The 123,335-nt window shown below is 36.4% G+C and overlaps 1 protein-coding gene across 2 annotated transcripts; it reads left to right on the top strand.

Moving 5' to 3' along the window:
* The first annotated feature begins 13,793 nt into the window (after positions 1 to 13,793).
* On the top strand, positions 13,794 to 64,121 carry LOC131164636 (probable helicase MAGATAMA 3). 2 transcript variants are annotated; one of them, XM_058121971.1, is made up of 21 exons: positions 13,794 to 14,215; positions 15,454 to 15,678; positions 15,760 to 15,910; positions 16,022 to 16,155; positions 17,094 to 17,291; positions 21,155 to 21,346; positions 21,580 to 21,615; positions 27,633 to 27,718; positions 27,878 to 27,928; positions 38,687 to 38,798; positions 38,871 to 38,976; positions 55,470 to 55,567; positions 55,664 to 55,777; positions 55,855 to 55,947; positions 60,725 to 60,778; positions 61,114 to 61,172; positions 61,268 to 61,352; positions 62,231 to 62,599; positions 62,757 to 62,879; positions 62,987 to 63,073; positions 63,362 to 64,121. In XM_058121971.1, the coding sequence occupies exons 2-21, from the start codon at positions 15,577 to 15,579 to the stop codon at positions 63,584 to 63,586; spliced, it is 2,475 nt and encodes an 824-aa protein (XP_057977954.1). In that variant the 5' UTR covers positions 13,794 to 14,215; positions 15,454 to 15,576; the 3' UTR covers positions 63,587 to 64,121. The 2 variants fall into 2 exon arrangements, with proteins under 2 accessions (XP_057977954.1, XP_057977955.1); XM_058121972.1 differs by lacking the exons at positions 13,794 to 14,215; positions 15,454 to 15,678; positions 15,760 to 15,910 and adding an exon at positions 16,204 to 16,270 and having other exon boundaries at positions 16,022 to 16,108.
* Positions 64,122 to 123,335: the final 59,214 nt, after the last annotated feature.

The raw sequence follows: 123,335 nt of genomic DNA on the forward strand, positions 1-123,335 counted from the left end.
ATTCTAATTCTATTTTTCCTCTTTATCCTATTATTTGGAAGGTTAAAGTTCCTTTCAAAATAAAAGCTTTTACTTGGTTTGTTGTGCTTAACAAAATTAATACCAATAACTTCTTCCAAATTAGGAGACCTCTGAAGGCTCCCTCTCCAAATGTGTGCGTGCTCTGTTATAGAAATTTTGAAATAGCATCGCATCTCTTTTTGCATTGTAATTTTGTATGGAGAATATGGAACAAATTGTTTGGTACTTTGGAAGAGAGTTAGGTTTGCCCTTATTTAGTGGAAGACCTATTAGTGTCTTAGTTATCTCATTCGTTGGCTTTGGGTGAAGGAAGGATAGGGCAGCTCTGTTTAAGTGTGGCAAGTTTGTAGTTTTATGGGGTTTATGGCTAGAATATAATGTGTGCATTTTTTCTAGGAAGAAGTTAAATTGGTCACTAGTATGGGAAAAAAATTCAGTATATGGCTTCTTTATGTTGTGTTGGGTTTGGAATTATAGGGAAGCGAAAAAAAAAATTGGTTGGCTTGATTTTTGTTGTTTTTATTTTTTTCTGGTTTGAACTAGATTTTATTTGGGAGATTTATTATTCTCCTTGTAAATTCTTTCCCTATTAATGAAATTTTTTCTTTTGCTATAAAAAAAAAATTCCTATTCTTGAAATCAACCAAAAGCAAGTCTTTCACCTTTCTCGAAGTCACCCACTCTTCCCCTACCAGAGAGAAAAGGGCATTCCAAAGCTGCAATTCCACTTTGTAATACACAAAGAGATGGGCATTTGACTTATTATTTTCACAACACATGAAGCACATATTAGGACTAAGAGCCATATAGGGTCATCTCCTTTAAAGCATATCTTTCAAATTGATCTTTTCTAGGATCATGATCTAGACAAAACCCCGAATCTTCCCTGGCACCTTAGCCCTCCAAAGTAAGCAGTTCCAAGGAAAAAGGTTAAGGCTATGGGTTTTCAAAAGGTGAGATGTAAAAAATTTTGAAGTAAATTTACCTATGGAATCGCCCTCCCACACTTTGTTGTCCTGACTAGAAGAGTGAATGTGCTGGTCTGACAAGGAAATTAGGTAGTGAGCTCATTGACTACTTTTTCATTGAAATTGTTGAAAAAATGGAAATCCCAAGAATAAGGAACCCCTCAAAAGAAATAAAAGAACTAATAGGAGCATTATGAAGAGAAGAAAGCTTTAAAAAATGAGTAACCTTTAGCATCAATGAAGTTCCCCACCCACAAATCTTCCCAAAAATGGACTTTTTGCTATTACCCACTTCGAACCGAATAAGAGGAAAGAACTGATTGGCTACTTGAGAGACAAAATTCTAGGGACAACATGAGAAGTGATGCGGCTGCTCCTCATCTCCCACCCATTCTATGGTCTTTCTTAGATTACCACTTTACTCGAAATCTTGAGCTGTTATGTTGTAAGCCAACTTATATCAAGCTTTAACACTCCCCCAACATGTGCAGCCTGGTAGCACATGGAGAGAAGAAACACATAATAAATTTAAATACGACACAACAAACGTGGATAACAAGACTAGAACCCAGAATCTCTTGGAAACCAGCTCTAATACCATGTCAAAGTATCACTTTACCTAAAAGCTTAAGCTATTAGATTGTGGGCTGACAATATATATCAAGCTTTAACAATCTTATTTGCAAATATTCCATCGCAATCCTACTTTCGTGTGTTGAGAGCCTAGGAGTGTAAAGAGAATGGAGTGAGAAGCTAAGAGCAGAGATGAACTCATCATCAACTTCTAACCAAGGTAAGGTCAATGGAAAAAGTTCTAAGTCGAGTCTCATGGGGTTGGTCCTTGTGAGGATCCACTCCTATAGGGATTGACTTTGTGGCATTGCTTCTTGCTGGAATTCTCTCTTATAGGGGTCGAATTTGCGCGATGCTGGTCCAGAAAATTGTTCCTACAGTAGTAAACTCTTTCTGGGGTAGTTCTCACGGGGTGGTCCTCAAATGAGTACTCTTGTAGGGTGGGTGTAGTGGGGGTTCTTGAGAGGGGAGGAGAGTTTGTGTTGTGCATGAGTAATGGATGTTCTATGAAGGCCCAAAGTGGAGGCTAGGGAGTTGGCGAGCGAGAGAGATAGAGAGAGGGGGGGGAGGGAGGGAGAGAGAGAGAGAGAGAGAATGCCATGTCATATCTCAACCAATAAGTACTCACCGCACATGGTTTTTTTGGGTGGGGGGGGAGAGAGAGAGAGAGAGAGAGAATGCCATGTCATGTCTCAACCAATAAGTACTCACCACACATGGTTTTTGGGGGGGTGGGGGAGAAAAGAAAAGGAACATGTCACAAATAACACGTGGTGGACACTTGAGTAGCCTAGGCAAAGGCTAAGGGGTCAAGATTCTCCTTCACAAACCTAGATTCGAGCCCATAAAGTTGACTCTAGAAATCTCATCAAAGCTATCGGAAGAGACCTTGCCATGTATCTCTGTGGCCAATCTCATGCGCATGCTGCCAATATTGACCTCCTTGTGGGGCTTGGGGGGGGTTGGGGAAGTTGTTCAAATAACTAGTCAAAATATGGGATTTTGATCTTAAATCCCTTACCTTGCTCAGCAAATGGCTCTTTTTGGCAAAGGGCTTTGGAGGTTGATGATCAATAATGAATAGTGATGGAGGAAGGTTGTTGCTCTGGCTCCAAGTAATGGGTGGACGTTGAAGGAAAATATGTATCTTGCAGGAGAGGGATTGGAAGTTGATAAGAAAAGGGTGATGGATGAGGTTTTCGTGCTCTCTCTCTCTTTCTCTCTTTATGTATGTGTGTGTGTGTACACTTTGATTACTTTTAGGATGGGGAATGGTGTAGATAATCTCTTTTGGCATGGTCATTGGTGTGGAGACACCCCTTGAAAACCTAATTTTTCATAAATTCCTTTGTTTCTAGTTATTTTGGTCTTTTAAAATTATTTATATGTGTTGGTGTTATGTTATAGGCGGGCCTTGGATCAATAATAAGGTTGCTCATTTGTGACTAGTTGTCATGGGTTCAAGTCTAAAGAAAAGCCTCTCTACATAAAAGCAGGGGTAAGGTTGCGGACACTGTGATGATCCTCCCCCTATCTTGGCAAAGCAAGGAGCCCTCTGTTGGTGTTATGTTAGTAAGCATGAGTTAGTATGTTCACTTTATCATTGACCCAACCAATACCTAAAAAGTTGATGGAAAGACTTATATATAGTGGTCTAAGGTTAGATCTATTTGCCAAGTGTAGGTAAATTGGAGCACTTGTTCCAATCTAGGCCCTATGATGACAAAAGGAAAAAGTTATTGATTCAGGAGGATGCATTGACCCAACCAATACCTAAAAAGTTGGATGGAAAGACTTATATGTAGTGGTCTAAGGTTAGATCTATTTGACAAGTGTAGGTAATTTAGAGCACTTGTTCCAATCTAGGCCCTATGATGACAAAAGGAAAAAGGTACTGATTCAGGAGAATGCATTTATTGTCTCCCTACTATGGAACTTAATGGAATGTTAGATTGCACCATGTGCATGCACGTGGATGTATGCAAGGAGATTTGGGATTATATCAAGCTCGTATATTCCAGTAACATTACACGTATTTACAATGCATCCTTAGAGCACTTTCAGTTACAATATGGACATAGGAGTGACATAGTGTATTTTGTAGAGAGGAAACACATTAATGAATAACTTAAATATCGTGCAATCCATAATGGCATATGTTTGTGAGATGCAAAAGCAAAGGGAGCAATGATAGTTCTTTGAGTTCTAGCAGGTTTGGAACTCCAATTTGAGGTAGTCTAGTCCAAGATTCTTGGTAGTGTAGAGTTGACATTTATCTTTGCTTTCTTTGTGCTTCCTTAAGTACACATTCCTCAACCCCTCTACATGGTGTTTCAACCTATTGCTCTAAAAAGACTTCTTTCGTTACACAAGGTGATTCTTGTTTTCAACCAAAGGCATTTTCGAAGTAGTTCAAGTGGTCGTGGTGTAAGGGATGGATGTGATAGACGCTCCCCTTGCAAGTGTATTCATTGCGGTCGAGGAGGTTATATGATTGAGCAGTGTTGGGATTTTCATGGTAAACCACCACACATCGCCAATGCTGCCACCACTTTTAGGCTTAATGGGGAGCAACACACTGTATCTATGTTAGAAGAAGAATATTCCAAGTTCTAGCACTACTGACCATCCTAGTTAGCTTCTTGCCATTGCATCTCTTGCTTGGACAGGTAACTTGACAGCTTGTTAGTCATCTAGTCTCTTACACACTAATCTTGGGTTATAGATTAAGTTGCTGCTAATCACATGACAAGTGTAACTAATTTCTTTTCCACTTTATAATATTCTAAAAGGTTACCTCATGATGTGTCCACCACTGCCGTTAAGGGAATAGGGATAGTAAATCCCATTTATTTTTTATGTTTTGTATATTCCCAAGTTCCTTTCAATCTTATGTCAATTAGTAAGATTACAAAATCTGTGAATTGTTCAATCATGTTTTTTCCCTCTGATTCTAGGGGTGGCAAAATGGGTCGAAACCTGACGAGTGACTCGTGACTCGTGACCCACCCGTTTACACTGAGTTTGGATTTAATACAAGCTGACCTATTTATAAATTGGTGAACTCAGACCCAATTTGTTTATTAAACGAGTTAAGTGGATTTGGGTCCGGCACCCGCTGGGTGACTCGTTTATCTTGCTATGGGTGACTCGTTTATCTTGCTATGTATATATACAATGAAACATTGAAACTTAACCGGCTGCTAACCAACCCTACCCATCTCCCTTACCACCTTTCCCTCACATTGAGAATCGCCCTTGGGGAAATTTTCAATTGGCGCTTCCCATTTCTGCCCAAATATAAAGGCTTTCTTTTTGTACTCTCTCTCTCTCTCTCTCTCTCTCTCTCTCTCTCTCTTGCGCGCATGCAAGAAAATTCCTAATCGTGCTTCATCCTCCTGCTGCCTCTCCTTCTCCAGCATCCTTCGGCTCCAGTTCTCTTGTGCAACCACTTTGGCCAACACTTTCTACGTGCCTATCTTATTGTGCACTCTTCGGCCTTTGCTCCCTGCACTTCCTGCCTCTCTCAGGTAAATGTCTTCAATTCTTCTTCCTCCTCCTCCTTTTCTCCTGCTTTTCATTTCTGTTTGATGAATCTTCAAGAAATGGGAAAAGTGAGGGAGAACTTTTGAGCATCGAAGGTGTTGACAGATTTAGAAGAAAATAGGTATGAAGCCTTTGATTTTGTTTTTTATTTTTATTTTTTTGTGTATGCAAGTCCTTGATAAGTTAACATAACAACAAAACCAAGCCTTAATTCCCACTAGGTGGGATCGGCTATATGAATCCTTTTCCACCAATTTATGCGATCATAAACCATTTCTTTTAATAGATTTAGGAATATTAAATCCCTACTTACTATCTCCTCCTAAGTTATTTTAGGTCTACCCCTACCCCTTCTACTGCCACCCTCAGTAACTACCTCACTCTTCCTCACTGGTGCAGTATGTGGCCTGCATTGCGAGTGTCCATACCATCTGAGTCGTCTCTCCCTTATCTTATCTTCTATAGGAGCTACACCTAACTTACTACGAATATGTTCATTTCTTAATTTATCTTTCAATATTATACCATTATCCATCTAAGCATTCTCATCTCTGCAACTTTTACTTTTTGGATATTATGTTTCTTTGTCGCCCAACATTCCGATCCATATAGCATAGCTGGTCTTATAGCTGTCCTATAAAACTTCCATTTTAATTTTAAGGGTATCATGCGATCACAGAGCACACTTGAAGCACTTCTCCATTTTATCCAACTTGCTTTAACTCTATGCATTACATCATCTTCAATTTCTCCTTCAGCTTGCATAATAGATCCAAGGTATTGAAATCTACAAGTGCTATTTATTTCTTCATCATCAAGTTTAACTTTGTCTCCAATATTCCTCCTATCATTATTAAAATTACATTTCATATATTTTGTCTTATTTCTGCTTATCCTAAAGCCCCTAGATTCCAAAGCTTCTCTCCATAATTCTAACTCAACCACTACTCCGTCCCTAGTTTCATCAATTAATACAATATCATCCGCAAATAAAGCTAAAAGATAAGGACTTAAAGCAGATCCTTGATGTACACCTATGGTGATCGAAAATTTTCCAATACTCCATCTATGGTCATTACACTAGTCATTAATCCATCGTACATGTCCTTAATGACATAAGTATACCTACTACATACACCTTTTTTTTTTTTTTCTAAAACCCACCATAGAACTTCCCTAGGTATCCTATTATATGCTTTCTCAAGGTCAATAAATATTATATGCAATTCTCTCTTCTTTTTCCTAAACTTTTCCATTAACCTTCTTAAAAGATACATAACTTTTGTGGTAGATCTCGCAAACATAAAACCAAATTGATTTTCCAAGTCTTTCGTTTCTAACATTAATCTTTGTTGAACTACTATTTCTCATAGTTTCATCGTATGACTCATAAGTTTAATTCCATAGTTATTACAATGTTGAATATCTCCTTTATTTTTGTATATAGGTATTAAAGTGCTTTTCATCCATTCATCTGACATTTTCTTAGTTTTTATAATTGTATTAAATAAATTAGTTAACCATATAATTCCATTATCACCTAAGCATTTTTAAACTTCAATTGGGATGTTATTTGGTCCCATAGCTTTCAAATTTTTCATTTTTTTAGTGCAAACTTATTTTTCTTAAGTTATTTGATCTTATTTTTTGAATAATATATCAATTTTATGCGGTGATCTCAATAAAATAAGTTCCACACTCTAACCATGGCAGTGCCTAGCACAAGGTTTTTCTATGTACAAAAGTTGAAAATTTTATGTCATAATCAAATAACTAGATAAATGGAGTGTTTTTTTTTTAAATTTTAAATTATGTCATTTTATATGAAATGTTTAAAAAATGTTAAAATAAATAAATTATATTTTAAAATGAGTGACCTGTTTATGACCCATTTATTAAGCGGATAGGTTTAGGTTTACATAATAGTCATTCGTTAATAAATGGGTCAATCTAAATCTGAACTCATTTAATCCTGATTTGTTTATGTCCCGCTCAAACTCAGCGCATTAATCCGTTTTGCATTTTATTGTCATTCAGGAACAATAGTTAAAAGCGTGCCTAGGTGCTAAGGGCAGTGAGGTGACCAAGCTAGCGCCTCATCCTTCTTCAGGCGAGGCGACTTTCAAGAGGCGTAGGTAGGCGCACTGATTCTCTAGTAGGGGTGACAAAACAGGTTCATGGGCTGGGTCTGAGTGAGTTGAAAACAGGTCGGGTTGTAAACAGGTGAGGGTAAACAAGTCACAACCATATAAACCCTAACCCGCCTGTTTAATAAAGGGTTGGGTAACATGTTAACCGTTAAAATTTTTTTTTTAATTATTTTAAAATTTTAAAACAAAATAATTAAATTATCAAACACCTCTCACATCTCTCATCTTACATCTCACGTCTCTCAGCTTGGAGTTGAAGGACGAGGAGGAGGAGCATATTTAAAGCAAAAAATTACATTATCAAACACATCTCTCATCTCTCATCTCTCGGTTGAAGCCTGAAGGAGGAGGAGGAGAATAAGAGAAGGAAGGAACAGGACCTGGACAACCGCTCTAACCCTTCTATGTCGTGTCGTCACCCATCAGTATGAGCCCGGAGATGGCACCCTCATCCTCTTCCCCACTAAACGGGAAACCGCAAACGCCTTCTTGTTCTGATTTGATGGATCTGAGGGGACTCTTCCTCTTGGGTCTCTGCGTGGTGCTTTCCGCCTTTGCCAATGTCATCTTCAATGTGCACATGCCATGGCGCCATGGAGCAGCCGAGCAAGAGGACTGGAGGAGGCAGCTGAGCAAGAGGACTGGAGGAGGCAACTGCAGCAAGAGGAATGAAGGAATAAGATTTAGGGTTTTCTCATCTGGGTTTGGGACCTTTGGGCTTTTAGGTTTGGGTTATTATTTTATAATTTTATTGAGCAGGAGTCAAATAAATGGGTCACCCGACGAGTGACCCTACCCGAACCCGAGTTGACCCGTTTATAAATGGGCGGATCACGGGTTGACCTATTTATACATGGGTTGACTTTCTTACATCCGGACTCGTTTTAATCGGGCGGGTCATGGATGAACCGTCGGATTTGGACCCGTTTTGCCAGGCCTATTCTCCAGGCGCAGTGAGTTGCGCCTAATTTTTGAAGCGTTAAAGAAATAAAACGTAGTCCAAACTAGCCCTAGCCCCCTTTTTGCAATCCAGCCTTCGACAGTTCGACTTGCACCAGTCCTAGCCCTTCGCCTTCACCCATTCGATCCTTCGAAGCCAATACGAAACCAGCTGGAGCCCTTCGTCTTGGACTAATCAATCCTTTGAAGTAGTACGAAACCAGCAGGAGCCCTTTGTCTTCGACCCTTCGAAGTTTGAACCAACACAAAGCTTTCATCTTCGACCCTTCGAACCAGCAGGAGCTTTTCGTCCTCAAGCCTTCAAACCAACAGGAGCCCTTCGTCGGTTCGTCCTCGAGCCTTTGAATGAGCAGGAGCCCTTTGTCATCAAGGTTCGAGCCTTTGTGAGTTGTTAGGATCAGGATGCTTTGATTTGCAAACTAGTAAGTCATTGTCGTCTTCTTCTTCTTATTCTTCTTCAGTTCTTGTTTTGCTTCTGTTTCTTATTCAGTTCTTCTTCTTCTTCTTTAGTTCTTTTTCTTTTTCAGTTCTTATTCTGCTTCTTCTTTTTCAATTCTTCTTTAGTTCTGCTTTCTCTTGCCCTGCTCCTTCTTATAATATTAACTTGCACTAAGCCTTAAAGTTAATATTGTATAATGTGTAATTAATTATGTAGTTTAATGCAAGTTTATATTTTATAATTAATATATAACATTTTTTATTGAATTTTGCTGCTATTTTGTAATTTGTTTGGAATTGCAGTGTACAAACTATACTTTTTTTTGAAATATATTAATATATAACCTTTTTTTATTGAATTTAGCTGCCGTTTTAATGTACTCTTTTCTTTTGATATTGAAGATGCTTTTGAGCCTTCAACCTGGCAATTTTATTTCATTTCTAATTTGAAGCTTGAAATCTTGCATACGTAATTACTTTTGATGAACTATGTTTGTTTCACTTGGAACTTGGTACTTGGTTGTCATAATTACTATTGAATATTTTGGCACTTTAAATTATAATTTAGCTATTGATGTGTTTTTATATCAATTACCCACCAAATAGGCATTGTACACAATTTCAATAATTGTGCGCCTCACCTTTGTGAGGCTTGCCCCTCCCGCCTCGACTCCAAGTACCCTCTATGCCTTGGTGCACCTTGCGCCTTTGACTACCATGCATTCAGGATTTGAAGACAAGGAAGCCAATTGGCAGAGGACATGAAGCTAGTGGATTTACCACTTTGAATCATTATCTCCTTCTATCGCCTGCACAAGCTACACTACTCCAAATCCATTGTCACCTAGGTAATCCTTCATTAGAAAAATTAAAAAAGATAGTTTCTACTTTAAGTGTGGGTCTAGTTAGTTGGGAAAGCTCATTGTGTTCCATTTGCTTCCCAAGTCAACATGGTCAGCAATCCCTTTTATGTTTGTTCATTTTGATGTTGGGGTCCTTGCTGGATTTTGTCCAAGTTGGGTTTTCGATATTTTGTAACTTTTTGTTGATTATGCAAGGATGACTTGGCTCTATCTAATAAAAGATCACTTTGAGTTATTTCATATCTTTTATGCCTTTCATTCTACATAAAGTTAAGAGTCAATTTCATTTACATGTTTGCATACTTCATAGCAATAATGCTAAGGAGTATTTCAATACCCAATTCACTTCTTATATGACTCATTCCCGTGCCCATGCTTTTCACTACAAAATGGGGTTTCAAAGAGGAAAAATGGACATATCTTTGAAGTCACTTGTACCTTACTTTATTAGATGCATGTTCATAAAATGTTTTGGAGTAATGTTGTGGTTAGTGCTTGCTCTCTTATTAATAGAATGCCCTCCTTTGTTCTCAGTTGCAAATTTCATACTCTGTTTTCTTCCTAAATGCTTTTATGCTTCATTGTTCTCTTCATCTCCTACTATATTCAAGTGTGTATCCTTTGTTCATTCGTAACCCTTGGGGTAGATAAGTTGGATCCTCGTGCTATAAAATGTACTTTTTTGGGCTACTCCTATACTCAAGATGTCATTGTTATAGTTTTACTCTACATTGCTATTTTACCTTCTTTGATTCTACACCATATTATGTTGAGTCCTTGAGTGCTTTTGACCTTGATGAGTCTCTTCATCTACCTAATCTTCTTGATTCTAGCTTATTACTTCACCCATTTGTCCACCTTAATCTTTATGTGGTTTGAGTCCTTGTCACTTCCATTGTCCTAATTTGTACCTGTATACATGATGGCGGCTCAAGGGAGTAGAATCCCCTCTAGCTTCTACTACTACATCGTTAGCTATGATCCTTCCCATGATGTTGATCCTCCCATGCCTGTTCGGAAAGGTAAACACGCATGTACACGACATCCCATCTCTAACTTCATGTGCTATGATTTTTTGTAACCCTCATATTATTGTTTTGTTAGTGTGCTCTACCTTCTTTTGCTATTCCTAAATTTGCTTTTGAAGCCGTAGTCCATTCTAGATGGAGGAACATTGTGGTTCAAGAGATGCCTGCATTACAAGATATTGATACATGGGATTTGGTACATCTTCTTTTGATAAGTCTATGATTGGTTGTTGGTGGGTATATATCGAAAAAATCAATCTTGATGGTTCTTGTGGAGTTTGAAGGCTTGCCTTATTGCTAGACACATTCTCCTAAGTTTCCAAACTTGTCTCAACTTGTTCATCTCATTAGCCACCACCTGTGACCAGCCTTTGCATCAATTAGATGCGAAAAATGCCTCCCTAAATGGTGATCTTCAAGAGGAGGTCTGTACGGAGTAACCACCTAGGTTTGTTGTTTAGGGGGAGTCAGGCTTAGTGTCTTGGCTTAAGAAATCATTGTATTGTCTAAAGCAATCTTCCAGAGTGAGCATGGTATGGTTGATTCAATTTGTAGTACATGTGTTGGGCCTCCAACACTTTGTGTTTGATTGTTATACTCCATGTCGTAGCCTAGTAGGATTCTTCTTATTTTGTATGTGGATGATATTATGATAGTTAGTAGTGATAATTAAGGTATCTAGGACGTAAAGCATTTTCTACAGACTAAGTTTCAGACAAAAGATTTGGGACCATTGAAATACTTCTTGGGTATAGAAGTGTTCAAATCTCGTATGGAATTGTTTTATCACAGAGGAAGTATGTTCTTGATTTGTTAGATTAGACTAGGAAGTTGGTTCCAAACCTGTTTGATACACGCATGGATCCTAAGACTAAGTGCCAGCTGTAGGTGATTTGTTTCCTGGCCCTAGATGATATTGGAGACCTGATGGAAAGTTTAATTATCTTAGAGAGATCGGATATTTCTATTGCGGCAAGTGTTGTGAGTGAGGTTCTTGATTCTTTGAGAACAAACCACTGGAAAGCAGTGATTTGCATCCTAAGATACCCCAAATGTGCATCTAGGAGTGGTCTCTTATAGCAGGATCCACGTCACACATATATTAGGGATATAACGATGCAGATTTGGTATCACCTTCCGGTAGAAGATGCACAATCAGATATTGTGTTTTTGTTGTTGGTAACTTGTTTTCATGGAAGAGTAGGAAACAAACTGCATTGGCCCGATCAAGGGCTGAGTTAGAATATAGGGCCATGGTTCATACTACATGTGATCTTGTTTGGTTGAAGAACATGGGAAAGAACTTGGCTTTCCACATTCTCGGTCTATGGAGTTGATGTGTGATAATTGATCTTCAATTCATGTTGCCTTTAATTCAGTCTTTGATGAGTGGGCAAAACAAATTAAAGTTGATTTTCATCTTGTTTGAGAGAGACTTGTACAAAAGCTCATTACAGCCACTCATGTGAAGTTTGAATTTGAATTTGCTGATTTTTTCAATAAAGCCTTAGGGGATGCTCATTTTAAATTCATTTTGTAACAAGATAGGAGTATATGATATTTATACTCTAGCTTGAGTAGGAAGTTACTAGTTTGTTTTGGTGTTTTGGCAGTATTAATATGCGTTATTGTTATGTAAGTGTGAGATAGTAGGGATATTATGGTCATTGTTATGTATTGACATATGCTGTAAATAGAGGGAGAGACCTATTGTTGTGATTAGGTCTTCAAATTTGCCCAAATACTTACAATTCTTTCCTTTGGCCTCAAATAAGGAGGCACTGAGGTTGATTGACTTGAACCCTTTGAGAGGAACACGACACGGCGTTGGAAACCTCTTTGGTTTATTTGACTAGGTCTGTGTTGTGGGCATTGAATTAAAGCAAAAATATACCTATTCTTTGGTTTGAATGCTAATGGCTTCTTTATGGTTAAATCAAGGTTGTTAGAGAGAATCTTGTTGAGAGAGGAGCTCAGTTTGCCTTGAAATCTGTTTTGAATACAAATGATCCAACCAAATGACTTTTTTGCTTGGTAAGCAAAGTGGAGCAGGCATTGACTGTTGACAACCTTCAAAGAATTGGGTAAACTACTGGTAAACTTTCTTTGCAAAAGTCAATGAACCACATTTTATTGCACTGTCCTTGGACCTGTAGTTTGTAGAAGTCATTTTATTTTTTGTTTGTGACTATTGGGTGGTGGCTGGGACAGTGGGGAAATAACTGTGGACTTGGACAGGTGTAAATACCATTCAGAAAGGAAAAAAAATCATTGAAAATTTTGGTTTGTTCAATTTTTGGTATAATTATTTAATTCGCTTAGTTTAGTTAAGAAAAATCAATATATATAAAATTTCCATTAAATCAGAAATTTGGCCTCGACCAAGTTGCACAGCCCTTGATTGGCTCAATTCAACATCTTCTTTGTGACATGTGACTTTCTACAATTATGTGAGTAACTTTTCTGTATGTAAGATGTTTCTTTGATATGCTGCACTAGGCTCTTAACATACAAGCTTTATTTTTGTAGTTTATTTTTTAAAATTAGGAACCATAGCCAGCACACCCTTTGTTGGGTCTTATTCCGAACAAATGTTATTTTTTGATTCTTAGTTCAGAGGTTCAAAATATTATTCTGGAAGAAGGAAATATTCTTGGAACTTGAATTGTCCCTATGCCTAGAAACTATCTGTAGGCTTAGTTTCATTTGATTCGAGGAATGTGGGGGCTAAGTTGTGATTTTTACTCTCAGCTTCCTGCTCCTGCTCTATGTCATTGTCATGTTGCCCATTGTGGGGCTAGGGTGTGACCCAACTGCCTTGGGAAAGCACCTGCAACTCCTGGTGGATCCCCTAATGAATTGCTCATGGTTTGCTCGTAGGTTTGCCCATCTAAGCCCCGCTTTGTGTCGGTTCAAGAAGATAGGGGCTCTTTTGGTCATGTCAATTTAGAATTGCTACTAGTTGGTTCCCCCCCCCCCCCTCCACCTTTTGCCCAGATTTAAAAAAAAAATAAAAAAAATCAGGCATTTGACTCTTGCCATGGTTAAAATTAGGCATGGTAAAACGGGTTATGACTTAGGTTACTCGGATCCATCCATTTAAAACGAGTTCGAATTTAAAGAAGTTAATCCGTTTAATAATTGAATAGGTCACGAATTGACCCGTTTATAAGGGGTTCAACTGGGTTCGGGCGGGTCATCCGCCGGTGACCCGTTAATTTGGATCCTTTATCTATATATATTTTTTCAGTTCAGCTGTTCAATCTCCCTCTTCCCTCTTCCCTCTTCCAGCTTCACTCTTGGGCCTCGGCGACTCCACCCACACGGCCACACGAAAAAAAACCCTAAGTCCCTAAGACCCTAACCCGCGCGGCCACGCCGCGGCTCTCCTCTCAGCCTCAGGCTCTCAGCTCTCACTCTCTTAAGTCTCAATCCTCTCCTCTCCTCAGACTCCTCTGGTGCGCTGCTACGCCACGGCCCGCGGCTCTCCTCTCAGCTCTCTCTCTCTCTCTCAATCCTCTCCTCTCTGGCTCTCCTTTGGTGCGCTGCTACGTGCCGCGGTGCCGGTGCTCCTTGAGCTTCCTCATGGTCCTGGGTCAAGCTCCCTCACGATCCACAGACGCAGATCTACCCTTATATCTGCAGAGGACAGAGGTAGAGCCGTGGAGGTGAGTTACGATTTTTATTTTATTTTTTTGGGTTCTCAGAGTGATACATTGCACTCGTCATCTACAAAAACGATTGATCATGATTCATGACTGAGCCTCTCATTTTCTCATTAGTGCATGATGAATTGATGGCAACAAATAGTCAATACTGCTCCTCTGAGGCAATATAAATGTTTGCAAATTAAAAATTCAAAGTTATTTTTTATTTATGAAAATAAAAATCTAATCCCACTTCATTAATCATTTCTTTGACTTACTGTATGTTGGTGAAGAAAAATATGATAAAATAAAATAAAGACTACAACTCCAAGTTTATGACTTCGTACATTATTCAAGAAATAGACCACATTAATTAAAACCTAAAAGGGAACATTACAATCTTTTGTTGCTTTTATTTTATGTAGTATTAGAACAGTGTCTGCATTTGGTGAACCCCAAATTGGTAAATGAGAGATGGAAGTGGTGGGCTCTGTCCGCCTTAACTATTCTGTCCATCTTATTCAATTAGTCTGCTAATGCAGTATTTTTTTTTTTTAAATGTTATTTCATATGGAATTTAAAAAATTTTTAAAAGTAAATAAATTATATTTTTTAAACAGGTGACCTGTTACCTGCCCGTTTAGGGTTGGCATGTGTGTGACCCGTTAAACATCAACCCGTTTATAACTCGACCCGTTTATGATCCAGTCCGTTTATGACCCAGCCCGTTGGTGACCTGCCTGGACCCGGCCCGCCCGCCCGTCCATTTTGCCACCCCTAGTTAAATTGAAGCCTAGTCTCATCTTGGGTTTTTTTTTCCTTCACATAAACTTTTGCTGCTGTGCCGGACTGCAAGATGCAGAGTGTGAGCATTGGCCAGGAATCTCAATACCAAAATGGACTCTACATTTTTTGTCTTTAAAAATAAAACCAAACCAAATACTGATTTTTTTATTGTGAATCTAAGAATTTAAATTTTATTAGGAATATCATTTTAATGCTATATTTGATCTCTTCTAGACATCTTGGTTGATACTCGATTTTTGTAAGTCATTTTCAATAATTATTTGATCAATTTCTTATGTTTGTTTTCTTGATTCGTTCTCTAATGAACCATGTAAAAATTGAATGATGATTAACAGTTTGCAAAAATTGTTGTGCTTAAAGTATTAATTTATCAATTTTTTTTTTAAAATTATAACTAGATGAATGAAATTATTTCTTTATTCTGATGCCCCATGTTGTGTATACCTTTTTAGGAGTTGCTGTGTTATGCCATAGATTGTGGGTTCCCGTGTTAGCTCTGTGTGTGTAGTTCGTAGCTTATCTGTGCTTGGCGGTTGCTCTCACTTTTTGGCATTTGGAGGACATGAAAGATTGAGATGACTGTGGATCAAAAAAAGCTGCAAGAAGATGCTTCTATTGTTCGTTTCTACAAAATAGTTCTCAGTTGGGACTATATACGCCTCCTTAAAGAATCCAATGTGAGACCCTGTTTGTCTCACTCTATGTGTGTGCAGTGAATGTTTATTATTATTATTATTATTATTGTGTTCTCAATTCAGAAAAAGAGTGGAAGCGGTGATGTAAATGGTTTTGGTTTGAGGGAAGTGAAGGATAAATATAAAGATATTGATGACTACCTTGCAACTTTTGAGCCCCTTCTTTTTGAAGAAGTAAAAGCTCAGATTGTTCAAGGACGAGATGAGGAAGATGGTATTTTTAATTAATTTTTATTTTTCATTTCATTTTTTTTTTTCAGATTTTGAATGTAATCCATAGAGAAATTTGCTCTATAGGTTAAAATGTTTGTATTGAGCATTGCAGTTATAGAATGGAAGCTGGGGCTCATCCGTGAATGCACTGAGGCTGATGGGTTTCACTTACCTGTGGTTGGTTATGCAGCCGAGCAAGGTGAATCAATTTCACAAAATGATCTTTTGCTTCTTTCAAAAGAGAAGGTAATCAACTGACATTGTTTGAAATCTTTGTAATTCACGCTTCACCAGATATTTTCACCATATACTTTGGACATTGCTGTATTCTCTGTGTTGTCCAGTCTCTTACAGTGTTCAGGTGAATTGTTTTTTTTGAGTTTTACATTTCCTTTGCAATCTGTGTAAAAATGGTTTAGAGTGTGTTCTGATCAAAAAAAGAAAAAGGGTGCGGGTGGGTCTGGCTGAAGTTTTTTTGCAAGAGGAAGTATTTTGAGGGAAGGTGTTAATGATTCCTGTATTTGATTTCTATTAAAAAAATAACCAGGCATTGGCATAAAATGTTGTTTATCAATTTAGTTGCACAATTAGGGATAAAGACTAAGATGCTATGAAAATGGGGGTCCAGGAGAAGGCAATTATAAAGGCAAGTCCTCCCTACTTCTCTGGAAAAGACTTTATCCAAAATGAAAAGAAAAGTATGGACTTGTGCAAGAAGCTGTTTTCACAAAAGCTAGCCAAACACTGCTGGTTGCCATGAAGGGACTTTTGAGATTATGGAGTCCTTTTTTGAGCCCCAAAAAGCTGTGGCAAACAGTTCCTTGGTAACAAGATGTTTCTGTTTGAGGGTGTGCTTGGGGAGCCCATGGGAATTGAATTGATCCATTGTTTACACATAATTTTTTGTCCAAATCAGTCATCATAATTGGAATTATTTGGAGAACAGTGAAGCTGTCTTCATATACAGTGATTGAGATATAAAATGGTGGCATTTTTAAAAATTTTAAAAATAATTCTACATCGTTTATCATGGTGATGGTTCCAAATTTCTTTGAAAGTTTCTGTAGATGGTTCATAGTGCTGCTAAAAACACAAGGCATTGAATTTATATTGCACTTGGTATGCAATAACTACCTTTATAATGTTCTTGAATCTTTGAGAATGTAAAGGTTTGGCTTTTGTAGTTTCAAGAGGATTCAAAACTTCCAAGTGCATATGCATTTGCATTGGTGGAGCATCGGCAAACAGATCTTCTTCGACTTAGAATGTTTTTAGATGGAGAGGTCAAGCAAATAAATACTGATGAAATAGCATCATGTCCAAGACTCTTGAATGTGCGTTCTCTAATTTGTGAAGCAGATAGAAGCTTATGGATTTTAAAGGTAACCTTTTTACTTTAAAAGCAAGTTATCTTTATAAATTTGAGCTATTTTTAGCTTTAAATTTTAGCTATTTTATGCATTATTTTTGCTCGATTAATCTTTTGTTTGTAACTTGTGTCGTTCTTTTCCTTGGCAGAGATTGCTTTTTGTTAATTTGGTAACATACTAACATGCTTTCATGTAGCGTAATGGAATGCTTGGTATGGTAAACTGATTTCTTAAACTGACTAAATAAATTATATTATATGAAAGCTAAGTTTAATGGGACCATGGCAATTCTTGCACTTTCTTGGTAGTTGGAAATTTTTATATTAAAATGAAAGTGGTACTAGACAATAGAATAAAACCTTTTCTTTTCCATTGCATTGTTTAAATAACATACAATTTTTTTTTATAAAAAAACTCCCTTTCCAATTTGTACTTCATTGAGCATCTAATATCTTTTGATATTGCATTACTGAGCATTGTTGATTTCTTTTTTTTTTTTGATAGAAAAAGAAATTCATTAGGTAAAGAATTAAAGATAGAATGTGCAATCAGAAGAGAAGACATATCCTCTATGAAATCTGGGAACCCCAGAAAAAGAAAACAAAAAAAGGGAAACACAAAAAATACAGCAAACTCAAATCAGCACACCCTTAGAAGGGACTTCCAAGCTTGCTGAACATCTGTCAAACATAACCCCTTAAAATTTTGATCGCCCACACACCACAAAGAAGCCATTAAAAAAACTTTCTCCCATGCCAACCAATATTGAATTTGTTTTCCATGAAAAAATACGTAAAAATTACGTTCCTTCCACAAGCCCCATAGCACTGCAAATAAAGCACAATTCCATAAAGAAATTCCTTCCTTCCTCCTTCCAAAGCCCACAAAAGGTATTGCCAAGAACTCCTCCACTGTTCTCGGACAAACGCAGCTTTCTCCAAAATAATTAAATGACTTATTCCAAACCTTCCATGCAAAATCACAATGCAAGAAAAATGAGAAATAGATTATGAACAATCAAAACAAAGCATACATATATATCAGGGGATAGAGCCTTTACAGTTCTCCTTGTCTGCAGAAAGTCATTAGCATTTATTCTATTAAGCACAACCAACTAAAAAAAACGCTTTGATTTTGTTGGGAATTTTGACCTTACAGATTACTTGATAGACTGGAAAGGAATGATTGGTACCAACCAAGAAATCAAAGAAAGATTTACACAAAAAAACACCTGAGGAATCCAACAGCCAAGATTGACTATCTTCGTCGGAAGATATCCTACAATTGTCGTACATAACCAACAAAGAATATAATTCAATAGTTTCCCCATCGTTCAATGCTCTCCTAAAATGAAAATCCCAAGAAGGTGGAGGACTGCCCGAGTCTACAATAAAATAAGAAATGAGATCATTTTTCCCTGAGCTAAATGAATTAAGCGAGGCAGAGAGGTGGCCAAAACAGCATTCCCCAACCATATATCTTTCCAAAGACGAAGGTTGGATCCCTTACCCATCACAAATTTGGTGTGGGCAAGAGAGGGTAAATATGGGAGATAGCTTTCCACAGGCTGTCTGAAGAGCATATAGAACCTAAATTAGTATCCCACCCATTATCATCAAGTCAAAATTTGCTTTTGATAACTTTATGCCACAAGGAGGAAACCTCTAACGGGAACAGCCAAAGCTAGTTAGGGATTAGTTGGAACCACTTATGCAGAAGTACTTTTTTTAAAAAAAGTGCTGAATTTTATAAGTACTGATAATGAGTGCTGAACTAGAAGAGTGCTGAAAGTTATAAGCGGTGTTTGGTTGTATTTAAAATAAGTGGTATTTGGATATTTACCTTTATTAGGTTACTATATGATTATTTTAAAACATATTTTAAATTAAAAATATTAATATTTTTTTATTAATAGATTCATTAATAATTATTTATAATTAAAATTTAAATATTTTCTGTTAAAATAATATAAGATTATTATTTTTAATTAATAATGATCTTGGTATTGATGTATATTTATAACATATTACTATCATACTAAATTATGATAAAATTAATATTATTAATTAAATTTGAAATTTTAATTTATTTAATGCTAATTTAAATTAATAAATAGTTCTTGTTCAATCTAGAATTGAATTATAATAACTAATATGTCTTTTTTTTTTATATATATTTTAAATAAATATATTAATACTTTTATAATTGAAAATTCAAATGATAATTATATTAACTTTCTAATTAAAATTTAAATATTTTCTATTAACTAAAATAATATAATATTATTTATTAATTAACAATAGTCTTGTTATTAATATAAATTTATAACATATGATTATCACATTAATTTATGTTAAAAAAATATTAATAATTAAATTAAAAATTTTGTTTTATTTAATGCTTATTTAAATTTATAGATATTTCTTTTTATTCCTTTCAGAAATTAATTATATCTTATTACTAATTAATAGGTTATAGTGCACAATAAATATTATATGGTTAATTTTTAATTAAAAATTTAATTAATAATTATGTCAACTGTTATTAATTAATATTTAAATATTTTTAATAATTAAAAATAATATAATATTATTTTTTGATTAACAATACCACCTATGAATAGAGCCACTTATAAAAAAAAGTGGTTCTGGAAAATCACTTTTTGCAGTAAGTGCTTGTTGTAATACAAGCCAAACGCCACTTTTTTTTGTAAAAGTACTTATTTTAAGTGATAAGTGTTGTATGCACTTTTTTTTTTAAGTGCTCCCAAATGGGGGCTTAGCTGAAAGAGCCGTGTTCTTGGATAATAAATTACTTTTGTATTTTTTCATCAGTTTATACTTATAGAAGTGATTTTAGATGTAAGGGGGATATGAGGAAGAGAATATTTGTTTATGCGTAGACATATGTGAGGGATTTGATTATCCCTCTCTTGTGCTTTTTCTCTCTCTCCCCCTATTTCTCTCTCTTGCTCTTAGGGTTTTTTTTTTTTTGGGGGGGGGGGGGGGGGGAGGAAGGGGTGGAGTTGGGAATATTAGTGATAGGAATTATTTAAGGCTATCAGGCTATGATTTATGGACATGGAAATTAGCTTTCCAATTAGTTGAAGGTGATTCTGTTGAGGGAAGAGAGAAGTTGGCGTAAAAAATTGAGGGTTAGCTGGGTTGAAGAGGGGGATTGTAGTTCTAGGTTGTTCCACAGGTTTGCTAATGGAAGGAGGAAAAGAAGTCTTGCTAAGGAGTTGGATTTAGATTCAAGGAGGGGGTTGAAGGACATACATATGTTGGGGTTGAGATTACACAAAAATTTCTATACAACATTGTACACTGATGATTGTAAGAATAGGTTTATGGTGGAAGAGCTTGACATTTAGGAGGAGGCCGCAAATTGGTCTGAGAGGCCTTTTGAATTGGAGGAAGTTAGGAGGCCTATTGCTACGATTTTTTCTGCTAGCAATATTACTTGAATAAACACTTGGTAGTAATAGTTGTTTTTTGTTGTCATTGTTGTTTTCAATTTAAGGACTTGACTATATCACTGAGTTTTAGTTAGGCCTAGGTGAGTGTGCAACCCCAAACGCTTTGGTCAAAGTTTAGTGTTTGACATGATTTTTTAGATATAAAATTTTGTTTATTGGATCGTTTAAAAATTCCTTTTTAAGATTTTCTCCACCATTGGTGGTTGTAAATGTATGCAGCATCATATTTCAATGCTTTTATCATGGTGGTTAAAATCTTATTTTTCTGAAAATGTAGCCAATGAAAGTAATGGTGAACTGATGGTTTCCCCAACTTATGCGATGCAGAGTGCCCTGTGCATGGTCTCTGATGTTCTCAATATAATCAGCTTTCTAATAATTGCAGTGTTATGTGCAGATTTGCAGCTTATCAACTATTGCTCGTGAATATATAGCTCTACGGTCTATCAGCTGTCTCCCTTTCAAGGATTTGATATTAACAGCAACTGAAAACAATTCTGGTTCTGAAAGCAGGGCCTGGAAAATTCCCAGAGCCCTGATGGAGTCTATTGAAAATAATCATAATGCATCTCAATTGGCCGCCATTCAGGTCAGTCTCTTCAAAATTTTGCCAAGTATAGCTAGTTATATCTGTTTCTGGTGGGAGAGTTCATCTTGAGCTTGATGGTATTCTTTCCTTAGCAGTTGCATATTGGGGCAACCTAATCTCTACCTTGATTTCTGTGTTTGGGGATCGTGGTGGGGTGTGGGGTGAGCGCATGTCCTTTGGCTTGTGCATGTGTGAATTTTATCGAATGTCTGAGAGATTATTGTTTACTGCAGGCAGGTCTTTCACGTACAGCCTTTGTCCTAATACAGGTTTGGACTATATCTTTTTTATGTGCTTCAATTTGTTTACTTATATTCTCCTTCATCCTGCAGTCTTCTATACCTAGAGCCTTGTTATTGTTATTTTGATTCTCAAATATATGTTTATGTTAGTAATAGCTCATTCTTAATCAGCTAGATGGGGTTGGAGACACATATATCCTGCTCTATGTTTGTTATATGAATATTTCCTGTAATATTAAGAAAATGGAGTTGCACTGCCAGTCTTATACTATTTTACCTCTTTATTTATATTTTTTTTTTGGCTTAATGTCTTAAAAAAGCTTATTTTGGGGTTGGCATAAGTTGATGAAATTCGAGTTAAATAGGCTTAGGGATTGTTTTGAATCAATTTCAGTGTGCTGAATTGCTCAGAAGTGTTGAATTTGATAAGTGTTGATAATAAGTGAATGGGATAAGTTTTGAAACTCCTAGGTGCCATTTAGCTATATAAGTACGGATTTTGATTATTATGAGTACTTGTTAAATAAGTCGCATTTAGCTACCCACATTTATAATTTGTAGTGCGTTTTTTGAAAAAAACATTTCACATATTTCATCTTTTAATAAATTGTGGTGGTATCACACGCAGAAAAGCAAATTAAAATTATAATAAGGGTGTGCCCTTTTGGTTTGCAGAGTTTTTGCACTATTATATGTGGTGGTTTTGGCAAGAGTAAGAGGAGGAAAGCTTTGTGGAATGATACTGTTCTGGTTTTTATTTTATTTTATTTATTTTTAATAAAAATAAGATATATTAAGAGAGAATATACAATCAGAGCAAGGATACTAAATCTTCAAAAAGAAAACAGAAAAAACAGAAGGAAAAAGAAAAGAAAATAAAAGAGAAATAAAAATGAAAAAAAAATTGAATAACTAAAATCAGCCTAGAAATCCCTTCTAAGCCCTTCCCATCATAGTTCACCGAACACTTCAAATTAGCTAATTTCCTGTGATCCTTCTTCACCTTATATTTACCATCATCAAGCCACTTCATTTCCTCTGCAATCGGACAAATTGAGGCCCAAGCTATCCAACGAACTCTGAGTTTGAAAGTCCTTCTGGAAATTTCTTGAACTGGGGTGGCCAGAATTCCATCTCTTGCCTAGTTGCCTTTTGCTCTTCTTCAGAAACATCATCCTCAAAAATATCAATTCCCTCTAATCCTTCTAGAGGAGGTGGCGGCACATAAGACAGGTCCCCAAGGTGATAAGAAGAAGAGTCAGAAGAATATCCATGCTGATCCCGAATTTGATCCAAAAGTAAGCCCCCATCACATTCAAAATCACTACTGCCTACAGTATCATCATCTGAGACGTTCCCCCATTTCTTTCCAGTCTTGCATCGGCTTACTCACCAATTGGCTCCTCTGCTATACTCAAAACACGTTTTGAATCTCTCGTAATTTTTTTTTGTTTTTGCTTTCTCACCAGAAGAATCTCAATTTTCTTCAGGATGTTTTCTCATTTCAAAAACCATTTGCACTTCCTTATGGCAAACCCAAACCTTTTGACTTCTCAAATTATCTGAATTTACTCCCTTATTTCCCTCTGCACCAACAATAAAATCCTGAATTTCACAAGAATTATAATTCTTCGAAGAAGCTCCTCCTAATTCATCCCTGAAAACCCATGCTGTAACATTGTTCTCCTGAGCGGGAGAAAAATCTCCCCCTAGAATATTAATTGAATATTTAGAAACCAACCTTTCCAATTCCACCTCTTTCTTTCATTGGTTTTTGGAACATCTACTTCTCTCCTTCTGATCTCCATGGATCTGGTTTGAAGTTGAGTGAAGCACTGGGACGGTTGCAACTTGCTTCTGCTCTGAAGGTAGATGAAGCCCCGCCACCTCACAGATTTTAAAAGAAACAGATTTTAAAAGAAAGATTATGGGCTTCATTCTGATTGGCTACCTGACATAAACTAGGATATTAGACATTAGTACCAATGGGGATAAATTTTTGGGCCTGCCCGTTAAGTTGGCCCAGCTGAGAGTTATCTGGAGGGTTTTCCTTGTCATTAACCAAGCCCAATATAGAATCATAAATCTGGTTATGGGCCTCGTTAACTGGCTGGCCCATCAGCGGGTTTAGTAGGCCTTTATTACTGTCTAACAACCAGCCCAGGTCTAAAATAATTCTTTAAAGACTGAGGCCCAACCCATCCAACCTTGATCATCCTTTCATCCATGCATGAAATCCCAGCTGCCTCTTGACTCAACTCCTTAGCCAGAATCCTTACCCTTAGCAACTTCTATTGATTATGCGAAGCAGGCCGAAGGACTTCTTCTCGCATCTTCCCCGCAGAATGAACACGTAGAGACTCCGATACACCGTTCAAAGTTCAAACAAACACCAGCATTACCAGTATTTCTTCAAATTAGCTGAGTCCATGAATGATTGTCAGTGATTTTTTTGCTATCTTCACCGTCAGCGCCAGGAAGAAAAGAACTCACCAGAGTGCTAAATTCTTCCCCAAATTGAAGCCACCATTGCCTTTTGAACCTTTAGGGACAAAGATAGAATACCTTTTGCCTCTCCATCCATGCCCTAGTTCCAAGAACTTGCTTTCCATTGTCACATGAATTGCCAACCCATAGTTCATGTAACCTGCATGAGAGAGCTTCGAAAACCTGTGCCCAACCGTCCAACAAGTGACAAAAATCCCTGCGAGAACCATGTTGCTGCAACTGATGAAAGTCTGATCCACTGATTGCATAGCTGGTTTTTCTCAAGAACGAACAAAGCTACAACCTCCCCCACCTTATCCAATCTCAGACCAAAAAATTTCCCTTCGATCTGGACTAAGTGATCCCCCACCATCAATAACTAACAGAACCATAATGAAGAGCAATAGAGAGATGAGAGGTGAAGAGGACTTCGCACAATAGAGAGAACCATGACACTTTGCGTGATGGTTTCACTGGCTATTATTTGGTGTATGAGCATGCTACTTCAAAGATTCTAGAAAGAAATGCTAGAATCTTTAAAGTAGCATGCTTTGGAGTAGAGTGGTGTTCCTTGCATCCCTTTGGTGCTTGGCAGTTGGATTCTTTTGTCATGTTTCTTTGGAAGATTTATAGCAGGATTTGTTGGTGTTACTTACTAGAATTGTCTTTAAATACTATCTTTTTTTGGCTGTTCTCCTTGTGCCATGGGAGGATATCATGTTCTTGTTTCTTCTTTCTTTGTTGTGCACCTTTCTTCCTTTAATATAATTCTTTGTTTATCAAAATAAGGGATTGCAATTAAGAGCAAATGATTTTATTTTATTGATAATTATAATAAAATATTATTAAGATCATTAAAAATAGAATTATATTAAAATTATTTAAAAATAATTTATAATTCTTTCAATTTAATAAATATATTTGTCTATAAATTTACTTTATATAATTTATGAAAATATAATTTTAGTTATATTAATATGTTTTTAATTATTATTTAATTATACTTTATGTTTATTAAATAATATTTTTCAAATTTTAAATGTAATAATTAATTATTTAATTGATTAAATAAGTATATATGGCTAAATGAAATTACATATTTAATTTATAAATGAATATTTTACTAAAATAATTTTTTTATTTTAATAATATGTGAATTAAATAACTAAATCATGAAATATATGAATCATATTAAAATTATTCATATAATTTATAACTCTTTTGATTTAGTAAATATGTTAATCTATAAATTTTAATTATGTATTTTATTAAAGTATAATCTATAAACTATTAAAATTATTAATGCTTTTTTTTTATGGGATAGTATTGTTTTTCTAGCTTCTTTTTAGATTAATTCATTTGTGTATTCTTGGGGGATTTCACGGACTGACCTGCAAGGGGATTGGAGTGCAACTCTTTTATAATTGATTGTTACTTTTCTTTTTGTCTCCAAGGATGACATCTTGTTCTCTTCTCATTGTACTCTGTTTTTTATGTTAATATATTTTTTATTAACCAATAAAAATGTCAATAACAATGCTTATAAATTTACAAGTTAGCTATAATTAAAAAATTTTGGCCAAAATTATGTGTTTTGCCTCTGTAGTAGAAGCAACACTTGTAAGAAGTGCCATATCCCATCCTGAATTGATTATGAAAATTCACTTAAAATAAGAAGTTTTTTTAAGTATTTTATATAATAAGCACTTTTTTGGAACATACCAAACAACAGTAATTGTGCACCAGCATTTATTTTAAGTGGTAAGTGCCATAGGCACTTATTTTAGGAGTGGTAAATGCTGTAAGCACTTTTTTAATCGCTGTCAAACAGGGGCTAATACAGTTTGGAATTTGTATTTATAATTTTACTTCTTGTAGTGCATCATTATCATGAGGTTGTAATCAATGTCTTAAAGAGAAGGCCTTGGCAAAGCTTGGAACTCCTAGAAGGACCATTTTTAGCGTCAAATGTCTGAGGCTTCAGTTTCATGTTCAGGATAATGAAAAAAGTTAATAGGCTGAAAAATTTAAGAAAATTGACATGAAATTTTTGAGTACATGTGAAACTTGTTGAAGCAATAAGAGAAGCTGTACAATTGCACCTGAAAATGTGATCATTGTCAAGCAAGTAGATCAAACCGGATGGAGTTAAAATTTATTATCTTTATCCTCGTTTAAAGAGTAAGCCAATTGTAAATCATACTTTGGCTTTTATTGTAGTTTATCTTGCACTCTCTCTTGATAAATTTCTTTTGCTATGAAAAAAAAATGCCACTTTGTTTTCCTAATATAGGTTTTAGCCCTTCATTTAACTGTTAACCCATCCACCAAATAATATTGGGGCTAATTGTATTGTGCAAGTGTTAGCATTTTCTTTCCATTTGTAGACACCCGAAGAATTACAAGAACAAATAATGTTATGATCTAGAACCTTAGGAACACCTGTTTTGTGAGAGAGATGACATTGGGCAGTGTAAGTGGTGATGTTCACAATAATGTGGATCTCTCTTACTAGGAAGGTGTTGTCTCTATTTATGACCTTGCTCTTTGTTTTCAATTCACTCCCCCAACTGTCTTTTCTTTCTGTTGCCTGTTCACTTTTATCAGTATTTCAAAAACTATATATTCGTGGTTTGTGTTATTCTTTAGTACTTAATAGAATGAAGCTAATAAGGAGGGTAGAGACCAAGGGAGAGCATTTTGTCGAACTTAACTTGGATGCTTGAATTAATGTCTAAGCCTTGAACTTTTGATGCTTTCCGTTTAGTAAACTCCTAAACCAGACCCATCTTGTACAATTGCATGGCGTCTGTATTTGTTTCTTGGAATGATAATTTGGGTGCATCTGATCCTGGTCTATATTTATGGTCTTCCTGCATACTTGTCTTGTTTAGTATTTGCACCTTCTGTGTATCATGTTTTCTTAACACAAGGGTATGTGAAGGGCAGGATACATGTTCAGGGGGAAATTTGTGGGTATACATGCATGCCTGTGTCTGGCATTAGTACATCAGATTCCCTCAGGCTTTGCTGTTGGTGGGAAGTGTTTTGTCTTTTATATATATATAGTGTATTCTGTTGGCAGGAAGTCTTGCTGTTGCTGTCGTATATACTCAGAATAATAATTTACATATTTATTCTAATTTATAATTTATTTTATTATAAAGCACATTTTTAATTTCCCACCAGAAACTCTTGCACAAAAAAATACCATCCTGCCTGAAAAGCCCTCTAATGAAATATCTTAGGAGTTCTTGCAAATTGCCTGCATGATGTGCTACAGGCACTAAGGACTAAATCTCTTTTACTTCTATTTACCTTGATTTTGTCTTCCATTATCTGTCCTTTTATTGCTTCTGATTGCTATTCATATTTGTTGAATATTGAGAATATAAATGAACTCTACAACAATCTATACTCCTTGACAGGTTGCTCTCATGGAAAAGTTTTCTTTCTATTTTTATTTTCTGATCTGTATTATATTATGTTATTATGGAATAGTCCAATTTATGTAGTTCTGCTTTCATTATCTGATCTGGCTGTACGTGTCCTCCTAGGGCCCCCCAGGAACTGGCAAAACACAGACCATCCTTGGACTTCTTAGTGCCATTTTGCATGCAACACCAGCCAGAGTACATTCGAAGTATGAAACTTTGAATTTTTATTTTATGTCTTATATCAAAATCTTAGCTTAGTAAATTTCAGATCTTCCTCTTTTGTTTCTACATTTGCTGAGTGTTTTTGGAGTACATACTAAGAAATTTCCTTTGCTTTCCTTTGCCATGTTTTCTTTTTCATGTAGGGGTATGCTACGCGAAGTAAAACGTGGGCCAGAATTACCCATTCAGGAAAAGTATTGCTCAATTCTCCACTTTCATGATGTGGATTGTTTTGATGCTTGATTTTGATTGAAGATTCTTGAATTGTTATTTTTGAGACTGTATGAGCCTTGTTCTGTAAAATTCACCATATGTGGAAGGACATTTAACCTGTTACAACAATTGATTTTTTCTACATGTTTATATTATCTCATGTAAGATTAAACCTTTTCCCACTTTTTCTGGGGGGTGAGGGGGAGGGTGACAAGTTCTACGCTTCTTTAAACAGATTTAAAAAATTATATATGGGTGATTGTGTGAGACGGGTCTCTATTTATGTACATAAAAATAAGCCTTGCAAACATGATAGAAGGAAGTAAAATTCTGAGAGGATTATTTTAATCAAGCACACTCTTCTGTATTAGTGTTGGTTATAAAGAATGGATTTCATATAAGGAGATGGCGAGAAGTTGATAAAAGGAGGGTATGGTTTTCAGAGACAAATGCACAACTAATTACAAATGAGGCAAGAGCATATAATTTGGTATGACTTGCAATATCTCAAAATTCAGAGGGAAGCCAAAGTGAAAGTCCTGGCTTGCCATTAAGGTGCCAAGTTGGTCATAAAGTATCAGATTTATGGTGTTATAGTGCTTCATCTTTGACTCTTTCCTAGTCTTAGGCCTCAAGAGGGTTTACATTTTTGTAGTATCACATACACAGGAGATTTGTCTTGGTCTAAATTTAAGAAGAAAAGCAAATCTTTGCTATTAAAAAGAGATCTGAAACAGGACTGGCAATGATAAACAAAAACCTTTAGTGTAAAGCCAAAGCCTAGTTGTTCAAAAAAATATTTGAAACAATTCAAGCAGCCAGAGAGCAAACCAGTGACACTCTTTTTTTTCTTTGGGGGAGGATGGGGGAGATACTAAAAAAAAAAAAACCAAAGTTCTTAAGATTAATTTGAATATTATTATTTTTTTAAGAAAAGAATTTTCCTTAAGAAAGAAAAGAATATAGAAAGCTGATGGTAATAAGTCCTCTCAATGAACAACAAAAAATAAAAAGTGCCACACAAAGAGACACTTTGGGGTGGAAGATTAGAAAAGAAAAAATAACAGAAGATCCTTTGGGAATTTGATTATTAATTTTTTTTAATAAAAAAAAGAAAATTCATTAAGAAAGAAAATCCTCTCAAAGAATGAAAAATTGTAATATTACAATATTAATAGATATAATAATGTATGTTTTAGGACTAATATATTACAAGTTAAATGCATTTATGTTGTGTATGAGGTGTAAAAGTTGTAATATAATATGTGTATTAAACATATTTGTGAGATAATGTGCATTAAGCATATCAGTTAATACAAACGAAATTCATAAATCATTTAAATATTATTTATTATACAAATAATGATTATTTAGACATGAATTAAATAAGTATATTTTTTTATACAATATTACATTATTAATAGACATAATAATGTAAGTTTTAGGACTAATATTACAAGTTAAATGCATTTATGTTGTGTATGAGGTGTAAAAGTTGTAATATAATATGTGTATTAAACATATTTGTGAGATAATAATTATTAAACATATTCTGTTAATACAAATGAAATTCATAAATCATTTAAATATTATTTATTATACAAATAATGATTATTTAGACATGATTTAAATAAGTATATTTTTTTATACAATTTCAAAAGCCCTCATAATAATATTTTATTTCGATAAAAAAATGAAGGGCAAAAGACACTAACCTCCCTAGAGGTTTGAGAAAAAAATGGAGACCTCTCCTAAGGTTTCAAAAATATCACAGACCTCCCCTGAGGTTTAAGAAATGCCACAACCTTCCTTGAGGTTTGCTAAAAAGTTACAAACCTCCCTTCAAAAAACTTGTCTTTTTGTAAAGTACAGGGGGAGGTTTGTGCCTTTTTGGCAAACCTTAGAAAAGTCCTTGGAAATTTTGAAATCTCAAGGAGGTTAAAGTCTTTTGCCCAAAAATAAAAATTAATTAAGAGAGAAATTTCAATTCACTTCTAAATCTTTCATTTGAATTCTGAGAAAATTTCATTCTATAGTTAAAAATTCGAGAAGTTTCACTAAAATTATGAGATTTTGATAAGTTTAGGGTGATTTGTTGACACTTCAATGGAAATTATGTAAGACAGAAATCGACTGCCATTTGGATTTCAAGGGTGACGGAAACTGGAAAATTCAGCAATTTCATGGAAATTTTAAGACCATGATCTCAAAGTCCTGGCAAATAAGCTTCAACATTGTTGTCATTCCTTTATCAGCCCTAATCATACAACCTTCATTAAAGGGAGATCAGTTCATGATAATATTCTGCTGGCTCAGGAACTTGTGCATAACTACCACCTAAATTCCCCTTCTCCAAGAGTGGCAATCAAAGTTGATTTGATGAAAGCTTTTTATACAGTTCAATGGGACTTAATCTTGCGGATCCTGGAACATATTGGTACCACTGCTGACTTTATTTTTTGGATTAAAGAATGCATAACTACCCTTTGCTATTCAGTCATCATAAATGGTTCTGTTCAGGAGTTTTTCCAGGGGAAAAGAGGTTTTGGAGAAGGGGATCCTTTGTCCCCATTAGTTGTTTGTTATGATTGTGGAAGTCCTTTATAAACTTCTACAATCAGCTGCTGCCAGTGGCTTTCATTCCATCCTAAATGCAAAAAGATCAAGCTGATTAACCTTTTACCTCTTATCTGGGCTCAAATGCAACCCTCAAAAATCAGATCTCTTTTGCTCAGGTATAAATGACCAGCAGAGGCACCATAGCTCAACAACTCCAGGCATTCCTAAAGAGACCTTCCAGTCAAATATTTGGGACCTCCTCTTGTCACAAAGAAAATAACAAGACAAAATTGATCAGCTGTTTGAGAAGATTTTTCCCCAAATTTACTCCTGGAATAATAAATTCCTTTCCTATGCAGGAAGGCTCCAACTCATATAATCTGTTCTGGAGGCTAACCACAACTTCTAGGCTTCTTCCTTGTTCCTTCCAAGGAGTGTTATGCGTGAGCTCCAAAAAAAGATTTAAATCTTTTCTTTGCCATGGTAATGACTGGAACTCTCAAGGCTGCAAAGTGAAATGGGATATCTGCCTTCCCTAAGGAGGTCTTGGCCTGAAATCTCTAACTGATTATAGTGATCTTGTTGTCGTCAAACTCATCTGGTTCCTTTGCACTTCAAAGGATTTCCTGTGGGTCATCTGAACTCACACATATAAACCTAAAGGAAAGAGCTTTCGGTCCACCAAGAGTTCGCCAACCAGCACTTGGATATAGAAAAAAATCCTTAAGGATAGATCTCTAGCCTACAAAAGCATCAAACACATGATTGGAATGGTTGCAACACTTCATGTACTTCGATAACTGGCATCCTGATTGTCCTCTCATTGACAGGTATGGACAGCACATTACCTCTGAGCTTGGCCTCCCCACTCATTCAAAAGTCAATAAAGCATAACATCCCCAAACAATCTTTCATAGTCTGGATTGCCATCTAAAACCGACTTGCTACTATGGACAGACTTGCTTCCTGGGGTTATACAAGCTCCAGCACTTGCAACCACTGTACCACTCCTGAAAGTATGAAGCACCTTCTTCGGCTGCACCTTCACAAAGAACTCACAACCCGACCCTGCCATGGACAAAAATCATTTGGACAAAGCATCACATCCCCAAACAATCTTTCATAGTTTGGATTGCCATCCAAAACTGACTTGCTACTCTGGACAGGCTTGCTCCTTGGGGTTATACAAGCTCCAGCACTTGCAGCCGCTATGGTACCACTCGGTCCACTCCTGAAAGTATCAAGCACCTGTCCTTTGGCTGCACCTTCACAAAGAAAATCATAGACAAAGTCTGTGACTCTTTCCTAAGTTCTGTTCCCCTCACAGTCTGGGACTTCATCATCAACTGGTTAAGTTGGCGTGATAATTCACCCAAAGAAGCTGCTCTCAAGATGGTCTGGATACCTTCCATTTACTACACATGGAAAGCAAGGAACAAGAAATTATTTGAAGGGGCTGAGCCATACTTCAATTTGATAGCCGACCAGGCTATCCTTGATGTAAAATATATTGCTTCGACTGTTAGAGCTTTGCTCTGTCTTGAAATTTTTTGCTTTCTTTCTCCAGCCGTATATTCTCCCTTCGATCTAATAAAGTTTCTTACCATCTTCCAAAATAAAAAATAAAAAATAAGAATAATAACTTATCTTCTTCCAAAAAATAATAATAATAACTCTTGAAGGAAAAGATCTTTGAGGAGATCTCTTGACTTGGAGCAAACAAATCCTGGTAAAAATTACAAAGATAATGCGTATCTGCTGCTGAAAGAAGGAACAGTCCCAGCCTGCTGATAGACAACTTTAGGTTTGCCGATCAAAAACTCTATAAGCTCTTAGAGAGCTTTTGGTTTTGAAGGAAAAGAGCTTTGAGGAGATCTCTTTACTTGGAGCAAACAAATCCTGGGAGATGCTCGTTATTTTGCCCTAAATTTGATGTATTGGGCAAATTGAACCGAATTGTCTTGCAAAAATAAAGTGTTTGTGTCATTTAAAATAGAGGTCGATTTTTTTTTTTCTTTAAATTTGTAAAGAGAAAAAATCCATATTCTATTACAGAGTAGGACCAATAGGATCCCAGGTAGGATCGCAATGATCTTGTTACAATCCTAGTGTGATCCTACTTGATTTTAATTTTTCATATGATCAAGATTGATTAGGCAAGTCAGGATCATCGTAGGATCACATGATCTGGATTGGGGTTTTGGTATCCATGGATAGGATTCAGTATTTTGCCTCATTGTGGGCCTTTGCAGCTGGTTGTTTCAAAGGGTTTTCTTTTCAAATTTACAGTGTGATTAGATGGGCTGTGTTGTTTTGATATTTTTATTTTTATTTTCTTTTTGTTCTTATATATTCTAAGAAATATTTATTATACTCCTTACATTTTCTTCACTTTCGAAAAATTTCTTCTTTTTCGACTGCAAAATAGAGATCCAAGATATCAAAATGTACTAGCGTATTGATTTAAAATTATATTTTTCTCTACAACATGGTTTTAAATAACGGTCGTGACTGTTATGCAACGTTTTTTTGGGTTACCGATACTGTTACTCACTGCGAAATCGGTGGGAAGAAGTCACGGCTGTAGCGGCCATTATGGACCGCGACCATTGCGTAAAGGCCGTTACGTCCATTACGTAATCGCTACACAAGGCTGTTACACCAAAAAATTTATATTAATTTTTACTTTTTCTTCTCACTTTTTCCCTCTCTTTCATAAATATTTCTCCATATACCATGTGGCGAGGGGAAAAAGATTATAATGAGGATGACAATGATACAAAATTTACTATATCTTTAAATATTCGCAAGAGATGCATCAATTAATAATTTGAAAATACTAACTTGTTAGGAAAATCTTTGATTTTGATAATATTAGTAATGTGATATTTATGTTCTATATTTTTCAACTTCCGCCTTCTTTCTTTTCTAGCTATTTTATATTTGTATTATTTGTATGTCTTATGTGTCTAATAGATTAATGGAGTGTATAATGTATTTTGTATTAATTAATTTAGCATACATAAGAATTTATCATAGATAAGAACAATGAGAAGTATAAATGCACGCACACACGTAATTTTTCTATCAATGGTGGTTTAAAACAACTGTGAACTTGTTTCCCTTACTAAATAACTTGGTTACTCGAACTAAAGGATCCAAAATATACTAAAACTCTTTCTAAGAAGGGCTAAAATCATAAAACATGCAAGTATGCTAATATGCACAAGGTTGTGCATGTTTCAAAAAAATTCACGGTCGTTACACCCGCTTCCCATTATATAACATATGCTACTCTTGCTTCCCATTACACCCGTTACCGTTATGTTACCCTACTCGGTACCGCGATTTAAAACCATGCTCTACAGCTTCTGTGCATAATTTTGACTTAGATTCTATTCCACCTCTAGTTTATCAATCAAAACTATATTATCTACAAACAACATATGTTGCAAGACCTCATTTTGGGTATTCCTACTAAGTTCATGTATAACTAATGCAAATTGATAAGGACTCAAAGCAAACCGTTTATGTATGCTTATTACGATTGGAAATTCCCTAGGCTCTTGATCCATAGTCTTAGTACTAGTAATTGCTCTATCATACAATTCCTTAATGACATCTATATATGCCTACTACATTTTCCCTTTTTTTTCCCCAAGAACCCACTATAAGCACCCTATCATAGGCTTTCTCTAGGTCAATAAAATAATGTTCAAGTTAGTCCTATTTTCCTTAATCTTTCAATAATATTCTTATTAAAAATATAGCTTTTGAAATTGATCTCTGTGGCATTAAAAACCATATTGATTCTTTAAGACGTTTATTTCTAACCTTAGTCTTTGCTCAATTACCTTTCCCAAAGTTTCATTGTATAAGTTTAGCTCCACATAGTAATTGCAATTTTGAATATCTCCTTTATTTTTTGTATATAGATATTAAAGTGATTTTCTTCCTTAAATAAATTTGTTAACAATATAATTCCATACTGACCTAGTCATTTATATACTTCAATTTGGATGTCACCCCATACTATAGTTTTTCCATTTTTTGTCTTCTTTAATGCAAACTTAAATTCATTGACTCTAATTTTGCAGATAAATAACTAATTTTTAGCCTCTTCCCTTGTTAAAGCTTGATATACATTGTTGGTCCACAATCTAACAGCTTTAAGCTATTAGGTAAAGTGGTAATGTAATATGGTATTAGAGCTGGTTACCGGGAGGTCCTAGGTTCTAGTCTTGTTGCCTGCGTTTGTGTGTCATGTTTAAAAAATTATTATATTCCCTGAAATGGGTGTTATCTTTCATGTGTTTATCTCTTCATGTGCTATCGGGCTGTCATGCAGAGAAGTGTTAAAGCTTGATATACATTGTTGGTCCACAACCTAACAGCTTAAGCTTTTAGGCAAAGTTATATTGTAACATTCCCTTTGTTAATTCTAAGTGTAAGTCTTTTATGTCGTTTTCATTTAATAACTTATTAAAATAAGTTCGCTATGTTTCTTTAATATATAATCTTCCTTGATGCTATAATTTGCATTTTTATACATTTGATATTGCTTTTTGTACTTTCTCCAACTCTAGCAAGCTTAAATGTCTTTTTCCCTTTGTTTTTCCCCTTGTTCGTTCTCGAGAACAATATTTCTTGTAATAGATGGGTAAGATTCACCAAAGAGGCTATAAGATAGTTTATTGATGCTCGGTCAGTTTTTGGTTAGATGGAAAGGGGATTTTGAAGGGTTCGTCTTGGAAGCATGCAGTATTCGCTGTTGATTCGATGGACTAAGGTGGGAAAATTTTTAGAGTTAGGACTAGGGTGGAAAGGTAAGCAATGTTTGGTATTTGTCCCTAGTGGCGCTAAATGTGAAGGATGGCGAATTTTTGCAAAGGGTTTCTGCGAGTTAGCTGATGAATTTTGTCATGAATTCGAAGGTAAAGGTGAAGTGAGCCCTTTGGCTCCCAGATCGTGGAGTCAAGTGGTGTCGAAAGGGAAGAGAGACAAAGGCGAAGGTAAAGGTGATGGTTGTCGAAGTCGTATCCAAACATGGAAGCAAAGTGTGGAGTATGGGAAAGGCATGGTTTGTTTTTGGTGTGGCGGTGAGTTGCAATTGAAGGAACCTATGGTTTCATTGCCGGAAATTACAGCTGATCGGTTAGAAGATGTCCACAGAGTTGGGGCATCTAGGGTTTTAGAAGTAGCTGCAAAGATAGTAGAGGTGGATAGGGTTGTGCTTGGAGAAGATGAGGCAAAGAATTTTGGTCCAGAATATTTGGTTTTCGTTTTGGACCTAGTCCAGGTAGTTGAAAAGGAGGAGCTTCTTTTAACCAAGCTGGGCCAATTAATTGAACAAGCCCATAGTCTTGGTAAAAAGGATTTGTGCCATTTTTTGGAAACAGAGGTTTTATGTTAGAGGCTGTTTGCATAACATGAGCTACTTGGTTTTAGTGAATGGTGAGCCTATATCTTGGTTAAGGCTACGAAGCAGATTAGGCAAGGTGACCCTCTTCCCTGTTTTTGTTTATTTTAGCGGCTGATCTTTTGAGTAGGATGGTGGATAGGGCTGTGGATAGAGGTTTAGTGAAAGGGTTGGATGTGGTGAGGGAAGGGGTCAGGGTCTCGCACCTTCGGTTTGCTGAAGATACTATCTTCTTTTAGAGAATCATAGACCCTCTATTTTTGAGTATTTTGGGTCTTCTCCGTGTTTCAAGAATGTTTTTAGGCTTAATATTAATATGAGGAAGAATGGTATTGCAACTATCAATATGATTGACGAGAGTGTTAGGGAGTTGTTTGTGGAGGTAGGTTGTAGTGTTTTGGATCGGCCGATGTCCTATCTAGGGTTTCCTTTGGGGGGTAAACCTAGATCTATCAATTTTTGGGATCTTGTTGCAAAAAAGGTATCCAAGAGACTAGACAGGTGGAAAGGTGTTTTTTTTTCTCTCAGTGGTAGATTTACTTTCATCTAGGCTTGTTTTTCTAGTGCCCCTTTATACTTTCCAAATTTAAGATTCCTATGGGTGTGGCTATCAAGATTAAGAAGATAATGATGGAGATCTTGTGGTCGGGCAGGGGACCATAGGGTTCTTTTGGTAAGTTGGGAAGAGGTGGGAAGGCATAAATGGGAGGGTGGTTTGGGTATTGGAAATTTGTTGTGTAGAAACATAGCTAGGTGGGAAGGCATAAATGGGAGGGTGGTTTGGGTATTGGAAATTTGTTGTGTAGAAACATAGCTCTTCTAGCTAAATGGCTTTGTTCAAAATCTGCTAGAAATTTTTTCCTTGCAACATATAGGTTTAAAAGTATGGATTCAATGAGAATGGGTGGGATACTAATTTGAGATTTATATGCTCTTCAAAGAGTTCAAGGAAAGCTATCTCTCAAATTTAACCCCTTTTCATTCCCCATATTAAATTCTTGTTGGGAAGGGGCCACTAATTTGAGATTTATATTCTTCAAAGAGTCCGCGGAATGCTATCTCTCAGATTTATCCCCTTTTCATTCCCCATATTAAATTCTTGATGGGAACGGGTAGTAATATTTGCTTTTGGAAAGATCCTTGGTTGGGGAATGTAGTTTTGTCCACCTCTTTTCCTCAGTTCTTTTGCTTGAGCTTCCTCCTTTGTTGTTGATCCAGATGGCCCTTTACCTTCTTGGGATTTTCATTTCATAGGTTGTTGAATGATAGGGATTTGATAGACCTATCCTCTTTGCTAGTCCTGTTGAATAACTATCAATTTTTTTGGGGGGAGGATAGCCAGTTTTGGTCTTTGGATCCTATGGGGGTTTATTCTTGCAAATGTTTTTGTGATATCTTTTACTAGATCTAATTCCTCTTTTCCTCTTTATAAATCTATTTGGAAGGCCAAAGTCCCCTCTAAAATTAAGGCTTTTATTTGGTTGGTTGTGCTTGATAGAATTAATACCAATAACTTGTTGCCAGTCAGGAGACTGTTGAAGGCTCTCTCTCCAGGAATATGTGTACTTTGTTTTTAATTGTTTAGAACCTGCATCGCATCTTTTTATACATTGTGATTATGCTTGGAGCATATGGATTAATTTCATTATCTATGTGAATGTTGAGTGAGTTAAGAGGCAGTTTGGAGGACTTTTTGGTGGTTTCATTTGTTGGCTTTGGCAGGGAAAAGGAGGGCAGCTTGGAAATGTGCTTTCTTTGCAGTATTTTGGGGGCTCAGGATGGAGTGTAATGCTCGTATTTTTTAGGGAAGAAGACATTGCACTTGCTGGTTTGGGAGAAGATACATTATTTGGTTTCTCTTTGCTGTGTTGGGTAGGGGAATTTTAAGAGGCTGAGCTTTTATGATATTCAGCATGATTGGTGTTGTGTGTTGGATGTTAGTTTGCACCGGCATTTGTTATTTTTAGTTTTCCAGTTTTTTTCTTTATCTTTTTGTCTGGATTTTTTTAGTCTTTGTTGAGGAGATATGTTATTCAGCTGGCTGTACATTCATAATCTGTCATTGTTATTTGTTTTTTTCAATCCCAAAAACAAAACTATCTTTTAGTTTTAGGTTTCCTACCCCATTCTTAAGTTTTTCTTTCCCATACGGACGTTTAAATCGTTATTTTTCAATTTCTCCAGCCTTTTCATCTACCAATTCAGTTCCTTAAAATCACTCTTCTAATTATTGTGACAACCACTTCTATGCTTTGACTTGTCCCAAGTTGCTAATCTAATCCTAGTCTTTTGAACTAGTTTCTTTACCCACCCACATCTAGATTGATGCATGAATCCTTGCATATTTGACATATGCCCGAGTTATGACACTGTTCCTCGCTTTAGGGGAATGACCTACCCACCTTGCCCATTTTTCTCTATACCTAGATAACAAAAGTGCAACTTGTTGCTCATAGGGGATGGCCCACAAATTAAGACGCGAAGTTTTGTATAATTAAAAGACTTGATTTTTTTGGATATTGTGGGAGAAAAATCTGGATAGAGTATGTGCTTGTGTTTAGCTGTATGTGTGTGTGTGAGAGAGTGCATATTATCTTGTTCTTCTACAAGGAGGCTTCTTTCGGCTTTTCAAAACCGTGATAGAGACTCAAAAAATTCCAAAATGAATTGGGTGAAATTGTACTTTTTATTTGACTCCTTTGCTAACCCACTAATTATTTTTGTGATTGCTCACTGCAGTGTAATATTTTTACATTTGCAGATGCAATCATTGGGGAAAAGCGTCTCCATGGTTAATTGGTATTAATCCAAGGGATGAAATTATGCCCATTGATGGTGATGATGGTTTTTTCCCCATCAGTGGAAATGAATTGGTAAGCTTGACTCCTCCCATGGTTATATTAAAGAATAGAGAGAGTATCTTTCGACTCTAATATATTTTGCAGAAACCAGAAGTTGTTACATCCAGTCGTAAATATCGTGTACGTGTGCTGGTATGTGCTCCATCAAACTCAGCACTTGATGAGATTGTGTTACGCCTTTTAAATAATGGTACGAGTCTCTCTCTTATGTACTCGATCTTATTGTCTTATTATGGAATATGCTTTACTTTTGAGATATTGTGCGGATGGATGACGCCTGGTGTTGTTTAAGCTGCTGACAATGTTGATCATTTCAAAGGGGATATGTACAAAAGAGAAACGAAAATATAAATAAACAGATTGTGTCTGTGCTGTCCTGTGGGGCATTTAAATATTACAAATTTTCCTGGCCAGGGTTAATACAAGGGAAATCATCAACAGGAAACAATATGAAAGATGCAAGTGGAGTAGAGTTTTGCTATATATATTATTAAGAAAAAAAAAATGAAGTCAACTGGCCCCCCTCTCTGCCCATGCACAAAAATGGTGGGGATTGGGAGTGCAGTACTAAAGTATATTAATTTCTATTTTAGATAGTAAAAACTGGTATAATTATTATTATGTTGGTTGTTTAGATTGGAAAGACTAAATCAATCCATCAATTGATGGCTTCTTGTTAATTATTCTTGACTATTTTTTATTTGGATATGTCCGCACTCTCTAAGGGCCTGTTTGGTATCATTTTTATTTCTTGTTTTCTGTTTCTGTTTCTCCACAGTGAAAAAACAGATTATAAAAATGCATTTGGTTTTTTTGTTAGTTTTCTATTTTTGTTGTTGGTTTTCAGCTGTTTGTCAAAAAATTGAAAACCGAATTTTATGATTTTTAGTTGTTTTGGCAACTTGTTGCCAGAAATTTAATATCCAAAAATAGTTTTTTTGGATTTAATTATTCATTATATGCACTTTTAAATTGACATCAAAATTCAATTATCATATAAATTTAAATATAATTAAAAGAAAAATATACATTATATTTTAAAAATAATAACAAAGTCAATTACAAAATACTTTTACTATTTTTCGATTGTCATGTTTGATAAAATTTTTATTGCAAAGTAAAATTTGAAAGTAGAAAAATTTGGTAAAATAATTATAAGAAATTTTATTTTTATTATAACATTTTTTTAATGCGTATTATTTGTAATTTTATTTTTTTAATCATATTTTCATAATATTTTGATTTAAAGATGAAATGAGCATTTTTTTTTTAAATCAAGTTTTAAATTGTATTAATTTAATACATGTTAACCAAACAGGTTGCTAGTTTCTAGTTTTTAGTTTTTGTTTCTGGTTTTTGGTTTTTATTTTCGGTTTTTGTTTCTCTAATTTTTGACAGTGATACCAAACAGCCCTAAAATTCTTGTATGCATTTACAGCACCATCAAAGTGTGATGAGCATTTGTTGGATAACATACATTGCTTGGCACATAATAATGCTGGTGTGCTTTTTTTTGACAGCAAAGGAAAATTTCATTGATAGGAAAAGAATTTACAAGATGGAGATAAGACATTTCCGGAATAAGATCTGGAACAAACCAGAAAAATAAAAAACAACTAAAAATGATGAAGAGAGGAAAGGTCAACAAGCCAGCATGTTCCTTCAATCTCTTTGCAACTCTTGGAAACTAATCCCTCTGAAAAATCCAAAACCAATGTACCACAGTGATGCTAAATACTGATTTTTATCTTAAACCAGCACCCAATTTAATTTTTTTTTCCCCAGAGAATATCCATGCATTATGCTCTATCCATATTCCCCATAAAACTGCAATTATACCATGCTTCTATAAAGCTGCCTTATCCTTCCTTCTTCCAAAGCTTGCAAAAGAAATGATTGACAAATCTTCCACCCAAGACATACCTAACTCTCCCATAATACCAAAAAGCCTATTCCAAATCCCCCAAATAAATTCACAGTGCTAAAGAAGATGTAAAGCTGGCTCAGAGTTCTTGTAACAGAGCACACCTACATCGGGAGAGAGAGCATTCAAAGATCTCCTGATTTGCAGCAAGTTATTAGCATTTATTTTATTAAGTACAACCAACGAAGTGAACAACTTAATTTTGGGGGGAGCCTTGGCCTTCCAAATTGTAGGATAGAGCAGAAATGAAGAATTGAAACAGATCTAGAATTCAAAAAAAAAAGATTTGCCTGAATACACTCCTGACTAATCCAATGACCAAGAACGGACATCCCCCTCTGGGAATAGCACACGCACTAGATAGCACACTTGAATGGCGAACTAACAACTCCTAGCTCTCTTGCCCGACTTGCTGGTATCACTCTTTTGGGTTTAGCATTCCACACATCAATTCCATCAATGAGATAATGATGGGGGCAACTCTACGGCGGCACGGCTGGGGTCCCCTCTGGGTTCCAATGGACCAGAAGATGGGTGTCTTGATGTGTGTCAGTTAGCTGAGAGAGAGCACCTTCCCCTTGCTGCCACGTACCCTGGTCATCTGGGGCCGATGAAGGGACCTTCGGATAAAGCCATTTCTCGCCGAATAAAGGTTGCTTCCATTCAATAAAGATAACAAAGAAGACAATTCCACCATCTCCCTATCATTAAGAGGTCGCCTAGAATGGAGATTCCAAGAAACCGAAGGACTGCTCAGATCCACAACAAAGAAAGTCATGGCTCTATTTTTCTTTGAACTCAAAATGGAAGAGACAAAAGGAAGAAGTGGAAAAGGAAGCATTTCCTAGCCAAGAATCATTCTAGGAATGGATACCTGAATCCCTCCCACCTTCAGTTAGTGAGGCATGAAAGAAGGATAAACCTAAGAAATGGACCTCCATAGGCTTCCCAAAGAGCCATCTTAAAATAACATTGGTATCCCACCCATTCTCATCCAACCCAAACTTAATTGTTATTACTTTATGCCAAAGGGATGGTTCTTCTTGAGGGAAGTGCCATAACCATTTAGCTAGAAGAGCAATGTTTTTAGACACCAACGTACCTAGGCCCAGCCCCGCCTCCTTCGTAGACCTATAGACTTCTTCCCTGCTTACTAAGTGTTCCATTTGACCCCCCACACTAGACCACAAAAGTCTCTCATAGTTCTTTCAAGCTTGCGTGTATGTGTGCTCAAGTGATTTAAACTCATGGAAGCAGCCTTACATTGGAGTTATTAAATCAAAAGCATTGCAACTTAGTGAAAAAATAAGGGAGCTGCACGTACAACAGATGCTGACATTAACTTTAAACAAATGCTACTTTCCATTTGGTGGACTTATGCTGTAGCACTTAAGTCTTGCAAATGCTAGAGTTGATTTGATTGTTTTTTATCAATCTTGCTCAAGTTGCAGAAGCAAAGATTTTTTAATAAATGTTTTGGTTATGTTGATGGATTTTCTTGCATAGATTTGCCCAACCAACATTTGCTAATTGGGGAGAAATTTTATAGTCTTTATCGGTTTAAGTCTCTTCTAGAATCTGTGATACCCAAGGTCATAAATTTTTTTATTTCTACTCAAATTTTGAAGCTCCAAAATTGCAGAAATTTAGATGGAGATTTTGATTTTGATGTCAATTTCGATTTCGATTTGAAGAAACATTGGAAATTAGTAGAACATGGAATTCTTTTATGAAACTTTAGAAATGGTGAATAAACATTATAAATGTAAGTTTTAGGACTAATATATTACTAATTAAATACATCTATGTGGTGTATGAGGTGCAATAGTTGTAATATAATATGTGTATTAAACATAGTTGTAAGATAATGTGTGTTAAACATATTCATTTAATATAATGAAATTCATAAATCAATTGAATACTATTTATTATACAAATAAGGATAATTTAGACATGAATGGTTAATTAAAACCTTTCTGTACATTTAATTAAACAAATGTTACTTTCCATTTGGTGGACCTATGCTGTAGCACTTAAGTCTTGCAAATGCTAGAGTTGATTAGATTGTTTTTTATCAATCTTGCTCAAGTTGCAGAAGCAAAGATTTTTTAATAAATGTTTTGGTTATGTTGATGGATTTTCTTGTATAGATTTGCCCAACCAACATTTGCTAATTGGGGAGAAATTTTATGGTCTTTATTGGTTTAAGTCTCTTCTAGAATCTGTGATACCCAAGGTCATAATTTTTTTTATTTCTACTCAAATTTTGAAGCTCCAAAATTGCAGAAATTTAGATGGAAATTTTGATTTTGATGTCAATTTCGATTTCGATTTGAAGAAACATTGGAAATTAGTAGAACATGGAATTCTTTTATGAAATTTTAGAAATGGTTAATAAACATTATAAATGTAAGTTTTAGGACTAATATATTACTAATTAAATGCATCTATGTGGTGTATGAGGTGCAATAGTTGTAATATGTGTATTAAACATAGTTGTAAGATAATGTGTGTTAAACATATTCATTTAATATAATGAAATTCATAAATCAATTAAATACTATTTATTATACAAATAAGGATAATTTAGACATGAATGGTTAAATAAATCCTTTCTGTACATTAAATTTTTCATATAATTTCAAAAGCCCTTGTAATAATATTTTTGTTTCAATAAAATAATAAGATAAATTAAGAGAGAAATTTCACTGTCTACTAGGTTACCACTTTACCTACAAATTTAAGTTGTTAGGTTGTGGGCAACAATGCATATCAAGCTTTAACATGTGCAGCGTGCAGTCCAGTAGCACGTGGAGAAATAAACACTCGATAAATAACACCCATTATAGTGAATACCATAATTTTTTTAAACACCACAAAATAAATGCGAGCAATGAGAGGGGCCTCTTGGTGACCAATTCTAATACCATGTTAGATTACCACTTTACCTAAAAGCTTAAGCTGTTAGGTTGTGGCCAACAATGTATATCAAGTTTTAACAACATCTAAATCTCGTGTTTAAATTCCAAGGAAATTTCATTTTGTAGTCAAAATTTCAACAAGTTTGCTAAAATTTTGGTAAATTTCGACGGAAATTATGTAAGACAGAAATTGATTGCCATTTCAATTTCGAGGGCAAGAAAAAATGGAAATTTTGACAATTTTGTGGAAATTTGTTAGGTGTAGCCATAGCTATTTAGGGTATTTTTGCTTTTGTTTTTGCTTTCCTGTTTTTGTGATTGCTATTTGGAGATCACTTCAATAGAGGCAACCGCAGTACTCAAAGGCAGGCTGGGGCGATGAGGCTTGCACCTCATAGAGATTGAGGCAAAGCGACATTCAAGAGGCACCGAGGTGCAGAGAGGTGCAAAGTATGCCTCATGCATGTGTAGCTTTCACTCTGTTTTTTTCCCTATTTAAATCTCAGGCAGAATTTAAAGGTCTACCGTAGACTCCCAAGGCCAACTCTCTTCTTTGTTGCCTGTTGCTCTCAGTTATACCTCGTCACACCTTTTTTCAAATTTTTTTGTTTTTTTTGTTTTTTAGAATTCTGCTACTTTTTTCTTGAAATTCTTGCTCTGCTGCTCTCAGTTAGAGCTGTGAACCCTCTTTTTTTTCTTGTCTTTTTTTAAAATTTCTGCTACTTTTCCCTGAAATTTCAGCTCTGCTGCTCTCGATCTTCTCTGAGCCCCTTTCTGATCCCCCCAAGGGGCGGGTTTTTTCCTGTTCTATTTGGAAACCTTGCTGCTCTTCTGGGAATTTCTGAGAATGTGTTCATGCGAAAAATTCCAGTATAGGGCATTTTGTGAACAATTTTAATAAAATATGTTCCTCACCTTTCTGAGACACACACCTTTTCTTTGCCCCTAGGCTCTTGATACCTTAGCATCTCCATATGCTTGTGTCTTTGGCTACTATGGAGGCAATGTACATAAAGGTTTTTGAAGATTTTAGGATGCTAGTTTGTTTGGATTTAACCTCTATCTTTGTTGGCTCTCTGTAATTTGAACTTATGAGCATGTTTATATTTTGTCACTTCGCTGTCCTTGTTTTTTTCTGTTTTATATATATTTAGATTTTGAATTTGTTGTTTAAAATAGTAGTCGTAATGGCTTGGAAAGTGGGTGTTACATAGCGAGGCGCAGGGGTCATTGCCCTGAATCTGTTTCAGGCATGTGCAAATACATAACAAAGGCTGATAGAATAGTATTAGAAAACTTATTTATTGTTTTTCAGAAAGAAGTAGGGGAAATTTTACAACCTAGATAAGGACAGGAAGTCCTCCAAAAATAAAAGAATCAAAATAAAAAAGGGAAAAATAATAGGAAAAAAAAAACAATTAACTAAGAGAACCCCTCTTTAATCCCTTTTTATTGTAGTTTGCTAGGCATTTCAAATTAGCTATATGGTAAATCTGAAATAAATTGATGATTCAATGAAGAAAATACAGTGCTTAGGGTTAGAGATGGAGAAGAGCAAAAGAAAAGAAGAGAAAGCCCAGCGGTAGTTTCCTGGAGCACACATACAGCTCCAGTTCTGCCCTCATAGAATAATAATATAAAATACTAGAGGACAAAAATATGCCCACTTGTTCAATTAACTAATAAAAAATAATATATTCTCTTATAACACTCCTCCTCAAGCACAAGGTGTATAAACCATTAGAAAATGCATATTCTCTTTACGTAGAAACAAGCTGTAAGAAGAGCATTAGTCCAAAAGGTTTTAGGAACATGCATATGATGGAGTAAAGACCATGATATGTCAAGTAAATGACTATTACTTTCATTTAGCTTCTCCATTATGAGGGGTATGTATACACAATGTTTGATAATATTGCCTTTGGACAAGCAAAAGGACTGAATCTGATTTTGAACAAATTCAAGTGCATCATTAGATAAAAAATTTGAATAGCAATGCCAAACTGAGTTTTTTATTTCCTAGTGTAATTGATAAATACATCGAAAAATCCAGACCTGTTTATGTCATTTGCGAAAAATCAGATACAAAGTTGAAAGGACAACAAATATTGATGACTAGTTCAATTCTTGGCTCAACAAGGACCCCAAATATTTATGAATAAGAGAAAACAATATGTACTCCGAGACTCGACTCTAGACGGAAAAGATGCCCTAGTATGCTTTCAACATGCAAAATATTCAAAACAAGAAGCAAACTGAACATGGGAAAAATTTCTTCTTGTTTTTGAAGGTATGGATGGTACAAAAGAGAGTGCCACTGATCTAGAGAAACGGCCTGAGTAGAAATTGAGAAAGTTGTAGGAAAGGAACTTGATCTACCATCACCACTGAAATAGTATAAGCCATCCTTCTCAAGCTCTCCAATAATCTTCCTTGTCTGTAGACCCTAAATAATACAATGAGAAGGAAACAAGGTTAGGGAGAGATCTAGTTAATTGACAAACTGATAACAAGTCCAAGTGAAAATAGGCATTAATATGGGGAAACTAGGAATAGAAGGAAATGGAAGAATATTGCCACGACAGCAAAAATTGGCCTAGGTCACACTTAGATTCTTGCACCAATGGTCATCCAGCATCTACCCGCCACAGCTATAACTACAAAAGAGAAAAAATGCCTAGAAGGCCCAGAGAAGAAAATAAAGCACTTAGGGTTAGAGATGGAAGAAGAAGATGCAGAGAAAGGCCAGTGCAATTTCCTGGAGCCTACAGGTCTACCCTCTTACATTTTAATTTAAAACAGAAAAAACTTAAGAATAAAAAACACCCCATCTACACAACTAATAACATACTTTAACAAGATAGTTCCCTCTAGCCCTTCATTGCCTTACTTTTACCACCAGCAAGTCTGTTAGAATACCACTTTACCCAAAAGCGTAAGCTATTAGTTTGTGGGTCAATAATGTATATCAAGCATGGTTTTAAAACCCAGCCTGTTGTCCAACTCGAAAAATGCACTGGGTCAGTCAGACCGGTTAGATTGGTGGGTTGAACCGGTAATATTAGTGTGATATGTATGTGTGTGTGTGTGTGAAAATAATAATTTAGTTGTATACCAATATGGGATAATACAAAAAAGGTGTTCATATCATTCATTAGACTATTAAAATAAACAATTACTAATACATTCTAGGTAAAATTTGCATTTTAAGGAAAATTCATAAACTTAATATTATTAAAAGTCAAAAAAATATTAAAATATATTAGGTGCAGTTTTTTTAGTTAAAATAAAATAATATAATTTAATTTGGTGTGAGTTAGCTAGTTAAAATTTGTATTTTGAGGAAAAATATTTTAAACTTATTATTATTAGAATTCAACAAAATATTGAAATATATTTTGTGTGAATTTTTTGTTTAAATTAAGATATTATAATTTAATTTAGAGTTTATATTTAATGGGTTTGTATTTACTACTTATTTTACAGTTCCTGTTTAATGACACAAAGAAGTTTGCTCCAGTCAGAGTGGCATATGTGGAAGTGCACACATGCTGGGGGATGTGGGTTTGAGTGCCCGCAGCTTTTCTCTGCCCCTTAAATTTTATTTTTTTTTGTGGTTAACTGAGTAATAAATGGGAAGGGTCTGGGTTGATCCGCGGCTGACCCTAGTTCAATCTAGTTTTAGCCAGTTCTGACCAGGTCATTACCAGTTTGAGGCAAATCTAGTATGAAGAGTCTGACCAGATCATTGGAAACCAGTTCCGATTGAATCGGATAAGACTGACTTGTCTCGTCCTAGTTTTAAAACCATGATATCAAGCTTTAAGACTCCCCTGCACGTGTAGTCTGACAGAATGTGGAGAGATAAACAAACTAAAAATATATATTACAGAGAATATAATTATTATTTTTTTTAAAACACCACACAGTAAATGCGGGCAACAAGACTAGAACCCAAGGCCTCCTGGTAACTAGCTCTGATACCATGTTAGAATACCACTTTACCTAAAAGCTTAAGCTATTAGATTGTGGGCCAACAATGTATACGAAGCTTTAACATCCCTTGCATTTGTAGCCCGACAATGCATGGAGTAATAAACAAACAATAAATAACACCCATTACAGGGCATACAATAAATTTTTACGCAATGCACAATAAATGCAGGCAATGAGACTAGAACCTAGGACCTCCCGGTAACTAGCTCTTGATGCCATGTTAGATTACCATTTTACCTAAAACCTTAAGCTCTTAGATTGTGAGCTTACAATGTATATCAAGCTTTAACAGAGTCGAACTTGGTTTCCTCCCGCATTAGATAGCCATAAACCCATCTTATCCATCAATTGTCGAGCTTCCAAATCCTTTCCAAACATATCTTCCACAAGAGTAGGTAGAATTACATCCTTTCACCAATTGATTTTTATCCATTCCATTATCCTCAAACATAGAAATAACCTCCAATCCTTCCATTGGTGATCGGAATGTATGGAAAACATTTCTATACTATTCCTGGTCCCATCCAAAAGCAACCCCTTAAAAAAATGATCAAACTCAATAACAATTTCACTGTCATTATTGGAGAGATCCTCCTATTTCTTCTCCTTAGCTTTGCTAGCCATCTCGTAGTAGCCTTAACAGTTGGACCTTCCACTATAATAAGTTTCCCTCTGTTTGCCTCCTTAAAATCTTTAGCTCTATACCACTAGAAAACCTTCTCTTCTCTTCAATTCTTTTCCTTGTTTTCACACCCCTCTGAACCACCTTTGGATGAGCATAAACCTTTTTGGCCCTAAAGTAATAGGCCAAATTTCTGAAACCTTGATCAATCTATTCTTCTTAGGTACCAAAGAGATAAAATAGGAATTCAATATCTTCCCTACCATTAGCATGGAACCATCAGGCCCAGGAGCCATATCACTCTCAAGACTAAAAAACTACTGCCTAACTCCTCTTCCTCAAAACAACACCTTTCCAACCTTGACACCTGAACATCCTCTGCATTTTTTGAGGACTTTCTTAGACCAGTCAAATTGGTGAGTTGCATTAATTGCACCTTTGTTTCCCTATTTCCCGAGAAAACTAGGGCTTGCAATGTTAAGGGTTTTACCAATTAGCATTATGGCAAGTATCTACAAGATTCTGTCCAAATCCTAGCTATGAGACTTAAAAAAAGCTATTCCAAAATAGCACCAGCATGCCTTCATAGCAAGCAGGCAAAGCATGGACCCTTACTGCTAATGAGGTTGTGGATGTCTATTGTAATTTCTTTTTGTGAGGTGGGGTTGGGGGGGTGTTGGTTATCATATAAATTGGAACTCTTTACTTCATATTTTTAGAAGAATGGGTTCTGGGGATGGTGCAGATGTATTGAACAATGCATTACTAGCTCAACTTTTTCAGTGCTCATCAATGGCTGCCTTTCAGACTTCTTTTCATTCTTCTAAAGGACTGAGGCAAGTGTCTTGGTGATGGAAGTGTTGAATAAAGCAACTGAAGGAGGTCTTCTCAAAGTTATAGGAGTGTTGTGGAAGTTTCCCATCTTTTCACAGGTGACATCATTATTGTCTGTGAAGAGGATCCTCAAAAAATCCCAAACCTGAGAAACATGCTGCTTGGGTTTGAGGAATCTTAGGTTTGAAGGTTAATTTGGGTGAAAGTGAAATTTATCTACTTGGGGACAGCATTGGGAGGGCCTCTTATTGCTGGCCTTTTAGGTTGAAAACTGGGGACTCATCCCACTTTCTTAGTCTCTCTCTTAGAGTGAAATTGAAAGATAGAGTTTGAGATTCTATAATTGAAAGGTTTGAGAAAAAACTAGCAAGCTGAAAGGGAACTATTTGTCAAAAGTTGAGATACTTACCCTCATCAAAAAGCACCTTGATTAATCTCCCAGTCTATTGTATGCCTCCTCTTCCCTATACCTACAAAGTTTTCAGAGGGCTTGAAGGAATACAAAGGAGATTCCTTTGGGGGAGCTCAGGGAAGGAATTAATATATCGTCTTGTCAAATGGGGTGTTGTTCAACAAACTATTTGAAACGGAGGCATTGAGCTAAAATCCCTCCTTACTTTGAACAAAGCCCTCCTTGGGAAATGACTTTGGAGGTTCATGAACGAAAAGGACCACCTTTGGAGGGGAATCATCTTGTCTTTATGGTCTTCAGCACAGTGGTTGGAGCATTAGGGTTGGGAGAGGGTCTTATGGTGTTGGAGTTTAGAAATTCATCAGAAAAGGTTGGGATGGTTTTTCCCCTCATCAGTTTTCAAGTTGGGAATGGGGATAAAGTTTTTCTTTTGGCACGACATTTGGTGCAACCTATTGCCCCTCAATGCAAAACTCCCTTTCATCACCTTCAAGTTAAGTATTAAAGGTTTTTTGGAACATTCACTTCGTTAGAAATATCTCTGATTGGGAAGTAGATTGTCTTACAAACTATTATGGCAGTTTGCACAAATTTCATTATCAGAACACTACTAATGATCCAAGTGGATACTGGATGAAAATTGTATAGTTACGATCAGATCCTTTTACAGGAACCTTACTCCGTTGGAAGCAACTAGCAACAACTCCCTTTGGAGACTCATTTGGAAAACAATAGCCCCCACAAAGGTTGCTTTCATTTCGTGGGAGGCAATGTTTAGGAAGATTCTAAGTTTCTAACCCTTGATAACCTGCAGAAATGGGAGCCTCCCCTTGTTAACAAGTGCTTTTTTATGTTTGGATAATGCTGAATCTGTTGACCACATCCTCCTGCATTGCCCTTGGACCTAGAACCTTTGGGACTTGGCCACTTCTTTGACTTGATGGCAGTGGGTTATTGCCAAATGAGTGGAGGAAGTGTGATGGGCTTGGAAAGGTACAAGATCTGGCAAGGAAAGGAGGAAAGTTTTGTCCCTTATTCCCCTTGCCATCCTTTTGTTGTGTAGATGAAGAAATATGTGGAGCTTTATGACAGATCAGCTATACCCTTACAAATTAGTAAAGACCATTGGATTGCTCATGTAATGAGCTAGCATAGTGGGTTGGGTTTTGAATAATTCTCTTGTGATTCATGACTTTTTGACACCTTATAGTGTGGGTGTTCTTTTTATTTTTGTTTGTACTTGCTTGGGTGACATCCCTTTGATTCCTTTCAATAAATTTTTCTTTGCTGATAAAAATGTAAATATAAAAACTGTCAAGCATCCACTTAGACTCTTGTTTGTCACAAAGCTAATCACAATCATTTTTTGCTGGCTAGGAGTTTGTATGATTCAATTTACTTTCTTTGTGCAAGTTGTAGGGGTTGACAGTGTAATCTTAGTTAAATAGGGAAGAGAGAAGGCATCACTTGTCTTCGCCAGGGATTTTTATATTGGCTGTCGAATTACTCGGATGATGACTTGTGTGGTTGTCTTGTTAATTGAATAAAACAACTAGTTCCACTTATCATTGAGTATGAATGTCACTTGTCTTCATGATTCAATATTGTTGGAACTAATATTTCATGACTATGAATGGCTTCTGAAAACCTCTTGGGTGCTCATGATATAAAGCTTGAATGCGTAGTTGTTGGCTGACTCTGTCGAGGGAGAGCCTCAACGAGTGTCACGTGGCCCCTTAATTGAGTTTAACTTAGAAAGTTGGTATCAGACCACGGTGTGTGAGCACCAGGAGTTGTAAAATGAGAATTAAAAATTTTGTAAAAACATAATAATGTTGAAGCATGTGAGGCAAGAAATGACTTAAAAGAAAGGCGTGCCAATTGAGTTGAGGCCGCTAGAGAGAAAGCACAAAGGGGAAAACCTCTATAGTGTATTTGATCTCAAAAATAGGCTTGTGGAACTTGATTAAGTCACTCCATGTATAAAAACCCTTGGTATGGAGTAGTTAAAATCCTTGAGAATAGGCTGAAATGCATTGAGGGCCTGATACCATCTCTTCCAACTTATGGGGGGAAAAGACCAATATAGCTTAAGGTGTTTGAGAGGAGTATCAAACAGCTGGAAGCCTTGAAAGTAGGCTGAAACATATCGAGGGTGTGATGCCATCCAAAATTCCTAGGGGTAGAGCCAATGAAGCTTGAAGCCTCCCTACAAGAAACAGACCAATAGAGCCCGAGGTCTGTCAAAAAATATTGAGTTGTTGGAAGCCTTGAATTGGCTGAAATACATCAAGGGCGTGATGCCATCCAGAATCCCAAGGGGTAAAGCCAATAGAGCTTGGGACCTCCCTACGGGAAACAAACCAATAGAGCTTGAGGTTTGCCAGAGAGTATTGAGCTGTCAAAAGCCTTGAATAGGCCGAAACACATCGAGGGCGTGATGCCATCCAGAATCCCACGAGGTTGAGCCAATAGAGCTTGAGGCCTCCCTATGGGAGTTAATTGAGATTGTGGGTTATTTTTGTGCGTGCCGAGAATGTAAAAAAAATCCATGACAATTTAATGGGTAGGTGGGCAGAGGACTTATAGTAAGACTACAAAGAGAGGGTAATGGTTCACGCCAAGCACCCAAGAAAGTAGGCAGGGTGTCACACCAAGTGCTAAAGGGAAGGCAAGGTGAATGTTGCACACTCTGGCCAGTCAATATTGAGAAGGACCTGAAAGCCTCTGATGACTTGAACAATGGTACGATAAGAGATCCGGTTTATTTCAACGCCCAAAAGACAACTAACTAGAGTACCTTCTCAGCTCCTTACCAGTCAGTAGTTGTTACCTCACCCAGTTGATGAGTTGTATACTTTTTCAGCTTTTTCCAAGTCAATAGTCGTAGTGACCTCACACAGTGGATGAGTCATGTCTCTTTTTCAGCTACTTACAAGCCAGTACTCGTGGTTACCTCATACAGTGGATGATTCGTATACCTTTTCAGCCCTTTGCAAGTCAGTAGTTGTAGTGACCCCACACAGTGGATGAGTCGTGTCCCTTTTTCAGCTCTTTACCAATCAGTAGTCGTAGTGCCCTCTCATAGTGGATGAGTCGTACAGAGGAGAGACTTAATATGTAGAGTATAGCCTTGTAGACAAGTAGTCAATGTGGAAGGTCGCCAACAACAAGAGTGGGAAGACTTCTTACAACACATCGACGAGGACACGATAGAGTGAGTAGGGGAGTGTTAGGGGTTGACAGTGTGATCTCGGTTTGAATAGGGAGGAGAGATAGCGTCACTTGTCTTAGCCAAGGATTTTTATACTGCATGTTGAATTACTCGGATTATGACTTGTGTGGTTGTCTTTTTGATTGAATAAAACAACTAGTTCCACATATCATTGAGTATGAAGGTCGCTTGTCTTCATGATTCAATATTGTTGGAACTAATATTTCATGACTATGAATGGTTTCCAAAAGCCTCTCGAGTGCTCATGATAGCAGGCTTGAACACGTAACTATTGGCTGATTCTATCGAGGGAGAGCCTCGACAAGTGCCGCGCAGCCCCTTAATTGAGTTTAATTCGGGGGTCCATGACACAAGGCTTTAAAGGAAAGTAATGCCCACCTCTTTCTGCGTTGTCATAGTGCTAGTTTGTTGTTGACTAATCTTTTTGATGTTTTTGGTAAATTGTGGTTTTGTTCTGCTATGTTGTGAAACTCAATGGTGATAAACGTTTTGAGTTTTGGTAGGATTTAGAACCGGGAAAAAAAAGAAAAAAAAAAAAAAAGAAACCTTCATTCTAATCTAAAGGAATGTTAAGATTTTGAAGGATTCGTTTGCCTTAAAGCAAGACAAACCCAATATGCGCTCAAGCTGCATTTGGGACCATGGATTCCGGATCTTGGATTTGGATTTGGATTTGGGTGAATTTGACAAATTTCAATGCAATTTTATATTACATCTTATCTAAATCCAATACAAATCCAAATCCTGGGCCTCTCCAAACATAGGGTTAGACTTGGTTAGAAATACCTAATGCCCCAAAATCTAACAATTTTCTAAGTGAGGCATACCCCCTTCATTGTTTATATTGGCGAGGCCAACTATTATTTTCGTGCACTCTTTAGCTAAGTTTATGAGCCTAGAACCACTAAAAAATAGTTTAGAAATATTTTTTTTTGTTTAAGAGCCTAGGACTAGTATATATTTGTGTATGTGTATATGTATGTATGAATGACTCTTTCCTCAATTTTGTTGTTATTATCCTAATCTTTAGATTTTTTCCAAAATATATGTAGCTAATATGAATAAAACTTTAATTGAAAAAAAATTCACATAAGGCTTATCCCCCAGTGTTCTGAGGCCTATTGTCACCTTATTAATGCTTTGTGCCTTTGCCTTAACATTAGTTAACAGTAACAATCTCGGTTGTAGATTAGTAGAACTCACATAGCTTCTTCTCCTAATGTGTGTTGTGTGTTATAATAAGCGATGAGCTTCCTTGTATGTTCTTTCATTGCTCTATGGCTTGGAAATTATGGAATATATTATTTGGTATTTTCTTGGTGAATATTGGGTGTCCCTGAGCCCTTTAGAGGCTTTCTTGCCTACCTTTTTTCTTTTTCTTTTTTTCCTAGAGATTTCGGATTGTAGAAAGTTGCGAGAAGATTGTGGTTGTGTGCAGTCTTTTCGGAGTTCTAGTCCATTTGGAAGAGAGAAATGCTCATCTTTCATGGTTGTTCTAATTTGGGACAAAATTCTATTTTGCTTCTTTGTGGGCAATTTTCTTCTGACCGCTTTCATGGAATCTATTGCTCCAGTTTTCATTGGGATTGGATGACCTTGCTAGCTGAACTTTATTGTGTAGTAATCTACTTTTTTTTTGCCTCATTTTTTTATAATTTTTTTCTTGAGGATATCTTATCCTCATTGTTGTGCATCCTTCTTGTTCTTAATATATTTTTTTTCTATTAAAAAAAAAAAGAATAATTGTTAAAGAGTGGCAATCAAAGCTAAAAATTTAACTAGTAGCGCTGCTTGTCATCAAAATGACTACAAATTGAAGTTTACACTTAGTGACTTTGAGTTTTGGGAGAAGTCCATTATGGCTGAATTCATTACTCAATCGAATGATTAGGGATTTTGATGCTGTTTTGACACTGTACGTGGGTATGGCAATAGGTTGAGCTAATGAAGTAACTCATCCTGTTTTGCTCAATATGAGAAGCTTAGTAGTGTTGAGGACTCGAGGTTATACTTTTGAGCTTTAGTCAACTTTAGGTTTCTGTAACTTCTAATTTTTTCTTTCCATTATTGAATGCAAAGTCTAATCATTTACAAATACATGCATAATATGCCAACATACTCTTAATCTTGCAGTTTGGGTAACAATCTATCCTGCCTAATTGGGATACTGTCAGGTCACTAAGGGGCAGGTTTGGGTCAATTATATAAAACCCAATCTGAATCGAAGGTTTGTTTATTTAACACTGCCAAAGTTTGGCTAGTGTTGCAATGTCCCAATTCTGGCTCGTATGTCATCCCTCAGTATACAGCACAAATGCATTAATTAACAAACATAGTAATAAAAAAGGAGATTGTTCACTTTGAAAAGACGCAACCATTTCTACTTATAATGGAGGTTGTCCCTGGTTAACTCCTAGTTTGAGCTGATAAGAAGTTGTTGTAATGACACACATTCCTTATATCCTTAATCAATTACTTAAAAATGGTTTGCTGCATAAATGCCTATTTATGGAAGCTCTTATAGCTAAGATCTGGAAGAAAAAATTCTCAGACTTGCCAATTGCTGCCACCATTATATTGCTTAGGATTTCTTGTTCTTTTAACTAGCCTTTAGCAACCAATTCCATCAAATTTGTAGCTGAAAATGTATTTTTGTAATGGATATTCAGTGCTCTCTGATTATTAAACCAGACATAACCTTCCACAGACGGAGCCCCTTATTTCTCTAGTTATTTTCAGGAGTTCGTGATGAAAATGATCGTGCTTATAATCCTAAAATTGTGCGGATTGGTCTTAAACCACATCATTCTGTTCAGGCCGTCTCCATGGATTATCTAGTATGTGTTTATTTTATAATCAGAAACACACTGGAAATCACTAAATTATCATCACCCCGTTCGTCTTTATCATGCATGGCAGATTTCTATTCGCAGGTGGAACAAAAACTTGCTGGCATGGACTATTTGTCTGCTGATAGACAGAAACATGGTGTTGCAGGAAGGGATAGGGATAGTGTTCGTGCTTCAATTTTAGATGAAGCTGCAATAGTATGTTGATTTAGCAATTTGAAAGTGAAAAACTAGCGTCACTGCTGCTCCTGTTTTGATTTATGTATGTTTGGCAGGTATTCTCTACCCTAAGTTTCAGTGGTTCAAGTATTTTCAGTAAATTGAATCGTGGTTTTGATGTTGTTATAATAGACGAAGCTGCTCAAGCAGTAAGTAACTTTACGTTCTCTATTCTTATTTTGCTCATATGTTGATGTTTGAATATGTATGATGAATTTATGACTTGGTTAGGTCCAATTAACAGAATATCATAGATGTTTATAAGAACATTAAGTTGGACGTTTTCTTCTGGAAGATGCAGACTATGGATGATCTGATGATCACATGTAAGCCATAAGAGAGTTTTTCATGAAAAAATAACATTTAAATTTATTGGAAAATTTCTCCCATGAAAATCCATTATCATTTTCTATTATTACTTTTGGTATCTTATGTTTTTTTTGTATTGGTTATGGGCAAAAAACACTGAGTGCTTCCATTCTCAGTGACACGTAGGATTTTTGTTGGTGTTGGATTAGGATATGGGTTATGGATTAGTGAATGGGTGGTAAATATGATACTTGAAGTTCTAAGGATTGCTAAGAATTAAAGAAAGTTGTAATATTTAACTCATATGGTTAAGGTTGATGGGATGGAGAACTAGTATAGGCTGGCATTCTGAGCTTATTTTAATAGGGCCATGCAAGAACCCTAGTTCCACACAAGGTAGCTTTGTTCACATGGAAAATGTGTTGGAAAAAATTCTAACGACAGATGTTCTTGTTCCCTTTCCTAACCATTTAAATTTTATCTCCTAAAACTTTTACTGATGGTTTATTATTTTTCCCCTATAACAAAGAAAACTTATTGTGAGAACAAAAAAACTGCAGTCTGAAGACAGGAAGCCCTCTACTTTTAGAATGACAATGAAGAAAAAGAACTAGGAATTAGAATCTCTTAAAAGAGGACTCCTTTAAGAGCTCCTCCTTTGTAGGGGTCGTAATTTGCTCAATTTCTTGCTTCCTTGGAATTTCAAGGTCAAAATTTTGGGAATTATGTTTGTATAGGTTGGCTCAGTTTCTTATTTTTTATTCCTTTATATAATAAGCTACATCAACATTTTTTGAAACTCTAGAATCTTGAATGGAAATTTTAATGATTGAATAAGTGGCACATCGTACATCCAAAACATAATTTTTAAGCCTCATAAAGTTGTCATTTCATTTTTCATTTTACTAAATATTAAAATTATACATGATTGTTGATATGATTTTGAAAATGGGAGGCTAGATAATGCTTGGCTCTATATGCTCATCCTTTACTATTTCCTTTCTTCTGCCTGTTGTTTTCACTGTGTATCAATTATTGAATTTGAATGAGTGCCAAGTTGATTGATTTATTTTTGAAAGGTTGTTTTTATGGTTCTAATAAGTGATAAAACAGTGGGGGAGGCCTCTCGATCACATAGTTTTGAAACCTGGACCAGGCCGGACAGCCAGTCTAAGTTCGTCAAAAAATTGGGAATATAATTAACTGAGGTGTCAAGCCAGCCTGAGTCGGTCAGAATGGGTGGTCAGCTGGCTTGAAACAGATCCTTGCTGTAGAAAGGTTGTAGACAGGTAAATCATGAATGGAGTCAATATCTTGACATCTTACAAAGTATGAAGCTCCCTTACCATCGAGGCACTAGAAAATTTTGATACTATGCCTACAAAATTTTTATTTATAAGCAGTGTTGGGGAGAAGGGGGTGTAACAAAGAATATAAAATTAGTAAAGTATTAATTAGTATTTGATTATCCAATTGAGGTTTGACAGGCTTCTTTTTTTCTACAGGATGAGATGAGTAGTTTGGTACACAGTTCAGGAATGCTTGCTCAGGCTAGTGCCTGGTTATATGTAGAAGGTGGAAGGGAGATCCTGCTTTAACTCCCTGAAAGTGTCAGATATCAAAAATGGCAGACTAGGAAAGTGTTTGGAAGGGTTTAGAGCGAAAGTAGCTGGCTTTGACAGAGAAAAGAAAGTTGGATGCTAAGAAGGCTTGTGAGAGTTTGAGGAGGAAAAAAAATTATTGGGGTGATTCTGAAGGAGGAGATTTGACACACCAGTTGTTTCTATGGAGCTTGTCAACCCAGCAGATTTATTGGAGAAAGTCTTATGGCTCAGCAAAGGAGACAATAATACAGTGTTTCTTCCATACGTAGGCGCCTCATACTTTTGGGGCGGTTGGGAGAGAAGAGTCATGGGGCGAGGTTAAATAGGGTATTCTGTAGTTCTATGAATAATTGTAGGGAGAGGTGATATTGGGGAAAATGCCCCGTTGAACTAGAGTATCAGAGCTTTGAGGAGGCAGATAGGGAAATGGTGGAGAGACCTTTTTCAAGGGAACAAGTGTTGGGAGCTTTGAGATCCTTGAAGCGGGATGAAGCCCAGGACCTGATTTTTTCTCAATGTTGTAGCATAATGGAGGAAGTTACTGTAGTCTTCTGCTTTCACTGAGAGGATATTAGTGCAGTCTTGTGCTTTCTCCATGAAGACTCAAGACTCTGATAGAGCTAGGATATTAGAAATTTGGGCTGATTAGCTTGGTGGGAGTGTGCTTGGAGAAGTCACGGTTAGACTTAATGAAAGTGGTGGGCAAAGTTGCATTAGAACTCTCAAATACTTTGCTATTTTTTTTATTTGCCATTTTTTTTATGGGGTGGGAGGTGGGGCAGTTGTTGGACATCATGGAGCCTGATGGGACATGTTTTGATGTAGCCTTGGTTGCCAATCAATTATTGTGTGAGGATCATAGGTTATGAGTGTTGGGAATATTTTGAAAAAGAGAGCCCTCTGCAACAACCAGCAGTAAGAGCCAGCAATGAGACCATTTACTGAATCCTATTCCAAAGCATAAATGAAGATACCTAACCAACACCCCCCCCCCCCCCTCTTCCTGGGCGGGGTGAATATCTGAGCATTCCAACTAAATCCCCCACAAAACAGCAAAAAGCCAGCACTTCCACAATGACGAACCATTTTTACTCCTCTCGAAGTCTGTTAAAGAAAGATGGCTGATAAATCCTCCACTGACTCTTGGCAAACCCAACTCTCTATGAATAAATTATTCCAAACCCTCCATGAGAAGGAATGGTGAAGGAATGACTGAGAAATATATACTGAACCATCAAAACATAAAGGACATACATATGAAGGTAAAGCCTTAAAAGGCCTCCTACTTTGCAAGAGGTTTTCAGTGTTAAACTCTATTAAGACCAACTAACAAAATAAAAGCCTTAATCTTAGAGAGGACTTTGGCCTTCCAACTAGTACAATGAAGTAAAGACATGTTTTTATGGATCAAATGCTCAAAAAAATAAAAATAAAAAACAAAATAAAAATAAAAAGAGTCTTTTGCAAATATTCCCACGAAGATTCAAGAACCCACAAGTGACTGTCTCTCCTATGGAAGGGCAACTATCCCCCACGAACATAATGAGGAAGTGAACTTGAACACTTCACTATCATTAAACAAAAACGAAAGTCCCAAGAGAATTCATCCTTGTTTGAATTGAAAAAGGAAGAGGTAATTCCATTATGCAATGAGGACAGTCTACACAATGAAGGAAAGGAAGTGCAAGGCACGGAATCACCTGCCCAAATGTATTATTACACATTGACCACTAGAATGCTCCAAAAATCTGCAAGTCTAATAGACCTATTTTTATTAGGCACAAAAGTGATGATAGTTGGGTTACCGCCCTTGCCCAACTCCCTAACCCATGCAGTAGGCTTCATAGAATTGGGAGATTCCTTTGCTGTGTTATTTGCTGTATTGGTTTTGGGAGGAGTGGCGGCTTTTGAAGTCTGTGAGGCTCCTGTGTTTAGTTTTGAAGTACTTGTATTGGCAGAATTGCACTTCTTTTTTTATTTTATTTATTGAATTTTATAGATATTGTGTATGTGGATTCTTACTTCTTCCTTGTAAACAAAATCACATGCACTCATGTGCACTTGTAAAAACATCTCGCAAAAAACTAAGGGCGAGTTTGGTATTGTTTCTGTTTTCTATTTTCTGTTTCTGTTTCTCGTGAAAAAATAGATTATAAAAACGTATTTGTTTCTGTTGTTAGTTCTCTGTTTCTATTGCCTGTTTTCAGCTGTTTGCCAAAAAACTGAAAACCAGATTTTATGGTTTTTCAGTTGTTTTGGCAAACTGTTGCTAGAAATTTTAATATCCAGAAATAAATTTTTTTTTTATTAAATTATTCATTTCATACACTTTTAAATTAAAATCTAAAGTAAATGATCATATGAATTTTCATTTCATACACTTTTAAATTAAAATCAAAAGTAAATGATCATATGAATTTAAATATAATTAAAATAAAAATATACATAAATTTCAAAAAATAACAATAAAGCCAATTACAAAATACTTTTACTATTTTTCAATTGTCATGTTCAATAAAATTTTTATTGTTAAGTAAAATTTGAAAGTAGAACAATTAAGAAAAATAATTATAATAAATTTTATTTGTATTATAGTAATTTTTTTAATGTGTATTATTTTAATCATATTTTTATAAATATTTTGATTTAAATATGTAAATGCACATTTTTTAATTAAGTTTTTAATTTGTATCAGTTTTATAAACGTTAACCAAACAAGTTGCTAGTTTTTAGTTTTTAGTTTTTATTTCTGGTTGGTTTTCTTTTTTGATTTTTGTTTCTCTAATTTTCGATAGTGATAGCAAACAGCCCCTAAAGTTTTTGGGACCTTTTTTTAAACCTATTGATCATTTCCTTGAACAAAAGAAAAATTAAACAAATAAAAAAATAACTGAAAAAATATTTTAAAAAATCAGTGAAATAAGCTCCCCACCTCACCCCCCCCCCCACCCACCCACTCCCCACCGAAATACTATGATGCTGTCTCTCTAAATGTGGTTTTGGTCATCAACAGGTGGAACCAGCAACTCTAGTTCCATTGAACAATGGATGCAAGCAAGTATTTTTGGTATATCACTGAAGCTAGCTATTTTATTGTTCAAGTTCCATTTTATTTATTTTTACCATTACTTTCATCATTGACAACTGAATGGTAAGTAGGTTACATATTCATCAGTTGCACGCATACAGTGCCCAACTAAATGGTAGAGTAGATTACCAGTGTTATATTACACCCAAAGATAGTATCAGAGCATTTTGTAGACTTTACCAATCAAGAAAGGTTTAAACAAGAAACTATGTTACCACTTCAAGAACCTGCTCATCCTTTTTTGTCTCTGCATCATTGTGTTAGAAATGATTTTGACTTTCCACATAAATAGGTTCCAATTTGTCTTTTTTTAGGTTGGTGACCCAGTCCAACTGCCAGCAACTGTGATTTCTCCCCTTGCTAATAAATTTGGGTAAGAACATTTTATGATGATCATAATGCCTTTCAGTCAATTTTGGGTTTGTTATAGTTGATGGATCTCCAGTTCTTGGGTGTTGTGTCTTTTAGATATGGCATGAGCTTGTTCAAGAGATTCCAGAAGGCTGGATATTCTGTACAGATGTTGAAGACCCAGTACCGCATGCACCCAGAGGTTAGAAAAGAACTTTACATAGTTTCATGAATATAGATGTTTATGTTATCATAATTCGTGTTGACTGTTATATATTATCTCAATGGTAGTCATGACTTGGAGTCAGGTATCTAGTGCCGATGGAACAACTAATCTTAGGTTCAAAATGGTGAAAATGATTTATGGAAACAGCTTTAGATCAATAAATAGATCACCAAGGGCCTGTTTTTGTCAACTTTGAAGTAAACTGACTTTAGTCATGAACTTTAAGCTAACATGCAATAATTTAGTGCGGAAGCAATCGTTGTTCTAAAATAAGATTTGGAGATGGCTTTTAACAACCTACTTCCCGGCAAAAAATAAGAGCCTATTTTCTTCCTGAAGTGGTCTTACGCTGAATATCATTTTCTAACTTTCTACATCATTCACCATACAAATTGTTGAAGACTGGCCTAGGATTTACACCATGAAATTTCTTTCATTGAAAGATATCTGAAACAGGGCCTGAACTGTTTGATATAAATCCAAGAAAATACGATTTACCATGTTGAAGACTAACCTAAGAAGAGTTGTATGCCTTGAAATTGCTTCTGTTAAAAGATGTCCGAGAAATTGCTTCATAGTGTGGTACATGCACACACATTCACTTATCTGGTTTATGGTTTAAATCTTGAAGCTTTAGTTTTCTCCATTGGATGATACATTGGGTTTTTAACCAAGGATTCTGGAAGTTGGGTATGATGGAACCGTATAGATGTCCAGATGCAGTTTTTGTAGTAGAATTGGCCTTATATATAATGAGTCCCATTCCAAACTCGATTTATTGATACTCTCTGATCTGACTACAAGCTTTGTTTGAGTATTTGTTTAAACTTGCCCAAAGATATTTTTTCAAACAGATAAGAAGCTTTCCTTCGAAAGAATTCTATGCTGAGGCGCTGGAGGATGGGCCTGATGTCAAAGACCAAACAAAGCGTAAATGGCATGACTGCCACTGCTTTGGGCCATTTTGTTTCTTTGATGTCCATGATGGGAAAGAGTCCCAGCCCTCGGGAAGTGGATCTTGGGTAAATATTGATGAAGTTGAGTTTGTCCTCCAAATGTACAGTAAATTGGTGAGTAAATATCCTGAGCTTAAGTCAAGTTCCCAGCTTGCAATTATATCACCATACAGATATCAAATCAAGCTCTTCCGCAAACGGTTTCGGGAGACATTTGGGGCTGATTCAGATAAAGTTGTCGATATCAATACGGTAGATGGGTTCCAGGTACAGTATGTTTCTTGATAAAATTCACTGTCCAAATGCTCTCTTCTCTGAGTTCATCCAAATCAATTTCATTAAATTGCTAGAATAGTTTTATCAAATGTAATGCAATGTGAATTTTAAAAAATATTATCAAAATTTCTGCTTTATGTTCTTTCAGGGACGGGAAAAAGATGTTGCAATCTTCTCATGTGTAAGGGCAAATAAGGACAGAGGCATCGGCTTTGTTGCTGATTTTCGGAGAATGAATGTTGGGATTACCAGAGCGAGGTCTACTGTCTTGGTATGGTTTTACAAGTTTACGATAATTTCTGCAGAGCATGTTTATTTTTAAATCTCACTTCATTGCAAGCAAGTTTAGTTTGTTCTTTTTTTCTTGTCCTGTGGTAGGTTGTAGGATCTGCATCAACATTGAAGAAAGATGAACATTGGAAGAACCTAATTGAGAGTGCTGAAAGGAGAAATTCTCTATTTAAGGTGAGTTGTTTAGCAAGCTATTGGAGAAAAATATTTCCACGCATTGTGGGGACTATACTGACTTCAACATCACAAACTCTACATTTCATAAAGTTTATCATGAATTCCAAAATTGTTGGATCAATCAAAATTGAAAATGTGTGGCTGCTTCTTTTGTCCCTTTTCATGCATTTTCCTTGCTTTTTTATTAGCTTTTCCAATTTTCATGTGACAATTTCCTAATTATTCCTGGTATGCTTTCCAATAGCTCTCTTCTGAATCCAGAATTGATAAAGTTCTTTTTTGCAGGTTTCTAAGCCTTACAATGCATTTTTTAGTGATGAGAATTTGAAATCTATGGAAGTAAAAGATGAATCCATGCCTACAGAAATGGAGGCACATATTGATGAGCTGGAAACTAATGCAACCATGTATGGCAATCCTGGTGAAGCTGATCAAGGGCAACCAGTTGAAAATGACTATGGGGATGGAAATGAATATGGAGGGGATGATTTGGGCTACGATGAGGATTAAGTCCAATCATTCCTTGGGCAGTCAATTTTGAACGCTCACAGTTTGGTTTACTGATAATTTGGATCGCTGGCCATAGATTACAAAAATTTTGAATATTCCATTTTGAATTATTAGTTATTGCAATTATTATTGTTGAAAGCAGAGACCATTAGCTGTGTTCCTGGCAACATTAGCACTCTTCTGGATTCTGTGCTGGCTGTCTATTCAACTGGTGTAATTTACAAATACTCTAATCTTGGGTTTTGCAGAGGGAATTGTACGGGACACCAAAGAAAGGTAACTGCACTAGTGTCATTAAGGTCCTCGCTACTAAAGACCCTTTCAAAATTTTCCCAAGAGCTTGTTTTCAACCAATTTTATGGAAAAAACGTTAGTACGTGTCTTAGTGGGTACAAACGAAATTAGGTTTAGTTATTTTTGCATGATTTTTGTGTAATTTTTCTTATTTCATTCAATTTCTTTTTATTTTTGGTTGTCCTGTAAATCAGATATGACTGTAAAATTATTTTGCAGCAATTTAAAGCCGTTTTGATTATTTTTTATTTTTTATTTTTCTTTTGGTACTATGAAAAACAATGATAAAGAACAAAATGTAAAATTTAGTAGCAGCAAATAATAATTTTTAGCTAATTGGAGGCATTAGTTTCATCGTTGGATTTGCTTTTCAAGAATTCAATTCCCTACAAGTGCTTATAAATATCGTTCAATCTAATTTCTTTAGATATCTAACATAACAAGGCTATATAATGAATGTATTAGAGATGTGTAATTGTTAACAAGGGTTTCAAGCATGGTTTAAAACTCGGGTCAGCAACCGATCCGGTGAAACCCTTAGGTTAGTTGGGTCAATTTGGTGGCTGAACTGGTGTTACCGGTATGATATAAGAATGTACATTGATATGTGTTTTGTGCATGTAATAATGTTATTATAAAAATAAATTTAGACCGGTTCTATATATTTTGCAAAAATGTTCGATTAAAATCATGCATTAACAAAGTAAAGGGACAATGACAAATAAATTCGAGCGAATTTTGAGTTTAAACTTTTAAAAATGTAATGTAAATTATACATTTAATACTTATTGCTTTCTCATTCAAATATGTGAAGTCTGTAGCAGCTATGATTGTACACGGTTCCGTGCGGTTCGGTTTTGGCTAGAACTAAAAATTGAACCCAAACCGAAATTGAACTAAAATAATGCTTTAATTGAAAACTAAAAATGTGGTGGTTTGGTTGCGATTTTTTGGTTTTAAACCGATTTTTTGTATAAAAAAATAACATTTATTTTTCATAAAGTTAAAAATTTATTGAACATTTTAATTTTGTATAGGGACTCATAAATTTAACAAAATAAAATTTATTGGGCACTTTTAACAAAAATAATTTTTATTTTTCATAAAGTTCTTAAAAATTTATTGAACGCTTTTATTTTTTATAGTGGCTATATTACATGTTATATTTTTACTAGCCATATTATATATATATATATATATATATATATATATATATCTTATATAAATCGATTTTTCGGTTTTTTTCGATTTGATTTCAACATAAAACCGGAATCGAACATTTCTATTTTTGAAAATCGAAAACTGAAAAACCAAACCTTTTATAGTTTCGATTTGATTTTGGTCCGCTTTTCGGTATTTTGGTAATTTTTGTACACCCCTAGTAGCAGCCTTTTGGGAGCTGTCGGATTTTTATATGGGTGTTTTGGAATGCAAAAGGCAATTCGAAGGATGGCATGGTGGTGCCCATAATGCTTGGAGAATGCGAACGCTCAAGCCCTAGACTCAGTGCCCAGGGCCGTCAGATTTCAAACACATTTTTTCCCTTCAACTCCGGTTCAGGCCAACTTCTTCCGGGTCAATGCCAATTCGCACCAGATTCGGTTCTTAGGGATTGACCAGGCTGATTTTGTGGCTGGTTCTGGTTAAATCGTGTTAAACTGACCAGGCTGATTTGAAAACTATTGCTTCAAGTGAATCAATTAAGAATGACTTGATGGATATTTATATATATATATATATATATATATATATATATATATATATATATATGCATGGCAAGCCACTTGCATGTTTACTACAAGATATTAGTTCAATAGCAATCGGTGATGATATTGTTAAGGCATGTACTAAGCACTTGTTGCACTATACCCCCTTATATTAAAACAATCAACACATAATCATCTTAGAGGTTGTTTGGTTTGTAGCATTAAAAATTGTCCGGAGGAATGATACTAGGAATCTCACTTTTAGGAATAACATGTTTCTCACGCGGAAATATTTTGTTTGGTTCGCATGCTAAGATTTCCAAGAATGTGCATAGGATTCATATTCCAATGTTGCTTCAACATGAGAATCATGGTGAGTATTTTAAGAAGATGATCCTTAAATCCTTAACATTCATAACAAATATATGAACAACAATTATATTTTTCAATACAGAAACTGATTAAGAATGTTTACTTAATTATATCTATATCCTAAAATTTTCAATAACTTGGTTCTGGTTGAATCGGGTCAGACTAGTTGATTTGGTTCGAGTTTGATAACTATGGTTTCAAGTGAATCAATTAAGAATGACTTGACAAAATTTTTTTATTTTTGCAAGTAGAAGAAAAAAATCACGATGGTTGGCAACTACAATAAACATATATGCTCTACTCCATCATTTATACACCATAGTGACTATTATAACCTGAGGTATGAAACCAATAATAATTACAACAATTAAATGAATTAAAAAAGTATAAAAACTAATTTGGAATAATGTGATAATTAGGATAATTGTTATGTTTTTTTTTTAAAGAAAAGAGTGACAATTTTTAACTTTTATATTTTTTAAAAAATATTTATTTACAAGTTTAAAAGATATAAAAAAAAAACTCTAAGAACAAATGAATTATTAGTTAGATTTCACTTTTTTTTTAAATTATCTTTAATTTTTATTATTTTAAATTTGAGATCCCTAAGAGTTTCCTTTTCACATTTATTCATTTACCTTCTTTTTTTGTCTTCCATGGCAAAAACCAAGGGAGGATCTTCTTGTGCCCCAAACAAAGGCAAGGCACTCAAAACCCCAATTCAAGGGTCACTAAGGGGTTTTCCCAAGAGGAATCAAGTGGCTCCCTTGGTTAATCTTGCAGCTTGAGGATCAAAGAAATCCCTTGCCTAACCAAGGAACCCCATATTCCTTCTAATATTCTTTTTTGTCTCCCTAATTTTGAAGAGAGAGCTTGCCACCCCCAAATAGGGGAGTTAAGTGTCTATGGAAGGCACTTAAGATTGGTTTTCATTTCCCTCTCCACCCCTTCATGGTAGATATTTATAGCTTCTACAACTATGTCCCTTAACTTCTCCCAAACTATTGGCAGATCCATATTGGGTTTATTGTTCACTGTCAAAGTATGGGTGTGGTCTAATGTCAAATACTTCTAGTATTTCTTCTCCTTTAAACATCATCTCTAATTTAAGGGTGGTTGTACTTTTGTGCCTATTTGGACAAAAAATTCATGCCTCCCATTAAGTCATCCATCCACAACTTGAAGGGAAAATTGGTCTTCATTTTGTCCAAGAAAAGAGTGGCTAGTAAGTACTATGTAAAAGGAGCTCATCCTTGACATCTACTTCAGCACTCAATGGAGCAATATACAAGTGGAGCAAGTTGCCTCCCTTTGAGCTCAGCGAGTTCCATCCTTTAAGGAGATACTAATCAAGGCTAGGCTTGGCCTCCCATTGTGCTCTGCCAAGCTAAAGGTAATAACTTCTCACTCCTGGCATGCTTGATGCCTTGTTTGTTTTCTCCTTTTTATGGTACTAACTTATTTTACATGTATTTTTCTAATAGGGTAGCCATCCTAGTAGCCAAGGTCCCAAACTCCTCCTTCAACTTAGGACACCATGGAGATGGCCATCAACAACACCACCTAGGACACTACTCCTCACAAAGCTAGCCTTGACAATAGAATGAAGGAATCTGTCAAGGCCTTTAGTTTAGTAGCCTAATCCCTAGTGCCACCAAGATCAACAAAGAGAACTCAAGGTCAAAGCTTTTCTGTTGCTTGGGCACATCCAAAAATGCTCCACAACCATTTTCCCCTTCAACTACTTTAAAGGGGCCAGGGGCTTTTATTTTGTGGACTTCCATTATAAGATGCTACAGACCTACAACCCCAAACTCCTCAATCTAACACAAATGGTTTGATTCTAATAGGCAACCTCCTCCTTCCTTTAATGTTATTTTATGCGATTTTTCTTCTCATTTGGTCATTTTTTGAAACTAAGTTGCATTGGCTTGCTTATAAAATTATATCAACAATTCTATACTATCTTGGTGAGGCAAAGCAACAAAGGGATGAGTTGCAATAGAAATATTGTGCCTCCATCATGAATAATGCTAAGTTGACTATCCTAGTGAAAGGTGGTCAAGGTTATTGTTGGCCTAATAAAGCTTACAATTCTTATTTTGATGATAACAAATCAAATGATATATTTAATATGTTTCAAGTAAAATTGTTCAGGAAAATAACAGAGCACAAGTGTAAAAGAAAGTTCATGGATTATAAAGAGCATGAAGAATAAAGTCATATTGAGAAAAGCTTAAAGGAAAGAATGCAACTACAAAGATGATGGAAGAACAAGTTCGAAGACTAAATTATACTTTTAAGGATATTCTCAAATGTAAGTACTTCGAAGTAAATCTTAAGTATAAAGAAATTTGAACCTCATAAAAATTCAAAAATATGTTTTTATATATATACTCTAAAGAATATTTCTTAAATCCATAAAAAGAAAGGGTTTAAGAAAAGAAAATTTTTTGAAATAATGATGTTTTTAAACATATTTATTTCAAAATATTTGGAAAATCAAAAATATTTTTTTTAAACATATATACTCTAAAAAGTATTTTTTTTTTTTTAATAAATAAAAAGGGCTTAAAAAGAGAAGATTTTTAAAACCATGTTTTTAAACATATTTATTTCAAAATATTTGGAAATGAATTTTAGGAATCTTTAGGAGTAATGGATGATTTCAAAAAACTCTATAAATAGTTCTAATCTCAAACATTTTAAATTAGAGAAAAGAAAGTGCAAAGAAAGAGAGAAAGAACTTTGATAAAATATTCAAAAGAATTTTGAAATTGAGAAATCCTCTAAAGTTTCCAGATCAAGTGCTTTTCAACAACTTTTCTGATCCAGAGATATTCAAAGGCTTTTAGATCAAAGTAGGTTTTTTTAAAAGGTTTTAGATCAACTAATCTTCAAGTATTCAAAATTTTGTTTTCAAAGGATCTGAAATTCTTTTAAGATAAACTCTTTAATCTGAAATCGATTTATATTCTGAAATTAAGTTTTCAAACGATCAAAATTTTTATCTTCTTTGAAAAATTATTTGATAATCCATACCAAGTAATTGAGCTTGAAATTTCTTATATTTAAATTACTTTGAGGTATAAAGTGAGCTGATTGGTGTATTAATTCACTCTACTGTGAGAGTTTTCTTTTGTACACATATTCCTTCGTTATCTTTCTTAAACGATTCTGAGTTGTTGAATCGTTGAACCAAATAAGGGGTTGTTATTTGGAGAGGCAGGCTCTAGCCTAATTGAAGGAGTGCATTGTAAGTTGGTATTGTTCCACCAGGTAAAGGAACTGAGATAGTGAAATCCTTTGGTGTTTTTGCCAAAGGCGAGGACGTAGGCTGTGTTGAAGCCGAACCTCGTAAAAACTCTTGTCTCCTTCTCTCTACTTTAATTTACATACTTTATTCGCTTTTGTTATAAAATTTATGAGTGCAGGTTGCAGGATTTAAATTAAGTTCTTAATCAATAGAAAGTACGTTTTGATTAATCTTTTGCGGAAATCCAAAAGGGGAGTACGTTGATTAATTTGCAGAAATCTTAATCAAGTAAAGTGAATAATAAAAGGTTACAGGGAAAGCAACAGAAGCCTAAATGTTATTGATTGATTGATTACATTAATTGAATTATTATTTTAAATTCCAATTTTCTTAAGTGTTGATATATATTGTATTTTGCTGGGTTATTAAAATTAGAAAACTTATAAATCAAATAAAATTAAAAGATTTCCAATTCACCCCCCCCCCCCCTCTTGGGAAACTATTCTTCATTTCAGTTATGTAGGAGAGGCAAACAATACCCAATGACCTAATGAGTCACACGACAAGAGGGGAGAGAGCAACAATCACTCACTCAAAGGTAGATTGATCCTTCTCCAGCTTAGTGTCACATATCGATTTTCCATGAGATAGCTCATGCCTACATTATCAATCTTTTTTCAATTCTCAAAGGAGAAACCCAATTTGATACCATTTGTCATGGGCGATAGATTTCCCAATGTCACAAGGAACCATCATTTGCCTTAATTTGCCTAACATGTGTCTACGTCCGTGCAATGACAAAACTAAACTGAGTCCTACCTAGTCGTACTTATTCTTATCCATGGAAACACTTCAATGTCTAAATGGTCAATTTTCACAATATGATCACCATTGAAATGGCATTTTAAAATTGTACTGAACTGTATATATGAAAATAAATAATTTCTCAATAATGTATTTTTGACTCAATATAGCCCATTTATAGTAAATTTGCCCATATATACATAAAATAAAACACCATGTACCGCTGAAGTAGCATCGTCATGCTTTCCAATCAACATGTTTCCCCCCCACAACAGGTTGTACGACCCAAAGGCTAGACTTAGCATATGGTTAGCCGACCATAGCTAAGTCAGAAAAAGGTAGTAAGTACGATTGTGCCTACCCTATACCTGGAACTGTATCGGGAGGGTCATCCGAAACTACATCAGGAGGGGTCCCCCGGAACTACATCGGGAGTAGTACTGTACCCAGGCCACAAATTGACTATCCATTATCACACTATCATCCCAGTGTGAATGCACTCATTGCCAACACATAGTGTCACGGTCCGACTTTTTCACACCGTTGTGAAGGGCCGTGCGGCGCTAGCTAAAGCACTCTTGCTTAATTAGCCAGCCTATTGTTTACCAACATTTATCCACGAAGCACTTTCATTAACATTCAATCAGATAGCAGCGGAAATAATAATCAATTCATGAAAGCCATGGCAACCAAGCAGTAAATATTGAAGCAAACGTAATTCATTAACAAATCCTCCGTTGACATGTTGTACTTAGCGAGGGAGGCAAGTAGGCTAATCACGTTGACAATTGCTAGTGAGTTTTACAATGATTGATGAACACTCACCCTCTCCCTAAAGAGCTTTCTCGGCCATTCTCACTTTGGCACTAGGAAACATCAAAGTGACCGAGGAGTCATACTGCCTTATTTGGCTTACAATGAAATAAATACTGGAAAATAACCCTACACTAGTATTTACATGATGGAAACTCATCCCAAACACACGAGATAAGCGGTCATAGGCAAGCATAATGCCCTGAACAAGCTTAGCCCGTGACATTCTCCCCCACTTATGCGGTCGACGTCCTCGTAGACTTTTGGCGATAGGTACACTTCAACTTTGTCCACGAATGGCTTCAAATCTTCCGCAGAAATCCAGCTGATTTCTTTATCATCAAGGCACTTCCACTTCACTAGGAACTTCTGCCGCTTCTTCCTTGAGGATAGGAACTTTCTGTCTACAAGGATCTCTTCAACATCATGTCTGTCAGGTGCACTGTCTTCAACTCTGCACTGTTTGACTGACTTCTGCTCAGGTCGTTGGTGTTGGCGTTGAATGGCTTGAGGCAATTGACATGAAATTGCGGTTTTCTCTCCTGATCTGCCCACTTCTTCATCTGCTTAGAAGCTTTCTCCAAATAGGCTTGGGCAAACTCTGCATTCTTTCTCCCTTCGCTGGTGAAGATGTACGCCCTGGGACTCTTTCGTCTGTGCGGCTCGCCCACTGTGTGAGGTAACAGCGGCAGCTGGCCTATAACAAGCTCAAAAGGGCTCTTGTTGGTTGTTGAGCGCCTTTGGGCGTTGCCACAAAACGGAGCCACATCAAGTAGTTGCACGCCACTCTTCTGGTTGTCATTGACACAATGGCGCAAGTACTCATCTAGTAGCTCTCTGAATCTCTTCATCTGTTCGTCTGTCTGTTGATGATAACTCGAAGAGATGTCAAGGTGTGACCTGAATATCCTGAAAAACTCTGTTAAGAAGTTGTCAGTGAACATTAAATCTTGGTCACAAATAATAACTTGGGGAACAACCCAATATCTCACAATAGTCACAAGGAACAATTGTGTCGTCCCCTCTGCCGAACAGTACTTTGGTGCGGCCATGAAAGTACCATACTTCTTCCACTCCCCCTTGTCTTGTTGGCAAGTGAGACAAGTTTTGGTATAATCAACCACATCATCCTGCGTGTGCGGCCAATAATACCTCCCCAGTAGTCCTGTCCTTGGAGTCATTCTCCGCGAATACCCCTCAACGAACTTCCTGTAGTATCCAGTAAGGCCAAGAAAGGAACGCAACTCCTTCACTGTTGTGGGGATCTTCCGTTCTTGAATCATCCTTACCTTCTCCATACCCCTCCGGATACGACCTTGTTCAATGACTTGACCAAGGAATTTGTTGCTCCGCTGAGCGAAAGAGAAATTCTCCTTCTTCACATTCAGGATGTTTCCCTTCAGCCTATCGAACACCTTCCATAGATGCTCTTCATGTTTCCTCTGAAATGACACCGATGCTCCCAACGGTGTTTTGGAAGGGCGAACACATCCCGCTTCCACTTCATCAAGTTGCTTCCCCAACTCTACTATCTCTCTAGGCGCAATCCAACATGGCCTTTTAGCAGGTGGTTTCACTCCTGATAACAACTCGATCTCTTGCTCCACAGTCCGTCGTGAAGGCAAATTTTGGGGCAGCTTATCCGGCAACACCTCCTTATCCTCATCCAACACCGCTTGGATGGTCGTAGGCTCTAGCTCTTGGCCTACCTCTTTGTCTACCACCACTGTGGCTAGACGTGTCTTCTCACCCTGACCCAATCCTTCATTGAGTTGTATAGCTAAAAGGGACTTCCCTTCATCTCCTTTCGTTGCAACGACTTGCACCATGCATGAGTGATCTCCCATCAGACACAGGGAACCAGCCGAAGGCATCAGCACTGCCCTCGTCCCCATTAGGAACTCCATTCCTAGAATGACTGGATAGTCATCCAATGGCACCGCTATGAAATTCGCATGACCTTCCCACTGTCCAAGCTTTATAACCACTTGCTTGGCTACTCCCAGAGTAGGCTGGGCTACAGAATTAATAGCTTTCACGAGTCCTGTATCCTTCTCTAAGGATAAGTTGAGTCTCCCTACTTCCAACTGCGAAACAAAATTATGAGTAGCTCCCGTATCCACCATAGCGCGAGTACTCTTCCCATTTATCCTCAAGTCCACAAACATTAACCCTTTTGCTCGTGTAACTTTCGGTGTTTTTGTCTGCTTTTCCAATGCGTTCACCAACCGCACTGAACCCACCCTCAGGGCATCATACTCTTCCCCATCATCTTCCACTTCCTGTTCTATAATGGAAGCCTGTAAGGCATTAAGTGATGCTTTGTGAGGGCACTCAAAAACTCTATGAGGACCTCGACACAAGAAACACTCAATTTTACTCTTCCCCTTTCCATTGGGTGTGTTGAACCCTTGAGACGACGAAGCTTCCTGTGAGGTTGATGATTTAGGGTTGGCTCCCCCACTCTTGGGTTTGCCATTCCTGAAAGATTTTCCACTGTTTCCCTCTCCACCAAACCGTTTGGACGAAGCGGTCTCATCACCAGCATAGTCTGTCAAGCGTTCTGCAGCCACTTGTGCAGTTGACAAGTCTTGAACCCTTTGTCTATGAAGTTCAGTTCTTGCCCATGGTTTCATCCCCTAAAGAAAATAGAACAACTTGTCCTTCTCCGACATATCCCGAATATCCAACATTAAAGCAGAAAATTGTTTCACATATTCACTGATTGACCCCGTATGCTTGAGATCTCTTAGTTTTCTCCTTGCATTATACTCAACATTCTCAGGAAAGAATTGGGCCTTGAGCTCTCTCCTCAAGTTTGCCCAACTATCAATTACATAGATCCATTTTCAATTTCTCTGTACTTAGTACGCCAACATAGTTTGGCATCACCAACCAAGTACATGGTCGCAGTATCCACCTTTGCCTGTTCTGAGGCCATCCTCACAACGCGAAAGTACTGCTACACATCAAACAAGAAGTCCTCTAACTCCTTGGCATCTCAGGCACCCCCATACGTCCTAGGTTCTGGCACCTTGGTTTTGCTAACTCTCAGAGTGTTGGAGTTCCCCATAGCAAGAACCATCACATTTACCTTTGCATCCAGATCTGCCATCCGGGCTTGCAAAGTTTTCACAGTGTGGCGAAAGTCCTCTGACATGTCGCCTATCAAACCTGCTTGATGTTTTTGTGATCCCATCACTTCATCAACAAGTTCTCTCATCTGGGCCACCTCAGCGGCCATAGTGTTGGTTGTTTCCTCAACCTGTGCTTCCAGCACGCTGATCCTCTCAGCATTGTTTAGTGCCATGGTCACTTACCAAAGCTTCCCAAATCCAACAACGAAGGCAATCGAATTCACGTAGCAACTCAACCTTGGGCTCTCACCAAGTGTCACCGACTTGGCTCTGATACCAAATGTTGCGGTCTGACTTTTTCACACCGTTGTGAAGGGCCATGCAGCGCTAGCTAAAGCACTCTTGCTTAACTAGCCAGCCTATCGTTTACCAACATTCATCCACGAAGCATTTTCATTAACATTCAATCAGATACTAGCGGAAATAATAATCAATTCATGAAAGCCATGGCAACCAAGCAGTAAATATTGAAGCAAACGTAATTCATTAACAAATCCTCCGTTGACATGTTGTACTTAGCGAGGGAGGCAAGTAGGCTAAGCATGTTGACAATTGCTAGTGAGTTTTACTATGATTGATGAACACTCACCCTCCCCCTAAAGAGCTTTCTGGGCCATTCTCACTCTGGCACTAGGAAACATCAAAGTGACCGAGGAGTCATACTGCCTTATTTGGCTTACAATGAAATAAATACTGGAAAATAACCCTACACTAGTATTTACATGATGGAAACCCATCCCAAACACACGAGATAAGTGGTCATAGGCAAGCATAATGCCCTGAACAAACTTAGCCCATGACACATAGCTATGGTACCGTGCTCATAACATAACATCTGACTGTCAGGGTTCTTAAATCATATATGGCAATTTATATAATAAAACTGTAATCATGTATTTACTTTCATAAAAGTGTATAAAACGTAAGTTGTTCATAATTCTATAAAATATCTGTCATACGTTGTCTCAGTATAAAACCGGCATATCAAACTCCGCATCTAGCCGTTATATCAAAATCTCGGCCTATAACCGTCATATCACATCTCGGCTTATAGTCGTCATATCATATTGTGTCACATCTGTTAAAACATATTGTTCATTTATGCCATTCTAAACCATTTTCATGCTACACAATTTTTATCTAATAAATCATAAATATAATAAACTGTCAGGGAAACGTACAAGTTGCTAAAAACAAAGGTATGCGCATCTCCAGGGTTTAATTTAATTTAAACTATACATTTTACTGAAAATAGGAGATGATCAACCCATTCACGTTAGTTTTCCCCAAAAACATATAAAAGTCAAAACAACCATTTTCATATGTCTGATTCATTCAAAAAATCATATATATTGTTTTTGTAAACATATATTGCAATTTAATCGATTCATATTTAAAAAATAACTGACATAATCTAATCCCCTTATCTGTTCCTAAAGAAATTGCCTAAAACCTTTGAAACCACAAAACCTAGCCGCTCGAATCCGCCGAGGATCAGCGACCTACAAGCCGAAAGGAGGATCGAGGAGCACTCATGAGTGATCCGAAAGGCATAGAGGAGAGAGATAGATGAAAGAGAGAGAGAGAGAGAGAGAGAGAGAGAGTATCCAAAAACCTTAATTAAAGAGAGAGAGAGAGAGAGAGAGAGAGGGTTGTGAGAGTTATAAAAAAAAAAAACATTACTTAACCCTTAAGTAACTCAGCCCGCAGGAAAATCGGACAGTTTTCCTGAAATCGTCGACGGTTTGGCCACTTACCGAACCTGTTTTGCCCGTGTAATGCTCTCGGTTGTTTGCCTTTGCAGGAAAACCATCGACGATTTTCTTGAGACTCCTCAAACCGTCAACGGTTTGGTCCTATACCAAACTGTTTCCTTCTTTTCCCTTTTCCTTCCCTTTTATTTTATTTATTTCTTTGTTTCCGTGGTTCAAGTTACTACATTCTCACCTCTTTAAAAAAATTTTGTTCTCAAAATTTGCTAACTAAATTTCATCACATCCACTGGATTATCACTGATCTGCTGATCCAACTCTAGGAAAAGTCAGTGGCTACCCACTTAGCAGCCTCATCCCAAGTTTATTAATTACCCTCACTTATGGATGATAAATACCGTGGTTACACACAATGTCTCAGGAGATTACAACACTCATACAAAACTCTCCTAAAGACCATCCATATATTAAAACCAGAAATGACAAATAAACCAAGCAACCTACTCTAAACACTCTATATATACAAAACCAAACACTTACCTACTATCACACTTACTTGTTTAACTCTAAGCCTCTCTGAATAGCTGTGGATACTTCTAACGTATTTCTTTCTCTAATTCCCATGAAGTTTCCTCGACTGCATGATTATGCCAAAATACCTTCACAAGAAGAATTCTCTTAGAATGTAACCCATGTTCCTTATGGTCTAGAATATGAACCGGTATTTCATCATATGTCAAAGTGGCCCCAATCTCCAAAGACTCATAACTGATCCCGTGCGAAGGATCTGGAACATACTTTCTTAGCATGGACACGTGGAACACGTCATGGATCCTAAACATTGTTGGGGGTAATGCTATCATGTACGCCATTGGATCAACTCTCTCAAGAAGTTCGAATGGCCCAATGTATCTAGGGCTTAGCTTACTCCTCTTTCCGAAATCTCGTCACTCCTTTTATCGAAGCAATCCTAAAAAATAGCACATTACTTATTTCGAACTCCAGCTCTCGCCGACGTGTATCCGCATAGCTCTTCTGCCGACTCTGTGCTGCTTTATTCCTTTCCCTGATGAGCTTTACTTTCTCAAAGGTCTGCTAAACAAGTTCCGGGCCCAAAATCTTCCACTTACCAACCTCATCCTAGTACAATGGAGATCGGCACCTTCGACCATACAGTTCCTCATACGATGCCATTCCGATGCTGACCTAGTGACTGTTATTGTATGCAAACTCAACTAACGACAGATATTGAATCCAACTACCCCTGAAATCCAATACACACATCCGTAACATATCCTCTAGAATCTGAATGGTCCTCTCGAACTGTCCATCGGTCTGTGGGTGAAATGCAGTTCTGAAAGTAAGTTGAGATCCCAATGCTTCCTATAAACTCTTCCAAAATCAGGAAGTGAACCGCGGGTCCCTATCTGAAACGATGGACACAACCACCCCATGTAATTTGACTATTTCCTTAACATAAAGTCCTATCAGCCTATTCATGGAATAATTGACTTTAATCGAAACGAAATGGGTAGTCTTTGTTAGTCGGTCAACAACTACCCAAATAGCATTCTATCCATAAAGTACTAATAGTAGACCCATGACAAAATCCATGGAAATGTGCTCCCACTTTCACTTAGGAATGAGAAGTGGTTGCAATGGTCCTACTAGCCTATGATGCTCGGCCTTCAGCTACTGACATGTCAGGCACTGCTCTATAAAATAGGCGATCTCTCTTTTCATGTTAGTCCACTAGAAAGATATCTGCAGATCCCTATACATCTTTGTGCTCCCTAGATGCACTGTAAAGAGTGAGCGATGTGCCTATTCCAGAATGACTTGTTTGATCTCGGCGTCATTCGGTACACATATTCTGGTAAAGAACCTCAACACCCCATAGTCTAAGACGTTAAAATTTGTCCTCAAAGCACTCTATACGCCATTCACAATCTCTACTAGCTCTACATCTTTCATTTGAGCTGTCTTGATCCTTTCTCGTAAGGTCGGTTGAACAATCAAGCTAGCAATGAACGTTTGGTGATTTCCTTCCACTAACTCCACACCCAACCTTTTTAGGTCCATCCTGATCCGATGCTGAACTACAATGGCTGAGACTGACGCACCCACTGACTTCCGACTCAAAGCATCAACTACCACATTAGCCTTTCCTGGGTGGTAATTGATGGTACAATCGTAGTCCTTTATCAACTCAACCCATCTTCGTTGCCTCATATTCAACTCCTTCTAGGTGAAAAAGTACTTAAGACTCTTATGATCAGTAAAGATCTCGCACCTTTCACCGTATAGGTAGTGCCTTTAGATCTTTAATGCATAAACTACCGCTACTAATTCCATGTCATACGTAGGATAGTTCTTCTCATACTCCTTGAGTTGACAAGAAGCGTATGCGATGACCTTTCCCTACTGCATCAAGATGCACCCGAGTCCTTTCTGAGATGCATCATTGTAGATAACGAATCCACCATCTCCTGATGGAATGGTCAACACTGGGGCAGTGACTCATCATTGTTTCAGTTCCTGAAAACTCTGCTCACACTCACCAGTCCACTTAAACTTTATGTTCTTTCTTGTAAATTGTGTCAAGGGACTTTATAGTCTAGAAAATTCCTCTACAAATCGGCGGTAATATCCTGCCAGACCTAAGAAACTTCTAACCTCATGCACATTCTTTGATCTCGCCCAATCAACTACCACCTCTATTTTGCTCGGGTCCACTGAAACACCTTCCCTGGACACTACATGTCCCAAAAATGCAACTAGTTCCAACCAGAATTCGCATTTCTTGAATTTAGCAAACAACTTCTTTTCTTTTAGTACCTGAAGTACCAACCTCAAATGAGTTGCATGTTCCTCAGGGCTCCTCGAATAAACTAGGATGTCATCGATGAACACAACCATAAGCTGATCTAAGTACTCGTGGAACACCCTGTTTATTAGGTCCATGAATTCCGTAGGAGCATTGGTCAATCCAAAAAGCATAACTAGAAATTCATAATGGCCATACCTAGTGCGAGAGCCGTCTTTGGTACATCCTTTGATTTAACCCTCACGTGGTGATACTTGGATCACTGATGGATCTTGGAGAAGACTTGTGTGCCTTGTAGCTGGTCGAATAGATCGTCAATGTGGGGTAACGAGTACTTGTTCTTTACTATCACTTTATTGATTTCCTTGTAGTTGATGCACATCCTCATCGACCCATTTTCTTCTTTACAAACAACACCGGTGCTCCCTAGGGTGATACGCTCAATTTGATAAACCCCTTGTCAAATAGTTCTTGTAGCTGCTCCTTCAACTCCTTTAGTTCCGCTGGAATCATTATGTATGGAGCTTTAGAAATGGGCACCATCCCTGGAAGCAAATCAATGGCAAACTCCACTTCACGATCAGGAGGCAATCCCCGTAAGTCTTCTGGAAAAACATCCAAGAACTCCCTTACCACGGGGATATCCTCTAGCTTAAGTTCTTCCCTTGGTACTTCTTTCAAAAACGCTAGGTACCCCTGGCATCCCTCTAGGAGTATCCTCTTTGCCTGAATAGCTGAAAGAATCTGTGGTGCAGAGCGCACACATGACCCGACAAATTTAAACTCCTGCTCCCCAAAAGGTTTGAACACTACCTCCTTCCTATGGCAATCAATAGTTGCGTAACTAGATGCTAACCAGTCCATCCCCAAAATGACATCAAAACCATGCATGTAAAAAACAATCAAACTAGCAAGCAGCATTCTCCTCTGAATCTCCACTGGGTAGTTTTTAATCACTTTGCTACACACTACCACTAACCATGTCGGTGTGACCACACCTAACTCGGCATCTAACAATTGTGTCTCTACCGCGCATAATTTGATGAACCCCCGAGATGCGAAAGAGTATGTCGCTCTTGAGTCTAACAATGCAATAGCTCTATTTGAAAGCACATAAATGTTATGTGTTACCACATCTCCTGCATTCTTGGCATCGCCTGGAGTCAAGGAATACACCCACGCCTAGGTCGTGCCCCTTCTGGTAGTTCCTACGCAGTGCCTAATTACCTCCCTGATATTGCTGCTACGGGGGTGCGTTGTTCCACGTCATGCAGCAATCTTGCGCCTTATGTCTGGCCCTACTGCACTAGAAGCAACCACCTAATCTACCCCAGCACTCCCTCAGATGCCTCCTGCCACATGTAGGGCAAATAGGGTATGATGAGGTACCCTGAAATGCTCCACCACCCATATTCTATCGCTAGCCTCCGCTGTTACCATACTTCCTCCAAGGAACTTGACTCACATCCTAATGAGAACAGGAAAACATAGGCCTCTTCTTTGGGTTTTGAACCCCCACCTCTCCCTGTAGGCTCGTCTCTGTCATGGTGGCCTTATCCACTAGTGTAGAGAAATCTTGCACCAGCAACATAACCATCTACTTAAAAATCTCCTACCTTAGATGTAGAGGCCTGAAAAATATAGTAATTAAAATAAATAAGGAAAAGAAGAATATGGTTTGGGTATAGCCCAAACCGTCGAAGGTTTCATGAGGAAGCAAGGAAATTGTTGATTAAGGTGTAATCCCAATAGGGGGTGAATGGGGTATTTTAAAAAATTCTTTGAAACCTATTTACCAATCAATCCTTATTTCTATGTTTAACTAATTAAGGGTAGGGACTTATGTCTGAATTAAAGTTATTTTATCAATGAATTCCTTTTTACCTAATTAAGTGCGTGTAAAGTTATTCAACATACACAAGCAAGCAGGAAATTAAAATACGATGCGGAAAATAAAAAAGGATAAAGGAAGAGAGAATGCAACCGCGATTTTACGAGGTTCAGCCAACTCGACCTACGTCCTCGCCTTGAGCAACCCACTCAAGGATTCCACTAAAATCTCTGCTCCTTAAATTGGGACAGAACTTCCCTTACACTCCGCTGCTTACAAGAGGTACAACTCCCTTCTAATCTGCTACTTACAAGAGGTACAGCTCCCTCCTAATCAGCTGCTTACAAGAGGTACAACTTCCTCCTAATCCGCTGCTTACAAGAGGTACAGCTCCCTCCTAATCCGCTGCTTACAAGAGGTATAACTTCCTCCTAATCCACTGCTTATAAGAGATATAGCTCTCTCCTCAACCCCGGTTCACAAACTGAACCTTGATTACAATTTAATCTGCAAAACACTCAATGTTGCTTCTAACAAAGCTAGTGAGTACAATTCAAAGTCCTAGTACATAATCATATGATAAAACTTGAACCTCGATATGAATGAAACGATAACATCGTTCTATGAATGAAATGCTTCGATACACAATTTCTCTCTTTAACCAAAACTCCCAAGTAATGATATATTTAAAACGCTTTGGAGAATTTTAGGGTTCTTAGTTCACTTTGCAAAAATGCACAAATATATTTGATGTGAACTTATTAATAAAAACTTTGTCTTGAATATTAAATCAATCAAAATCACAAAGTTTTCTTTCAAGTATTCAATCACACAGTGATCTTTGTAATAAGCCAATATATATATATAGATAGATAATGATTTTCAACGATCACAAACTGAATATATTGTTTTTCAGAAAATATCCCTCAAAAAAATGTATATTTATAAATACCAAGGATATTTAATCAAGTGTGAATATATCCAAAATATAGATCCTTTAACAAACACACACTTGAATCAAATCATTCAATCAACAACACAACCTTAATCAAGTAATGATCTTGTTTAAAATAACTATGTATATGTATAGGCACTTTCAAGATCAATCTTTTAATCAAAATAGATTTTTCAATAATAAGCTCTATGAACAATATATATATATATATATATATACTATTGAATCAAAAACCAATCAACCAATTGCTAAACAGCTTTCTTAAGTAATGATCCTTTCAAAAATAATTTTTATATGTTTGTGCACACTCAAGATCAAACTTTTCTAATGAAAATCAAGAACAAGTGATGGGATGAGAAACTCTTGAAAATATTAACTTGAATAATCAAACCTCAATACCAAGTTGACAATCAAGATGTATAAGAGAGATCCCTTTGAGATTCTAAGTTGATTTGCCTAAGCTCGATGAGTAGAAGTTGAAGTGTAGGCAATCGTATATCAATAAGAGCAAGTTTCTCAATATTCTTCAATAAGATGTGTTCTTCTTTTCTTGCGTGTCTTGGCTTGGTTCTAGGGTTTAGATATTTAGTATTTATAGTGTCTTACCCTTAGAATTGATCTCAACCATTGGATCAAAGAAAAAGCTCGCGAGTTCGTTTAATAAAAATCTGATTTTTAAACTTTCCCGTGACTTCAGGCTACTAATGTTGAAGTTCAGGCTCCTAAAGTGACTTCAGGTGACTGAAGTTCCGGGGTCAGGCAACCGAAGTACCTCGGCCTTCTTGCTATGTTTTTCCATTAATTCTTCAGGCTACCGAACTTAATCTTCAGGCTACTGAGGGTGAGTTCAGGCTACTGAAGTCCCCTTTTTCTCAATTTTCTTTTTTTTTTAATTTAAAAATCTATTTTACTTTCTTTCTTGGCTCTTTTATAAAGGTACTTTCTAAGGTTTTAAGAATATTTCTAAGTCCATGAAAGTCCCCTAATGATATGTATGAAATGCATGAATCTTAAAATCATTCTAAGTTATGTTGAGCCTCAAATTAAATCATATGAAAATGTAAGTAAATGAGTTCTAAATTCTCATTCCTAAGATGTTCTTGAACTTTGCCACTTGCATCTTGATTCTCATACTCTTTGAATTCCATGGATCTTGCCAAGATGCGTTAGCTTTACTTTATGGCTTCCATGACTCATTATCTTTCCGTGCATGTTTAATATAAGTCCTATTCACAAACTCAATGCACAGATCAAATACCAAGTGATTTGTCATTATCAAAATCGAATTGGACTCATAGAGTCAACAATATTCCCTTTTTTTATGATGACAAATACACAGGCAAAAATATATGTAATGAGTTACGCCAAACAAGGCTCCCCCTCAATTAATGCATCAAATATTCAATGAAAGACAATATGCTCATGTTCATACACAAAGTGTTTAGCCTGAATCCAAATGAAATATGAAATATGCTCATAATGAATATGCTTATTGATATGATCATGATGTTTTAACCATGACATCAACAACAGTTTCTCCCCCTTTGTATATCTCACCGTTTGCATAACTTCAATAACAATTTTTGCTCCCGATTTTTCTTTACTTCTAATTTTTGTGTGTTATTATTTTTGCTCTCGATTTTTCTCCCCCTTTTGACATCAACAAAAAGGTGCATAATAATAACACATGAATGGACATACCTTTATGTTCTTCTCCCCTTTGAAATCTTAAAGTTTTAATCTTGTTCAACCATTAGATTTTTAACAGACTTTACTTCTCCCCTTTTTACATCAACCATCCCCCTTGCTAATGCATAAGCTTCAACGATTATGTGAGGATACTAAATATTGATTGATGTGATACCAAATGTGGACTAATGCGAAACTAAAAGTTGATTGATTTGATACCAAGTGATTACATCTTAAGTGAAGTTGCTCCCCCTAAATTATGTTATCTAATATAATTCTAGGCAACCATGTTTATTTTAGCTCAAAAAAGTATCTCTCATGTTTTATTCATTTAAGCTCACACACATAGTAGCTTATGCAATTAAAAAAATCTCTCCCGCTTTAGTTCTCATAAAAAAATTTACTCTAGTATATCTCTCTCACCTTTTGGATCTTCAAATCAAATTGTGCTATAGTTATTTACTTTAAGTGCATTCTGAAAAGAATTATAACCAGAAAGACTAATCATATAGATCGTCATTATATCAATGCATTTTAAAACTAGGTCATGTGGTTAACTCAAGCAATTTTCGGCAAAACAATATATTTTTCATTTTGCATATTCAATAGAATCATCATAATTGAGTGCATGCAACAGAAAGTTCACTACACATCTAAGCACAATACATATTGGCAAGCATAATAAGATAGGAAATCATTTCAAGATGCTCCCCCTATGAATTTTAATACTTGCATAGATGAAATGAAATGCTTATACTTATCGAAGATTTATGTCACTACTAGTTCAAAGCCATATAAGCAATCATTGTGAAATCTTTTAGACCAACTAGAGTGATACTTTGATGTACATGAGTTCTTTATGCTTTTTCTCTAGGAATGGAGCTCAGCTCCCCTAATTATTTTCAAGCATGCGACCAATTTAGTTCAGTATAAAAAAATCATTTTGGTTAACATGTTGTATCAAAAATGTACGCAAGAATTTACACATACCTTTCATGATTTGATACCAAAGGTAAACACAAAGTATAATACTCAATGTGATTATGCTTAGGTTTCAGAGCCATAGTATTTCAAGCTAATTTGCTCCCCTTCAGTTTTGCACTTGTCATATTCTTATGTCTTTCCTTATAATCATTCTTCAGCAATTTAGCCGAGTGTTGTAAGATTTTGAATGATTTATACTTGACTTTACCTACGTTGCTTAGAAAACCAAAAAGTCGTAAACCATTTTACTTTAGGGTCATAAGTCTATACTGCTTCTTTTCTTATGGATTTCAATGCATAGGTTTCCTAGTCATTTGCATTTTCATATAGATTGAAACTTATAGCATATAGCTTAGCCATTTGACACATTCAAACTCTTCTAATAGATTTGACTTGAAGTTTGAGAGCTTGTGAATTGAGATTTTGCAAATACTCTTAACAGTTTAATTATCATTAAGTTCAGAAGAATATTCATTGTGTGTGGACAATACTCAAAATATTTTTGTGCAAGCGAATATATCCAACTACATAGACCAAAGAGCAATTTTGAAAAATATTAATTTTGGAACGCTACTCTTTAGGTATTTCTGATTATCCAATTATTGGACGGTACCTTATAAGTATGTCTTCAAATTTTAAGCAAGGGTACTACCCTATAATGGATGAATCTTTACTGGATTGAACATGGTATGGTAGAGATATCTTGTGGAGGATATTGCTTAATCACATATCAAACTTAGGAATTTTTACATTTTAAGCACAAAAGGGATTTTTTATTAAAAATGTCTTGGTAAACAATTTTATCCCCTTAGAGAATGCCCCAGATTTGATTATAATGGGATATCTTTTAATAAGCACTTAAAAGATATAGAGTTTATGATTGTTAGTGCTTGTGGCTAGAGTGATGACTGATTTTAATCCTTTGAGGCTCCAAGAGTGAGTTTAGGATTAGATGAATTTTAATATATGATTTATTCCTAAGACTCTGTCTTATGCATTGGACATGATCTGCTTAACTTAGGATTTTAATATTTAAGCATGTGTTAAGCACTAAGAATTATTCATTAAACAACAAAGCTTTAATCCATTTGGAAGTGAATTTATTCTTCAATGTTATAATTTATGTTACTCATTGCTAAGATATAAAGTTCCCAATATTTTAGCTGTTAATCTCTCAACCTTCACTTTTGAGAACATCAAGATTTGCGTGCTATTCAATATCTTAACATTTTATCCAATCATTACGATATGAAAACATTAGGTAGTTAGATTGGATATCTTGCTTAGAGAATCATATTGACTTAACTTTCTCGTAGGATTCTTAGTATAATAATAGTGCAGTAGATACACATACTAAGATTTACATGTTAAGCATATACTATTCCCAAGCCTATTAGTCATCACGTCCCCCTTTTGTTTATGTGGCTAACTTCACTAAATTCTCAATCCTAAAGTCTAAAGGAGAGTGTTTGGAGTTTGTTCGGTACTCATTTTTGTTTGACTTGCCAAACCTGTTTAAGCTTCACACCTTTCCTTTTAAATGGACAATCAAATTTAATGTGTCCTTTATTTTTACATAATACGCAAGTGGTGTGAGCATACGGACCGTATTAGGTACTAGCATAGAATTTTGACGATTTAACAAAATACCCCATGTATAGGTTCTTTCTTCTCCTATTTTCAATTCCATTGTAACCTATACGTTCTTTGTCTAAGGTCATCTTTTGGGAACCTAAGAGTTTGTCAAAATTTTCTTTTCCCTTAGTAAATGTGTGGATGATCTTAACTTGATCCTCTATCTTTCTTTATAGGTCTTGAATTTTTGGATTCTTTAAGCCTTTGCAAACAACTTGTAATTTTACGAATTCATCGGTCACTTTGTTTGCTTTGCATTCAAGTTCAAAGATTTTAAGATCTTTTGCATTATCACTCAAAATCTTAGATCTTAACTCTTTTAGCTCTTTTGTCATCATATCATTCTTGTTTTCTAATTTCAAGATTTTCAAGTCCTTTTCTTTCTCAACACAACTTTTTGATTCTAAATCCTTCAATAATGCCTCATTCTTGGTTACTGATCTCTTAATTTCTAAATCATTTTCAGTCTTTTCTTTTTCCCAAGAAATATGAGACTCTCGAAACTCTTCTAACTGTTTTGCTAAGTCTTTATTTTCACTTTTCAACATTATTTTCTTTTTGGACATCTTTGTTAACATTTTAAGAGCCTTAGCAAATCCATTTTGTAATTCCTCATAAGATAGCATGTTATCATTATCAGATTCATCATAATATTCACTACCAGAAGTGTCACATGATGTATCACAGTCATTGCATGAATCATTTTGAGAATTTGAATAAAAAGTAGAATGAGTAGAGTATACCTCTTCATCAACCAATGCAACTAGGCCATAGTTTTCTACTACCTTATCACTTGAGTATGGATCTTCCCAAGTAGAGGACTTCTTTCCTTTGGTCTCTCCAAATCTCCTATCGAGTTCTTCCCATATCTCCTTAGCACTTTGATATGACTTGATTTCATGAAAAACATTAGTATCTAAACCAAGCAATAGAATGATCATAGCACTGAAATTTATTTGCATTAATTTCATGTCATTCTCATTTAGCTCATATTCAGATTTAGGGATTTCAACATTATCAATAGTTTTCATAGGAACTAGGTTTCCTTGATCAATTACTCTCCAAGTTCTCCAATCTATGGATTTTATAAAAATAGTTATTCTCATATTCCACTCGATGAAATCTTCACCACAAAACATTGGAGGTCTTGCGAAGATTTGTTCCACGCCAATTGGGGATACACCAAAATAATCCATCGGGATCTTTTTACAAATTAACAATTATGTCTATGTACACATCGCTTTGATACCAATTATTGATTAAGGTGTAATCCCAATAGGGGTGAATTGGGTATTTTTTTAAAAAAAATTGAAACCTATTTACCAATCAATCCCTATTTCTATGTTTAACTAATTAATGGTAGGGACTTATGTCTGAATTAAAGTTATTTTATCAATGAATTCCTTTTTACCCAATTAATTGAGTGTAAAGTTATTCAACATACACAAGCAAGCAGGAAATTAAAATACGATGCGAAAAATAAAAAGGATAAGGGAAGAAAGAATGCAACCGCGATTTTACGAGGTTCAGCCAACTCAGTCTATGTCCTCGCCTTGAGCAACCCACTCAAGGATTCCACTAAAATCTCTGCTCCTTAAATTGGGACGGAGCTTCCCTTACACTCCGCTGCTTACAAGAGGTACAGCTCCCTCCTAATCCACTGCTTACAAGAGGTACAACTTCCTCATAATCCACTGCTTACAAGAGATACAACTCTCTCTTCAACCCCAGTTCACAAACCGAACCTTGAATACAATTTAATCTACAAAACACTCAATGTTGCTTCTAACAAAGCTAGTGAGTACAATTCAAAGTCCTAGTACATAATCATATGATAAAACTTGAACCTCGGTATGAATGAAACGATAACATCGTTTTATGAATGAAATGCTTCGATACACAATTTCTCTCTTTAACCAAAAACTCCCAAGTAATGATATATTTAAAGCGCTTCGAAGAATTTTAGGGTTCTTAGTTCACTTTGCAAAAATGCACAAATATATTTGATGTGAAATTATTAATAAAAACTTTGTCTTGAATATTAAATCAATCAAAATCACAAAGTTTTCTTTCAAGTATTCAATCACACAGTGATCTTTGTAATAAGCCAATACATACATATATATATATATATATATATATATATATAGATAATGATTTTCAACGATCACAAACTGAATATATTGTTTTTCAGAAAATATCTCTCAATAAAATGTATATTTATTAATACCAAGGATATTTAATCAAGCGTTAATATATCTAAAATATAGATCCTTTAACAAACACACACTTGAATCAAATCATTCAAGCAACAACGCAACCTTAATCAAGTAATGATCTTGTTTAAAATAACTATGTATATGTATAGGCACTTTCAAGATCAATCTTTTAATCAAAATAGAATTTTCAATAATAAGCTCTATGAAAATATATATATATACTATTGAATCAAAAACCAATCAACCAATTGCTAAACAACTTTCTCAAGTATTGCTCTTTTTAAAAACAATTTTTATATGTTTGTGCACACTCAAGATCAAACTTTTCTAATGAAAATCAAGAACAAGTGATGGGATGAGAAACTCTTGAAAATATTAACTTGAATGATCAAACCTCAATACCAAGTTGACAATCAAGATGTATAAGAGAGATCCCTTTGAGATTCTGAGTTGATTTGCCCAAGCTCGATGAGTAAAAGTTGAAGTGTAGGCAATCGTATATCAATAAGAGCAAGTTTCTCAATATTCTTTCAATAAGATGTGTTCTTCTTTTCTTGTGTGTCTTGGCTTGGTTCTAGGGTTTAGATATTTAGTATTTATAGTGTCTTACCCTTAGAATTGATCTCAACCGTTGGTTCAAAGAAAAAGCTCGCGAGTTCATTTAATAAAAATCTTATTTTTAAAATTTCCCATGACTTCAGGCTACTAATGTTGAAGTTCAAGCTCCTAAAGTGACTTCATGTCACGCCCCGAACCCGAAAACGGCACCCGGATGTGAATTTAGGAACCTAACCTATCTCTGTATCAATCAAAACATACTTGATACGACATACAATGAGGGTCCAACCCCGTGGGGTACACGGTTGCCCTATATACATACATACAATCATCCATACTATCCAGAATACACATCGGAATACGGTCTTTTATACAATAACAGTATCATGCCAGAGTCTATACAACTAGGACATACATTCCCATAATACAAAACATACCCCAGGTGTCTACAACTATCCCGATAACCTGGATACCAAAACTCGTACCTAGAAGGTACTAGCAGTAGCTACGACACCCTTGCTTCCACCCGCTGGGATGCTACTTACCGCTACCTGAAAGCCCTAAAAAATATTGTACGTATATTCGGGGTAAGACACCTCTCAGTAAGGAAGAAAGCAGTTTATATCAGTGTGTGGCATACCAGTGTTATTTTACATATGTCATAACACTATACATGGGATACAGTTTGAAACAATTCATACAGTTTCATACTTTTCCATACAGTTCCAGTATTTTCACAAAAATCATTCCAGTTCATACGATACCCAACATACATACATATATACATACATACGGTCAGTGTCGTCACACTAGTTTGCAACTACACCAGGTCACCTCGTCTTATAGCGATTACATTGCTACATACGCAACTACACTGCGACAATCAAGGCCCAATGGTGAATCCATTGCATCATACGCAACTACACAAGGTCACCTAGTCTCACAGCGGTTACGTTTCTACACATGCAACTACGAAGATCTATGACTCAGGCCTAATAGTGAATCCATTGCTACATACATAACTACACAAGGTCACCTAGTCTCACCCCGATTACATTGTCATGTGACAAATACACTACGACGATCCAGGCCCACTGTGAATCCATTGCTACAAACGGTGTAGATCACACCTTCGGTGACCAGCCGAACCATACTGGTGATATTTCACACCCTCGATATATAGCCAGCCACTCTCGGCGTATGGTAATTAGCCGCCACTAGCCAATTTCACAAAACTTGGAATCATTTTAGGAACTCACGTCCCTATACATTTCAACGTACAGTAATAAACCGCCACATAGTTGTTTCACAAATATTTGGAACAACATACATACATTCATACGTATCACACTTATTTGGTTTACAAAAAATCATATCGTTTACAATTCCAAGTATACAGTTTATGCAGATATGGATTACAGTCACCTCAATAATACAGTTTTAAACAAGACAAGCGGTTTTCCAACCAAAGTAGAGATGATACCCGAAATCCCTAAATTTTTCCAAAAATAGTAACCCGAAAATCCCGCATTTTTACCCGATAGATTTCCCCAAATAAGTAGTCAAAACATACATACGATCGTAGCCTACAAGCTTACCAATCCTGATTTCAAAAATGGACTGATATAAACAGAAACCCCTTACCTTAACCTGAAATCCACTACGAACTCTACGGTCCTCAAAACTACGAACTGAGACTCCGAAATCTACAAACCACAATACTAAACATACTTACAATTCGTACTACTATACATATACCAAATCATAAATGAAAACCGAGCCTTACCTCGATTTTGGCCCGAAACCCGAAAACACTCGAATCAAGATTCCGATCCAGTAGAAACATGGAGAATCCTTCACTGATCCTCGCTATCACTTTGGATTTGTAAATCCGGCGATAAACGGTGAAGGAATCGAAGAGAGAGAGAGAGAGAGAGAGAGAGAGTATCCATAGCTTAGCTAAGAAGAAACCCAAATATCTCTTTTATAGACCTTTGACCCGAGGGATTTCGTCGACGAACCGGTGGCCTCGTCGACGAACCCTGATATTTCCAATTTTTACCTCCTCTCGGCTTTTTCTCGTCAACGAGGCTCTGAATTTCGTCGACGAGAAATCCACTACCTTCATCAACGAATTATGGCCTCGTCAACGAAGTTTGCAGAATTCCCATTTTACCCCTTTTTTACATACTTAACCTGTACAATACAAATTCGGGTTCTTACACTTCAGGTGACTGAAGTTCCAGGGTCAGGCAACCGAAGTACCTCGGCCTTCTTGCTATGTTTTCCTATTAATTCTTCAGGCTACCAAACTTAATCTTCAGGCTACTGAGGGTGAGTTCAGCCTACTGAAGTCCCCTTTTTCTCAATTTCTTTTTTTTTTTCTTAATTTAAATATATATTTTACTTTCTTTCTTGGCTCTTTTATAAAGGTACTTTCCAAGGTTTTAAGAATATTTCTAAGTCCATGAAAGTCCCCTAATGATATACATAAAATGCATGAATCCTAAAATCATTCTAAGTTATGTTGAGCCTCAAATTAAATCATATGAAAATGTAAGTACAAGAGTTCTAAATACCCATTCCCAAGATGTTCTTGAACTTTGCCGCTTGCATCTTGATTCTTGTACTCTTTGAGATCCATGGATCTTGCCAAGATGTGTCAGCTTTACTTTATGGCTTCCATGACTCATTATCTTTCCGTGTATGTTAAATCTAAGTCATGTTCACAAACTCAATGCACAGATCAAATACCAAGTGATTTGTCATTATCAAAATTGGATTGGACTCATAGAGTCAACAGAAACCATCGACGGTTATGGGAAATTACCGCGGGACGGTAACTAGTAAATGGTAATTTTGGGCCGGTTAGATAGAAAACATGTGACAATTTTATAAGAGTAAGAGAAAATCGGTGATGGTTTTCTCAGCAGTGCAGGTTATAAATAAAAATTCTTACGAGCTTCATTTAGAAAAAAATATGTAACAACCCAATTTTCATGCCATTTTTTTCCCACATATATAAATTGTAAAATTTCACTGCTTTGACACCTTCTAATATAAACCAAACCATTATCACGGATCAGATAGAGACCGTGGAATCTGGAACTCAATAAACTACCTATGCAGCGGAAAACAAAATACATATAACCATATCAATATATACAATACTAGAGTGTTATAATTTCCCAGAATATGCACACATAGCCATTCCCCAAAATGCCCTCACCTGGACCTAGGGACTGTTAAAAAAAAAATGATTTCCCAAAAAAATATTCACCTTATAGACAAGGCAGTATTATAGTCCCCTCTATCTGCGAGCCTGATCTGCTCGCCTAGTTGGATCACCTAAAAAATGTTAAATCACTGGGATGAGACAACGCTCAATAAGACAAAATGTGCTATTGCTAATGTGTGACAGATGAGTTTACATAATTGTAAAATCTGATTTAGAAGTACTGCAAATAATTAAGTTTAAGAAAACATGTATAATTAATACATAATATAGCTCATACTTATGTTGCTTAACATAAACTGTTTTTCTGAATATTCTATTCATAATACTTCTAATATTCATAGATATATCTACGGTTTTTGTAAATCTGGATATATATAGTTATATATATATATATATATATATAAATAAATAATAACTAAGAAAATTTCCCTAAATGGATAACTGAAAGTCATGATTTAAACCCTCATGACAAGGTTGTGCGGCCCGCAGGCGGGACCTATCACCAACTAGCCGACCAAGATAAGTCAACTGAACTCCGAAAGCCAGATCGGCCTCCTCAACCCTAACTGACAGGGAGCCTGTCCACAACATAGGCGCGATTGACTATTGAAAACTGAGTTATGTGGTTGCACTTTTAACTAAAAATAGCTACGGTACCGAGCTCTGAAACTGATCTAGTCCATCAAGGTCTGATACTATATATATGTAACTAATATTTCTATATTACAGTTTTACCATGATTTTGAAATAACCATAACACTGTAAAACTGATATGAATAAGTTGAAAATCTGGATAACTGACTGAATATTTAATATCTATATATCTAAATATCTGTCTAAATATCTGAGTATATGGGTGTTATGGTTCTGAAATCATGTTTGTAAAATTTATATCTGTATGTATACTGAAAATTCATCATTCTATAAAACATGTATATTTCATGATATTTTCTACTAATAAACTGTAAAACATGGTATTTGTAAACTATATAAATACTGTACTAATTTGTTACGAACTCATGCCACACAATTAAATAATTAGAATCACATGCTCTGAAGTATGTATTTTCTGTTATACTAATATTTTATGATCTGAATAATAATCTGATAAAACATATAATTTTTATTGATAATCATACTAAAAATTCCTAGCATAACATATTTCCCTTACTTGACTATCTGAGCACTAAATGCTATTTACAATCTCACGCGTGCGGCGTTCATAATTTCAACATCCTGAGATAACACACATATAATTTCTCAATCAAACAACTGAATTCACCTAAATAATTATCACATACATATTCTCCCCAAATCCACACATGCACAATTTCTAGATTATAAACCATTTATCATTTTACCTGGGTTCCTAAAATATTACCCACTGGGGTCCTCAAAACACCCTATTTCTGAAAATATAATACCCTGATATTACTTCACAAAACTCCAGTATAATCTACTTACCTGAATTTGGGATGGATCCCAAACTTCTCAAATAAACATTTTGCTTCGACTATGTTGTAGAGAATCTCCCCAGGATCACCGTGGTAGCTTCTGATCATCGAACCCGGGAGAAACTGAGCTGGAATCGTAGAGAGAATTGAGAGAAAACGTATTCAAGAGAGAGGGAGAAAATTGTGCTTGAAATTCCTACAAAAACAAATGACTTTCGGCCTTATATAGAAAGCTTGTCCATGTGGCCTCGTCGACGAGTCCATGAAGGAGGTTCATTGATGAGTTTCAGACCCTGGAACAAGCCTCTTGGTAAGTTCTCGTCAAAGAGACACGCATCTCCGTCAACGAGCCCAAGAGCCCTGCTCGTTGACGAGCACTTCTACACTCGTCGACGAGACCCTACTGAAGCGGTTTTTTAAAATTCCTTTTCTCTCCTTTCTTTTATTATTTAATTACTATAATTCTTCGTATCTCTAAAAAATAAATCTCTCTCATTTCCTCTCTCAAACCCTACAGCCCTGCCTCTTTCCTCCTTCAATTTCTACTCTGTTAAACCCCGTTTCGATGATTAGGAACCACCACGAAGTTCGTGGGAAGGTTCTTTGCAACTTCACCGGAGTAGATTTTCAGTTTGGAGATCCGGAGTACCACTCCAAAACTTAGGCGAGGGTGTTAAATATTAGTTTTAATGGTTGAATTGGAGTATTTAGGGCCTAGGGATTACTAAATGACAATATTCTAGAGATTGAGCTTATTAATTTAGGGAAAATTTAATTTCAAGGTTTTAAGCCTCGAACGCCGCGAGGCGTAGATTTAGAGTTTCAGCGGGCTTCTCAGGAAGGTAAGGGAACAGATAAAGTCAGGATTTTCAGAAAATTTAACGTTTTATTATACAGTATATGTTTCAGAAATTATATGTATGAAATAATTAGTTTTGGGGAATATTGATGTTGAACTGAGTAAATCATGATTTTATATTTAATAATATTTTGTCAGTAAAATATGTTTTCCAAGCCAAATAATATTATATAGAAATACTCATTCATGTGGCATAAGTATAAGTTTAATGTAATAAAGTATGTCAGAATATGTTATTATTTTATAGAATAAGTATGATTTTCCAATCATTTTAGAAAGATGATAATCAGTACAGAAATTAAGATATTTTTCAATATATTATGATATGACAGCCGACGCAGATGCCGTGATAGTATAGCCACTACAAAAAATTAGGGTATTAGTGACGGTTTTAAAATAGTTACTATATGTGCCGTTACTACTAACTTTTAGTGACGAATTTAACTTTCGTCACTAATAATGGAGTATTAGTGACGGATAAAATTCATCACTAAAATCCTAACACCGTCACTATATAGTATATAACGGCTCAACTCAAATTCATCACTAATAGTAGGGGTATTAGTGACGAAATAGAAATTTGTCACTAATAGTAGGGGCATTAGTGACGAATTATAAATTCGTCACTACTAGGAGGGTATTAGTGACGACTTAGATATTCGTCACTACTAGTATGGTATTATTGACGAATTAGAAATTCGTCATTACTAATAGGGTATTAGTGACGAATTAGAATCTTTCACTAATAATTAGAAAAATTAAACAACCTTTTATACTAATTTTATTTAATCATGAATTCTTATATAAAAATCTATAATTACATTTTCAAATATATAAACTGAAACCATAATTACTACAAAATTCGTAAATCATTCAAAAATTTGAATTTAAATAAAAATTCAATTAAAATGAAGAAATAACATATGTTTAGATAAAAAAAATTATTTAAAAATATTCAAAATTAAAATACAAATACTAATACAAATTCAAATTAAAATACAAAAACTTCATTTGTTCAAATAATAATAAAAATTATAAAGAAATAGTCAAAAGTTGTATCTAACGACTGTAGTGCATGCATGCATGACATCATGCTGATGTTATAACAGCCGTGAATCCTACAAATTAAGAGTCATTAAAAAAAATTTAGTATACCAAATCGAGGAGAGCTGACGCTAAGTATAATCAAGAAAAATAATTATATGATATAACAAATTGGCAAAAATTTCATAATCATGCATATTACATAATTTGTACGGTAGTAATATCAATAATGAAAAATGTAACGCTGCGTTCGAGAGCATAGATTTTGAACATTTGAATGGATTTGAACAAATTTTAATACAATTTAATATTACATTTTATTTAAATTCAATTTAAATTCAAGTCCAAAGTGTCTCAAAACACGAGGAGCATAAAATTATACTGAAATTTATTAAAGTCTATTTAAATCTAAACTTAAGATGTAAAATGCATGCTCTGGAACGCAGCATGAGATTAGTTTATGGGGGATTTGCACAATGACTCAATGAGGTATTAGCATTGCGTGAGGAAGAGGATGTAGCGAATAAATCCAGCTGGGGACACGTGTCCAATTAGCATGCTTTACTTGTAGACAAGCATTATTGCTCTACTTGAAATAAAACTCTAAACAGTGATTGTGGGGTTTGCAGATGAGGGAAATGGGAAGATTCATGGAGAAAAATGTTATAAATTGGCATGAACAAATGTGTATCTTTTCAAGCCTTAATGAGAAAATATTAGAACTAAGTAAAATATGTTAGTAAAATGGACATGAAATTGGTCATTTGTTTGGTAGTTGAGAAAATTATGGAAAATAAAATATGCCCTAGGCGCTTTCATCGGTGATCTCGTGCATGGACCATTTTTTTTTCACTTTTTTTTGTTCTTTTCTATAGTGACATTGCAACCCATACGTCCAGACGAATCCCTAATTATGTCTTTTTCAAATAATTATGAAAATGATGTTCCCTGTGAGTTATGTATATATTCAACTTATGCCTTTTTCAAATTTTCAAATCCTCAGCCAAGTGTATATAATATTTTCAATGATTTCAGCACGACAATGAATGCTTTAAGCTTACCGGACCAAAAACATATAAATGAATGTCTGTTTTAAATTAACTAAGTCTACATTGCCTCATTTATTATGATTCCTAAGTTTCACTCATCCTTTCAAAAATATTTTAACATTAAACTAAGCATATCTTTTGTTTAGGACTTTGAAAAATTTTGATGCAATTTTGGCAGCATGTCGTCTGTAAATTGAACGTTTTCCCATAAACTCTGCACCTGGTAGGTTGAAATAGATTATTTATAAGAAGTTGAAGGCACACGAGAACCTATATCCACTACCAGCATGCAATACACATCAACTGCATCCGCCATGTAGGAGGCATTCTAGACTAGTATGAAATCATGTAGCATATTCACAACAGTAATCCATGTAACCATATATTGAATTCAAAATACGAATAGTAAAGAATAGTGGATAGTATTGAGTTTAGTGTAATATTGTTATTCATCCAAGCATTTGGACATGAACGTTATGAGATGATGAGAGCATTTAATTTAAATAATTATGAAAATGATGCTTCCTATGAGTTATGTATATATTCAACTTATGCGTTTTTCAAATTTTCAAATCCTCGGCCAAATGTATATAATATTTTCAATGATTTTGGTACGGCAATGAATGCTTTAAGCTTACCGGACCAAAAACATATCAATGAATGTCTGCTCTAAATGAAATAGGTCTACATTGCCTCATTTATTATGATTCCTAAGTTTCACTCATCCTTTCAAAAATATTTTAACATTAAACTAAACCTATCTTTTTTTTAGGACTTTGAAAAATTTTAACACAATTTCGGCAGCATGTCGTCTGTAAATTGGACGTTTTCCCATAAAACCTGCACCTAATAAGTTGAAATAGATTATTTATAAGAAGTTGAAGGCACACAAGAACCCATATCCACTACCAACATGCAATACACATCAACTGCATCCGCAATGCAGGAGGCATTCTAGACTAGCATGAAATCATGTAGCATATTCATGATAGTAATCCATGTAACCATATATTAAATTCAGAATACGAATAGCAGAGAACAGTGGATAGTATTGAGTTTAGTGTAATATTGTTATTCATCCAGACATTTGGACATGAACGTTATGAGATGATGAGAGCATTTAATTTAAATAATTATGAAAGTGATGCTCCCTTTAAGTTATGTATATATTCAACTTAAGCATTTTTCAAATTTTCAAATCCTCAACCAAGTGTATATAATATTTTCAATGATTTCGGTACAGCATGAATGCTTTAAGCTTACCGGACCAAAAACATATAAATGAATGTCCGTTCTAAATGAACTAAGTCTACATTGCCTCATTTATTATGATTCCTAAGTTTCACTCATCCTTTAAAAAATATTTTAACATTAAACTAAGCTTATCTTTTGTTTAGGACTTTGGAAAATTTTAATGCAATTTCGGCAGCATGCCGTCTGTAAATTGGATATTTTCCCATAAAACCTACACCTGATAGGTTGAAATAGATCATTTATAAGAAGTTGAAGGCACATGAGCTATATCCACTACCAGCATGCAATACACATCAACTGCATCCACCATGCAGCAGGCATTCTAGACTAGCATGTAATCATGTAGCATATTCACGACAGTAATGCATGTAACTATATCTTAAATTTAGAATACAAATAAAAATTGTTATCTCGAGTCATCCAATAATATGCTCTTTGAAAAGCTTTTAAATGACTTAAACATATCCTGAAAAATCGATGTGAGACCCAAATAGAGCATGACAAGAACACATCTCATGTCAATCTCACCCACATAAGACATGAATCTGCTTTGCCACTATCGTACTATATAATAATTAACATGCCTCCGAATCATCTGATTCACTCCTCTCATATCATGTAGATCTATACCCATATAAGTATAAAAACATAATTTAACATGAAACTCAATTTGTGATCATAATACCTTATAATTAATCAGAGAAGCCACCCACATCATCTGGTCCAGATTGGAGCATCCTTTCCTCTAACCGCGTTTGCCTATCCATCATGGCTTGCATCTGGGCTCGAAATCTGGAGACCTCCGATCACAATTTTGCGTTCTCCATTTCCATCATCTGCATCCATCGAGCCATCTCCTATTTATCATACTCGGCCTCTCGACGCTATCGTTCCATCTCTGCACGAGCCACCGCACCCATGGATGATGATGCTGTTGGGGCGATGTAACCACTTCCAAGACCTTTCACCCAGCCTCCCGCTTGTTGCCTAAGCACCTGGGAAGTGATCTTAAAATTTGTCATGTGCTGACTCCCCTCTGAAATAGGTCCATCCCTCAGCTCGACCATCCGTGCCTAATTTCAATCATGAAAATGATAAAAATGATTAAGTAAGACTACAACTTTGATGTTTTGAATAAAGTAATAAACTAAATCTTTTGCTTCACTTACATGTCTGTCCTGCACACCCTCGCACCACTCCCCCGATCGTCATTGGTGTGTTCTCTGATACAGATCCGGCAACGGCTCCTCTATGTCAGTCTCAGGATCATGCTACATTATTATATAAGACATCATTAGTATTATGTCATGTAATGGTCAGATAATTTTATATATAGTAATTACCTGGCGATGATTTACGAATAGCCTCGATCCACCGCAATGCGTTGTAGGGAGTTTGCTGCGGTTCGCAGCATTTGTTTCACATATGGCCTACAAGGAAGATGTAATGACGACTTATTAGCGACATCATTATAAAAAATTAGTGATTATAATACAAACACATCACCTGATAGCGCGGGTCACGGAAATGGCGACACACCACATCCCAATCCTCTTAGAATATCTTATCGTATGGTCGCGCTTCTACTTCATCTCCTATCGCTCGAAAATGCAGCTTGGAATATCTTATCGTATGGTCGCCCTTCTACTTCATCTCCCATCACTCGAAAATGCGTGAGCATTTTCGAGCGATAGCTCTTAAATTTATTACATAATTGGACGCCGACCGCCCTCCTCATATGGTCATCCTCGAGGATGTCCATATCAAACTCCTCCTGCATATATAGGTAATACAATTACAATGTTAGACAATTGTTAATTAGCTAATATATTAAAAGTAAAAACACATTTAAATTAAAAACAACTTTATAGGGTTTGGGAACTTACCAAAATGCACATGTAAAGAACCATGCGCTGCTCTTGAGTCACCTACGGCCAGCTGAATGCGGTGACTGGAGCATACTATTGGCATATAATGTCGAGCTCCCTCATCCACGAGGTGCACCAATCGTTTAGCGAGGCGGTGTATCCTGGAGGAATGTCGATCCAAATTCGCACCAATCGTTTAGCAGGGCGGTGTATCCTAGAGGAATGTCGATCCAAATTTGTTGTTTAGTCCTATCTAGGTGCTTCTTCAGTGACATGTTCTTTGCTGCACCACGGCCTGACCTGACTATGGACCTAGATGCTGAAAGTAGAGTTAATTTAATAAAACCATTATAAGCATACACGTGAATAACTATCATTAATAGTTGACATGTAAATAAATTAATCGTATCCATACCAACACTGCTCATGACGGTCGGCAACTCACCCTGTGTATCAGTCGCATAAGTGGTATCCATGTCTGGCCGAGTTGCTGATGGCTCAGACAATGGTGCTGCCGCATCAGGACCGACAGGGTCCGCCGATCGGGAGGATGTCGGATCATCCTCATTCAATGTACTCATGTGCCTGAAAGGATTTCTCCAACGTCGGCCTCCTGGTGCCATATCTGCAAATTAATAGACAAGTAAATATAAGAAATACGAATATTAGATGGATGCAGTATGCATCTATTTTTAAGTTATTTACACATGTCAAATACATAGTGACAAAAATAGACAAGTAAATATAAGAAGTACGAATATTAGATGGATGCAGCATACATCCATTTTTAAGTTATTTACACACGTTAGATACATAGTGACAAAAAAAACATGCTTACCCCCCTACACATTCTCAATATCAGTATCATCCTCACTTTCTAAAGTGTCTTCCTCTTCGCTACAGTACTCGACCCCTATTTCATCTTCCCCATTAGTTTCCTCATTGTCGATGAAGTGAACGTCTATAAAAGGTTCAATTGTAATGTTAGTAGTCCCTACGTGTTCTGCCTTGGCACCATCCCTATGCAATGGTATAAGATCGGCACCTTCTTCGACAACATCTGCAGCAAATTGCGCTGCTGCATGGACAGATGGCTCATCTTCTTGGAATGCAGTCTCACTAGCATTCATCTCACTATCTGCAACTTCTGCAATAGCGTACAAACTTCGGAGAGGAATCTTTTGGGTCACATGCCATTCACCCTTCAATTTGGTGTCTTTAAGGTAAAACATTTGTTCTGCCTGCGTCGCAAGCACGAAAGGGTCATTTTGATACCAGGTCTTGCTAAAATTGACATTGGTGAAGTAAGTATCGGTGTTTATCCTAGTCTTTTTATTGCCGATGTCCCACTAGGTACACTTGAACAGGTGGACGACTCTGTTTTCTTCATAGCTAAGCTCTATAATGTCATCCAGCACACCAAAGTAGTCAATTTCTTCATCTCCTTCTATGCCTAGCACTGCAACCCAACAATTTTGGGTTCTTCTATGCAGTTCGAGGGATTTTGTATGAAATCGTAACCCATTGACAATGCAACCACTGTAGCGGTTAACTCGTTGATCGGGGCCACATGCCAACGCGTACAAATCTTTACTTGTCTTTGGTTCCTTATTTTAATACATGACTTTCATCTATTAAATAAACAGGAGTTTAGAAGGATAAACCATCAATAGTGAAAACATACATTGCTTCTCACTCAAGCAGTTTTTGTTACTTACTCCCAAACCAATTGATAAATTCCTTCTTATGTCTTTCGTCAACATTCCGTTCATTTTGGGCCAGGAGTTCAGCTTTATGCTCGCTATATGCAATAGTAGTACATGTTAATGTCAAGTAAGTATATAATTATGCATATATAAGTACAATGCAAAGTAAGGAGTTTGGAACCACGTACTCGATATACGGAACTGTTTCATCACAAATGTTGAGGACGTAAATTGAGCATTTTCTAGGTCGTCCATATCAATGAAATTGTAAACTCGTGCACCGAGAGGCCGAACATTTTCTCGAAATATAGACCTCCTAGGTTCTTCATCTTCGGCATTAATAGCATGAACGTCTGCATTTCGCTCATCACGAGTGAAAATTGTGTCAATATCATGTAGATACATTGAACAAAATGCAAGACATTCACTGTCAATGTATGCCTCAATGATTGAACCTTCCGGCCGCGCCTTATTGCGCACGTACCCTTTCAAAGTGGACAAGAACTTGTGCATTTACGTAGCATTATAGACTTGTAGACACAATAAAGAAAAAAAAATAAAAACAAGGAAATCACGTGACCATTATACAGGACTTTATACTTTACCTCTCAATAGGATACATCCAACGATATTGAACTGATCCTCCAATTATGGCCTCCCTTGGTAAATGGACAGTTAGGTGGACCATCACATAGAAGAATGCTAGCGGAAAAATTTTCTCCAACTTGCATAGCATGATTACGATGTCATCCTCTAACCGTTCAAATACGTTTATGCTCAAATTTTTTGAGCACAACTGCCGAAAAAAGAATCACAGCTCAATCAGCATCGAGCGAACATCTTCAATCAAGTGTCCATGAAGGAAAACGAGTAGAACCCATTGTAGAAGGACGTGACAGTCATGACTTTTCATTCCTAGCATCTTCCCTTCCTTCGTGTTTATACATCGAGCTATGTTCGATGCATATCCATCGGGGAACTTCACTGATTTCAACCATTCGAAGAATTTATTTTTCTCATCCTTCGAAAATGTGTAACAAGCTGATGGCATGAGAATTTTATCCCCATCACGAAACCGGTGCAACTCAGGTCGTATTCCCATATTTTCCATATCTCGGCGAGCATTTGCGGTGTCCTTTATCGTCCCATTTATATCAAGCAGTGTACCAATGACATTCTCACAAATATTCTTTTCGATGTGTATAACATCCAAGTTGTGGCGTAGTAGAAGATCTTTCCAGTATGGCAACTCGAAGAAAATGCTTCTCTTTGTCCAATTCAACTCCCACTCAATGCGTTTTCTTTTTCTTCTGGTCGGTGGTTTCCCAAATTTCACATCTCCGATCAACCGTAACTGGTTTAATATCCCTTCCCCACTTAGCAGCTTTGGCGATGACCTTCATTCAGGTTTTCCATTGAAGCTTCTGACGCCATGAGTCCTACAAGGATGTCCAATTCGTAGAAAACAGCGATGACACATAAAGCATAACTTTTGGCCGTGCTTTAATGATAAGGACCCAACATCCTTATTACATACTAGGCTTGCTAAGTAACCTTTTGTGCTCCACCCTGACAGGTTGTCGTATGCAGGGAAATCATTAATTGTCCATAAGACTGCAACATGCATCCGAAATGTTGTTCTGGTTTCCACATCGAATGTCTCCACTCTTTTTTCCCATAATTCTTTCAACTCGTCAATTAACGGATGCAGGTAAACATCAATATCATTACCAGGTGCTCTCGATCCGGGAATCAGCAGAGACAAATAAATGAAAGGTTCTTTCATACATCACCATGGCGGCATATTGTATGGCATCATCATAACTAGCTACATGCTATATGGGTTGGTCATGTTACTGAAAGGATTGAACTTATATGGCCAAGGCCAAGTCTGATGTTGCGAGGATCACTAGAAAACCACAGATGCATTTTATCAAATTTGGCCCAAGCTTTGGAGTCCATTGGATGGCTAAGGGTGTTTTCATCTTGAAGACGTTTCTCTTGATGCCATCTTATATCTGTAGCAATCTTTTTGCACATATACAATTGTTGCAGCCACGAGATTAATGGACAATATCGCAAAACTTTTTTGAGGATCTTTTTTTGATTAGTTGTATACTTCGGTTCACCACATTCTGGGCACTCGTTCGCATTTTCATGTTCACCATAAAAGAGTGCACAATCATACCTACACGCATGTATTAGAGTGTAACCGAGACCCAATTCACACATGTATGTCTTCGCCTCATAAAAAGACTTGGGAAGTGTTTCACCATCAGGAAGTGCTGCCTTAATGAGGCTTAAATGCATGTTGAATGCGCTCTGAGATAACCCATGCATTGTCCTTGCATGAAGCAACTTTATCAGAAACTCTAATTTTGAGAACTTTTTACAGTTTGGATATAGGGGCACCCGTACATCCCTCATGGGATTAGCAAATGGTTTACTGAGTCGATTCAACGTACTAGGATTGCTAGGTATGGTACCCATTGAAGTAGTTTCATCACCAGTACGTGACACACTGACATCGCCCGTGTCCACTGCAATCCCCCTTTGCAAGTCACCTAACATTTTGATTAACCCTTCCGAACGTGTATCACCACCTACTATTTTGCCCCCTCATCTTCATCGTCATCATTATCGCTCTAAATTGCATAATCTTCACCATGGAACACCCATCTTGTGTACCTTTTCTCCATTCCAAAGTCTAACAAATGTGAATGGACCAGATCAATGTGTTTGAATGTTATGTTTTGGCATTTCTTACAAGGACGCCTTATTCTACTGGCTTTCTCTGCACGAGGACGAGCGAACTCTATGAAATCATGTACCCCTTTCACGTATTCTAACAAAAACCTACCCCCAGCGTTTATCCAACTCTTATCCATGTTCATTATTTACCCTATAATATGTTCAAGTAAATGGTGTTCATTATATTCTTATAATGTTTATCATGCATGCATCGTGAATCCTATAATCAACCATCATACTCTAAAGGGTACGAATCCTATCCCATTCAGGAATGTTGCATTTACGTTGCGATCAATCACTCAAATTCCTTCGTCGTAGTCGTTATAAATTTCGGCAGCATCTCCCCATGGCTCTCCAAGTACACGAGATGGGGGAAGTGAAAATTTTGCTAGTTTTCCATCACTAACAAATTGTCACAACACCCCACTATGCACCCAGAGAACACAAGTAGAGACGCGCTCAAAATATATAATGACAATTGACAAAGCATGAACGATGACAACAATGTAAATACAACTTCTTGAACTGTCCACATTGGAGAATCCAAGAATGGTTGAAATACAAACATAACTAATCGTAAGTGAAACAAATAATTAACATGTTCAAGTGATTATTAGTCAACATAGTATGACTAATAATCAATTGAAATACAACAATTGATTTGTCTCACATGTACGATTAGGAATGAATGTATAGTAGCCGTTCTTTGACAGGTCTAAGCTTCAATGAATACATGAAATGACAGTAATTAATTTGACATTTTACTTTATATTCCATTTAGTTCTTGACCTTTCACTGTACACTTACGATTGTTGTTCTTAGCCCAAGTCTTTTTTATTTTCAATTATAAGCCTAAGATCATCTCTTTTCTTACGAATTTCAACACGTGAGATACGCGAGTTAGAATGACTTTAAATTTTAACTGATCATGCATATATTTCTTTGTACATAGTTTTATTATGGACAAACTTTAACAAAATTTCGGCAGCATGCCGTCTATAAATTGAACATTTCCTAAAAAATTCCTGCACTAAAACTTGATAGATCAAGCAAACAAATCACAATAATACGCATCATACAGATACCTGTGAGTTTGAGTATGTGAAAACCTAATTCCATTACAGCATGCAATTCACAATATACTACATCAGCCGTGCAGTTGGCGTTCAACACAAGCATATTTGGAAGGTATTAATACATTTAAATGAAGTGTTGATGGGGATTGTAAACTGGAATGAAGAAGTTTGCCTTGAAACTACTTGGCAGGGCTCCATTTTCAATCCATGTCAATGCCTATTTTACTTTCTTTCCTTAGTTGTTCATCTCTTACCTTGAAGATGCTCCCGTATTAGGTCATGCATTCATTCTGGAACCTCAATAATACTCTCTTCTCATAGAGCAGCTACTTTCATTAAAACAAATTTCATTTTTCCTCAAGTTAGATTCAAACTCTTAGTGAGACACTTTCACTTGCAGAATAGCTTATACTTCATGTTCATGTGCACGGTTCACCTCTAGAATTTAGATCCGCACAAAAATGGGAAATCTCATCCATGCTTTAATTCTCAAATTTAGATATTTATGGATTCAAATAAAATTTAATATAAGTTTGTATTATATTTTATTGAAACTCACACAAATCCACATTTAAAGACTGAATATTAAGCTTGCAAAAATGAATAAAAAAATTTTTATTGCAAAATTTAAACAATATAATGAAAAAGAAAAATAAATGAAAACTATGAGTTCAAAGTAATTAAAAAAAAAAAAAACATCAATGATTATACTAAAGATACAAACTTCAACCAATTTTTATTTATAAGACGACAACCATAAAAACTAGAAATTATCATACTAGGAAGAAAATCTTCAACCAATTTTTATTGACAAGGCATATTTACAAGTTACAAATAATAATTAATATTTTTTTATGAGTAAGAAAAATTAAAATTTTGGTGAGTTATCTAATATTACAGTTAGCACAATAAACTATAAATTTCAACTATTGATTTATAATAATTTAAGCTATAAAATGAAATCCTACAAGTGACTGACCTTCAAATACTACTGCACGAGGATATATATATATATATCCCTTTCTTATTACATGTTAAACGAAATAATTATAATATATACATATATAATGTAAATACTTAGTCTTAATAAACAAAAAAAATTATATTGTATTATTAAGCAGGGGCAGCTTATTTAAATATACATAATTAAGACTAAGTATTACTATTAAAATTAAAAAATAAAGTGATAATGTATTTTTGAAAGCAAAATTTTTGAGTTTAAATGTAGATTTCTATAGATTAAAATAACTCCATAAAAAAACTAAATTTTGTCTAAATCTAAGCAAACCAATTAAAAATTTTCCATGCTCCCAAAAACATGGTTAGGGATTGACTATTTTAAAAACAAGAGATAACCCATAATGGAGATCCTAGAAATTTAATATACTGTTGAGGTTCCAGCCAAAATAAAAATAAAAATAAAAATAAACAAAGAAGAAAGACAAGGGAACAAACCTAAGATGTATGGCGAGAAGCTAAGGCCGTTAGTCGGCTGGGAACAGCGGGAGCTAGACTGGGAAAGGGGTTCGACGGGGGTTGCAACGGGAGACTAGGAGAGGGCGTACTAGGCCGTCAGTCTGCTAGGGCTCCAACGAAGCCTGCAATGTCCAGTGAACAGGGCACACCAGGCCGAGAGAGAGCAGCGGGAGACTAGGAGAGACGATCGCGCGCGGGAGCAATAGGGGAAGAGGAGGAGCCAGGAGAAGGAAGGAAAATATCCCCCGGATAGGGATAAGAGATTTTGGGCATTAGTGATGGTTTCAAAACTGTCACTATTATTCTCTGTCTATTTTTTTTTAAATGACATAGCATTAGTGACAGTCCACAATTCGTCACTAATAATGGCCTAGTAGTGACGAGTTTATAAATTCGTCACTAATAAGGGACCAATGGTGACGAATTTATAAATTCGTCACTAATATTATGAACTTAAATTTTTTTAAAATTTTTAAAACAGGAATCACTAATAAGAGGCCAATAGTGACGAATTTACAAATTCATCACTAATACTTTGAACTCAAATTTTTTTATTTTTTTTTAAAAAGGAAGTATTAGTGATGGTTGTCAAATCCGTCACTAATAATGACCAATAGTGACGAATTTTGAAATTCGTCACTAATACTCTGACCTAATATCCTTAACTAATTTTTTTTTATATATTCATAAATATTAGTAGTGACGGTTGGTTAATCGTCACTAATAAGTAACTTTTAGTGATGAATTTAATCTGTCACTAATACCATAGAATCGTCGCTAATACTTTTCCGGAAAAATTTTCGCGCGAAAATTGTTTACTGCACAGTTTTTTTGTAGTGAGCTGACGCAGATGTCGTGATCAGTTTTATTATAATGATTTATTCAAAGATTATGAAATGACAGCTTTTATTCAGAAATATGTAAAAGCCAGATTATATTTCAAAAATATGAAAATATTGTTTATGAACATAAATATATATTATGTGAAATTATATAGTAACATAACTTGGATGGTTACGAATGTTAAAGAGCACAGTATCCTAGCTAGCTAATTAGATCAGTGAGAGGATAGGATACCCATTGTGTGCCAACTGATCGGTGCAAACTGCAAGTGCACAGTGTCGTAGTTTTATAATATAATGATGTGTAGAGTATCGTCCTAAGGGATTGATGTCTTAATTTTACCAAGTACCGAATTTATAATAACCTTGATTTTATTTAGAAAAATTAATAATTTTAGACTACAAAATTTAAACAAAACTACTTTAAATAAATTATTCAATAGAATTTAAAACTGGATGCCGCTTATCAAATTACTGATGGTGAAAACTTTTAGGAAATCGATTTCACCTAATTTCTCACTATGCTTTACTCATCTAACCAATTCGAATTCGTATTCTCTGTTTGTTAGCAAATCTCCAATTTTTCCAAAAGCCTCTTTCAATAGTCAATCAGAATCTATTCTTGTTAATTATTTAACATACGATTATGCAAATTAATAACGCAAGAACGTAATAAGACCCTCGATTTTCAATGCTACGTAGGTTCATACAAGTCTTTTGATCTCTATATTTACCTACACTAAATTATCCAAGATTTATCCTATAATCCCCCCTTTTGGTAGCAAATCACAAGACTAATATCATTTAATTAATGGCCAGTTAATTAAAAGCATTAAGCGTAGAATAACTTAAACAAACATTAATGAAAACTACATCAGATTAGCATCAAAGAGCAAGCATAATTTGAAATCGCCTACATCATTTTCCTATAATACAAAAATTAGTTCATTATGAAAATTAAATTCAACATAACAGAATTCACCATATTTTCTTCTATTTGGAGCGTACGGGAAAAATCAACACTCGCAGCACCGCCGTCGCTCACCGCAAACACCCCAAGCATCGATTGTGCACTGCGTTCTTGTTCCGAAAGATTTAAATTTTCTGTGTGCCGCCAACTTTCCCTTGCTGCTGTGTTTGTTTTTCATCGCAGCGCCACTTTATGATTCTGAAAAGCCTCAAATTTGCCGCGTGTCGTCAACTCCAAAAGAGAATTTTTTTTTTTTCAAAAGAAAAGTTGCTTGGGTGCGGCCTCCTTCTCTCCAAAGAGAATACTCCCAGAAAAAAGAAAAAAGAAAAAAAAGAGACAATTCCCCCCCTATTTCCAATGTGTGGTGCGGCCCCCCTTCTCTCCCAAAGAAATTCAACCCTCCTCTTTCCAATCTCTCTTTCACACAACCTCCCACACAAAAACCCTGAAAAGCTCATTTGACTTTTCCAAACTCCCCTCCTTTCCTTTCTTTCCTTTTATTTCCTTTCTTTTGTATTGTACCCAGCGCCTCACCCAGAAAATGCTAAGATGACCCGGCTGCATGGCCGGGTCACATCTCACTTTTTTTTTTTCTTTTTTGTCTTTTTTTTTCAAAGGCACACGGTCTATCCTCCACCTTCAAGTCCAATTTCGCCCCTCCTACAGCTTGTAACTCTCAAAGCTTGAAGCACAAAAGTTGTAGTGCTCTTTCATAAATTTCCTCAAAATTTTGAATCGTTTCGATCAGAGTTCGTACGAGAAAGTTATGCCCAAATTACGAAGAATTATTGAAATAGTCCATAAAACGGCATATGGAAACTTTATGTCTGATTTCGACCTTGATGCAGTCAATATTTCACAAAACACAAAACATGAAAATTGTAGAGAGCTTTCTTATCTTTCTATGGCGTGCTGAATCATTTGAATCGGAGGTCGGATGAGAGAGTTACACACATATTACAAAGTATCATTGATTTTTAGCTTCCAATAGTTGCTCTGCAATACAAAATACCAAAATTTTATAAATTACTCAATAAAACCCAAATATTATAAATAGAACACAATGTTAGAATATTGAGAGTAATTAGGCATTTAAATAAAAAAATATAATTCGTAATGCATGAATTAAAGCACCTAATTACACAATTTAAACGTGTAATCACCGACCCCAGAGGTTTTCGGAGGGTAGGCTGAGCAGACCAAATTGATGTATAGTTGACAGTGCAACCACACTATTCACAAAGTGTGGTTTGGAGGCCAATTAGCCCATAAGTGTAGGCGATGTAGTACAATACCCACTGTGTTACTGACCCATTAGAGGTTTAATGATATGGTAGGATGGGCAGGCCAAGATGGGTGGGCTAACAGTTGCGTACTAAGGAGATACCTTTAATGAAAGTACTATGGCAGAACCATGCAATAGAGGAGGCTTCTTGAGAGTTAGAGGCTGAGATATGCCAGAAGTACCCATAACTCTTTGGAGAGGGATAGCTCCAAATAGGTAAGGTAGGTTGTGTGGTTACTAGTTACTTTCATGTATTTGAGAGAGAGGTTAGTACAAGAGTATGATGTAATGAGACCTTATGTTGTATCCACGGTATTCCTCCTCCATAAGCGAGGGTATGTAATAAACTTGGGCCGAAGCCGCTATGTGGGTGACTATCTACTCTTCTGTAGAACTAAGTTGTAAATTAGAGTATGTTCGATATTAGTTAGCAAATTTTGAGGACAAAATTCTTATAAGGAGGGGAGATTGTAGAAACCCAAACTCGAAAAATAAGAAAAGGATAAAAAAAAAAGGATTTTTGCTAGCTTCATCGACGAAGTCAATGTTCTCGTCGACAAATGCCCTTTAGTGCTTTGTTGCCGAAATTCAAAGTCTCGTCGATGAAGAGATCTCAACCGACAAGGAAAATATTTGGCTTGGGTTCGTAGATGAGAGAGGAGGTTTGTCGATGAACAACCTTCTATGGTTCATCGACGAAGGACCAATTCGTCGACGAATTTAACTGGGTCAAAAGGCCTATAAATAGGATTTTTCATTGCTTAAGGGTTAAGAAACCCAAAAGGCTCTCTTTGTCTCTCTAGAACCGACGAGTTCTCTCTCTCTCTCTCTCTCTCTCTCTCTCTCTCTCTACAGTTCTTCACCTTTTGTTGCCCATTTCGATGATTGAAAGTTACTGCGAGGATCAGGGAGCTAAGATCTACAATACTAACGGATTAGATTTTTGATTTGGTGAAAAAGGTCAGGATTTGGTTTCGAGCGTTTCGGTTTCTATTTCGAAATCAGGTAAGGGGATTATAATTAATGCAGTGTTTTAGATCCAATGGAAATGGGTATGGAATGGAATAATTATGTTTTCATTTGTTCTTTTTAAAACTAACCGTTCGAAATGCTTGTTTTCAAACCTAGGATATACGATATGATATTTTGAATAGAAATGAATGGTGGAAAGTTCGGTTTGATCCTACAAACCATTTATACAAAGTTTTCTGTGGTTGCCTACGAGCTATGTTTAAATATGGAAGATTGTGTGGCATGTGAACTTAACTGTTTTGGGAATTGCAGGAACTTTATGAGAGGGCTGAGGTTGAATTTGTATTAAATAGCCGAGCTCGGGTTTTATGAAATGTGTTTTAAAGTACAGTTTTAATTACCTAAATTGCACGATATGCTTTAGGAAACCTAAGAACCCAGTGTTGTGAGCACGATACCATTGCTAGAGAGAAAGTTTCACTATTTGACCACGTGCGCCCACATCTATGAGCGTGTGGTTTTGGGTGGTCCTAACTAATTAACCTCGGTAGATGTAGTGCCCTTCTCGGAAGTGGTAAGGCAGTCAGACATGCAAAATGGGCTTGCGGAATCCTTTAGGTGGAGTGTGCAAGGAGTTGACTTGGCTTGGGTTGATCGCCCCGGGTTTTTGTCCAGCTTTCGGGCCGCACAACCCTAACCACGGGGGTTTATACATGGCGAGTAGTTCCAAGGTGTATCTTTTATGCATATCTGTATATTTATGTAATGATGTGAATGCTTTCCAGTATTGATTTATGTTATGAGAAATGAGAAATGAGTATACATACTATGTTCAATAAAGGAGAGAGGCATGATTCTAGTAGACACCGAAAAGCATGTTGACACACACTATTATTAACTTAATCTTCCTTACTGAGAGGTGTCTCACCCCGTTGTACAACGTATCTTTTTAGGGAATCCCAGAGATTGAGTTTAGCGGGATTTAGAGGGTGGAGACTAGTTTAGTTACTTTTTGTGAGTGTCTTCAAGAACTCAGATATGAGTATTTTATGTAGTATGCCTTCGGGCTTGTATTACCGATCGAGTGGACCGATTCAGTTGACTTACTATTATAGGATGTAATATGTGTATGAAAAGAACCTTGATATATATATATATATATATATATAGTGATTTAGACTCTGGTAATAGTGTGTTGAGAATGTTTCATTTATTCTACTGCATATCGTATGTGATATGATGGTATAAGGTACTCAGATGTCACTAAAGTAGCACCCCGAGCCCATGTGTCAGTTTGGGGCATTACTGGTAGTATCCTGCAAGACCCAGAAAACTCCTAACCTCCTGAACATTCTTCAGTCTCGTCTAATCCACTACCGTTTCTATCTTACTTGGGCCGACTAATACCCCTTCTCTAGACATTATATGCCCCAGGAATGCCACTTGCCCTAACCAGAACTCGTACTTTTTTAACTTTGCAAACAACTTCTTCTCCCTGAGGACCTGAAGTACCAACCTAAAATAAACTGCATGCTCCTATGGACTCCTTGAATAAACCAGGATGTCGTCAATGTAAATGACCACGAATTGGTCCAGATACTCGTGGAACACCCACCCTGTTCATCAAGTCCATAAAATGTTGCAGGAGCATTAGTCAATCCGAAAGGCATAACCAGAAATTCATAGTGGTCATACTTAGTCTGGAATGCAGTCTTCTGTACATCTTCTGACTTCACCTTTAGCTGATGATACCCAGATTGCAGATCAATCCTGGAGAAAACTTGTGTGCCCTGTAACTGGTCTAACAGATCATCAATTCTAGGTAACGGGTATTTGTTCTTCACTATCACCTTGTTAATTTCTCTGTAGTCGATGCACATCCTCATCGACCCATCCTTATTCTTTTCAAATAACACTGGTGCTCCCCAAGGTGAAACACTTGGTCGGATGTAACCCTTATCTATTAGCTCTTGTAACTGCTTCTTCAATTCCCTCAGTTCTTCTGGAGCCATATGATACGGAGCTTTCGAAATCGGTGTCGTGCCTGGAGTCAACTCTATAGCGAACTCCACCTCACGATTAGGAGGCAATCCTGGCAAGTCCTCTAGAAAAACATCTGAGAACTCCCACACCATGGGGATATCCTCTAGTTTATGTTCCTCCCTCGATGCCTCTTTTATGAATGCTAAATAACCTTGGCATGATTCTAGAAGTAATCTCCTCATCTGCATGACCGAAAGGATTTGTGGTGCAGAGCACACACACGACCCAACAAATATAAACTCCGGCTCCCCAAGAGGTCGAAACACTACCTCCTTCCTATGGCAGTCAATACTCGTATAACTAGCCGCTAACCAATCCATACTCAGAATAAGATCAAAGCCATGCATATCATATATAATCAAACTAACAGGTATCATTCTCCCCTGAATCCCTACTGGACAGTCTTAGATTACTTTATTACACACTATCCCTGCCCTTGTCGGTGTGACCACCTCTAACTCAACATCTATTGATTGTGGTTCTACCCTGCATAACTTAATGAATTCCTAAGAAATGAAGGAATGTGTTGCACCTGAATCAAATAATACAGTGGCATTATTTAACAAAATGGAAATAGTACCTGTCACCATGTCACCAGTGTTCTCATCACCAGGAGTTAAAGAATATACCCTGGCCTGAGTCATACCCCTCTGGTAGTTTCCACGAGGTGCCTGGCTACCACCTCGATACTGCTGTTGCAAAGGTGGAAGATTCATCAGCATGCGACAATCTCATATCTTATGTCTGGGCTGACCACACCAGTAGCATTCACCTAGTCCGACCCTGCATTCTCCTGAATGCCACTTGCTACACCTAGGGCAAACAGGGTGTGATGTGGTACCCTGAAATGCCCTAGCACCCATATCCTGATGCGAGCCTCTGTCGTGCCCATACTTCCTTCAAGAACCCTGCCTCGCACCAGAATATGAACTGAAGGTGTTGGCATCTTCTTTGAAATATAAACCTCTGTATTCTTCTGCAGGCTCTCCTCTGCCACGGTGACCTTATCCACCAGCATAGCAAAGTCCTCAATCTGCAGTATCGTCGTTTGCTTTCGAATCTCCTTCTTTAGACCCCTCTCAAACTTCCAAGCTTTTCTCACCTTATCTGGTACCATAAACAAAGCAAAACAAGACAACTCCATGAATCTAGTGGCGTATTGCTGCACCGTCAGCTGCCCTTGAGTCAGGACCATAAACTCCTCCATCTTCGCATTCCTGATCGTGGTTGGGAAGTACCGCTCAAAGAACACCTCTCTGAAATGGTCCCATGTCATTGCCATCGGCACTAATCTCTATGCCTCAAGTAGCTTCACCGATTCCCGCCATCTTTCGACTTCTCCAGTTAACTTGAACGCTACATAGAGCACCTTCTACTCATCTATGCAACATAACAGAGCCAAGATCTTCTCAATCTCCTGAATCCAATTCTTTGCTCAGATTGGGTCTATACCCCTTGCGAAGGCAGGAGGCTTTAATCGGGTGAGCTGATCAATAGAACCTCCCAGCTCAGTTGTGGGACGGTCATGCCTCCTAGCATTCTATGCAACCTTCATCATAAACTACTGGGCGAAGTCCCGGAATCCTATTATAGAGTCATTGCCACCATCATGGGTAGCTCCCTCGCTGCTATTGCCTCCAATGTTGGTAGTATTATCCCCGGACTCCATCCTGAAGAGACAATTGAGAAAATTGTTTAAAATCTTAGTACCTTACATATCTGCTACAATTACAATACTTATCGTCCCTAATGACGACATACTTTGCCAGCTTAATACTTCTAATTCTAACTCAAGTTTCGCCCCTCTACTCGGAAACAAAATTGTTAATGGATTACAGTGATTTTCTAAACCCGTCGACTGATCCAGAAAAACATAAAAGTCCGCCAATGGATTTTTGTCTCCAGGCTTATGAAGCAAAACTCTACACTCCAATTCTACTCGTTCCTATCTTCCTATGCTCTAGTATTACCCCCTAACCTTGTCTAACCAAGTCTACAAGACCTAACAACCTAGTTAGCTCTGATACCAACTATAACGCCCCAACCCGCCATGTGGGCCCGGAGTGCTAGAAAACATAACATAAAACAAAAATACACTCTGATACCATAAATAAGAGGGTCCGACCTAAAAGGTTCATGGTTGCCCTATCCATGAAAAACATACAATAAAGCAGCGAAAAAGTTTCAATCTCCAAAATACCATACCAAAGTTCTAAGTCAATACTATTACATAAATACTTCCAATGTTTCTATTACAATCCCAAAAAAAAGATAACCTGACCATAGTCCAGTACTTACACGAGTACTTACAAAAAGGACTCCCAAAACACTACGCTCCAGAACCCACTAGAACACTAGGTCTGGTTTCCTATAGGACCTGAAACAAGATTTATGTTGGGGTGAGACACTTCTCAGTAAGGTGGATCATATTACATCAGTGTGTGACTACATGAGTTTATTCCAACAGAAAAATAATAGAAAGTTTAACTGAAATGAATTACACATTTAAAATATTCTCAACCTTGTAATATAGAAGATACGTAAATAATTTTTGCAAAAGATAGTATGGCTCATTAGAAGTCCGCTATGGTCATTCCCATCCTGGATCAAACACTAGGGCCAGTGACCAAACGACTTTTCAGATACCCACCCTTACCAATAATGTATGGTTGCACTGTATCACCTACTAGTAACGGTATAGTGCTCTCATAGTAACCAGTTCCTCAGGTGGTTCATACATCATATATACAATTTATAACGAAAGCACAATAACCTATTTTCATTCCATAAAACATTTAAGCAATTCCATTATTTTTCACAAACTTATTCATTCATCAGCATTACCAGGCATTCACAGCTCTCGGTCTTGAACCAGCATCCCTTTTTCCATAATTCTTGAAAACAATTTGGAACTCCAGTTCCTATATCTCATACAGATATTTCACCAGTTCAGTTCATTCACATTTATCATCTCATGTCACACTCATTTCATTAAATATGCTATAATATAATAAATGGTTAGGAAAATATCGTTTAATTTTAAAACAGGGGTTCAAGCATCTCCAACCTTTAATATAATAAGAATATATAAGTTTAAAGAAAAATAGAGACCACACCCCAAAACCCTAATTTTCCCGAAACCATAAAATATAGTTTAACCGGTTTAGATTTCCAAAGTAACTGATGTAACAAATCCCCTTGCTTGGCTTACAAGAAAACCCACTGGAAACCCCAAACTCCACGCCCTACGGCGTTTGCAGTTCAAAATCTTGAAACCATAATTTTCCCAAATAAATCAACACAAATTCTAGATCAGCAACCATTAATCATTTCTTAGGCCTTCTTGTAGTTCACAACAATCATAAATCCTTAAAATAACCTACTTACCCTAATTTTGGAGTAACGCCCAAAAAGCTCAGATCAAATATCTGTTCCGCTAGACTAGAGAATCTCCCCTAGACCCTTGTAGTAACTTCTGATCGTCGAATCTGTCAACGAGCGGCGAGAAATCATAGAGAGAGAGAGAGAGAGAGCGTGGGCGCGGTTTATAAAGAGAGAGAGAGAGAGAGAGAGAGAGAGAGAGAGAAAGAGAGAGAGAGAAATTATGTTTCTTAATGAAGAAGCAAACAAAATTTCTATTACCCGTTCAAATTTGTTGACGAATGGCGCCTTCATCGATAAACTACTGAAGGTCGTTCGTCAACGAAAGAAGGACCTCATCGATGAACCCTAAGCCTAATATTTTCTGAACGTTCTGGATCTCTTCGTCGACGAATTTCTGAATTTTGGCGACGAACCACATAAGGGCCTTCGTCGACGAAGCCTGTTGAAATCTCTTTTTTATTTTCCCTTTCCTTCTTTCTCATTTATTTCTTTATTTTCTGAATTCGGGTCTCTACATTTTTCCTTTAAGAGATTGGTACATGTATAGTCAGCAAATTTTGAGGACCAAATTTTTAAAAGGAGGGGAGAATGTAGAGGCCCAGAAAATATAGTAATTAAAATAAATAAGGAAAAGAGGAAGATGGTTTGGGTACAATCCAAACCGTCGACGGTTTCGTGAGGAAGCAAGGAAACCATTGACGGTTATACGGAATTACAGCGGGAAGGTAATTGGTAAACGGTAATTTTGGGTCGATTAAAAAGAAAACATGTGACGCTTTTCAGAGAGTAAGAGAAAATCGGTGACGGTTTTCTCCACAGTGCAGGTTATAAAGAAAAATTCCTACGAGCTTCATTTGGAAAAAAATAAATCTCTCTCGTTTCCTTTCTTAAACCCTACAGCCCTACCCCTTTCCTCCTTCGATTTTCGCTCCGTTAAACCTCATGTCAACGATCAGGAACCACCACAAAGTTCATGGGAAGGTTCTCTGCAACTTCACTGGAGTAGATTTTTAGTTTGGGGTTCTGGGGCACCACTCCAAAACTAAAGTATGGGTGTTAAAATATTAATTTTAATGGTTAAATTGGAGTATTTAGGGCCTAGATATTATTAAATGACAATATTCTGGAGATTGAGCTGATTAATTTGGGGAAAATATAATTTCAGGGTTTTAAGCCTCGAACGTTGCGGGGCGTAGATTTAGAGTTTCAACGGGCTTCGCAGGAATCAGGTAAGGGAATAGATTAAGTAAGGATTTTTAGAAAATTTAACATTTATTATACAGTATATGTTTCAGAAATTATATGTATGAAATAATTAGTTTTGGGGAATACTAATGTTGAATGAGTAAATTATGATTTTATATTTAATAATATTTTGTTAGTAAAATATGTTTTCCAGGCCAAATAATATTATATAGAAATACTCATACGTGTGGCATGAGTATAAGTTTAATGTAATAAAGTATGTCAGAATATGTTATTATTTTATAGAATGAGTATGATTTTACAGTCATTTTAGAAAGATGATAATCAGTACAAAAATTAAGATATTTTTCAGTATATTATGATATGGCAGTCGGCGTAGATGTTGTGATAGTATAGTCGGTGCAAATGTCGTGATCAGTTTTATTATGATGATTTATTCAGAGATTATGAAATGACAGCTTTTATTCATAAATATGTAAAATCCAGATTATATTTCAGAAATATGAAAATATTGTTTACGAAACGAAATATATATTATGTGAGATGTATTATATAGTAAAAGAACCCGGATGGTTACGAATGTTAAAGAGCATGGTACCGTAGCTACCTAATCAGATCGGTGAGAGGATACCCATTGTGTGCCGATCCCTAGAGGTTGTCAGAGGGTAGGCTGGGTGGACTAGATTGGAGTATAGTCGATAGTGCAACCACACTATTCACGAAGTGTGGGTCGGAGGCCAATTAGCCCAGAAGTGTAGGCGGTGTAGTAGGATACCCACTGTGTTATTGACCCGTTAGAGGTTTGACGGTGTAGTAGGATGGGCAGGCCAGGATGGGTTGGCTATCGTGCGTATTTATGTCATGTTAGACTTAACCTGGTAGGCTAACCAGCGTTAAGTACAGTCTACGGGCCGCACAACCAGGATCACGAGGGGTGGAGTCGTGATATACATATTTACATCCAAGGTATAGTTTCAGTAATATACATATTTAACAGATGATTTAGATGATACGATAATTTATTATGATATAGTAAGATTATGTTTACAAGTACAAATTTTCATGTACTATCAGTTATAGCTTAAGTTATACTACAATTATATTATTTGTAGTATATATTTATAATATGATAAAACTCACGTTGCCACACACTAATATTAGTTTATTTACCTTACTGAGAGGTGTCTCACCCCAACATTGCAAATATTTCAGGAAATCCCAACAGACGAGTGGAGGGAGCTCCGTGATAGAGGAGTTTGTTGGTATTACCCCAATTGTAGGCTAAGTTTTTGTGTTAGAGACATGATGGATTTTTGGGGTATATATGTTTATATGTAGAAATAGTGAAACTCTAGTATTGTATATATGTTAAGTGTATTATGGTTCCGTTGCTTAGATGACATGTATATATAAACAGGTAAATTCCCGGTATCTAAGGGTTTGGGTGGACTTTGACTATGTATTATGATATCAGAGTATTAATAGAATAAAAAATATATAGCAGGAAAATTGGGGTCTTTACATCAGACCCCTCTCGAACCTCCAAACCTTTCTGGACTCGTTTGGTACCATATTGGGAGCAAAAAGTGATAGCTCCACAAACCTAGCAGTTTACTACTGAACAATTAGGTGTCCCTGAGTCAGGTTCAGGAACTCTTCCGCCTTAGCGTTCCTAACGAAGGCTGGAAAATACCGGTCAAAGAAAATCTCTCTAAAGCGACTCCAAGTCATCACTACTAGTACTAGTCTCTGTTCCTCTAGTAGCATTACCACTTGCCACCATCTCTTGGCCTCTCCAGTAAGCTTAAATGTGGCATAGAGGACCTTTTGCTCATTTGTGCAACGCAGTACGACCAAGATTTTTTCAATTTCTCGTACCCAATTCTCTGTAATGATCGGATCGACACTTCCCACGAATGTGGGAAGATTCATGCGGGTGAATTGACAGATGGTATACCCTAGCTCAGTGGTGGGACGGTCCTGCCCCCTGGAGCTCCGCATGACCTCGGTCATGAACTGCTGGGCGAAGTCCTGAATCGCTGATGTCGAGTCATTGCCATCCTTATTTGACATCCCTTCGTTACTGCTTCCTCCAACATTCGTATTATTATCCTTGGGATCCATCCTGAAGAGATAATCGAGATGATTTTAGAATTTTAATATCCTAACATATCTGATGCAATTATAATACAAAAATTCTCACTTTAGTAAATTCCAAGTACTAGCTTAAATCATCTCCCCTAAATTACGACATACTCTGCCAATTTTATATTCTCGTTCTAGTTTTTAAGTTCTTGCCCCTCTGCTCAGAAACAAAATCATTAATGGATTGCCATGGTTTTTTGAACCCGTCGACTGATTTAGAAAATCATAGAAGTCCATCAAGGGATTTCTGCCTCCAAGCTTATGAAGCAAAACTCAAAATTCCTATCCTACCTATTCCTATTCTCATCCTAATTTGAACCTATACTCTAGTAAGATCATCTGAAATAGTTTGTAGAACCTAGCTGTAACGACTCGAATAATAATAGGATTTAAATAATAAAGAGGAAGGGAAATGGAGACAGTAACAGAAAGAGGAAGTCGACTTCGCGTTCAATGACGACATTGCACTTTGGTAGGAATAACCAAGGAAAATCATTAGCGCTTCGTTGACAAATACAGGGGATTCGTCGACGAAAGTATAAGAGAATTCATTGACGAAGACAGGATTCGTCGACAAGGAAACACCAAGAAAGGTTTTTGAGCAGACTGAATTTCGTCGATGAGGAGTGGATTTCGTCGACAAAATTATTGAAGGACTCGTCGATGAATCTCCTATACTATAAATATCAAAATCTAAATTTTATCTTCGTTATTAAGCTAACTCTCTCCCCTCTCTCTCTCTCTCTCCCTCTCTCTCTCTCTCTCTCTCTCTTTCTCTCTCTTTTGTTGATTTCGGGCTAAATTTACGTTGGATCGACAATCCGAAGCCACCATGACGCTCCTGGGGAAGTTCTCTCCAAATCTGCCAGAGCGGATCGTTGGTGAAAGCAAGTTGGAAATTATCCCTGAGTTGAGGTAAGGCTTTTTAAGCCAAATTTGGTATTGCGATAGTCATAGGAAATGATATACACGTGGAAATACTAAAGTTTAATATTGGGAGTTTTTATTTTCAAGGTATTGGTTAGGAAATCCTACGGGTGTTAGACTAGAATATTTTGGGGGTTTTCTCAATAGTCAGGTAAGGGGATAAACTAAGCTAGTCCTTTTTAAGAAAATGTATGTATATATATAGCATTTGATTTTAGGAAAATAAATATGTTCATATATATGATTTATATTTGGGAAAATACTATTGAAAATGATGGTATGTTGAATATGCGAAAACTTGTTTAGTGTGGCATGAGTAGAAATTTACATGAAATACTGTTTTCGGGAATGTGATTATGTTACAGATTTTTATAATGGAAAATCGGCGTATGGGCCGAGATTTTTATATATTTTGCCGGCGTACGGGCCGTTCTATGGATGTGATTTGCCAGCATACGAGCTGTGCTATGATATGATTTTCCGGTGTACGAGGCGAGCTATGATAAAATGTGTAATACCGGCGTATGAGCCGATGATTTTCATGATATACGTATATATACAAAATAATATGATTGATCTAATAATTAATGATATGAGATATCTGTGCATCATAGTTGCAGTATGTGCTTTATGATATCAGAACTTGGTTGAATTGGTCTAGGCTAGCACTTGCACGGTACTGTTGCTATGTGTCCATGGTCTTCGTAACCATAATATTTGTGTTAACGCCGCTGTACAAAGTGGTGTGAGATTGGATGGTCGATGTGGTTTAAAAGATGTGTGTGAGCGCCCCTGGTGTACGGCCTAGGTCAGGCAGACCCATCAAACTTACAGACTGTACTTTTTGACTTGGCAGTGGTCAACTAACCATTGTCAGGTCCCGCCTTCAGGCCACACAACCCAGTCATGTAGGGGTAATACATGACAACAGCCAGCTAACCTACCAGGAATGTTTTTATGTTACTATTATTATATAAGATGAAATATGTTTATGAAAATGCAGTATGTTCTGCCATGTTTTGATGATATATATGTTTTCCCATATTTGACAAAACAGTTACTGAATATGTTATGTATGATATATGTAGAACACAGAATACTCATGTTGCCATACATTGGTATTAGTTTATTTCTCTTACTGAGAGGTGTCTCACCCCAAAATTTTATAAACTTTTCAGGAGCCCCTGATAGGAGAGTGGGAAAAGCCCTGCTGATCTAGAGCTGTTGTCTGCCCTTTTTGAAGGGTAAGTTTTAGTAGGGACAGTTGGATTTTTGTGGAAAATGTCCCTAGATTTTGTTTTGGGATGTATATACTGAAATGCAGTGGATATGGTGACTCTGGTGTTTATAGTAATGTGATGGATGTTTTGTATTTATAGTAATGTGATTATATGTTTCCTACTGCTTAGGCTTCCGTTATGTGTTCTGATGTATCTCTGGTACCCACTGGTTTAGGTGGACTATGATCTACTGATCTGGGATTTGTGATATTGATTTATTTATGGTATAAAAAAAAGTGAAAATTAAGCAGGTCATCACACTAGCAACCTAGGTTCTGATACCACTTGTAATGCCCCTGAATCCAATAGTGGGATCGGGGTGTTATTTGTGAATAAAATACTCTCTGATACAATAATACCACCACCCGCACTAACAATGGAAAACCGGGGGTCTTGTCATAACTAAAAGTAAAACCATACAATGGAAGAAAATACCTTATTCATATGACCAGAGTTCTAACTGTCCCTAAATACATATATATAAAACTACCTGTCAATATAATACAACCCAAAACATCAAAACATAATAGCTAGTGGCTCATCAGCTCTGTCTACCACTCCCAAAAGTCTAATCCCAGTCCCATAGTAAACTAGGCACGGTTCCTTGTAGGACCTGAAAAATGAGATGGATATTGAGGTAAGACACTTTTTAGTAAGGTGGATTAAACTATCATCAGTGTGTGACTAACATAAGTTTTCCTGTGAATATAAAACTTCCATTATTTAATTGTATCTGAAATGACATTTTAAAATTGTACTGAACTATATATCTGAAAATACATAATTTCTGAATAATGTATTGCCAGCTCAATATAGCCCATTTATAGTAAATTTGCCCATATATGCATAAAAGCGACCACTCTATACTGCTGAAGTAGCATCGTCATGCTTTCTGATTGACATGCTTCCCCCCATGATGGGTTGTGCGGCCCGAAGGCTAGACTTAGCATATGGCCGGTTGACCATAGCTAAGTCAGAAAAAGGTAGTAAGTATGATTGTGCCTACCCTATACCCGAAAATGCATCAGGAGGGTCACCCAGAACTACATCGGGAGTAGCACTATACCTAGGCCACAAATCGACTATCCATCATCACACTATCATCCTAGTGTGAATGCACTCACTGCCAACACATAGCTACGGTACCATGCTCATAACATAACATCTGATCCTTAGGGTTCTTAAATCATATATGACAATTTACACAATAAAACTGTAATCATGTATTTAATTTCATAAAACTATATAAAACGTAAGTTATTCATAATTCTATAAAATATCTGTCATATGCTGTCTCGGTATAAAACCGGCATATCAAACTCGACATCTAGCCATTATATCAAAATCTCGCCCTATAGCCGTCATATCACATATCGGCTTATAGTCGTCATATCATACCGTGTCACATCTGTTAAAACATTCTGTTCATTTATGTCATTCTAAACCATTCTCATGCCACACAATTTTTATCTAAGAAATCATAAATATAATAAACTGTCTGGAAAACATACAAGCTGCTAAAAACAGAGGTATGCACATCTCTAGGGTTTAATTTAACTCAAACTATACATTTTACAAATAGGAGATGTTCAACCCATTCACGTTAATTTTCCCCAAAAATGTATAAAAGTCAAAACAACCATTTTCATATGCCTGATTCGTTCAGAAAATTATATATACCATTTTTTGTAAACATATATTGCAATTTAATCAGTTCATATTTCAAAAATAACTGACATAATCTAATCCCCTTACCTGTTCTTGAAAAAACTACCTAAAACCTTTGAAACCACGAAACCTAGCCGCTAGAATCCACCGAGGATCAGCGACCTACAAGCCAGGAGGAAGATCGAGGAGCACTCGTGAGTGATTCGGGAGGCTTAGAGGAGAGAGAGAGAGAGAGAGAGAGAGAGAGAGAGAGAGAGAGAGAGAGAGGATGAGAGAGTCTCCAAAAACCCTAATTAGAGAGAGAGAGGGTTGTGAGAGTTACGAAAAAAAAAAAAACATTACTTAATCCTTAAGTAACTCAGCTCGCAGGAAAACTGTCATGAAACCGTCGATGGTTTGGCGCCACTTACCAAACTTATTTTGACCGTGTAATGCTCTCGGTTGTTTGCTCCTGCAGGAA

Source organism: Malania oleifera, chromosome 9 (assembly GCF_029873635.1).
Source record: "Malania oleifera isolate guangnan ecotype guangnan chromosome 9, ASM2987363v1, whole genome shotgun sequence".
Taxonomy (NCBI): domain Eukaryota; kingdom Viridiplantae; phylum Streptophyta; class Magnoliopsida; order Santalales; family Ximeniaceae; genus Malania; species Malania oleifera.

What these genes read in the sequence shown, in the direction of transcription:
- LOC131164636 (XM_058121971.1), top strand. Translation starts at nt 15,577, where the DNA reads ATGACTGTGGATCAAAAAAAGCTGCAAGAAGATGCTTCTATTGTTCGT. An exon ending in TGCTTCTTTCAAAAGAGAAG is followed by an intron (nt 16,156 to 17,093) that starts GTAATCAACTGA and finishes TGGCTTTTGTAG; the next exon opens with TTTCAAGAGGATTCAAAACT. An exon ending in ATACGGTAGATGGGTTCCAG is followed by an intron (nt 62,600 to 62,756) that starts GTACAGTATGTT and finishes ATGTTCTTTCAG; the next exon opens with GGACGGGAAAAAGATGTTGC.